At 48.2% G+C, this 142,962-nt stretch overlaps 2 protein-coding genes across 6 annotated transcripts; one reads left to right on the top strand and one right to left on the bottom strand.

The window, feature by feature from the left end:
• The first annotated feature begins 49,598 nt into the window (after nt 1-49,598).
• Nucleotides 49,599-67,901, top strand: LOC138814921 (G-protein coupled receptor family C group 5 member B). 4 transcript variants are annotated; one of them, XM_070004044.1, is made up of 5 exons: nt 58,432-58,455; nt 59,012-59,066; nt 59,341-60,371; nt 65,981-66,165; nt 67,570-67,901. In XM_070004044.1, exons 2-5 carry the CDS (start codon nt 59,044-59,046, stop codon nt 67,612-67,614), a joined length of 1,284 nt encoding a protein of 427 aa, XP_069860145.1. In that variant the 5' UTR covers nt 58,432-58,455; nt 59,012-59,043; the 3' UTR covers nt 67,615-67,901. The 4 variants fall into 4 exon arrangements, with proteins under 4 accessions (XP_069860146.1, XP_069860147.1, XP_069860148.1 ...); XM_070004045.1 differs by lacking the exons at nt 58,432-58,455; nt 59,012-59,066 and adding an exon at nt 49,599-49,776; XM_070004046.1 differs by lacking the exons at nt 58,432-58,455; nt 59,012-59,066 and adding an exon at nt 50,805-50,950.
• Nucleotides 67,902-70,834: 2,933 nt separating this feature from the next.
• LOC138814922 (IQ domain-containing protein K-like) lies at nt 70,835-139,443 on the bottom strand. Of its 2 annotated transcripts, XM_070004048.1 has the most exons (7): nt 139,390-139,443; nt 137,214-137,311; nt 121,592-121,644; nt 121,150-121,227; nt 108,153-108,237; nt 89,214-89,325; nt 70,835-71,491 (listed from the first exon to the last, which is right to left on the bottom strand). In XM_070004048.1, exons 2-7 carry the CDS (start codon nt 137,256-137,258, stop codon nt 71,436-71,438), a joined length of 429 nt encoding a protein of 142 aa, XP_069860149.1. In that variant the 5' UTR covers nt 137,259-137,311; nt 139,390-139,443; the 3' UTR covers nt 70,835-71,435. The 2 variants fall into 2 exon arrangements, with proteins under 2 accessions (XP_069860149.1, XP_069860150.1); XM_070004049.1 differs by lacking the exons at nt 137,214-137,311; nt 139,390-139,443 and having other exon boundaries at nt 121,150-121,300.
• Between the last annotated feature and the right edge of the window lie 3,519 nt (nt 139,444-142,962).

Below are 142,962 nucleotides of genomic sequence, written 5' to 3'. Positions count from 1 at the left end.
TCAAAGGCTGGATGGTCTCATGGGGAAGGGGAGGAGAGCATGACAGACAGACCATGGACCAGGAGAAGGCATGGGCATGGATTTCACAAACACTTTGCAATTGGGAGAGATACTTTGCCAAATTGGTTTTCATTCATCCAGCATGACGAGTCTACAAAGTAAACCAATGACCCATGTTAGCCATTGCAGCTCTAAGGACAGAATAGAAGGACACCACCGAAAATTAGTAAATGTTCATATTTTCTTAAGTGGACATATATTGTGTTTGTGGACTTGTTTGTATTATAATAAAATCTAATATGGTGCGCACTGGTGTTTGGTTTGTGCATATGCATATATATGTGTGTATATATGTGTATATATATTCAAACAATTGAAGAATGCTGACTTTTTTATGAATATTATTTTTAATTGACCAGTTATAATTGTGTACATTTACAGGGTGCAATGTAATGTTTTGATATATGTATTTAATGTGGAATGATTAAACCAAGAAAATTAACCTTCCTACCACCTTTCATTTCTCTGTGCTGAGACATTTGGAACTTACTTTCTTAGTTGTTTTGCCATTTACAGTACAATAGCATTGGCTTGGTCATCTCACCACACAACCAACTGCAAAGCATATCCCTCGTGTCTAACTGAATCTTTATCTCCTTGGACAGCAGCTCCTGATCCTTTCCCTGTCTGCCTTCCTGAGCCTCTGACACCAGGATTCTGTTTCCTACTTCCATGGGTTCAAAAGGTTTAGGTTCTAGCTGAGTGCTGGTGGCTCAAGCTTATAATTCTAGCTACGCAGGAGGCTAAGAATAACAGTTGAAAGCCAGCCTGGGCAAGAAAGTCTATGAGACTCTTATCTCCACTAAACTACCAACAAAAATAATGGCAGAAGTGGAGCCTGTGGCTCAAGTGATAGAGTGCTAGCCTTGAGCAAAAAGAAGCTCAAGAACAGTGCCCAAGCCCTGAATTCAAGCCCCAGGAGTGGCATGCATGTGCATGCATACACACACACACACACACAACACACACACAACACACACGCACACACACACTTTGGATTCTACATATTATTTCAATAAGGTAATGTCTGTCCATACCTGTCTTGTGTCACTTTGTAGAATTTCCTCCCAATTTCAGAATACCGTTTAAAACTTTTTTTGTCAGTCATGGGGCTTGAACTTTAGGCCTGAGTATTGTCCCTCAGGTCCTCAGCTGAAGACTAGCACTCTACCACTTGAGCCACAGCACCACTTCTGGTTTTCTGAGTGGCCTATTGGAGATAAGGGTCTCACAGTCTCTCCTGCCCGGGCTGGCTTTGAACTGTGATCCTCCAATCTCAGCCTCCTGTGTAGCTAGGATTACAGGCGTGAGCCACCAGCAACCAGCTTGTTTAAAATTCTTTTTTTTTTTTTTTGTCGGTCGTGGGGCTTGAACTCTGGGCCTGGGCGCTGTCCCTCAGCTCTTCAGCTCAAGGCAAGTGCTCTACCACTTGAGCTACAGCGCCACTTCCGGTTTTCTGGTGGTTTATTGGAGATAGGAGTCTCACGGTCTCTCCTGCCTGGGCTGGCTTTGAACCGCGATCCTCAGATCTCAGCCTCCTGAGTAGCTAGGATTACAGGCGTGAGCCACCAGCGCCCGGCTTGTTTAAAATTCTTAAATGGTTTTTCCAATAGACATTTTACTTAACACGTTAAGCTGGGAGTTAGAATATCAGAAAACCACCTGTCTCCTGTTTCACCAACTGCATTTCCAAATATAACACAGAGCTCTGCCTTTTGAAAAAATTTTTTTTTTAAGATATGGGTAGATAACCTTTATTTCAATATGGGTAGATAATCTTTTTATTTTATTTTATTTTATTTTATTTGAGAACATACTGTACAGAGGGGCTACAATTACATGGGCAGGATAATGCATACATTTCTTACCAAGCATTGCAGCCTCCTCCTTTGTTTACCCTTCACCTCCCTTCCCAGCCTCCCCCCTCCCCCCACCCAATTATACCCCCCTCCCCCCACACACCGGAAAATGAACCCTTAAATATGTATTTTAATGTTTTCGTTTCTTTCATGCATGTGTTTCTAACGCATTTATAAGATTATTTCTTTGTTGCTTTGTATGTCCCTCCCCCACAGTGTAACCCCCGCTTTCACTATATTTGATGTCAGTATAACATGTGGAGGAGATGGGGACAAACAAGTCGTTTAAGGATTCAGGTGGACCTGTTGCAACAATGAGAAGTACAAAATGTCATGTCAAAACCAGCTTTACAATGCCTTTTGAAATCTTAAACTGGGTCATTCGTAGGTACACATCTGGATTCTTCTCTGACATGATCCTCTGAGACCGCACACAGCTGTAACCACAAGTAGAAATCTAGTGTTGCAGCTACCTGCTTAGACTTTGGGGTCCTATTGTCAATGGTTAACATTCCAGCACAGATTTACCAGATATGAACAAATCCTTCAAGATCTCTGAAGGATTGTCCTCATTTAGAAAATTATGCAAAAACATTTCCCCAGTTCCCTGCAAGGCAAATAGGTGTCCTCATGCTCAAACACCAAAGCAACAAGTTTGCAAATGGTGTCACCTAGGGAAATACTCTTTTCTTTTTTAGTTGTACAAAGGGGGTTTCATTCAACATGATTTTGATTACAACACATCTTATTGTCCACCCCCCTCATTTTCCCCTAATCCCACCCAGCTCCTTGGATGATGACCTGGCTCCATTTTCACATTTTGACATTTTCACATATTGACATTGAATATAATGACTGTATTTGCCCACCCTTCAATGTCGTTAACCTCGCTGGGTTTCAACTTCCACAAAATGGAGTGGGTGATAATCTTCTGTAAGAAACTCTTTGGGGGCTGACCAGTGGCAGAACTTTTTAAAGCAGTCCCCTGTCCCTCGGTATATGGTGAGGATGTGGAGTCCAAAGAAGTAAATGATTTTATCCAAAATGAAGCTCAGATCACTCAACACTTCACCCTTTCCAAGACTTTATTCTACCTCCTTGCCAGTTCTGCAAGAGTCTGAGTCATTCTCCAAAAGATCACATTATTTTTATGTCCTTTTAAGAGTTGGGAATATTGCCTCGCTTTGCAACTTCTCAAACCTAGGTCACCCAAGCATGAGATAGATTATAGCAGCATCATAAGTAAAGCAGTCTGACCTTTCTCCATAAGGTAGAACATTTTTAGTGAATTCTATCAGCTCTCAAACTTGCTGTGCGTTTTCCCACACAAGCCACCATCAATCCTGACAGCCACCCACAAACTATCCATCACCATCCATCCTGGCATCGACTCGGAGACAGAAAATGACTTAGAAGTTGAGGGGAAGTACAGAAAAGCAGAGACACTGCCGACACAGGGCGACACAGAAGCTGCTGGCCATGGCCATGAGAATAGTTCTTAATTTTGCTCACTAATTCAGAGAGGTGGGATAACTGAGCTGGTGGTGGCTGATAGCTCAATGATCCTTTTATCTAAGCATCCAAATGTGATGGCTCCACCTCATGGGAGTGTGGAGTTAATCTGAGTAGTTACCAGACAGAGCAAGGGACAAGAGGTGGGGCTCTTGGGAGAAACAAATAATGTGAATCTCCCAGGTGTATTGAAGGAATGTGTCGCTGTTGTGCTGGGAGGAGGAGGAAGAGGAGGAGAATAAGATGGAAGGAAGGAAGGAAGGAAGGAAGGAAGGAAGGAAGGAAGGGAGGGAGGGAGGGAGGGAGAAAGAAAAATAAAGAGAAAGAAAGAAAGAAAGAAAGAAAGAAAGAAAGAAAGAAAGAAAGAAAGAAAGAAAGAAAGAAAGGAAGGAAGAAAGAAAGAAAGAAGAGGAAGGGAGGGAAGGAGAGAGGAAGGAAGGAAGGAGAAAGGAAGGAAGGAAAAGAAAGAAAGAAAGAAAGAAAGAAAGAAAGAAAGAAAGAAAGAAAGAAAGAAAGAAAGAAAGAAAGAGAAAGGAAAGAAAGAGAAAGAAAAGGATGGAAGGAAGGAAGGAGGAGGGAGTGAGGGAGGGAGGAAGGAAGGAGAGGAAGGAAGGACAAAAGAAAGAAAGGAAGAATCTGGATTAATTCCAAGGAAGAACTCTTTCCAAGGATGGCGAATGCCACGAATGATTTTCTATGGGAGTTCTTAGAACCTGCTGCTCTGGACCCATTTCCGAATGGATTCCTCTATCAATCAGAAGCTTGAAGGGTACCAAGTCACACTCAAATTATTTCAGTGACAGGATTTTAACCCAGTGACTGTTACTAAGGATGGTCTGAGACAGATGAAAGAAGCCAGGAAAGCTACTGGGGCATATAGGAGTAGAAATGGAGAGTTGTTCTTCCTTTCACTTAGAGTTTGGAGGAAAGGATGCTTCTGGAGTTTGAGATGTGTTGGAATTCTGTAAGAGGGGCTTCCAGCATGGGGACTCCACACCACTGTCAGATGCAGGATACCAGAGATAGAGTGCCAAAGCCTCCCACTGGCTAGGCTCAGACAGAAGTCAGCCAGGAAGAGACAGCAGGTGGCACAACCCATCATCCCCAGGCCCCCAGAGCACCAACCAGTGGGAGAACAGACCAGGGACACAAGGAAACAGGGAGCAATTCCAGAACAGCCAGCAAAGTTTGGATCCCTGCACCATGACTATCATTAAATCCTTAAAGAGCCAAGGAAAATCTTAGAAAACGTTTAACTCAAAAAAGAAAACCAAGACCCAAGGGATCCCCTTCTCCAAAGTCATACAACCTAAATGTTAGTAGGCAAGCACTTTTCCAGTGATCTCTCTGCACAGTTAAAAAGAAAGAAAAATAAAGAGAGAAAAAGAAAGGAAAGGAGGAAGGAAGGAAGGAAGGAAGGAAGGAAGGAAGGAAGGAAGGAAGGAAGGAAGGAAGGAAGGAGAAAGAAAGAAAGAAAGAAAGGAAGGAAGGAAGGAAGGAAGGAAGGAAAGAAAGAAAGAAAGAAAGAAAGAAAGAAAGAAAGAAAGAAAGAAAGAAAGAAAGAAAGAAAGAAAGAAAGAAAGAAAGAAAGAAGAGTGAAGGACGGAGGGAAATAAGGTATGTTCTGTGTCTTCATAAGCTTGCTTGAACTCTTCACAGTTAGAATTTTTCACAGTCTTTCTCAGCTCTTCTAATGATCCAGCTGTCAACTTGAATTGGTGGAGGGATGGAAATGAAGAGGACCCAGAGCATGAGTGCTTATTTAACAACCATGGCGTTCCCAGGGACTCCTCGGGTCATTTATTTGCTTGACTGGTGTTTATTAAAATATCCTGTGTGCCATGATCTCTTCTAGGCCTCAGGATTTGTTGGTAAACATGGGTGGCAGTGCCATTCCGGTGAGAGAGATGACAGGCAAGGAAGCAAATGAGGGAATTTCAGGAACTGATAAGTGCTGGAAAGAAATCACAGTAAGTAACCAGCATCAGACAGAAACAACATTAAATCCCTCGTGGAAGGTCCAAGGGAATCCAAACAAAAAGGAGAAGTGGTAGTGTGCAAGTGACAGTTTTGAGCAAAAAGCCCAGGGAGGATGTGAGACCTGCGCTCAGGCCTCAGTACAAAAAGAAAAATAGTATTCATTTGGTTTATGGTTCTAGATCCCAGGAAGTCCAAAGTGAGGACATTGTCGCTACATCATAACATGGCACAAGATGCGATGTGTTAACAGAGCAAGAGAGAACCAAACAGCCTTCAATCTGGGTGGTGCCTGTGGCTTACACCTATAATCCTAGTTACCCAGGAGGCTGAGCTCTGAAGATTGCAGTTTGAAGCCAGCCTACGCTGAGAAGCCCAGGTGAGACTTATCACAGTTAACCAGCAAAAAGCCAGAAGTGGTACTGTGGCTCAAGTGATAAGAGTGTTAGCCTTGAGCAGAAAAGCCATGTGAGAGTGTGACATCCTGAGTTCAAGAACTAGTAAAGCAGGCTGGGAAGGTGGCTCAGTGGTAGAGTGCTTGCCTTGCATGCATGAGGCCCTGGGTTCAATTCCTCAGCACCACGTAAGCAGAAAAAGCCAGAAGTGGCGCTGTGGCTCAAGTGGTAGAGCGCTAGCCTTGAGCTGAAGAGCTGAGGGATAGCGCCCAGGCCCAGAGTTCAGGCCCATGACTGACAAAAAAAAAAAAGAACTAGTAAAGCACAGAGAAAAGAAAGAGAAAGAAAGAAAGAAAGAAAGAAAGAAAGAAAGAAAGAAAGAAAGAAAGAAAGAAAGAAAGAAAGAAAGAAAGAAAGAAAGAAAGAAAGAAAGAAAGAAAGAAAGAAAGAAAGAAAGAAAGAGAAAGAAAGAAAGAAAGAAAGAAAGAAAGAAAGAAAGAAAGAAAGAAAGAAAGAAAGAAAGAAAGAAAGAAAGAAAGAAAGAAAGAAAGAAGGGAGGGAGGGAGGGAGGGAGGGAGGGAGGAGAGGGAGGGAGGGAGGAGAGGGAGGAGAGAGAGGAAGAAAGAAAAGAGGGGAGCCAGGTGCTAGTAGTTCACACCTGTAATCCTAGCTACTCAGAAGGCTGAGATCTGAGGATCATGATTCAAAACCAGCCCAGATAGGAAAGCAGGAAAATCCATGAGACTCTTATCTCCAGTTTTCAGAAACCCAGAAATGGTGCTGTACTAGAGTGCTAGCTTTGAGCAAAAGAGCTCAAGGACAGCACCCAGGGCCTGAGTTCAAGTCCCATGACCAGAAAAAAAGGAGAGGGAGGAGAAAGGCATGCACACATAACGCTGCGGGCAAAGGGACCAAAGACCCCGAAATGGGAATGAGCTTGCGTGTGGGTGGGGCGAATAGAAAAGACTAGAATGGCTGAGTCTTTGTGATTCAGCCAAACAAAAAAGGGGGGAGCAGGCAAGAGCCAAATGGCATAGAGCTTTGTCAACACTCCTTCACAGCTTGGAGAGAAAGCTTCAAAGGTGTCTTAGCGAAGGACGTGACAAGTTCTTCTCATCTGACTCCTGCCAGCGCATCTTGGAAGAGGGCTGGTGCCTCTGATTTTTAGCTGAAAGCACTGAATCTCATGGGGGTTCCACTAAATGTGCTCAAGATCACAGTGGAAATGGCTGGGTTTTTACGTAAGCCCAGAGTCATTGCAGTAGACACCCCTACCCAGGCATTCATTGACATGGACATGATTCAGTAGTTTGGTCCCGAAGCTTTTTCTGCCATCCAAGATTAACCTTTAGGTTAAAGTCATCCTCTACTACAATTAATGAGGAATACAAAATCATCCTGGGAAAATACTGAATGGTTCTACTTCAAGACCCAATTGATGTCCTGGAAGAAATCAGGCTGAGAATTGCTCGACAGTTTGTAGATCATCTAAGACAGATCCCCACAGTGAGGTAAATACTTCTCTAAAGCTCTCCTGCATGACTGTCAATAATATCTTCTGTGTCGATCATTTTGCAAATGCTTTCCCAACACCGATTTGAATTCTTGGTCTTTCTCCAGTTTAGGCACTGGCTCTTTAAACACTAGGACCTGTGCCTCTGTCCAAGGTGCTGAAACCATTAGGCTGTGACTTTGATTGAGATCGACCTGTGCTTTAAGGAAATGTATGTGAACAGGCCGACTTGCACTCCTCCTTCCCATAAAAGAAGGCTTCCGACACAGCATTATTTATTGTGTGGGAATTGTTCAGACAGGATTTATCACAGAATCCAGTTCTACTGGAATTCTGCACCTCAAATCATAGTCATTGATCAAGCAGCTGCTTTACCCATAAATCGCAGCTCCCAACCCACCTCATTTTTAAAAAATAATAATTTAATCTGTATTTTAACCAGATCCAGACGATGGTAAAGTTTGAGTAGCTTCCATCCGCTAGTAGTGCACTTTAAATTAGCAGTTTTGCACCCTTGGGGAGTGTTAGAAATTCTCTCGACACCAAAAAGCCAGCCAGCAATATTCTTTAAAGCTCCTCAGATGATTCCAACAGAAATGCAAGATGGAGAATTTTCTTCATGTATGGGAAGCCAATTATCTGACATAGATAGACAGAAATCACTAAAACAGATGACCAAATGTCCCCATACTTCCTACCACACATTTTTGTTGAAAATAGCGGTTGACAGGCCAGGTACAGTGGCTCATGCCTATAATCCCAGCTACTTGGGAGACAGAGGTTACCAGATAGAAAGTTAGTTAGATCTAATCTTAACCACCAAGCTGTGCATGTTGGTATTGCCTGTAATTTCAGCTATACAGGAGATGGAAGTAGGAGGATTTCAGCTCAAGACAAGCCCTAGGGCAAAAGTCCAAGCCAACTCAGGCTAAAAAGAAAAGGAAAGGAAAATAAACCCACAAGACCCTATATGGAAAATAACTAAAGCAAAGGACTAAGGATGTGGCTCAAATGCAAGTGATAGAGCATTTGTCTTGCAAGTATGAGGCTCTGAGTTCAAACCCCAGTATTGCAAAGAACAAAGATGATACTCAAATCAGATGATACTCAAATCAGCGTCATGTAGATTCAAGTTCAAATCCGGGTTCCACCCCTTTTCAGCTGAGTGACATTAGAGAAGTTACTTGCCCTCTGAGCTTCTGCCACATCATCCATAAAATGGGAACTACAGTGTTGATTTCCAAAGAGAGGTGAAAATTCAGCATGGGTTTGAACCTATCAAGGAAATCCATGATTACTTCCTTGTCCCTGGAATGGGTACTAGAAGAAGACTGCATCCTCCATCCTATTCTTTGGGTTGGAGTTGATGATAAAAAAAAAAATAGTTTATCCATGTCATGTTCCAGCTGTCTCTGCTTTGGAGGAGGCCCATCAGGCATTACTGTTGGCCCATGACAGTCTCTGGGAAAAAACACACAGCATGAAAACTTTGGGAGAAAGAGGCGGCCCGTTCCATTCTTATACTCCATTTCAATACTATGAAACGTGGCTCCCAGCTTCCTCCTCCTAATTTTCATCCATGGCTCTTAGGTTGCCCTGGGAAGGAAGCGGAGGGCAGCGGAAGACATCCTATTGAGGTTATTATCACCTGGCTCCAGTGGTTTTCTTTAAAGCAAATAGTCCTGTTGCTACAGCTCACCTGCCTTTCCTGGGTCAAGTGCCCCTCCACGGCTCTGGGAGAGGACAGAAATACTCCTCAGCTGGAGACAAGGGCTCCTTGTTACTATAAATTAGTCTTCTAAATATCTGATTTCCCAGATGCTGTAAGGGCATGACTCTCTGCTGCTCTGTGTGTGGTGTGGTGTGTGTGCCTCTTAGTGTATCTGGTTGTCTGGGGCATCATGATGGTGTGCTGTGACATGACTTAGAAAGGCCATAACTGTGAGGGGAAAGGGCAGGATCTCCCCCCCCCATAAAGGAGTGAGGTCACCATGGCAAATCATTCGAGGGAAAGGCAGGTCATCAGGCAGGGGGAGAAAGGCAGGAGAGAAGGCTCAGCTTCTCTCTCCCCCTTGACTTAGATAGTCTAGGTGTCTCCCTGTGTTTTCCTGAGTTGAGGATGCCAAAAAACAGGACTTTACACTGGAGGAAAGGAAACGATTGGGGCAAGCTATTCCTCCAGGGACCCCATTAACCAGATCCATCTACCTTGAAATTGGGTTTGTGGTTATCTAGCTACAGTCTCGACCTTTAGCTAAGTTCTGTTGAATATTCTACCTTGCCACGGTCGAACAGGAAGGTTAAGGGATATCCCTCAGCTGGGGGTGTAGCTCTATTTCCCCCATTGGGAGATAGCAGGGTGAGGGCCAAGTTGGACAGGTTCATCTAACAATCGATCCCATCACCACACAGCTCCACGTGCCGACACCCCCAACCCAGACCACTTGATTGGATATTTGTTTTGATGCCAGAGGTTATGCTAGCTCTTTGCTCGCATAATGATTTTATTAATGATTCCATGGACTTTTCAAAGGCAATTACTGTTGTATTTTCTGTGGCCTAACCTCCCTCAAGGAAGATCTTGATTAATTCCGAGAGAATTCTCACAGAGAGACTCCTTTCTCCTTCGAGGATGGTAAACAGGTTCTAAATGTTGATTTGTTCCCACCTCGTGACAGAGCAGACATTGTTGATTGTGCTACTAATAGTTCCCTTGATGATAAGAACAATGCTTCTCACACTAATAGATTTAACATTTTACTTTTATATTCTGGACATTGAACACATTATTTTTGTCCTATTATTTTTTTAAGCTTTTCAAGGGCTGCTCAGACAATTAACCAACTCAGGAAACAATGATTGCTGTGAGAAATCAATGATGTTTTCAAAGGCTTTGGCATTTGGGGGGGAAAGGAAAGAATGACTCAGCAGGGCGCTTGCTAAATTCCAAAAAGTTGTGTCGTTTCCAGAACACAGAAAAACTTGACTGATTTAGAGAGGTTTAGGATGAACCATGAATTTGATGAACTACTTGCTGGGGATGTTTTTCAGAAAGGGATTCCTGACAGCATCCAATGCGGGGTGACTTCAGTCCCCTTCTGTCACTGCCATGATGTCCCACAGCCCTGCTCACTGCTTCATTCCAGAAAACTGCATCCTCTGCGATTAAACGCTGTCCCCTACTTGCCACACAGCCATTTGACTTCCCAAGTTGTAGCTTCAATAGCGCTGGACCCCCATTAGGAGTCAGGCATGGTGGTACGTGACTGTAATCCCAACACTCAATCAAGGGGCTGAAAGACTGAGTTCTAGGAGAACCTGGGCTACAAGTGGGGACCACAAAACAAAGGAGAAAACAAAACAAAGGAAGAGAGAGGGAGAGGGAGAGGGAGAGGGAGGGAGGAGGGAAAGGGAAGAAGGCAAGAGGGAGGGATATTTTTAAATGTTGATCTTACAGCAAGAGAGAGCAGAATAGTCATTCATGAGGGAGTAGGAGAGAGAGTGGGGGTGGGGAGAAGTTATATTACAAAATGATAGCCAGCTAGAAGCATATTCTGGTGTTCCACTGCATGGTAGGTGGGTCTAGTCGATCAATATATACTTCAAACAGCCAGAAGCAAATATCTCTCATGTCCCACTATAAGGAATTGATACAGTGGAGGTGATGGACAGAAAAGGTAAGATAACAAATGTAAAACAAGCATGGTTCTTGTGTGTTGAGTGTTGTGTGTTGCTGGTGTGTCACATACCTGGTGTGAGGGTGTGAGGGAAGTGTGTGCTTTCAGTTACTTTTGGAATCATGGAAATTCAAAGAGCCCTTTCAGGAGGGAAGCTGATGAGAGCTATTCTTGTCTTAGATGTGCACATTCAACATTTGACTCAGCATTCATATTTCTGTGATTGTTGATGGACCTACAAAGATAGCTCAGCCTTATTCAGTAATGACAAAGTATCAGCACTCTCCAGAATGCCCATCAGTAACTCGTTAAATGAGTTATTGTAACCTCTATAAAATAGAACGTTGCATAGCCAATAGAAAAACAATGGGTTAGATCATGCAGCCATAATCATGGCTACATTATGTAGCTTATATAATATAATCCATCTTGCTTTTAAGGGGAAAAATACAATGTGTGTGTATGTGTGGGGGGTGTAGACAAATAGACAGATGTCTAAGAGTGACCTCCAAATGTAAACATGAGAAAGTAAAATTGTAAAATATTCTGGTGCCTTTCACTATATAAGTCATAAATACCCAATTTAGTTCATGCTTTTTTCAGCAGTAATGCATCTGTTTTATTTTCCAAACAACCACATTTATAGTTTGGGTGGGTTTTTGTAATATTGTTTTCTGTATGATTTATGAGCAAGCCTGAAAATGAGGGTATAAGATCTCTAGTAAATTTGCATCACTCAAAAGACTACAAAAATCTTTTATTCTGAAGAACTTTATGCTAACTCTCAATAGCTATACTGATGAAATGACTTTTGGGAGGTGAATAAACAAACAGATGCATGGATGGATGTCTGGATATATGGGGGGTACAAAAATGGATGCATGGATGGGGGTACACAGATGAATGCATGGCTACATGGATGAATACAAGAATGGATGCATGGATGGATGAGTGTGTGTATGGATGCACACAAGGATGGATGGTTGGACAGAGGCATGGATAGATGCATGGATGAATACATGGATGGATGATACACAGATGAGTGAATGAATGGGTGTATGGACAAAGGCATGGATACATGAATGAATACAAGAATGGATGTGCATATGGGTGAGTGTTTGGGTGATGTATGCAAGGATGTCTGCTTGGAGAGAAGCATGGATGGATGGATGCATGCATGCATGCATGCATGGACAAATGGATACTCAGTTCTCATAGGCCAGTTGTTTTCCTTTTCACTGATGATCTGAATAATTCAAGATGGAAAGCCAGTCTGGAGCAGGTGGGCCTCCAAAATGGTTAGGGTTACCAGCTACCTTGGACTTAGGAGCCTGATTCTTACAAGCAAATGACCTGATGAGGGTCCAGGTCAGGTGAGGACACAGCAGCCACTGTGCTTTATTGAAGATAAACCTCGCCTCCCTGGAGGTTTCTTAGTGTTCCTCCAGCACAGAGCTCCATGAGCCCAAGGCTAGCTCTGTGACCTAAGCCAGTAGATGTAAGGGAACACAGGAATGAATCCAGGGAACAGAGGCAACGTCTGACCTGATGAAGTCTGCTGGGGAGGCGGCAGGTTGTGTGGGAGATTAGCTTTTCCTTCCAATTTATACATCGACTGCTAGGGTTCAAAAAGGAACTAATGGTTGCCCTCATCTCACAGTTCAGAAAAAGCCCTTCCCTTCCTATGCCCTAGACTAGGAAGAGCTATAGTAAAAAATGTCCTGTTTGTCATGATGGCCACATTTTTTTGGTCCCATGCCTCACACAGGTCCCCTGCTGATATTTCTGGAAGCGATTGTGGGATTGCTTTTGACCAGTTCTCCATCTGCCAGTTCTAGTCTCCATACAAACAGTTCCTCATCCGTCTTCTCTTGTCTTCCTATAGATTATTCCTCTCATCTCCATGTGGACAGTTCCCCATGCCTCCTCTCTTTTCCAAGGTCTTCCTTGTTGATGTCTCCTACTCATGAAGAATTTATCAGGATCTTCCCACTGCCACGACTGACAAAGGCCACCAGGACCCCCCCCTCCCCCCGCCAGGGGATAAAAGTCATGTCACATTTCAAGCAGAGATGAGAAAACATCATCTCTCAGGTCTGGTCACCTTGGCATATATTTCATTAAAAAATATAAAGAGTTGAGTCATAACAGGCAAAGTCTGGATGGTTCATATATACTATTATGGAAATAATATAAGAACCCAAATGGAGATACTAAATGCTAAACTTTTGATAGCGATCACTTATTAAGCAAGAGAGAGAAAAATAACAAGAGAACGGACACAAGAGCAGCAACTCCATCTAACAGGTTTCATTACTTCAGAAAAAAAGTGTCAAGATACTGTATAGGTGAATGGTCTTTTGTTTCTCCTCAATCTCTGTGCAGTTACAATTTTTTTATAATCATGTGGCAGATACATCCTAAAGTAACCCCCAGGGGGTTTTATACAATAGCCTGCTGCCCCTTGAATGCACAAGTAACCTTGTGACTAGATTGTTTTCAATGTATAGTTTTAGTTTTATTAGCATAAGACTAGAGCGTGAGATTTCAGGACATGTACACAACGTGTAATGATCACATTGGAGTAATTGGAACATCCATCATCTCAGACATTTATCATTTCAAAACCATCTCTGTGAGCTATTTTGAAATAAGTCAATTAGTTATTGTCAGCCAGAGTTAATCCTACTGAGCTATAGAACATTAGTCGCTGTTTCTCCACATCCAGCTCCATCCCTGTCCCCATTAACCATCTCCTCTCCATCATCTTCCTCCATACCATGTCCAGGCTCTGGACAAGTATCCTTCTATTTTCTGCATTTAACTTCCATCTACCAACATTTTGCCTTCTCCATACGAGTGAGAACATCAGGGTGTTCATGTTCATTCGTGACAGTCAAGGCAATCATTCCCAGAGGTAAATTATTGCACAGAAGAAAAAAGATAGGATGCCCTTCCCATGTTTGCTTTGTGATTTGTGATTCTCTGCCTTAACAGACTGGACAAAAGACTCTTTCTGACTTTGAAAAATAAGATAGTGTCCTATAAGAGGTCCAGGCAGCAGGCTACTGTCCTCTAGGACCTAAGAGCTGTCCCCTAGTAGACAGCAACCAGAAGCCTGGGCCTGTAAACAAATAAACTCTAGCTGCATCCTGACCAAACTTGGGATGAAATTTGCTCTTGGTCGAGACAGCAGATGAGAACACAGCCCAGCTAATCCTTCGATTGTGACCTGCATTAGCCAGCTTCCCATGGATGTGAAAAAAACTAACAAAAAAATCACTGAAAGGAAGTAATAATTTATTTGGGTTCATACTTTTAGAGATTTCAGTCCATGGGTGATTGACCCATGTTTTGGGAAACTGAGACAATGCAGAACACCTTGGTGGACAATGTGTGGTGAAACAAAGCTGCTCAGCTCATAGAAGCCAGGAAGTAAAGAAGAGTTCAAGGTCCAGGGTCCCAGTGTCCCTGAGAGAACGCTCCTCCATGACCTCACTCCCTTTTAGTAGGTTCTTAAAGGTTCACAAACTTCTTAAAGGTTCCACCACCTCCCACAGGCTAGAAAGCAGGCCTGGAATATGTGAGCCTTTTTTTTTTTTTGGAGGGAGGTGAGGAGGACACTCACAGTCCAAAGTATAGCAGAACCTTCTCAGTCCCAGAACTCAAAGAAACTGAGTTCCTAAGTGTGTGTTGTTGAATGCCACTGAATATATGGTTATTTGTATCAGAGAGCAAATGCAAAGCAGATTTCTATGGAAGGAAAGAAGCAGGAATTCAGAAGATCTTCATAAATTATGACTGGTGTTTCCATGATTCAACAGGAAGTAATTTAACATACAAATGCTCCAATGGCTGAGGTCAAGGATGGGCAATCCATTCATCTCCATCAGAATCTGAGCACACATCAGTCTAGAGGAAGAGCTGGAGTAACCCTGACACCACCAGTCACCTGGAACTCCTGTGTCGCATTTATACGAGCTGATGCTAAGTGAAAAATCTCTTCACATTTAGTGATCTCTGGATTCCTTCATGCAACATAATACTTTTGAAGTATTGCATTCATTCCTTTTTCATTGTGGCTTATTTTTCCATCATCTGTCTATACATTGACTGTAGATACTTTTTGGAAAATACCTAGGTGATCAGAAGTGGCACTATGGCTCAAGTTGTAGAGTGCTAACCTTGAGCGAAAGAAGGTTAGGGACAATGCTCAGGCTCTGAGTTGAAGCCCCAGGACCAGCACACACACACACACACACACACACACACACACACACACACACACACACACACACACACACACACACACACCCCGAAAATGACCTAAGTGCTCTCAGGTACAACATAGATTAAAAGACATTGACCTAAGCCATGTCATTATGAATATAAATGAACATTTGATACCTATAAGTAAACTTAATTTTCCTCTCATTAATTGAGTAAGAAATAAATGAATGCTAAGCAATTACATTTTGGAGGTATTTGTTACTGCAGCATATCTTTGCCTGCCCTGGCTGATACAATAATGACTATGAAAAAGTGACTGAGCAACGTTTGTAAGAGCCACAACATTTGCATAGAAAAATCTACGTATGGATGTAAAATCAAAGAGAAAAGGTGTTCAGTCTGCTTAAATATAGACAAGCCAGCCGGGTACCAGTAGCTCAGTCCTGTAATCCTACCTACCCAGGACGCTGAGATCTGAGGATCAAGGTTCAAAGCCAGGCCAGGCAGAAAAGTCTATGAGACTCATCTTCAATTCATCACCAAAAGAACCAGAAGTGGAGCTGTGGCTCAAAGTGGTAGAGCACTGCTGGCCTCAAGCAAAAATCCACTCAGAGACAGCACCCAGGTGAACCAGGACCAGCACCAAAAGAAGTCAAAAAATAGCCAAGCAGTGTCAGGTCTAGTAGGAAGGTATCCATGTGGCTTCATTTCTCTGCTGGACATGGGGCGGCTGGGTGGACCTCCTCTCTCCATGCCCACTTCCTCATCTGGTACATGGATTAAGGGGAGCATCCATTGTGTCGAGTGGTAATGGATGTAAAATGAGATTATATTCACCAAGTGCTTGACATCATACCTGGTAGAATAAGTCCTCAAGGCATGTGACTTATGACTGAGCCATCGGCACAGTATGAGTTAGAAGTCAGTTTGCCCCTGTGAATCCATCCTGAAGGGGGGCTGTTTGCAGGCCTGCAAGGGTTAACCAAGATGCACAAATGTACACACACAGGCACACACACACACACACACACACACACACACACACAGAGCTCTGCATGCTTTCCTTTGATCCCACTGCCAAGGCAGGAATGGAGAAGAAGCCAGCCTACTGCACGGCCTTAATTGCATTTTCTTCCGACAGAGGGTCTGTAGCAGAACACCTGCAGTCCCGCGCTACGTGACTGCAAGGCTGTCGCTCCCTGGGACAGCGGAGGCATTGGCAGCGTACAAACTAGGGGACTCCAGGGCCTGGGACTCCACCCCAGAACCAGAGTCTCCTCCACCAGGCCGGGGGCAGCCCAAAGTTCTGAAGTAGGGAGAGAATGCCCAGACATTTTCCTGATGCTGTGGGAGGTGGGGGGGGGGGGGGGTAGGGGTTAAGAACAGGGGATGTGGTGGGGAGTATGGAAAGGCAGGAGTCAATGTCTGAAATCAAGCTCTGATGTCAGGAGCTGTGTGACCTGGGGAAGGAGCTTTGTGCTCCTTGAAAACCAGTTGCCTCATACCTGTCATCCTAGCTACTCAGGAGGCTGAGATCTGAGGATCGTTGTTTGAAGCCAGTCCAGGCAGGAAAGTCCATGAGACTTTTATCTCCAATTAACCACCAGAAAACTGGAAGTGGAGCTGTGGCTAAAAAAGCTCAGGGACAGGGGCTGGGAAGGTGGCTCAGTGGTAGAGTGCTTGCCTCGCATGCATGAAGCCCTGGGTTCGATTCCTCAGCACCACATAAACAGAAAAAAAGCTGGAAGTGGCGGACAGTGGGCAGGCCCAGAGTTCAAGCCCCATGACCAACAAAAAAAAAAAAAAAAAAAAAAAAAAAAAGCTCAGGGATAGCAGCCAGGCCCTGAGCTGAAGCCCCATGACCAATCAGAAAAAAAAAAGTAAGAATTGTATATTCCTTTAATAAAATATTTCAGACTAGCCTCAACTAAAACAGTTTTTGGTCTTTTATGGCATGTGCTTCTGTTCCAAATAACCATGCATTAAATTTTGTGTGTGTGTTGTGGGGCCTGAACTCTGGGCCTGGGCACTGTCCCTCAGCTCTTCAGCTCAAGGCTAGCGCTCTACCACTTGAGCCACAGCGCCACTTCTGGCTTTTTCTGCTTCTGTGGTGCTGAGGAATTGAGCCCAGGGCTCATGGGAGGCAAGTGCTCTACCACTGAGCCACCTTCCCAGCCCCGCGTTAATTCTTAACATTGCACATGACTCAAATTTTGATGACATAGAACAAAAACAAAAAAAATAATGATAATGGTTTGGACGCACTGGTTTTTCTCACTTCCTTTCATGATGCATGCCTGCTCTACAATCTTCCTATTTTCTCATAGTTGGGATGACCGGCAAGCGCCACCATTTCCAGCTTCTTCTGCTGAGATGGAGTCTGACAGAATCCTCTGCATGCCAGCTTCCCATGTAACCAGGGTGACAGATGTGCACCTCTAGCAGCCAGCTCCGGGTTGGGGGAGGGGAGTCACTTTGGAAAGAAGTCATGGCACCAACCATCCCCAGTGTCTTAAGCCAGAAAAGCAATCCACCATCTTTTCCTTGAGAGAGGGCTCTTCCCAGTGGAAATCAGTCACCTCCCACTTTCCTCTGTAGTCCCAAATTCTGATGTATAAAGTCAAATCATTTGCCATAACATTGATCTTCCTTCCCCTCTTCAATGAGTTGGATTATGTCCCCCATGAAGACATACTCAAGTCCTAAAACCTGGAACCCATGACCGTAGCCTTCCTTGGAATCAGAACCTTTGCAGAAATCAAGAAGATATAAGTCAAAGAAAGGCCTTCAACCCAGTTTCTGGTGTCACAGGCACGCACAGGGGGCCCTGCCCCCATGAATACGGTGGCAGAGATGCACTCACAGGCCAGGGAAAGCCCAGAACACCAGGCAGCCACTTCTAGAAGACCCAGAGACACCTTGATTTAAAGCTCCTAGGCTCCAGAGTTGTGGAAAGATAAATTTCTCCTGTTGTTTTGGCCGCCAGGTTTGTAGTAATTTATTGCAACAACCCAAGGACACTAACATCCTCTAAAACAGCCAAGCCTCTCGCTGCTTCTGGACACTGCTGCCTGTGCTTAGTTCAGGGTGAGCGATGGCGCGGTTCTCATTTCAAAAGTCGAGCCAGCTTAAGTACTCAGGTCTACCCTGGGAGTAGAAGTTCAGAAGAGGGAGGAAAGAACTCCATAAGAGGCAAAGGGGCCAGACAGCGGTGGCTCTGGCCTGTCATCCTAGCTACTCAGGAGGCTGAGATCTGAGGATCCCAGTTTGAAACCAGCCTGAGCCGGAAAGTCTGTGAGACTCTTATCTCCAATTAATTACCAGGAAACTGGAAATGGAGCTGAAGCTCAAAATGGTAGAGCACTAGTCTTCAACAAAAGAGCTCAGGTTCAGCGTCCAGTCCATGAGTTCAAGCCCCACGACCAACAAAAACAAAAGAATTATTATTAAGGGAAGGAAAGTAAAAAACTGAGCTGCATTTTGAAATGATGTAGTTGACTAAGCATGGAAGATACTTAGAGAAATGGGGAGTGGGTCAGAGGGGGACCAGGAGACAGATTGGGAGACACCAGAGCCACCCAAGCCCCTGGGGACACTCCCCCGCCCCAAGGGGACATCTTTGGCCATGTAATTGAAGACAGTCAATCTGTATCCTGCAAACGCTAAAGGCAAGCACAGAACCTGTTTCCCCAGGCCTTGAGCGCTGATGGCTGGTAGCCCATTTAGGGGATTGAGTGGGAGGGATCCTAATGCAATGCCCTGGATGGTTTTTGTCCATATCCAGAAAACTTCCAACAGGACAGTGATGGCCTCAAATCACACACACACACACACACACACACACACACACACACACACACACACACACACACACACCGTCCTGGCAAGAGATCACCTTGAGCAATGGTCTCCTGCAGAGAGCCAAAACAGCATGGCTCCTCTTCATGAGTCACCCCTGCGGGATGCGCTATTTTCCCCAGGAGATGCACAAGTCAGGCAGCTGTGTGTCGTGGCCAAGCAGGGGACCAGTAGAGAGACTGCCAAGAGCTACCAACCATGGCAAAGAGATGAGCTGAAAGCCCGCGTCCACCCCTGCCTGCCCTTGCTCACTTCCGAGAGGCTAAGTCGCCAGCAGGCCTGTGTCTGAGATGAATGCCCCAGAATGCTGACCAGGCCAGAAACAAGAAGATTTTGGGGAGAAGCCTCGGGAGAGAAGGCTATCAAGTAAGACAGCTTTTGGCTCAGCCCAGACTCCAGGCCAAACCTTGTGTGGACCACTTTGTATCTTCATCCTCTGCTAGAAGAGTTGAGAGCTGTTACTTAATGGACTCCAACAAGGCCCTGAGTTCAAGCCACAGGACCCATGCCAAAAAATAAAAAATAAAAGATCCTCAGATTCAAAAGCCAAGCCTGCTTTCCCCAAGAGTAAGAACATGCCATCTGTTGGTCTTTAAATATGGAAGAAGAAAGCCACCCTTCTGCACCCCCATACCTTGCCTCACCTCACCCCACCCCTGAGCTCGCCTTCCCTCGGACCCAGTGCTTGCGTTCCTCACCCTTGCTAAAGATCCCTTACCACAAGTGAATTGACTCGAAGCCCACAGCAGCTCCTGCTGAGCTGAGGGTTGGTTGGCCTGTCCCAGAATTCAATTTCAGGAGATGATCTGGGCAGCCTCCTGACCGCGGAGGATGGATGGTGAGCATTAAGGACCAGACAGCAGCTACCTCTGTCTTCTATTCCCAGCACAAAAAGCCTCCCTTCCCCCAACAAGAGCAGATCCACTCTGACCCCCTTAGAGGTCCCCAAAGGAAGCTTTCTGTTCCTTTCTGTGTGTGCATCCCCACCAACGGAGACCCCCTGTTTATGGGGAGAACCACAGGGAAAAGCAAGGCCAGTGAATTTCACAAGTGATAAAGCCTGGCAGATAAAATCCTCCTTCTCCCTTCAGTTACCTCCATACTCAATCACTTTCGGATCTGTCTGTTTTCTCTTGCTTCCTGGCCTTTGCCCATGCTGATCCCTCTACCAGAAATGTCTTGCTATGAAAAGATTTTTTTAAGTAAACAGTGGCATTGTTCTTGCAGCCACTATAAATGATGATAGAAAGCTGAGTGTGGTGGCGTACACCTGTGATCCCTGCTACTCAGGAGGCGGAAGGATCCTGAGTTCAAGGTCAGCCTGGGAAAAGTTAATGAAGCTCTCAGCCTCAGAAACCTTTCAGTGGCTGGGTCAAGGCAGTCACGGTGAAATTGAACATTGTACCAGTGATGAACGTCGCTTCAAATGACACTCCATCTATTATTTACTCTACCAAAGTAACTCTTTGGTCAAACATATTTCTTGAATTGTGGGGTAAATGCTTGCTGTAAAGATTGACACAGAATTGCATCATGTGAGGATAGAACCACACAACTAAAACAAATCCAAGTGTGTCATGAGCACATGCAAATTCATGCAAATTATGCAAATGTATGCAAGTAGCTGTGCCAATCTATCTAAAGGACAGTGCCCTGGAAAGCAGAGAGGGGTCAGCTTTTCAGAAGGCAATCACCAAGCTGGACTTGGCAGTCCTTGGAATTGGGGTCACCAAGGAGCAGAAAGGGAGAGAGTCTGGATAGAAGGCAGCAAGCAAAGACTTGCAGGTCAGATACTTGAGAGGAGAGAGGCCGCTCTATTCAATAAACTAGTACAAATCTGTAAAGAAAACTCCTGTTTGCAAACAAGGGCCCAATCTCCTGTCTCAAAAGTCAATTAGCAAAATCTGAATTGGAAACCCATCTTTCCAGCGCTGTCTTTCTCAATGTTTGTTGTGTGTTAGACTCACCCAGCATCTTTATTTAAAAGCCAAGCTGTGCTGATCTGACAGGAAAAAAGGAGTAGGAGTCAGCCAGGCTAGAAATCTGCTTTGTAAAAATATATATATATATTGCAGATGCTTCTGAATTAGGAAGTCCAGTGGATTTCTTTTTAGGAAAACTGTCACTTTAAAAATGCAGTGTTTGAGCCAGGTAAAGATGGCTCCTACCTATATAATCCTGAGATCTGAGAACCAAAGTTCAGAGCCAGCCCACGCAGACAAAGCCAAGAGACTCTTGTTAATTAATTAACCAGCAAAAAGCCAGAAGTGCAGATGTGGTTCAAGTGGCAGAGTGCCAGCCTTGAGTAAAAAAAAGCTCAGGAAGAGTGCCCAGGCCCTGAATTCAAGCCCCATTCAAGTCATCTTTGGTATTGTAATGATTATTCCTTCATGAAAGCCAGGAGCTAGAGTCTCCCTCATCCAGTATCCAGTATGGCCTGTAAAACACAGACCTGTGCATTTGTAAGTAAGTAAGCCTTTACCTCTCCCGCCTCCTATCACCGAGTCTACTCCTTGGGAGCTGAGCAGTGGATTTGATTGACAAGTTTGCAAGAGCCCACTGTTTCCTTTTGGGTGGAATTAAGTTGTTACGGCCTCCCTTCCTTTCTGTTCCTCCCCCCTCCCTTTTTTCTCTTCCCTTGTCACTTCTTCCTTACCTCTCTTCATAGGATTGCCTCAAATTTACAGCAGGGAGGAAATACTGAAGGTCATTAGGCCAAAAGGTCCAGCCCAGTTTAGCCAGCAATTGACTTGCTATTTTTATTACTGTCTGACTTCTGTGTTTATTCATTTCTCAGCCAGGCCAAACCCACAGAGCAAAAGATCTGATCAACTGCCTAATCCCTCCTCCCCTCCCTCCACACACACACACTTCGAGTGTGTCTGTCCTCACCCCAGAGGGTAAATTCCCTCATATCCGTTGCCTGACTTGGCCAGTTCCCACTGAGGCCAATTATTCAGTCCCGATTAACCATAACAACCATACTCACACCCTCATTTCACGGCTGTCAGAGCTTCCTCTCAGGCAGCATCCGGTATTTGCTTGAAATGTGACTTCTTTTTTCAAACAAATCTTAATCAAGTGGGTGAGTGTGTACAAAATCAACAGACACGGGATAACCATCACAAATGATACTTCAGAACAAGGAGCCCCGGTCAGCTCATTAACGATTAATATGAGGGTTTTGAAGGAGCTTTCAAAAGTATATAATACAGGTTTATAAACAGCAGCACTGCCCAACCAGTTTAATGTAAAGATCCAGGGTAGGCTGTGTATTCAGAGCCAGGTGCACTTTGTCTTCCATAATCATGGTATACTGTCCTTACAAGGGACCCATTTGTGGAGGAGAAGACTGAGGCTCAGGGAGAATAAACAAAAGGTGGGGCCCAAAGACACACAGTCAGAAGTCGCCCAACCAAGATTTCAATTAGGTCTGGCCCCCGCCATCCCTGGGATGGGGAATCTTGAGTGCCAACTCCATTGTACTGAAAGACACCTGAGAGATTCGTTAAAGCCCACTTCTTGGTGAGTTTGTGGAGGTATTTCCAGAGATGACTGAAGTCCATGAGGACTTTTACCTAATTGATGGATTCAAAATTCGAATAGAGAGGAAGATGACAGAACTGGAGAAGGTGGGCCGCCAGCACGAGGTGTGTCCTTGGTGGCTGTATTATGACAAGGATTCTGTTCCACTCTACTTCCTGTCCACCATGATGTGATCTGCTCCATATCCTGGTTCTGCTCCACTCCACTTCCTGTCCACCATAATGTGACTGCTCTTCCATACCCTTCCAGCCCACCAGGATGAACTAAAATCTCTCAAGACATGGGTGAAGTAAATCCTTCCCTTACGTTGTTTCTGTTAGGTTATCTGATCACCACAACAAAAAGTCTCAATAGTGCCTTCCCTTCTCTTTCCTCTATGCCATGTGCCCCTTGTATTTGAGAACCTGCCTAGTCAGACTCTAAGATCTGCACGATCTTTCATAATCAAACTCTTATTAACCTAAACCCTATGCCATATTCTTGGTTCTTCTGATGAGCTGAGCAACCCTGAACAACATATAGGGACTCTGGGTCTCAATTTCCTAACAGTCAAGAGAGAGCATATGTCTTGTCCTAATTATCTTTTTGTAGTAAACTGATTTTGGTAATTCCCTAATGAGGTAACTGTGCAATTAAAGCAATGCTGCTGTTGTTGTTATTGTTGTTGTTGTTGTGTTGCTATGGGTTTTTTCCAAATAGGTGTGTTCATGTGCCAATAAAATTTTATTTAAAAGCTGTCAATAGACAGGGTTTGACCCATGGTCATAGTCTGTCAACCTTACTGTGATGTAAGGAAGACAGAGCCCATCTCTCTCTATTATACACTGCATTTCTCAGAAAAAAGCTGAAGAAAGACAGGAGTGGCAGAAATGGTGGCTGTCCTGGAGGAGGGGTGGCTATGGGAAAGGCCAGAGTTATCTCCCCTCATCACAGAATGTCCTTACTCTTACCTCTGTGCGTGTGTGTGCGCGCACACACACACACACACACACACACACACATACCAATACCAGAATTGAATGGCCTCTTGTGCTCAATCAGCTTTCTCATTCATGGCTGGTTCTTTACCATTTGAGCCATGCTTCCTATCCGGCACTTTGTTGGTGAATTGAAGATAGAGTCTCATGGACTTTTCTGCCCAGTCCAGCTTTGAACTTTGATCCTCCAGGTCTCATCCTCCTGAGAAGCTAGGATTCCAGGTGTGAGGCAAGTTGTCTTACTCTTCAAGTAAATATCCATTAGGCAAAGTCTTTGCCACCTATTCAGTGGACAGGACCTAACTATGCATAAGACCAGCCCCTGCCCTCTCTTAGCACCAGAGTATAAATGCAGTGATACTTAGTGAGCAAGTACTAGGTGCTGGGTGTGACAGTACCACAGTGAACAGACCGAGATTTGCTTCTTGTTCCTAGGAAGGTTACAGTCCCAGCCGCAGAAAAGGACATGAAATAATAATCATGCCGATGAATATTTTATCACGACTTGGGATAAATGCCATGCAGCAAAGAACACGATGCTGTGAGAGAATAACATGGGTGTGGGGGGGGGAGTCATTTCAATTGGGCTAAATCATTTAAGGCGAGGACTGGTCAAGAAGGAACACTCTGAACAAAAGCTACATATCCAACCAGGAGCAGAGACTGTTCACAGCTGAGGAGAGACTTTCTGGAAGACTTTGACACATGAATTCTACTTGGAAGGATGAGTAGAAAGGCATGGAAAGTCTGGGACTGGATCACGCTGTGCAGCTAGCTGGGCTGTGCACGGTACCACACCAGCAGATATTTTCCAATAGGCCCAGGGGATGGTACACCCCCAGATTGCCGACTTGGACACCCATCTGTGACAACTCGGTGCTGGGGTGAGGAGGAAGGAGCAAGGGCTGGGGCGGGAGGGCTGGTGATGATCAGAGTCCTTGAACTTCCCTGATGTAAATGCTTTGTGTCCTTTGCTGGGCCTCTATTTCCTCCTTGAGCCTCCGCGGTTGCAGTAATGAGTGTCCTCTCTGTCTGCATCATCTCCCCCAGGTGAGGCCTCTTCTTGCCTCTACTGGGCTGAGAGGCTCCTCGAGCGCCCTCGCACTACCTAATTTAATGAGCTGAATGCAGAAAACACATTGATTGAATTATTGTCCCCAAGCCAGCCCTGTGTGTCCAACCTGCTTTTCCTGGGACAGCTCACATGACTGTGTTGGCATTTTACTGATGGGCAGACCCCATTGGCCCATTCCTCTGGACAGGAAGTCCCTCCCCACCCACCAGCTCCACTGACTGGGTACCAACGACTTCCTGCCTGAGGATACCCTAAACCAAGGTCCAAACACACCTGGCTGCTGGGACCTGGTGGGTGTGGCAGTTGGGCTGGGACTGGAGCAAAAATGACTCTTACATCTTTGTTGACATGTGCCAAAGTCCCTCCGACGTGATGGAACTTCAGGTTTCCAGAACTTTGGATCAGGGTGGAGAAGGGAATCTGCTTTGTTTTGTTTTTGTTTTTGTCAATTGTAGGGCTTGAACTCAGGAGCTGGGCACTGTCCCTGAGCCTCTTTGTGCTAAAGGCTAGTGCTCTACCCCTTGAGCCACAGCACCACTTCTGGTTTTTGAGGGGTTCATTGGAGATAAGAGTCTCATGGACTTTCCTGCCCAGTCTGGCTTTGAACTGTGATCCTCAGATTTCAGCCTCCTGAGTAGCTAGGATTACAGGCTCCCAGCTTAAGGCTATTACTTTTTTTTTTTTTTTGGTTGGAATCAGGGCTTGAACTCAGGGCCTGGCACTTTCCCTGAGCTTTTGCATTCAAGCCTAGCACTCTAGCACTTTAAGGCACAGCTCCACTTCTGGTTTTCTGGTGGTTAATTGGAGTCTCATGTGCTTTGCTGCCCAGGCTGATTCTGAGTTATGATCCCAGATTTCAGCCTCCCGAGTAGCTAGGATTATAGGCTTGTGCCACCAGCACCCAGCTTGTTGCTGTTAATTTTTATGGATTTTTTTAACACCAAACAATTCAAATTCCTTCTGAAGGATAAATCCAGCTTTCGGGTCAGATTGCCCTCTGCAAGTTAAAGGAAGTTGACAGTGTGATAATAAGACTCCTTTTCTTGGGAGGAACCGTGAGTCCACTGACCTACAAGAAATGAATGTTTTCAAGGCAGCAGGACTGAGCAAGCTAAGAGAACAGGCTCCAAAGTCTCACAGACCCGCCTTCAAAGGCAGAGAGCCCCAGCTGGGTGCTGTTGGCTCACAGCTGTAATCCTAGCTGCTCAGGAAGCTGAGATCTGAGGATCGCAGCACAAGTCAGCTCAGACCAAAACAAACAAACAAAAACATACACACACACACACACACACACACACACACACACACACACACACACACACACACACACACACACACACCAAGGTTAGGAGTTAGAACTCCCACTTCAACCAATATAAAGTCAAGGTAGTATGTACATATCATCCTAGCTACCTAGGAACTGTAGACCAGAAGCACATGGCCCAGGCTGACCTGGAGCAAAAATCAATAAGACTGGTGGCTCACATCTGTAATCTCAGCTACTCAGGAGACTGAGATCCTAGGATCTTGGATTTAACGTTCATCCTCACAGGAAAGTCCCTAAGATTCTTATCTCCAATTAACTACTCAGAAAAAGCCAGAAGTGGCACTGTGGCTTAAGTGGTAGAGTGCTAGCCTTGAGCACCAAGAGGCTCAGGATCAATGCCCAGGCCCTGAGTTCAAGCCCCAGGACTGGGACAAAATAATAATTATTGTTGTTGTTGTTAACCAAAGCAAAAAGGGCTGGAGCCCTATGTGGTAGGGTGCCTGGCCTTGAATTCCAACTCCAGTAGTAAGAAAGAGATGAAAAAAGAAGGGAGGGAGGGAGAAAGGAAGGACAGGCCCCCCCAAAATGGTCAGACCCTTCCATGGCACCAAGACTTGCAGGAAGACTGGGTGAGAAAGAACCGCCTTGGCACGCCAGGGGAGGGTACACAGGAGGGACAGGGGGGGAGCTGGGCAAAGCACAGGCCGGGTGGTGCTCATACAGAGAGGGAGGGGAGGTGGAGCCCTTCCCTGCCACACACACCTGGGTGTGCCAGAAGCAGGAGGGCGCTCTGGCTACGGGGTTCTCCCCAGGCGGACCTTCGGCTGAGAGCGCAACGGCCTGCTGCTCTCCATCACTCTGCCTCCAGTGAGCCTGGCTGCAGATGAAGTGAATCCCTGCAAAGCGCTGGGGCTGCGGGGTGGGCACCGGGTTGCTTGCTGGGGTCGATGGCCTTGTGGCAGCTGCTCCATTTCAGGGGATTAATGACAAAACCGGCAGAGAGGTGCCAAGGCCTGGCTGCCTGGAGAGCCGGCCCAGCCGTGGCCAACTTGGACGGCGATGCAAACCCTGTCTGTCATGTTGTGGCTGCTGTTCAATTTTGGGGCTCAGGTTTTGCGTTCCAGGAGGAGGAGGATTCCGTGGGGGCCCATCGCTGGGGTACCCCTCAAAGACTCCACAGAGACTCGGGAGAACATTTTGTAATGTTGGGCACAAGATCCCTTGTCAGGACCACCTCCTGAGTGGCTGCCCACCTCCCCAACTTACCTTAAACATGACGTTTCTGGGGAATCTCAGCAAGTAACAGGGACCTGGAATGTGGAGGTACAATTTTTGGTGGGGGGCTGGTCTTGGGGCTTGAACTCTGGGCCTGGGCACTGTCCCTGAGCCCCTTGTGCTCAAGGCTAGCAGGCTAGTGCTCTACCCCTTGAGCCACAGATCTACTTCTGGTTAATTGAAGATCAGACTCTCACGGGGACTATTCTGCCTGGGCTGGCTTTGAACCACAATCTGCCTCCTGAGGATTACAGACATGAGCCACTGACTCCTGGATTGAGATAGAATTTTAAATCTAGTGGTTAGTCAAGTCTTTGCTGAGGCTGTAGCAATTCTGTTATGAGTGAAGGGTTGAGGTATCAGCAGGTGCAAAGGCCCTGGGGTTGGGGGCAGAGCTGAAGGGCTCTTTGAGTGGAGGATGATAAGAGGACAGATCATGCAAAATAGGGGGTGTCTCAAGGATTCCATCTCTATCATGGGTAAGATAGGAATTAGCAGATGGCCAGGGATGTTCCCATCACAGGGGAACCCCTAAGTCTTCTGTGCTGCCTTCCCCCCTTCCTCTTTGGCCAGAAGGGATGACAGGACAGGCTGGCTGAGGTCTGGACAACTGGCTGGACCCAGACACACTGGACATGCTCAGGACAGCATCCCAGCGGATGCTGGGGTTGCCTTGGTAACCGGGGCTTCCAAAAAGAAAACACTTCCAGAGACTCCCCAGGGCAGGCAGCACAGGCCGGCTCATTTCTTGTAACCCAATAGCATGAGGACATTAAAAAAAAATCCATTTATTGGCACAGATGGTCCAGTCTCCGCTCTTGTGGTGTGCAGGAAGGATCCTGTGGGGAGGATCCAGTGATGTGGGTGGGTGTGGCTCCCCCTCCCCCCCCCCCCCGGGAGGTGGACCTGGGGGACCTGTCCTACTCTTCCTGCAGTAAAGAACCACAGCTACACTGTCACACATCGCCATGGTGTCTCAGCCTTGGCTCCTAGCAGGCTGTGTGATCTCGGCCAACTTGTTTACCCTCTCTGAGCTCTGCACTTCTCAGCCTACTGATGTGAGGATGGTGTACACGATGCCCTCTGGCCAGTTCCCATCTGCCCCCCACCCCCTGTCACTCACCCCTTTAGCCCTGGCATCTATCCACTCAAAAACAGCCCTCCAAGAGGAGCACACTCCCCTCCCATGGATGCTCCACTGGGCCTGGTAGAAGCGGGGGAGTAGCCTTTGGGATCCTGCAGCAGCTGAATGAGCCACGTATATGTCCACGAGCAGAAAAAGACGCGGGTCACATGTGCCCCATGCGACATGCACACACACACACACACACACACACACACACACACACACACACACACACACACACACACACACACACACACACACACCCTGCCCCAAGTACCCAGGCTCCGCAGAGAACGCAGAAGGAAAACTCTGCAGGACAATTGTGAAGCGAGCTATTTCCACCCATCGACACACGAGGCGGAAAACCACAGGAAGAAAACGCCTTGGACAGGACAGCCAAGGACCACCACTGCCCCCCACTCCTGAGAATCCATGAGACAAGGGTGCAAGGATCTACAGCATGGCCCACCCCAGGGCCGCCCCATGTGCAGGTGTGGATCCTCCATGATGGAAAACACAGCCACAAGATGGAGAATCCACGTGAAGCAGTGAGTGTTCCACGTCCAAGCTCTGTGTCTGTGCCTTCACTTGAGCCTTCTGCTTGTGGAGGCGGCGACCCAGAAATGTGATAGAAGATAGATAAATGGTAGACAGAGAGAAGTGATGAGAGAGAGAGAGAGAGAGAGAGAGAGAGAGAGAGAGAGAGAGAGAGAGAGAGAGAGAGAGGATAAATAGTCCAACATTAGGGTCTCACTCCTGTAATCCTAGCTACTCAGAAGGCTGAGATCTAAGGATCATAGTTCAAAGCCAGCCCATGCAGGAAAGTCTGGGAGACTCTTATCCCCCATTAACCACCAGAAAACCAGAAATGGTGCTGTGGCTCAAGTGGTAAAGCATTGGACCTTAAGAAAAAAAGTTCAGGGATAGGGATAGCACCCAGGCCCTGAGTTCAACCCCATGACTGAAAAGAGAAAGAGAGAAAAATGGATAGATAGTATAAAACAATAGGTGATTGTAGGGTAATAAATTAAAGAGAGAGAGAATGATAAACAGACATAAAGATGTATATAACAGAGCCAGTCTAGGCTGACAAAACTACAAGACTGTTATCTCCAATTAAATAGGAAAAAAAGGCAGGGAGCTGGTGGCTCACACCTGTAATGCTAGCTACTCAGGAGGCTGAGATCTGAGGATCATGGGCAAGAAAGTCCATGAAACTCTTATCTCCAATAAACTGCCAGAAAACCGGAAGTGGCACTGTGGCTCAAGTGGTAGATCACTTGCCATGAGCTAAAGAGCTGAGGAACTGCACCCAGGCCCAGAGTTCAAGCCCCATGACCAAACCAAAAATTAAAAAAAAACAGGAAAAAAGCTAAAAGTGGAGGCATGGTTCAAATGGTACAGCACCAGCCATGAGCAAAAAACCTAAATGAGAACACACATCCTGGAGTTTCAGCTTCAGTATTAGTACACACACACACACACACACACACACACACACACACACACACACACACACACCACACCACACCACATACTACACACATGTATACGCTATACATCCACACACCACATGCACGCACACATGCATGCACACGCGCACACACACACACATATATCCTAGATATATATGTCTAGATATATATGTTAGATGGATGGATAAATAGACAATAAAATACTCCAACATCTAAAAGGAATTCAACAGCAGGTGTCCAGAAACATACTTTAATGGAGAGAAAGTGGAAGAGAATTTTCCAGATCGTCAACATGCATCCTGAAGGTGAAGAAGGAAGTCAACCCTGAGCAGGATGAATGAATTTAAGTTCACACTCAATGTTCACAACCTTGGTGGCAAGGGGAATGCTCTTGAAAGAAATCATCAGACCATGCATCACAACAGGGTATGTACACCCACCTCGGAAAGGCAGGTGTGGCCTGGAGCAGCAGATGTCAGGAACTACACTTTCTGCGCTCTCTCCTCTTCCTATTCCCTTCCTTCTGCTCTACTTCCATCTCTTGCACATGCCCTGCAACCATCCATCCTGGAAAGAGACTACAGCCCCATGTCCACGCGCAGTTCAAAAAGAATCCCAGGGAAGAAATCTGATTGGCCTGGCTGGAAGTCAAGTGCTCACTCTTGGGCCAATCAGCTGTGACTGGGGGGGGGGGGATTCAAGCTGGAAGTGTGACTAAGGGCAGAGGAGGAAACAAGAGAAAGGTGGGGGCGGGGGGTGGGGGTGGGGGGTGGGGCAGCCATAGTGGAAGGGTGCTCGCCTAGCCTGCGTGTGCAAGGCCCTGGGTTCCAGCACCAAATAAGCCACATCCCATTGCTTTTGGTTGGTTATTCAGAGAGGGGTTCGTGCTTTTGCCCTAACTGGCTTTATAGAGTGAAAACCCCCTAACCTCCATCTCCTGAGTTGCTGGGATCACAGGGGTGAGTCACCACACCCAGCTTGCCTGGCAGATAAGATTCGTGCTAACTTTTGCCCCATCTGGCACCTTGAACCATGATCTTCCCATCTCCACCTCCTGATTAGCTGGAATTACATGCATGAAACCTCTTGCTCCACCCCTGCTGCTTTGGCTTTTAACTTGCTTTTTATACATTACCTCATTAAAGCTGGGCCAATCCAATGAGGTATTATTGTTTTATCATCATTGTCTTACCCATCTGGAAATGAAGGCATGACGTGGCGAATTCATCTAGGGTCTCTTTGAGCGTTGAGTAGCAGGGCCAGGATTTGAACCCAGGTAGCCTGCCTCCCAAAGTCTCAGCCTCCTCCCCTACCACCTCATGGGACCAAGTAAACCATAGTAAATTCTGAGCTCAATGAAGAAAATTGAAAACGCAATATATAAGGCATAGTTCAGCGAATCTAAGGGCCACCTTCTCTCCTCAGTAAACTTGGGGTGATCCTGCGTGTCCCTGCCGCTACCTCTGCCAAACGCTTGTCTCCCTCACATCCCACCCACACACACACACACACATCCGCCCAGCACAGAAACACCACCAATTCTTTAAATAACCCATTACATACCTGGTCGGGGAAGCTGTGTTTCATGGTTGCTGTTGTTTTTTAATTATTTGGGGGTGTGGGGGGGGGGGGAAATCTATGGGCCAGGCTATGTTAAAGGAGGGTACAACATGGCCCTACCACTCTGTGGATGTGGAATGTGAATGTGGCAAATTCACTGCACAGCACAGGTGCCCGGTGAACTTGAAGTTTAATCCAGGTGTGTGTGGTGTGTGTGTGTGTGTGTGTGTGTGTGTGTGTGTGTGTGTGTGTGTGTGTGAACTTAATCCCATCAGCCCTACCTGGCAGATAATGTTGTCATCTGCCACTCTTGTCTGACAGATGGGGAGAATGAGGCTCGGGGTTTCAAGTGTGCACCTGACCTCACCCAAGTGGATCTGACCCTAGACACGGTGAGTCAGGGTTCATGCTGTCTCTCCTGCACCCCGAGGGGCTGGACCATGGTACTCTCCCTTCCCCTTTTCCTCCCCTTTCCCCCCACACCTCCCTCCTTTCCTCCCCTCAACCAGCTTTCTCCAGGATCCAGCTGTGTCCCCAGCGAGTGAGGGTCCCTGGGCAGGACCGGCCGGAGCAAACCTTCTCTGCAAGCTAATCCGGCCATTTATTCCCAATTTGTAGCCCAGGCTGTCGTGTCTCGGATCTCAAAGAAGACAAATGCCTGGGTGAAATTGGATTAAAAAATTTAATTGAACAAGACAGAAGCAGACAGCTTGATGGAAGACTTTGATCGGATGAAGGGAGAGGAACGCGCGCGTGCCCCGAGCCGGGGTGCGAAGGGGGGGCCGTCTGGACCTTGTCTGGCCTCTTCCCCCAGGCAGGAAGAAGAACAGTTTTGCCAATTAGGGGAGAGGCACCCCGGGGCAGGCTGGGAGAAAGAGGCGGCACAGGCACAGGCCGAGGAGTTCTCCAGAACACCGGACCCACAAAATGTACCAACAGTGCCCCCATCTCTGTCCACCCCTGCCTCCAGCCAACTCTACTCCAACCCCCAGCTGCGAACATCAAGTGCTGCTCATCACAGGAGCCCTGAGAAAGAGATGACAGACAGACAGATAGACAGACAGACAGACAGACAGACAGACAGAGGAAGGACATGAAACTAGCAACCTACTGGGAGATCCAGACTAGAGACATGTTCATGTACAGTATTAATTTACTGAGGAGCAGGAATTCCCTTCTTTTGTTGTGATTGCTACTTTTTGGTTTTCATGTCTGGAGGTGCTGAGGTTTGAACTCAGGACTCCTGCTTACTAAGCCGGCACCATACGGCTAAGCCACAACCCCTGTTTCTCAATGATGATTTTCACAATCCAGGCCAGGTAGACCTCTGGGGATTCCATCTGCCCACTCTGGAGTTTTCCCTTGTGGCTGGGATGCCGGGTGTGAGTTGCCACACCCTGTTTCCTTTTGTTGAGCTGGAGTCTTGCAGACTTTTCAGCCTGGGCTGCTCTGGCCTGGCTCAGAATCCCATTTTCAGCCTCCCAGGAAGCTTGGGATGACCGGCCCACGCCAGAGCACCCAGCTACAGGTGAGAACTTGGCTCATGAACTTTTCTGTCCAAGCTGGCCTCAAACTACAATACTCCCACTCTGGGCCTCCCAAGTAGCTAGTATGATTTGCTTTCTCTGAAATTCTTTTGAAATGAAAAACCAAAGATATGGTGATAGAAATGAGACTAGCATTTGCCTGAGAGGTTGGGGGGGGGGGGCGGGAGGTAAGGGGTGGACGGGATGGAAAAAGTTCACAAGAGAACCTTCTAGAGTGCTGTGCCTGTTGTATATTAAAGTCTGAGTGATGGCCACATGGGAGTGCGCAGAGGAGGCTGGACGGAGGAGGACCGCGTGGCCAGCCTGGGCGGCACAGGAGACTGCCTCAAAAACCTAAAAGCACCTGTGAACAGACGGGCAGCAGGGAGAATGTGCGCGGGGAACTTCATCCAAATGCACAAGAGTGGGGTGCTGAGCCCTGCTGAGATTAATAAATCAACAGCTATTTGCTCACTGTTGCTCTTAAAGATGCCCAGAAAATAGAAGGAAGGGAAGCAGGGAAGGAGGGAAAAGAAAAAAAGCAAAAAGGGAGGGAAAGAGAGAAAGAAAGGAAGAAAGAAAAGGAAGGGAGGAAGGAAGGAAGGAAGGAAGGAAGGAAGGAAGGAAGGAAGGAAGGAAGGGAGGGAGGGAGGGAGGGAGGGAGGGAGGGAGGGAGGGGGGAAGGAAGGGAGGGAGGGAGGGAGGGAAGGAGGGAGGGAGGGAGGGGGGAAGGAAGGAAGGGAGGAAGGGAGGGAAGGAGGGAGGGAGGGAGGGAGGAAGGGAGGATGGGAGGGAGGGAGGGAGGGAGGAAGGAAGGGAGGGAGGGAGGGTGGGAGGATGGAAGGGAGGGAGGGAGGGAGGGAGGGGGGAAGGAAAGGGATAAAAGGCAAGAAGGAAGGAAAGAGAAACAGAAAGAGAGAAAGAAAGGATAAAGGCAGGGAGGGAGGGGGAAGAGAGGAAGACTTGTCTGTTACTCAGATGTGTGAGGCTGGTAGAGGGATGTTGGCAGAACACTCACAGTGAGCCCTGCCCCCCTTCACCCAGCCCCCTCCCCTCCCCTTTCCCCCTCCCCCACTCCCCCCTCCTCCTCCCCCTCCCTCTCTGGGCTGGATGAGCTCAGAGCCCTGCAACTTCCCGCCCGTCTTCCCGCTGGAGGGGGGGAGGTGGGCCTCCCCTCTAGGCGCGGGGTGAGGCCCGCGAGGGCGGGAAGCTCGAGTGGGAACGTGGCACCGCGAACCCGCGTGCGGCCAACGGCCAACGGCCAACGTCGGCTAGAAACAAAGTTGGTTTTTCAAGGAAGCCAGGGGCGCAGCGCTCACCCGAGCCCGCGTGCACACCCGAGCCCGCGTGCACACCCGAGCCCGCGTGCTCACACTAACCCACGTGCACATCCGAGGCCGCGTGCACACCTGAGGCCGCGTGCTCACCCGAGCCTGCGTGCACACGCGGGTGCACATGCACATGCGCACATCCACCCGAGCCCGCGTACACACAGACACACAAGCGCACACGCAGCCCACACGCACACAAGTGAACGTGCACACAAGTGCACACGGACAAACACACAGGGACACAGGAACTCGCACACGCACATGAGCCACAGGCACGCACACGAGGACACACGCACCGGGACACCGCGGCCGCTTCATCAGAAGAGGCCGGCGCCCAGGAACATTGCCCCGGGACGAGGGCCCGGCAGTGACCCCGCGAGGCCCCGGAAGAAAACCGTGAACGAGGGCGGCAGCCTGCGGGCCTGGGGAGGGGGGAGGGGGGAGGGGAGGCCCTGTCCTCTTGGCCCAGCTTTCGATTAGAAATCACTCGCTTCATAGTGAGCGCCACGGCCACGGCGCCCGCCGCGCACCCCGGAGCCGCCTGGAGGCCGCCGCGGCCCTGCGGCCCTGCGGCCCTGCGCCCCCTGCGGCCCTGCGCCCCCTGCGGCCCCTGCGCCCCCTGCCGCCCTGCGCCCCCTGCCGCCCTGCGCCCCCTGCCGCCCTGCGCCCCCTGCGGCCCCTGCGCCCCCTGCCGCCCTGCGCCCCCTGCGGCCCTGCGCCCCCTGCGGCCCTGTGGCTCCTGCGGCCCTGCGCCCCCCTGCGGCCCCTGCGCCCCCTGCCGCCCTGCGCCCCCTGCGGCCCTGCGCCCCCTGCGGCCCTGTGGCTCCTGCGGCCCTGCGCCCCCCTGCGGCCCCTGCGCCCCCTGCGGACCCTGCGCCCCCTGTGACCCTGCGGCCCCTGCGGCCCCTGCGCCCCCTGCCGCCCTGCGCCCCCTGCCGCCCTGCGCCCCCTGCCGCCCTGCGCCCCCTGCCGCCCTGCGCCCCCTGCGGCCCCTGCGCCCCCTGCCGCCCTGCGCCCCCTGCGGCCCCTGCGCCCCCTGCCGCCCTGCGCCCCCTGCGGCCCTGCGCCCCCTGCGGCCCTGTGGCTCCTGCGGCCCTGCGCCCCCCTGCGGCCCCTGCGCCCCCTGCGGACCCTGCGCCCCCTGTGACCCTGCGGCCCTGCGCCCCCTGCGGCCCTGCGCCCCCTGCCGCCCTGCGCCCCCTGCGGCCCCTGCGCCCCCTGTGACCCTGCGGCCCCTGCGGCCCCTGCCGCCCTGCGCCCCTGCGGCCCCTGCGGCCCCTGCCGCCCTGCGCCCCCTGCCACCCTGTGGCTCCTGCGGCCCTGCGCCCCCTGCGACCCTGTGGCTCCTGCGGCCCTGCGCCCCCCTGCGGCCCCTGCGCCCCCTGCGGACCCTGCGGCCCTGCGCCCCCTGCGGCCCCTGCGCCCCCTGTGACCCTGCGGCCCTGCGCCCCCTGCGGCCCTGCGCCCCCTGCCGCCCTGCGCCCCCTGCGGCCCCTGCGCCCCCTGTGACCCTGCGGCCCCTGCGGCCCCTGCCGCCCTGCGCCCCCTGCGACCCTGTGGCTCCTGCGGCCCTGCGCCCCCTGCGACCCTGTGGCTCCTGCGGCCCCTGAGGCTCCTGCGGCCCTGCGCCCCCTGCAGCCCTGTGCCCCCTGCGCCCCCTGAGGCCCTGCGCCCCATGCGGCCCCTGAGGCCCTGCGCCCCGGCCCCTGCGGCCCCTGCGGCCCCTGTGGCCCCTGTGGCCCTGCTGCCCCCTGCACTGCGCCCCCTGCACTGCTCTCTGCAAGCCCCGGTCCCCGAGCCCCCGAGCCCCGGCCTGGGCCTCCACCTCGGGAATCCCAGCCTCAGGGCCCCCCCTTGTCTACCTGGGCTCACCACAGTCGTGAGCACAGCCCGGGCACGCGGCCCGTGCTCAGAACATGGCCAAGGACAGCCAGGCATGGTGGGGCATGCCTTTAATCCCAGCACGCTGGGCAGGCTGGGGCGGGCATAGGAAGGGGGTGGGGAGAGGAGGAAGGGGGAGAGGAACCCCGGGAAGGGAGGGGGGTTCAGCCTAGCAGACGGCGCACCAATTCCTCCTTGACCCCCCGGGGCCCCTATCCAGGTGAAGTCCCTCAAGACGGCACGCGATGAAGTGACACTTACGGCAAGCTCGCATGGGGCGCCCCCCACCTCCCAGCTACTCAGGAGGCTGAGATCTGAGGATAGCCCTGCAGTGCCCGCCTGGGAAGGAAAAGGAGGGGAGACTCCGATCTCCCCTGAACCACCAAAAACCCGAAGGGGCGCAGCGGCTCAGGGCTGAGCTCAGGGGCATCGCCCAGGCCCCCCATCAACCAACTAGAAACAGGGGCGCCCCCTCTCCCACCCACCCCCGCCTCCCCCCCCCCAGGACCTAGTTCGCGCCTCAAGCACTCGCCTCTGCCCAGACGCTCGGCAGTCGGCCAGGCCAGCGCAGCCCGCGGCCTCTGCGGTGCCGCCGAGGGTTTGCACCGCGTCCATCGCCGGGGCCTCTTTTTAGCCGCCTTGGCGGTGAGCGCCGGGTGTTCGGAGCTGCGCCACCTGCGGGTGACCGTGCGCAGGCGCAGGCGCGGCCTCGCGGCCGGGAGCGTGCGCTCCTCCCCGACGGCTCCTCTTCTGGCTTTTTGGTGGTTTACGGGAGATCAGAGGCTCACGGCGTTTCCTGCCCGGGCTGGCTTTGAACCGCCGTCCTCAGACCTCAGCGGATGACAGGCGTGAGCCACCGGCGGGTCACACACCTGCTATAAATCTAACGCAAACCTCACAGCAGGCAAACGAACCTAAATCAATCAACAGATCGGAGCAAGGCGGGGCTGATCCGCGGGGCCCCCGACAAGGCCCCAAGTCCCACTGCCCCCACCCGCCGCCCTCCCCTCTGCGCCCCCTGACTTTCAGGGGGTGAAAGCCAGGCTGAACCAAGAAATGCCACCGAGTGGGGGCTGCCAAGCGCCGGGTCCTCGCCGGCCCGGCCTCCCCGAGCCGCGCGCCCTGCGCCTGCCCGGGCCGCGGGGCACCGGGCACCGCGGGACGCAGCGCGCGCGCATGAGCTGCGTCAGGCCCAGCTCGATGGCCCTGGGGTGCAGCTGGGTCTGAGAACCGGCTCGTGTGTGTCCCCCTCAAACCAAGGAGCCCCCGGCCACGCCTCCGCGGGTGTGGAATGATCTGTGTCCCCCAGGGCTCGCCCCTCTCAAGCTCAAGGCCGAAAACTCCATCTGCAGCCCAGGCCCGGGACAGTGCCCAGGAGACCTGCAGTGACATATGGGGGGGGGGGGGACACCTGGGGCTGCTTTGCTTCTCCTTTCTGAGCCCCAAACTCCCCATCCACAGGTCACCACCTTTGGGGGGAGGGGCAGTCCTCGATGTCCCCACCACACGACCCCCATATGCAAAAACAGGTCCTGACACCCCAAGGCCCTGCAGCAGGTGTTTAAACCTCCACCCTGGTGAGTGCGTGGACACTGCCACCGTGTGGCCACTGCTTCTCACTACAGGCATCTTAGACTCAGGTGAGTGCGCAGACAGCGCCACCGTGTGGCCATTGCCGCTCATTGCAGGCACTTTAGGCGGCCTTCCCCTCAATCCCAACGTGTGCTCGAACACCGCCACCGTGTGGCCATTGTGCCTCACTACTGGCACCTTAGACCTCTGTGACCACTGCACCTCATTGCAGCTACTTAGACACCAAGCGATTTTTGCAGACACCACTGTGTGGGCCATTGTGCCTCACTACAGGTACCTTAGAACTGCGTGGCCACTGCACTGCTTAGGCCCAGGGCAACCGCATGGATGCCACCACCGAGTGGCCATTGCCCTTAGAAACTCCTCACCCCCCCCAGTGGCCACTGCACCTCACTGCAGCCCAGGAGCGCATGTAGACACCGCCACCGTGTGGCCACTGCCCCTTACTGCAGGAACTTTAAAACCCGTGGAAACTGCTCCTCACTACAGCCACTTAGACCTCGGGTGAGCACATGGATACTGCCATCGTGTGGCCATTGTCCCTCACTACAGGCACCTTAGACACCCCTGTGGCCACTGAGCCTCACTGTGGACACCTTAGATCACGGGTGAGTGTGCAGACACTGCCACCGTGTGGCCATTGTGCCTCACTACAGGCGCCTTCGATCCCAGGCAAGTGCCCAGACACCGCCACCATGTGGCCATTGCGCCTCACTGCAGGTGCCTTAGACTGCCCCCACTCCCCGGGGGGGGGCACTGTGCCTCTTTGCAAGCCACTCAGACCCCAGACAAGGGCACAGACACTGCCACCGTGTGGCCACTGAGCCTCACTGCAGTCGCCTCCAGGGACCTCAGAGACCACTGTGGGGGGGTGAGGAGACAGCGTCTCGGGTGCAGTGGGTACTCAATTATCAACCAGAGGCAAAATTCAACAAGACCTTGAGGCCTTCTTCTGGCCCGAGAGGCCTCTCCACAAAGCCAGCTGGGGCCTCAGTCCCCCACCCCCATCCCGGGGCTTGAACTCCTAGCCTAGGTGCTATCCCTTAGCTTTTTCCTTCTGGCTTCTTGGTGGTTTTTTGGAGATAAAAGTCTAATTCCCTGCTCCGACTGGCTTCAAACCTCATTCCTCCAGGTCTCCGCCTCCTGGGTGGCTAGGATTACAGGCATGAGTCACCAGTGTCCTGGGACAATTTCTTCTTTGGGCTCTGAACTCAGAACCTTGCACTTGCTAAGCAGGTGATCTACCACTTGAGCCAAACCCCCAGCCTTGGTTTATGCTGATGTTGTTGTTGTTATTGTTGTTTTTGTCGGTCATGGGGCTTGAGCTCTGGGCCTGGGCACTGTCCCTGAGCTCTTCAGCTCAAGGCTAGTGCTCTACCCACTTGAGCCACAGTGCCATTTCCAGTTTTCTGAGTGGTTCATTGGAGATAAGAATCTCACGGCCTTTCTTGCCCAGGCTGGCTTTGAACTGTGATCCTCAGATCTCAGCCTCCTGAGTAGCTAGAATGACAGGTGTGAGCCACCGGCACCTAGCTATGCTGGTTATTTTTGTGATAGGATTGGGGAATTCATCTGGACCATGATCTGCCTATGCCACACTTCTTGCCATTCTGGGATAGCTTCCCCCTGTGGAGATGGAATCACACTGACTGACCTAGAACTACAATCCTCCCAATCTGAGCATCCTACTGAGCTTGAGATGAAAGCACACCACCACACCCAACTGTATGTTGACACAGGGTCCTGAGATCTCACAGATTTCTCTGCTATGGCTAGCCTTGAGCCACAATTCCTCCCACCCTCTGCTTCCCATTGGTGCACAATTTTGACCCACAATGAGGATGTTCTCACCCCCTTGCTTCTGCTCTGGCTCCTTCAGACCATTCCCCACCTGGCAGCCAGAACAATTTCCTTGCCACAAAGATCAGACCATGCTCAGTCCTACTGTGGTCCCTTGCAGGTGTCCCCTACAGAACCAACCACATCACAGCCCCTGACATGCTCCATCTTGGACTGCATTCTAGCCTTCCTGTTCTTTCTGCTTCTCCAACATGTGCAACTTATTCCTGCCCCAGGGCCTTTGAACTTGCCATTTCTGTTTTCCTAACAGCTCCTCTTCCACAAGAGGTGCCTTCTCATCCTGTCCTGACCACCATTTTACCTACTTGCTTACTCTCGATCTGCAAAGAGAGGAAGCTCATCTCTCTTCTTTGTTCCCCTGGCCTCAGGGCTAGTCATATGGGTGCTGAGGCTTCTTTTGTGTGGAGAAGAAAACTGAGGTCCAGAGAAGCTCCATATCATGTGTCTCTCTCTGTATCTTAACTTTGGCTCCTTTGCTTGTTTATTTGAGATAAAGTCTCCATGTGTTGCCCAGGCTGGCATAAATTCTTTTGCTCAGGCTGGCGCAAAATCTTCTCACCTCAGCCTCCCAAGTAGCAGGGACTACAGAAATGTGCCAATACCCAGGGCCTGATGACTTCTTTTTTTTTTTTCAATATAAAATAAGAGAGTCAGAATTCAAACTTAGGTCTAGCTGGACATTGGTGCAAAGGAGATTAAGGTGCCTGTCGGAGACATCAGGTCCTCCCACGGTCCCCATGCCCAGCCTGTCCATGAGCCCTGCATCAGCTGGCAGGATGCCATGGCACACACACAGCCATCAGAGGCCACCAGCAGTCATCAGGCTCACCCTGCCTGATGCTTCCTCACTCAGAGCCCCAGTCAGGATGCCATCAACAAGTCCAGCCTAAGAGAGACAGGAAGATCTCAAGTCAGAGGCCAGCCCATGCCAAAGGACAAGACCCTATCCCAAAATACAAAAGGGCTGGGGAGTACTTATGTGATCTCAACTGGCATTGTTCAGGACCCTGGGCTGGGTCTCCTGTGCCAGGGGGACAGGAAGTGCCTCTCATCTGAGGTGCTGGGTGACCCCCAGGCCCTGATTAGGAACTGCTCTGAGTTCTCCTGAGTTCTCCAATCTCATCCACTCATTTATTCCCAAGTCCAGGGGTAGAGCTTGGGGACCCTCTGGATGTCAGGAGGGAGGGAAATGGGGGGGGTGCAGAGGGAGGAAATGTGTGTGAGCAGAGACGGAGGGCAATGTCTCCCCCACATGGCAGCCACAGGAACTGCCATCAGAGACAGTGGAGGAAAGGGGGACTTTGTCAAGTTGCAAATCTAACCTCACTGTCCGTTGGTTCCTGGTGGGACACTAGGGAGACAAGCTGGGAGTGGCCACAGGGTGAAGGGTCACTTGCTGCTTTTTTAAACTAAACCTAAGATCAGCAAATTCTGTCTCGCAGAGCAACACGTGGTGGTAATCCAAACACCTGGTCGGTTGTGTGCCTTTATAAGCCCTGCAAATCTTTAGCTTGGGGCTCTCCTCCCAGGCTCCACTGTGTCAGAGTGTAGGACGAGGCCCAAGCCGCAGCCCGTCTAAATAAAACCTTAAAACAGCTTAAAGTCTGACTCTCGGTGGGCTTCTTGGTATGGGTCCTGTGACCTGGACACAACATTTTAGTGGGGGCTCATCCGGGATCCCCAAAAGCCCTTGAGACCTCAGACTCAAAGGTAAAACAGCGCTGTCTTTGTTAATTTGTCTTGCCCTGTCGTTGTCTGTACTTTCGTGTTCCTTTGTGAGGACAGCCGCTCCAATTCGTACTGTGTAAAGAGTCGTCGAAGTGGATGCGCTTGCACAACAACCTTGGAGGAACTGAGAGACGTCCCAGGTCCTCTTGTGAGGCGGGTGGGGGGGATCCTTGGAACCCCACCATGTGAATTGTGGGGCAGGGGAATCCTTGGAACCCCGCTGTGTGAATTGTGGGGCAGGGGTCCTTGGAACCCCCCCCCACTGTGAGAATTGTGGGGCATGGGTCAGTTCGGTATTGGGCCAGAACTGACCAAGAGGGCCTCCTAACTGAGGCCCAACTCGCCCACTGTGGGTCCGCTCCTTCTGCTGTGGGGCGTGGGTTGGTGTGGAACCCCACCATGACAGGAGTCAGTGGACCAATTCGGGAGCTCTCCACTTCCTAACTGACAGGCCTGCGTGTGTTTTGTTTGTACTGTTTATTGTTTGTTTGTTTGTTTGTTTTTTGGACTGTACAACTGATGGGACTGGAAACCATGGACAACACTCCATCTAGTCCCCTAGACTTACAAAAAGAAACTAAGAAAGAGGAAAAGAAATTGTACCCCCCGGTTTTTCAGGGAGATAACTTGGAAGAAGAAATGTTTCCTCCCCCATACTCCCCTTCCCAGGTTCCTTTTGCAGAACCTGAGAATGATCAAGAGGAGGAGGGAGCTATAGAACCAGCAGCTGAACCCTCGGCACCTGCCCTTAAAGTTTCTGAGGGGCCAGTCACTCGATGCCACCGTGGGATCAACCCCCCTTCTAATGCAGCTGTTTTTCCCTTAAGTGCCGTAGGTCCTGTGGATACAGATGGTCAACAGCAATTCCAATATTAGCCATTTTCTACAAGTGGCACACCCAAAATGCCCCCTTTTCTGAGAAACCCCAGGATTTAATTCGTTTGCTTGAAACCATTCTCTTTACTCATCAGCCCACTTGGGATGATTGTAGTCAGCTTTTACAGGTCCTTTTTACTACCAAAGAGAGAGACCGTATCCAGGAGGTGGCCCGGAAGCATATCCCTGGCTCCACAGGAGCGCCCATCATGGGTCCTGCCCTGATCGCTGCCTATTTTCCTGAGATCCGACCAACATGGGACTACAATATGGTTGAAGGTAGGGAGCGACTCCTTGTCTATCTCCAGGCTCTGTTAGTAGGTTTCAAGGCTGCGGCTCGCTGACCTACTAATATGGCCAAAGTTTATGATGTTAGACAGGGAGGAAGTGAAAGTCCAGCAGCATATCTTGAGCAGCTCATGGAAGCTTTTAGTCAATATCTTGAGACCCAGGAGTCAGCTCAGATGATTGTTTGCCTATATAAATCAAGCTGCATCAGACATAAAGCGAAAGTTGCAGGCTCTAGACAGACTTGGTGAAAAGTCTATTAGGGCTCTAGTAGCCGCAGTGGAAAAGGTTTACAATAAGAGAGAGACAGAGGAGCAAAGACAGGAAAGGAAGGACAGAGAACATGAAATTGAGTGTGAAAAGAGAGACTGGGCCAAGGAAAAGAAGCCAGACTTGCTGGACTCACCACTATCGCATGCTGAGCATACCTGGTTCACTAACTAAAGCCCTACAAATGGGAAAAGGGAAGAGACTAAACATTTACACGGACAGTCGCTATGCTTTTGCCACCGTGCATGTCCATGGAGCCATTTACCAAGAGAGGGGGCTGCTGACAGCTGAGGGAAAGACTATTAAAAACAAACAAGAAATTTTAAGCCTCATCCAGGCCTTATGGGAACCAGCAAATATTGCCATTATGCACTGCCCTGGCCATCAAAAGGGAACTGATTCTATAACCCAAGGAAATAACTTGGCCGATCAGGCAGCTAAGGAGGCAACCCTTCAGCCCAGAGCAGAAGTACTGACTCTAGTAGACCCAGGGCCATGAGCTTTGCCTCCTGAGCCTCAGTACTCCCAAGAAGACTTGGAGTGGATAAATTCCCATGGCCTATAAACCCCCAGACAGAGAAGGAAACAAAGACTGGTGGAAAACTGGTGAGGGGAAACATCTTGTTACAAAGATTGGGCAAGGGGATTCTTAAGAGAATCCATCGGGTCTCTCACATGGGAACCCGAAGAATGCAGGACTTGCTCCGACACTCAGCAGTAAAAATTAGGCAAGAAAATCAACTCATTGAGGACATTGTTAAAAATTGTAAAGCCTGTCAGCTCACCAATGCCCCCAATCTACCGGTTGCTAGTTTTTGTAAACACCTTTTCAGGATGGGTTGAAGCCTACCCAACAAATCATGAGACCGCAAATGTTATGGCTAAGAAGATCCTGGAAGAAATCCTACCCAGGTATGGCTTCCCATCCACCATCGGGTCGGACAATGGACCAGCCTTTGTTTCAAAAGTAAGTCAGGGAATAGCACTGGGGACGGATTGGAAATTGCACTGTGCTTATAGACCCCAGAGTTCAGAGCAGGTAGAAAGAATGAATGGGACTCTAAAAGAGACCTTAACTAAATTGGCTTTGGAGACTGGCCCAGACTGGGTATCGCTCCTTCCTTTTGCCCTGTTTAGAGTAAAAAATTCACCCTATCAGCTTGGCTTTACTCCTTTTGAAATAATGTATAGACACCCTCCACCCATTATCCCTAGCCTTCAGACTCAATTGCTTGCTGATTTGGATGATACTGAATTTCTGTGTAAGGTTAATTATTTACAGCTGGTACATAAGAGTATGTGGCCCCAGCTTAGAGCATTATATGATTCTGCTTCTATTCCTACCCCCCATTCATTTAAACCAGGGGACTAGGTGTTTGTTCGAAGGCACAACTTGAGATCTCTGGAACCACGGTGGAAGGGACTTTACATGGTGCTACTGGCTACACCCACTGCCCTTAAGGTGGACGGCATTGCTGCTTGGATCCACTGCTCCCACGCCAGACCAGCTGACCCCTTTGCCCTGGACGACCATGGGGAAACATGGGAAGTCTCCAAGCATCCTACCCAACCACTCTGCGTACGCCTCAAGAAAAGAAAAATGGACTGATTGTTATTGGTATTGTTGATCATTTGCAGAACTCCTGGGAGCCCCTCAGTACAAGGGGAACTTTGTGCTGCCCATGGAGAAGAGTGTTGTTTTTACATTGACCATTCAGGAATAGCAAAAGACAACATGGCTAAGGTCAGAGAGGGACTAGTCAAGATCCAGAGCTGTTGGAGTTTAGTTTTGGGCTGGAGCCACAAGATTGTGTCTCAGGACCATAAGTCAAGGGCGGGGGGGGGGGGGGGATGAAGGGTTAAAGTTTTGAGGCAGTGACCACTCATTGCTCGTTTAAACTAAACCTAAGATCAGCAAATTCTGTCTAGCAGAGCGACACGTGGTGGTAATCCAAACACCTGGTTGGTTGTATGTCTTTATAAGCCCTGCAAATCTTTAGCTTGGGGCTCTCCTCCTAGGCTCCGCTGTGTCGGAGTGTAGGACGAGGCCCGAGCTGCAGCCCATCTAAATAAAACCTTAAAACAGCTGTAAAGTCTGACTCTCGGTGGTCTCCTTGGTGGGGGTCCTGAGACTTGGGCACAACAAGGACATGGGAACATGGCCACAGCCCAGGACACCTGTCCCTGCCCAGCCGTCAGGTTGAATTTTCCATCCTGGCTAACTGAATTATGATACAAGACATGGAAGCCATTTCAAATACAAGTCAGCAGCATATTATGGTAGACAGGTAGGTAGAGTGGAAAATGTCCTAGTCAGAAGTTCCTGCAGAGTTCTTCCATGTACAGTACTGTAACATAAATAAGTGTGTCTGTATGACAGGAATATCCCATGGTCCTTTCCTATGAGCGAGATGATGGTGAGTTTTGTGCTATTTCGAATGCAAGCGCTGGTGGCTCACACCTGTCATCCCAGCTACTCAGGAGGCAAGAGATCTGAGGATTGAGCTTTGAAGCCAGCCCAGGCAGGGAAGTCTGTGAGATTCTTATTTCCAGTGAACCACCAGAAAGCCAGAAGTGGAGCTGTGGCTCACGTAGCAGAACACTAGCCTTGAGCAATAAAAGCTAAGAAGGGACAGTACTCAGGCCCTGAGTTCAAGACCCAGGACCAGAATGAAAAAATAAAAACACAAAAAAACCTTAAACTACTATTGATGCCAGCACTAAGGCAGCAAAAGTTCCTGTAGTATTCAGTTTGGGATTGTGCGCAACAGAAACCCTTGATTAAATAGCAAAGGAATTGATAAGCACATACATACATACATTAATATATATACATATATAATACTTTATTTTCTTTATTTTATTTGTCGATCGTGGGGCTTGAACTCTGGGCCTGGGCGCTGTCCCTCAGCTCTTCAGCTCAAGGCAAGCACTCTACCACTTGAGCCACAGCACCACTTCCGGTTTTCTACTGGTTTATTGGAGATAAGAGTCTCACAGACTTTCCTCCTGGGGCTGGCTTTGAACCTCGATCCTCAGATCTCAGCCTCCTGAGTAGCTAGGATGACACCAGCACCTGGCTTTAGATAAATGTTTTAAAATAAAATACCCCCAGGGACATCTAGAGTCCATGGGGAAGGAGTCCCAGGGAAATGGGGGATGGGGAAGCCCCTCCCCACATCCTCTTCTAGTTTCTTCCTGAATGAGAGCCACCCGGCTGTCATCAGCTCTGTGAACCTGCTCCCCGGTTCTGCTCCTGGTTCTCCCCTGTTCCGACTCTCTTCTCCATCCCAGCTCTCCTCACCCCATTACGTAACTGTCCCCTGTCCCCAGAGACCTTATGTAACCCAGTCACCTCTCACTCCCACCTCGGCCTTGCCTGTCTGGTCTAATCACTCATGGTTGGCTTGGTTAGGCCCTCAGCAAGAGGGAGAAGGGAAAGAGTTGGAGGAGGAAGAGGAGGAGGAGGAAGAGGAGGAGGGAAGGAAAAGGAAGAGGAGGAGGAGGAGCAGGAGCAGGAGCAGGGGCAGGAGGAGGAGGAGGAGGAGAAGGAGGAGGAGGAGGCGGTGACGGCGGTGGCGGCCGCCCTTGGCCTTCCTGTCAGGGAACACCAACAGCTTTCTGCTTGTTTCCTCTTTCCAGGCCTCAACTTTCCTATCTGTGAAACTGGGGACATACTATGCCTTGCAAGGCTATGGTGAGATCCAGAAATGCTCATATTATTTACAGCAGCACCTGGGAGGCCACTGAAGCTGTAGAGCTTGTGCTCTTGTCTGTGGAGAGACATTTCTAGATCCGTGCACCGCAAATGATGGTTCTCAAACTTGACAGTCTTGGACTTTCTTTGTTCACTTTAAAATGAAGACACTGGGCCGGGCGCCAGTGGCTCACGCCTGTCATCCTAGCTACTCAGGAGGCTGAGATCTGGCAGTTCAAAGCCAGCACAGGCGGGAAAGTCCATGAGACTCATTTCCAATGAACCACCAGAAAACCAGAAGTGGCGCTGTGGTTCAAGAGGCAGAACGCTAGCCTTGAGCCAAAGAGCTCAAGGGACAGCGCTCAGACCCCAGAGTTCAAGCCCCATGACCGACAGAAGAAAAAAAAATGAAAACACTGGTTTGGCAGCACAGACTCTGTGTGTAGTGCCCAGACCAGCAGCTGCCCGGGAGCCCCAAGGCCCACAGAAGCCTTCTCTCTGTGAACCAGGGCTGGCATTTTGATAAGAGCTGCAGGTGATTTGCAGTGCAAAACACCTGGGCTGGGCATGGTGGTGCATACTCGTAATCCCAGCTGTACTGGAGGTGTAGGTAGGAGGACCGCAGTCCAAGGTCAGCCCAGTCAAAAGCAGGAAACCCTATATGAAAACCAAAAAGAGCTGAGGATATGGGTATGGCTTAAGTGGGTCAAGTGCCTGACTAGCAAGCTCAAGGTCCTGAGTTCAAACCCCAGTAGGTACAAGAAGAAAAAGAAAGAAAAGAACACGCTGTATTAGGTATTTCCTGAAACCTCACCACTCATGCTAAAGCTCCAGGGAACTGCACTGATGGTTCCAGAAACATCCCTTACAGGGGAGTGGGGTGAAGTGGGGAAACATAGTCAAGTTTGGTCCTATTCCTGCTATTTACCTGTTCTGAAACCGGGGAGCCCTGGCCTTTCCATCCACTTTGTCACGGGTAAGATGACTCAGCTGCCAGCACCAGTGGCAGACACCACCTGTAATCTCAGCTATTTGAGAAGCTGAGATTGAGAAGATCTCGATTCCAGGTCAGCGTGGGCTGTGAGGCCTGTGAGACTCCATCTCAACAAAGAAGCTGGGCATGGTGGTGCACACCTACCATCTCAGTGACAGGAAATCTAAAATAGACCATGATCTAGGTGCCTGTGTGGCAAGAAGCAAGACCTTACATGAAGCTAAAATATATAATAATAATAATAATAATAATAATAATAATAATAATAATAATAATAGACTGGGAATGTGGCTTATTTCGTGGTTAGAGTGCTCACCTTGCATGCAAGAAGCCCTGGGTTCCATTCCTCAGTATCACATACACAGAGAAAGCCAGAAGTGGCACTGTGGTTCAAGTGGTAGAGTGCTAGCCTTGAGAAAAGAAGCTCAGGGACAGTGCCCAGGCCCTGAGTTCAAGCCCCAGGACTGGCAAAAAGAAATAACAATTAAATTAATAAATAAAACCACTGCCGTGGCCAGTGCCCAGTGGCCAGCTCAGGCTGGGGGGGGGGGGAGATGGATGCACAAACACCGAGCCCCGCAGACAGCCGATGGCAAACGGTGGCCCTGCCTCGGGAGAGCCAGGGCACGGAGGGAGCCACCAAATTCCATCCGCTCCAAATGAGCTGAGCGCCTGTGAGCCTGTACCCCACTGCCCACCCAGAGCCGTTCTCTCCCAGGCTGGAGACCCAGGCCCTGGCCACCCAAGCAGCCCCGGACTGCTGCCGGGCCTTGCAGACACGGACAGTAGCCGAGAGCACTGAGTCGTCGCTCCGGCAGGGGCCCGCTCTGGGCGTCCCAAGCCGCTGCGATGGGACGGATGGGACAGACACCCCACGGATGGGTCCCCGGGCAACCACGGAGGCGGCGGCCTGCACCGACCGACCGAGCCGACGCCGGTGCCGCCGGCGACCACCAGGGGGCGGCGCGCGCCCGCGTCCCAGAGCCGCGCGCGGGGCGGCGGGAAAGGCCAGGCGGCCCCGAAACCGCGCGGGGCCCGGGCCGGGGCGGCGGTGCGCGGGCTCCGAGACGACCCCGGGGCCGAGCGGGACAACCGCGGCCCGGGCACCGGGAGACCGCAGACCCGGGCCCAGGAACTCTGCCTCCCCGTTTTCCCTAAAGGATAAAAGGCCTCCAAGGACCCCCGGGAAAGCGGGCTCGGCGGGAGCGGGGTGGGGTCTCAGCGCGGCGGGCACGGACGGCCAGCACCCCCAAAAAGAAGGGGTTCATCCGCACCCCCGCCGCCGGGGGCCGGGGTCTCCCCCCCCCCGCCCGGTGCCTGCGCGTCCTAGCGGGCTGGGGTGCGCAGGGGGCTGGAGTCCCAGGACGCGGATCCGGGGGACAGGGGGACCCGCAAGTCCGGACGGGACCCACGCCGCCGCCCTGGGGTCCCCTACCCCGGAGGGAACCGGCGCGACCCCGCCCGCCCCGTCCCGGCGGGTGAGGGGAGGGCGTCCGGGCCCTGGGCGCGCAGGGTCCCGGCCCCCCGTGTCTGTGCGCCCCGGCGGACGTGCGTGGTGCGCGCGGCCGCGGTGCTGGCGACCCTGCGTGCGGACCACGGGAGGGGCGCGCGGCGGGGACACCGCGCGGGCCGGGGGCCGCGGGAGGGGAGCGCGCCTGGCACCCCACGCACGCGGGGGCATCGGTGACGGCGGAGCGCGCCGCAGGGTCCGCCGAGCTTCCCGGCCCGCGTGGCTGGGGCGCGCCGAAGTCCGCGTTTACGGGCCGCGCTTGGGGTGCAATGCGGACCCGGACGCGGAGGGGCCGCGGCCCGGGGACCCCCGTGGGGGCGGGGCTTCGCGGGGCGGGACTTTGGTGGTGGGCGGGTCAGCAGGGCGGGCCCTGAGTGGTGGAGCGGGGCTGTAGGCGGGGCGGGTCTTCGAGGGGGAGGAGCTGTCAGGAGGGGCCTCGCTTGAGGGGCGGGGCCTGGGCGTGGGAGCGGAGCCGTGGCCGGGTCGGGGGCGGAGCCATGGGGGGGAGGCCTGAGTTGAGGGGCGGGGCTTGGCGGAGAGGCGGGGCCTGAGTGTCGGAGCCGTGGACGGGGCGGGGGCGGAGCCGTGGACGGGGCCTGAGCGCTGGGGCGGGGCCTGTGGGCGGGGCGGGGCTGGCGGGGCGGAGCCGCGGGCGCTGCTGCAGCGCGGGCCGGGCCCGGGGGCGCCTTGCGCGGCAGCTGGGCGCAGGGCGATGCGGTGAGGCGCGAGCGGAGGGCGGCGGGCGCTGAGCGGGCGAGCGGAGGCCGCAGCGGCGCTGCGGGGATGTGACTCGGGCCGAGGGCCGGCAGGATCGCCAGCGCTACGGGGCCGCGAGGGTCGGTGAGTGCGAGCCGCGGCGAAACGGGGGGCGACGCGGCGGGGACCCCCGAAACTTTTCCTGCCGTGGGCTTGGGAAGGAGGGAGGAGGCTTCTGCTTCGTGTCTGTCCCCTCCACGCCGGAGCTGAGCTGAGGGGGAAAGGGGGATCGGGTGGAGAGGAGCCGCAGAGGGCGGGACGGGCCCCGACCTCCGAGTGGAGACCCAAGTCTTCGGGGAGGGCCTCGGGGTGACCCCAGGTAAAGGGAGTCACCGCAGCCGAGCCCGAGTGAGCGGAGCCCGGGCAGGGCGCGGGAGCCGTGCTGCGGGGCGCAGGGGGCGGGGGCTGGCGCTGGACCGGGCGGACCGACCCGGGCGCCGGGGCCGGGCGCGGGGGTCAGCCGCACCTGCCGCAGGGCCTAAGGGCCAGGCCCGCAGCTGGGCCTAGGGGAGGGGACCGGAGGCACGGGCCAGGGGAGGGGGCGGAGCCGAGATCCGAGCCTGGGGGACAATTGGGGGGGCAGCTGCGTCCCATATGAGGAGGGGTCGTTTCCGTTCCAGATGCCGGGCACCGGAGCCGGGCTACGACTCAGGACTCGCCCTGTGCTGTGTCCTCTGTTCCCGGGGACGGGGGGGGGCGCAGAGGAGCACTGGGGATGGAGCCCAGGCCCCCTTGGCGCGGGGGGGAGGGCATAAGGACGCCCCAGAGCCTCGGGGTTCGTTCCCTCCCCAGGTCTCGCTCTGTTACACCCAGGCCTCGCCTAGTCCCCTCTCCTTGTCCCCCCCTTCTTTTGCTAAGGGGGGCGCTGCTTGGAGCGCAGGACAAAGGCCCCTGGAGTGTGGCGGGCAGCGGCGTCCCCGCCTGGGGCCCCAACACACGCGCCAGTCTGGCTGCGGAGGGCCCCGGGATGGAGCGGGGCGGGGGGGCACCCCTGCAGACCCCGGGGGGTCCCCCGCGACGACAGAGGAGCTGGGGGGAGGGGCCTGGCACAAAACCCTCCGTACTCTGTGGGCCAAGGCATGTTATTTCGAAGTTTCTTCGGTGGGGACCAAGGGGCTTTGGGAATCGCCCAAGGCTCCGAGTGAAACTGCATGGAAATGCATGCAAATGGGCATGTGTGGGTCCAGGACCCTCCTCCCCGACGGCTTTCTCCCCGAACTGCGGCGTGACACGTCCTCCGCCAGCCCCGACAGTTGCTGTAAGTCTAAAAAAGGGGGGTCAGCTGAGTAGGATGGGGCGGGCCGGGAAGGAGTCGCTATTTGCGGCCCAGGCAGCGAGAAGCTTGGGAGTTCCTTAGAAAGATAAGCTCAGAATCTTTATTTGGACAAATATACCAGACACAGAACTGGAAGGAGGGGGGAGGGCTGTCAAGCCCAGCCTTGTATAAATTGGACACACACACACACACACACACCACTAGGACAAGAGATGAAGGGTGTAGATGGATGGATACTGAGGAAGAAGGTAAAATACCTGACCAACACAGCATCTGTTTCCCACAGGCTAGCCAGAAGGCTGAGACATGGTGATGGCCCCAGAAAGTGACATAGAGCAGCTTGGGGGGAGGAGGGGGTCTCCCAGAGGGAGATCTTGAGGCAAGAATGGCCTAGGAGGTGGGAATGAGCTTGTAGGACCGGAACAAAGGCCCTCGTGGCTGGAGCCTATGGGCAGAATTGTGGGGAGGGGGGCCGCTGGGAAGGGGAGGGGGGAGATAAGAGGCACCAGCCGGATCTTGCAGTTCTGAGCCATGACAATCTAGGGTTTATTCTGTTTGGGGCAATGATCCCTTGCAGGGTTTTGAGCGGGAAGCCACAGGAACTGATTTTTAAACCATCCCCTGACCTCTGCAAGGAGACAGACAGGCCAGCAGCTCCCTTTCTCTTCTGCCATCCCGTGAATGGTGAGGCGCCGAGAGGTCCGGCTCCATCCAGCCCCGTGGGGACCGCTCTGAGCCTGGCCTGCCCTGCCCTGCCCTGAGCCAATGGGAGTGATGGCTTCCATCCTAAAGCCCCGTTCCCCACTCTCAGGCAGTTCTAATCCATCCCAGGCCCTGGGCCCCTCCAGCATTTGCTGGCAGGGCTTGGAGGGGGTCTGGAGGTGAGGGGGGGGAGGGTGAGTCCGATTTAGTTTGCAGAATTACAACTCTAAAGGAACCTTCCACGCTGGAACTAACGGGCAGCCAAGGATACAATTTGCATTTAAATGATTGCTTTTATTTACAGGATTGCAGCTGCTTTGCATATTCATGGATATTCATGGGTCACAGAGCTGGTGTTCTTACAGCCCTGTTTACTAACCTAGGAGAGTTTTTACGTTTGAGATTGGGCCCACTCCCCATCCCCCACCCCCAAGAGACCAGTGTCTTAGCTTGGAGAAATGAAGATTATGGGATGGAATAACTTGGAAAAGATAACCAGCCTGCGGAGGAGCTTCTTCAAGCTGGGAAAGACTCTAGTGTCAGGAAACTTTGTAACAGTTTAATCCAGGCAGCATTGTGAGACTAAGCTAGGGTGGAGTGTAATGCTGGGGTGCGTGGGACATGTGGGGGGTGTGATACTCCCAGCCTCATCCCAGGCTTCTGTCAGATGGGGGAGGGAGGACCGAACAGGTGAACTGTGGTGGGATCTGGAACTGGGAGAAACAAAGTCTAGTCCCCAGGTGGCCAGTCCAGTCCAGTACACGTCTGGCCAAGTCACTGGACCTCTCCGTCTCCATTGTCCTGAGCTTGTCTGAACAAGAGGTAGCCCTGGCTCCCTGTATGCCAGGCTCTACGTGGAGGCCTTCCCCGGGGTTGGGGGTGGGGTGGGGGACTGCTTGCAGTGATTGTGGGAAGGCAGCAGAGTCACCCCCACTGTACAGATCAGGAAACTGAGGCTCTGAGTGGTTATATAAGTGTCACGTGGTTCTGGCCTCGCTCCCACTGCTGTCTTTCAAGCCCAGGAGTCTGATGGGAGTGGAAACTGTGTCATTTATTCAGCTGGGTACTGATCTACTGAGGATGCCTGGGGCTAGGAAAGGCTAGGGAAGCTACGCTCTCTTTCTCTTTCTCTTTCTCTCTCTCTCTCTCTCTCTCTCTCTCTCTCTCTCTCTCTCTCTCTCACACACACACACACACACACACACACACACATTAACACATACATACTCACATGACCCTGTTCAATTTTTCTTCCCCTTCCATCTTCCAGTGCCCTCAACCACCACCATCTTAAGAATGGATGGGGTTAAGATGCCTCTGACCCCCACCCCAGGTGGAGGACTGAATGAATAGCCCTGGGGCCACCAGAATGGCGTGTTCCAGAGCCCAGTGGGACACTTGTTTCTCATTGCCCATGGGTAGATGAGGGAGAAGGGGATCCTGGTTCCTAGGTGCCCAGGTGACGAGTTGGCATCTAGGCTCCAGAAGGAGGGGGGTCTGAGTTCCGGGGTCCCTGGGCTCCACCTCAGGTCCTCTTCCCAGGAAGGCTAAGGCTTCTCTTAAGAGTACCCGCCTAGAATAGTTAAACACAGAGAAAGGCCCAGTGTTGGTGGCTCACGCCTGAAATCTTAACAACTCAGGAGGCCGAGATCTGAGGATCGAGCTTCAAAGCCAGCCCAAGTAGGCAAGGCTGTGAGACTGTTTATCTGCAATAAACCACAAGAAAACCAGAAATGGTGCTGTGGCCCATAGTGGTAGAGGGCTAACCTGGAGCAAAAGAGTTCAAGAACAGTGTCCAGGCCCTGAGTTCAAGCCCCATGATGGGGAATGGGGTTCCCCAGGGGATAGTGTACCCCTCCAGGAATCTCCCCTTCACACCTCAGGGACTTGTTGCTTGTTGTGATGGGGAAGCTGGGAGCCACGGTGACAAACACCTGGAAGAGCCCAGTGGTCTCCATGGCAACCTCCCCTCCTAGAAAACCAGGGGTGGAAGAATTCAGTGTTTCAATTTCAAAGGAAGATCAGCCCATCTTTTATTCACTTAACAGACACTTCGGCTGAGTGTGTGCTCTGTATAAACTACTGTGCAACACCCAAGTAGTCTTCTTGAGTGATGGTTGATTTATTGTATTGTAATGTATTGTATTTTGGAGACAGGGTCTCAACAGGTAGGTACAGGCTAGACCTTAAACTGAAGAGCCCCCTTGCCTGTCTTCCAAAGATGTGGGACACCACGCCTGGCTCTTAATTGTTATCCTAATTCTCACCACTAACCCATGGGGGGGTGGGGGAAAGCATTGTTATCACCCCAATTTCACAGATGAGGAAAGTGAGGCCAAGAAGATGAAGTCTCAGAGGGCTAGCAAGTATTCTGGGACAGTTTTCTCCCAGAGGAACTGGCGGGGGTTGGGGGGGACCCAGGAACTGGTCCTAAGAAAGTAAGCTCTGAGCTCCACCTCTAACCCACAGGAAAGGATTTGAAACTGGGAAGGCTGACTCGAGCCATCTTGGCAAGACTTTGGGCTGGAAGCCAGCCTTGTGTGTGGCCTCAGGTAGTTTTGCTGTCCTTCACACACACAGGGTCCCTCTGCAATTTCCAGCCACTGCAGGCAGGTCCCATTGCTTGGAGAAATGGAAGAAGGAGACTCTCCACCTGCCAGCCGCTCCTGGCCCTCTGCAGAGCGACTGTATGTGTGCACACACACGTGCATGCACACACGCCTTGTATTTAAGAACCTCTCAGTGAGTCACATCTCTGGAAGCGTGGCTGGCAGCAGAGGTAATTAGTATGTGAGCTGAGTCTTGCACATTCATTCCCATTTATTCATTACCCCTTTGACGAGCCGCCTGCCTGCATCCCACAGGTTTGGGGTTGGGGTTTGTTGCTGGGGTTTATGCCATCGCAGTTAGGCCTGTCTTAAGGAGTATTCCAAACCCGTAATCTGGTATTGTTCCTCATGGGGCTCCTGAGGAGCAGGCTGTTGGAGGGGGGGGGGGCAAGTGGCTGATGGTACAGGACTGGGTTTCCTGCCCAAGGGTATGCCCAAGGGGCAGGCTTCTCCGCTGTGTGTGTCCTGGTTCTGATCCTGTAGCCTTTGTGTGGCTCAATCAAACTTCAATTTAAATCTCTCAGACCCTCGGTTTTCTCCTCTATGAAAACATTGCCTTTCTGGATGATGTCAGGATCAGAGAGTGAATTTATAAATTTACTCATTTAAGTTCTGGAACTCAACAGACAAGGGTAGCCCAGGCTTTATCCCTCATGCCTATAAGCCCAGCTACTTAAGAGTTGGAGATCAAAAGATGGGAGCTGTAGGTCAAGCCCAGACCAAAAAGTTCGTGAGACTCCACCTCTACAAACAAGTCAGATGTGCTGGTACACATCTATCAGCCTTGCTATACAGAGGGGGAAATAGGTAGGAGGCTTGTGGTCTGAGGCCAACTTGGCAAATATATATATATATATATATATATGGAAAAATTACAGAAAGTAAAAAGGCCTGAGTGGGTGGGTGTGTGCCTAGACTTGGGGTCTGGTGGAGAGAAGCAGATCAAAAGAGTAATAAAATAAAATGATGGAAAATCATGACGAAGGTCATAACTGGTGTTTGAGCAGTGGGAGAACGGGGAGGACCTGTTTTAGGCTGGGAGGCCTCTCGAAGTGATGCTCCCTTTGAGCCTGGGCCTGTGGAGGAGCCAGGGACAATAGGCACAGTTGTTTGCCTTGGGCTCCACCCCTTCCTGGCTTGACCTTGGACAAGCCCACTGGCTCTGGACCACAACATTTAACTCCCATCCCATAAATGAAGATAGTGCAAGGAGTTGCCTTGGGCTAATCTATAGATTCTTGCATGTTGCTGATGTGGCAGGCACCCAAGGGTGCTCAGAACATAGGAAGCAGTTACCACGGTGCCACTCAATGTGGAAGAATTTTGAAAGCATCTTTGTTGGCAAGTTCACGTGGGCTTAATTCCCAACAGGGCCTGCTTGGAATGGCAAAAGACCAGACTTGGTTTCAGGCATGGATGAACCCAGCTGCACAGAGTACTAGGCCTCTAGTCCGTCCCTTAGCTGTCTCCTCTGGGTCAGCGTTACTCAGAAAGGCAAGCTGGTCCTTCTCTACTTCTAGCTTACCAACTCCAGCAAAAACACCAAGCTCTCTTTCCAGTTATTGTGAGCAAAATTCCCGTGGCTGATTCTTATAGGTCTGTTTGGGGCTAGGTCTATCTGAGCCAATCAGTGTGGCCAAAGGGTAGGACTAATGATCTGATTGGCTAGACCTGAGGTGGTAGCTTTCCAAAGGAAAATCAGGGGCTCTCTTTAGAAATGGGAGAACCAAAGGGTTCTACCTTGCAGGGATGGAAGCAGAAAGCATTAGTGTATCCATTTCCTGTCAGAAAGGAGGCAGGACCTAAAGGCCTGGACCCAGCTTCTGGAGCTTTGGGCGCCATCTTGGTGTTCTCATGATGTCTATAGATTTCCTGTTGGAGTTGGAAAGTCCAGCAAGAGCAGCTGTGAAGTCAGGCCAAGGAAGAGAGCTCCCCCTGAGAAAGAGAGTGATCTTGCTAAAGAAGGCCAAGTTTTTGCAAGGACGTGCCATGGGGTTCAGGCCCAAGGCTGCCTGGTTTCCCGGCATCGACCACACCAGCTCTGACTTTAATGTCTAAGCCAGGCTTTTCCAGCTGGCACCCCATTGCCTTCCTGAGCTGGATAACGCTATGTGATGGAGACTGTTCTTTGAATGATAAAGAATAGGCACCACCCTTGTCTTCCATCCAACAGATGCCCTCTTTCCAACTGTGAGAACCAAAAATGTTCTTAGGGACCAGGTATGGTGGTTACTTGGGAGATCAGGAGGACTGAGGTTCAAGATCAAACTGGGCAAAAAGTTAAACAAGCTCCCATTTCAACCAATAAGCTGCATGGGGTGGTACACAGTGCCTGTAATCTCAATTTATATAGGAAGGTAGGAGGCTTAGGTAGAAGGATAGAGATCTGAGGTCAGCCCCAGGAAAAAAGCAAGAGACTCTATCTGAGAAATAACTAAAGCACAAAGGGTTCAAATGGTTGAATACTTACCTGTCAAACAAAAGTGCCCTTTGACATTGATAAATGTCCCCTGGAGTGTGGTGTGTGTGTGTGTGTGTGTGTGTGTGTGTGTGTGTGAGAGAGAGAGAGAGAGAGAGAGAGAGAGAGAGAGAGAGAGAGAGAGAGAGAGAGAGAGAGTAAAGTATAAAAGTGCCCTTGGTTAAAAACCACTAGCTCAGGGTTGTTGGATGGGGGGGGGGGGGAGAGTGGGCAAGACTCTAGAACCCCTGGGAGACACTTAGAGAGGCTGCCTGGGGTATGTTTACTGAGACTGGCTATGACACATCTCAGTTGCCGCCTGCTTCTAGAACTTTGTGACAAGCAGTTCTGTCTAGAGCGACCTTCTCTGGTGGTATCACATGGGATGTGCCCAGTGGCTGTGCTACGGAAGTGATCCCAGGGTGCAGTTGTGAGACATGGTGATGGACACGTTTGGAGGTGTTAGGTGTTAAGTGGGTCAACCGCAAGGCCCTGGCCAGTCTGCCAGTGACATACAGGTTACGTGTGAACCCAAGAGTAAGTGAGGAGACCACCAAGCCAGCTCGTCACTGACATCCAAGCTGCCCCTGCATCCCTGAGTTTGCCCGAGTGCTATGCTGGGCTCTTGTTGGAGGAGCCCTGTCTTGCTGAGTGTCTTGCCTGCCTCCTTCGGTTTGTAGGCCAAGGAGACAGCCCCATACCACACCAGCCATCTTCTGCATCAACAATGATTTATAGCCAGCCTCCTGGCCCAGGCGGGATCTGAGATGCTCACAGGAAGAACCGAGAAGCAGCCCAGTTGGGTCGATACTGAATTTACTTATGGAAGCCCCAGGGGTGCTACCTGCTGCTGCTGCTGCTGCTGCTGCTGCTGCTGCTGCTGCTGCTGCTGCTGCTGCTGCTTCAGAACAACAGGTGGCTACAAGCCATCAAGGGCTGAGTTAGGCCAGAAATGAGCAAGAGTCCAGCTTCCAGGGTTGTGGCCCCGCTCAGAAGCAAGGCATCGGTGGCATGGTGACAAAGGCCAGTCACGAAGGATTTATGACATATCTACTCCATGCTCTTCCGTGCCATATGGGACATTCGGTGGTGTCTAGAGACATCTTGGATGGGGAAGGTGACGCACACTCCTGGCAGGTCTTGTGAAGGGCAGGGAGGCTGCCTGCACAGGGCAGGCCCAACAACAAAGCGCCATTCTTCCAAGGCTGAGAAAGCCTGGTCTACGGATGAGTAGATAAGGTTCATCCTGCCACGTCCCCCGTTCAGCCACATCTTGCAGGAAGGGAGGAGAGGACAGGAAGGGGGGAGAAGAAGAAACAAGAGAGGCAGCAAAAAGCAGAACAAGCAACAATAATGACAACAACAACAACCAAAAAAAAAAAAAAATGACCGGCTTGATTAGAGTGAAGAAAGGAGACAAGAGACCGCTGTCTGGGGTGGAGACGAGGTGTTCTTGGCCCGAGTTGGCGCTGATGGCCTCAGAGCCGAGCTTGGGGGAGGAGAGGCAGAAGATTGCACAGCGATCTAGAGACACACGGGCCGTGTCCAGGCAGAGGGGTGCCGGATGCAAAGAGAACACTTGGGGGAAGTGCAGGGGGGAGGCTGCTGTGTGGAGGGGCTGCTTGTCTGGGGACAAGAAAGAGAGAGAGAGAGCTTCAGAGAGTGAGTGGCTTGAGCCTCCAGAGATTGCGGGAGGAAGACAACTGTGTGAGAGCGAGGTAGGGCAGGGAAGGGAGGGTGACAGTGTCTTTTGAACAGCATTCCTCCTCGGTATCTTGTGGGGGAAGGAAGGCTGTTCTGGGATAGCCTGGGCACCCCCAACGGGGTATCAATCAGTATCTGAGGATGCTTAAGTCATTCCTAGGGGCCTTATATGCTTGGTCCGTATTTGACAAGGGAAAAAGTGGATATAGAGCCCACCCTTCATCTTCCCCATCCACAGATGCCAAGGTTCTACTACCTGTGAGACTCTGCGAGGCTGGAGAAGGTCTCTTATAGGACTCATGGCGGGGGGAGGGGGTTCACTTGGAACAGGTGTCACTTCCTGAGATCCTGTGTGGTACCCTATACAATGGAGGTCACAATAGGACCTTGCCTCACAGGGCATTATGAGCACTGGCTGTGTCCAGTTACTAGGTCCACAGCGAGCCATCTGTCACATGTTAGCTGTTACGGTTTGGAGATTGATACAGGGGATGTGTGTGGTGGTTCCAGCTCACAGTGCCTAGCCTGTAGCTGTCCTTTTAAAACTTCCTTATTCCCTTATTTCTGAAGAGGTCGGACGTGGCCAGCAAGTATTGAATTGAATGAATAAAGACATGCAGAGAAGGTGAGTTGGGTCTTTGTCCCAGCTGGGCCACTGGCCACTTGTGATGGTGACTTCAGGGTGGTCGCTGGTCCAGGTCTGGGGTGCAGATGGGAGATGAAGGCTCTGTGAAGGCCACAGAGCCTGGGAGAAGGTAGGGTGCCTTTCCAAGGGGCCAGGTGGATGGATTTGTGGCAGATCTTCAAGAAATTGGGAGAGAGGGGATCCTCACAATGGCTTGATCTTTCTTTCTAATCATTCCTCCCCCCTCCCCCCCATCCCCCATCCTATTTTCTAGAACATTCCAAGTATCAGAGAGAAAGATGAGAACCCACCAGGTGCTCCCTTTCCTCGTGCTCTTGGTGATCGCCTCTGTGGCCTCTGAGAACGCCAGCACGTCCCGGGGTTGCGGGCTGGACCTTCTCCCTCAGTACGTGTCTCTGTGCGACCTGGACGCCATCTGGGGAATCGTGGTGGAGGCAGTGGCCGGGGCGGGCGCCCTGATCACGCTGCTTCTGATGCTGATTCTCCTGGTCCGGCTGCCCTTCATTAAGGACAAGGAGAAGAGAAGGCCGATATGCCTGCACTTCCTCTTCCTCCTGGGGACCCTGGGCCTCTTCGGGCTGACCTTCGCCTTTATCATCCGGATGGACGAGACCATCTGCTCCATCCGCCGCTTCCTCTGGGGCGTGCTCTTCGCGCTCTGCTTCTCCTGCCTGCTGAGCCAGGCGTGGCGCGTGCGGAGGCTGGTGCGCCACGGCACGAGCCCGGCCGGCTGGCAGCTGGTGGGCCTGGCGCTGTGCTTGATGCTGGTGCAGGTGATCATTGCCACCGAGTGGCTGGTGCTGACGGTGCTGCGTGACACGAAGCCGGCCTGTGCCTACGAGCCGATGGATTTCGTCTTGGCCCTCATCTACGACATGGTCCTGCTGGCCATCACGCTCGCCCAGGCGCTCTTCACGCTGTGCGGCAAGTTCAAGAGGTGGAAGCTGAACGGGGCCTTCATCCTCATCACCGCCTTCCTCTCCCTGCTCATCTGGGTGGCCTGGATGACCCTGTACCTCTTCGGCAACATCATCATGCGGCAGGGAGATGCCTGGAGCGACGCCACACTGGCCATCACGCTGACGGCCAGCGGCTGGGTCTTCGTGATCTTCCACGCCATCCCCGAGATCCACTGCACCCTCCTGCCACCCCTGCAAGAGAGCCCGCCCAACTACTTCGATACATCGCAGCCCAGGATGCGGGAGACGGCGTTCGAGGAGGACGCGCACCTGCCGAGGACCTACATGGAAAACAAGGCCTTCTCCATGGACGAGCACCATGCAGGTAGTTGGGGAGCACGTGGGGGCCGCTCTGGCGTGCCGACTTCGGGGGGCCCCCCTCCTACCTCGCCCCAGGGGCAGGTGTCTAAGTTCTGTGGCTTTGGGCAGGTTGCAGGATCTCTCTGAGCCGTAATTGATATAATAGGAATGAATGAGAGAATGTGTTTCATAGAGCTGTCGTGGGAGGCGGCATACAAGCACCATGCCCCTGGAGGAACTGGCATGGAGCTTGCCAGTCCTGGTTGGGTTCTTTCCCCCCCCAAAAAAAAAAATCAGACTAGGAGTGGAGAGCAAGATGTGATGACAGGTCATCTGGAGTGGGTCACAGACAGTAGGGGCTCCATGCTGCTTGGGAATCCTTTGAGGACATGTATGTGTAGAATGTGTCCCCCAGCTGGCCCACCACAAACACCTGCCTCCCAGTTACAAGTCCCCAGAACTCCTGAGTGGGCTGAGCAAGTTCCGCTGGGTTCTGAGACTGGAAGGAAGAGCCAGTGGGACTTGAGCGACATTGTCCAGGTACCCGGGACTGCACGTCCCTGCTGTAGCCCTGACTCAACACCAAGTCACAAGGCAGGACCTACCCAGGGGGTCCGGTGCATGACCCCGCATGCTCCTTGGAACTGTCATGTGAAAGGAACTGGCTAGGTTCCTACACCCAACATTAAGTAAAATAACCTGTCCAAGCATTGGTGGCTCACGCCTGTAATCCCATCAAGAGGCTGAAATCTAAGGATTGAGGTTCAAAGCCAGCCTGGGCAGGAAAATCTATGAGATTCTTATCTCCAATGAATCACCAAAAAGCTGGATGTGGAGGTGTGGCTCAAGTTGGTAGAGTGCCAGCCTTGAACAAAAAGCTGAGGGACAACACCCAGACCCCTGAGTTCAAGCCTAAGGACTGTAATAACAACAACAACAAAAAATGAGAGCTGGTAGGTATGGTAGTGCATGCCTGTAATTCCAGCTACTCAGAAGGCAGAGGTTAGTAGGATTGCAGTCTATGCCTAGTCCGGGCAAAAGTGTGAGACCCTATCTGGAAAAGAGAGAGAGAGAGACAGAGAAAGGAGGAGAGAGAGAAGGAGAGGGGGGAAGGGAGGAGCAAAAGGATGAGGGAATGACTCAAGTGGTAGAGTGCTTACCTAAGATTAGGCACAAGGCTGTGAGTTGAACCCAAGGGTACAGCTGGGGAATAGGACCCACAAGGAGAGTTGGCTGGGCATGATGATGCACATCAGTGGAAGGCAGAAGGCAGAAGCAGGAGGCTCGAGTGTGGGCAGTGCCGTCCCACGGGGTGCTGAGGTCAGTGTTATGGTGGCCATGCCAAGGTCAGGAGCTCCAGAGCTCCGGGAGCTTTTGGATACTGCGGTTTTCCATCAGGCACTGGGATTTATTTTCTGATCTTTCGCGCAGTAAAAAACTCTGCTGGCCTCCGCTTCCCACAGTAGCTGACGCTGCACCAAGCATGATTTGTTCTTCGTCCAGCTTTTGGTCAGTTAACTCTTTGCAGGAATAAAAAGAAAACTTCCTATATCCACACTGAAATGCCCACACTGCACCCCAGTAAGGTAGACTAAGAAGTGTTCCCCCTCACCCCACAATCTGTTCATTCCATTCGAGCCCTTCTCAAAACCCTACCTCTTCAGTAACCTTGGGTGTTGTCAGATTTGGGGGAGAGGGGGAATAAGGTTTACTGGGGTTTGAACTCAGGACCTCACACTGGCTAGGCAAGTACTCTACCACTCAAGATATGCCTCCACACCCTTTTGTGTTTTGTTTTGTGTTTTTGATCCCTCCTTGGGATCATCCCCAGTGCGTTGCCAACAAGGTTCACAGGAGCAAGCAGAGCAGGCTTGGGTAAGGAAGGCCCTTTACCTCCGGAGGCTCACACAGAGAGAAATCTAGATGGTAGAAGGCCTAGATGGACAGCCTTCATTTCAGAAACCCTTGCTCTGCTGGCAGGGGACCCATATGGGCATACACCTTTGCCAAGGTAGGCACAGCTGCTGGCATCTGTGGTACTGACTTCAGCCAGTTTAGGAACCTGGCCCCCATAAGGGGGCCTTACCCCTGAGCCCACTGGACTCAGCCCAGGAGCGGAACTTGATCGTGTTTCTCTGGCTTCTGAAACTTCTGGCCAGCCTTTTGGCCTCTCTTCCTTTAAGAGTGTGTCTGAGGTGGGAGGAGGGGCTGTACCATGGTGGCTGAGCCATGCCCAGGCTGCGTCATACCCAAACCTCCCTCAGCTGGGACCCCAACAAACTCTCGCTGCACCAGTCTGTTCCTTTTTGTTGTTATTGTCCTGGGGCTTGAACTCGGTTCTTGGCCGCTGTCCCTGAGCTCTTCAGCTCAAGGCTAGCACTCTACCACTTGAGCCACAGCGCCATTTCCGGTTTTCTGGTGGTTAATTAGAGATAAGAGTCTCATGGACTTTCCTGTCCAGGCTGGCTTGGAACTGTGATCCTCAAATCTCAACCTCCTGAGTAGCTATGATTACAAGTATGAGCCACCAGCGCCGCTCTGCTACTTATTAATAAGAGTCCCCAGGGTATGTGATAAAAGATTAAAATAAGTCTCAGATCACATGTTAGGAGACGTTTCTGAGCCATAGTAAATGTTTATACCTTTTAAGGGTGAAGTTGTAGTTTGAGTGGTAGAGTGTCTGTCTGGTAAACTTGAAGTCCTGCGTCCAAACCCCAGGACTACAAAAAAAGGAAAAAAATAGTTTACCTTTCAAGGAGCAAGACAGAGAATGTGTTATTTCTTCTTCTCTTTGAGGCTTTGTGCTTTAAAGATCTCATTAGAAGCCAGGTGCTCATGGCTCACATCTTAATTGTAGCCACTCAGAAGGCTGAGTTCTAAGAATCACTGTTCAAAGCTACCCCGGGCAGGAAAGTCCACCAGCCCAGGAAAGTCTGTGAGCCTCTAATGTCTAATTAACCAGCAAAAAGCTGGAAGTAAAGGTCAGGTTCAAGTGGTAGAGCACTAGCCCTGATCAAAAAAGCTAAGGGACAGTGCTCAGGCCCTGAGTTCAAGCACCAGCACACACACACACACACACACACACACACACACACGAATGCACAGTTCACACCCATGAGATCTCATTAGAGCAAATAAACTGGACCTTTGCTTCCTGCCTGGCAACACAAGAAATGTCTGGCATTCAGTCTATGTGCTTTTTGGTTCCACGGGGGATCCCCTATGGGTGAACCAGAACTCATTGCCTTTCAGATCTGGCCCAGGGTGGGAAGAGTGTTACTCAGGCCTCCTCTTGAAGCCTGTTGCAAGTTAGTAATTTAGAAATCCAATTTGAATAGACAAAGGCACTAAAAAGAAAAACAGCAACCTTCCCCTGCCCCAAAGTTACTGGGCAGCAGGCTTTAGGAAGGATTAGATTCAGGAGACTCAAGTTACATCAACATTTTCTCTCCATCTCTCGGTTGCTGGCATCAAGACAGCCCATGGCTCCAGAGTCTGGGAAGAGAGATAGGTGCCAGGAGGCTGGTGCAAAAATCCCAGCTTTAACTTTGATTGGACCTGAAGGCCATTACCTAAACCAATCAGTGTGTTTGGAACAGGAAGAGAGGAATGCTCTGATAGGTCAGACCGAAGTCACATAATCACCTCCTCAGATAGGGAGAAGGCAACAGTCAGGAGTCTAGAGTGTATGGGAGGGATATTCACCAGAGAATCACAAATAGCTTCTACAGAGAGGGGCACCCTACCTCTGGCCAAGGCACCCCACCGGTGAACAAGAGACTGGAACCTTTCTGTCTGTGACGAGAATGTGTTTGTAGGCCAAGTCTCTCGCAAGAGTCTATAGATGGGCTTTCCCATTCTGTGCTTTTCCCAGCAGCCCCCCAGAAATCCAAGCTGTCTTGTTACATTTTTAGCCAGCAAAGTGTCTATTCTCAGAATAAAGTGAATCCTTTTTCAGTGAATCGTGTGTGTGTGTGTGTGTGTGTGTGTGTGTGTGTGTGTGTGTGTGTGTGTGTGCGAGCGCGCGTGCACGCACACACTAGAACTGGGGCTTGACCCCAGTGTCTCAAGCTCTCTTGGCTTTTTTACTCAGTCAGCACTCTACCACTTGAGTCATAGCCCACCTCTAGCTTTTTTCAGGTTCATAGGAGATAAAGAGTCTCACAAACTTGTGCCGCTTTGAACAGCAAATTCTTAGATCTCAGCCTCCTGAGTAGCTAGGATTACAAGCGTGAACCACTGGTGCCCAGCTAACATGAGTATTTTTCAATGAAGATGATAAAGATACCATCCTATAGCTGATAGGATTTTTGCTGTTGCTGTTGCTGTTCTTATTGTTATTGTATGTTTTACAGTGCTGGGGATGGAACCCAGGGCTTCATGCATGCTAGACACGTTCCCTATGGCTGAGCCACTTCCCCAATCCTAAGAACCCAGCATAGTTTTGCACAGTCCCGTGGGCTTCTGACAAATGCATATCCTTCTATAGTGCCCTATTGAGTGTTCACTGCCCTCAGATGCCACCAGGTCCATTCAGCCACCCCTCTCCCACCCACTGCAGCCCTGATCTAGACCCTGACAATCAGTAATCTCCGCCTGTCTCCATAGCACCGTCCTTTCTAAAAAATGACATTGTTGGAACCACACATTACAAGGGTAACACACTGGATTGTTTCACTTGGAAGCATGTGTTTCAAGCTCCTCCGTGTCTTTTTCATTGTACTTTTTTTTTTCTTTGTACAAAAAGAAAAACTCTCAAACATTGAGTTCTATTGGCTCTTGCCTGTAATCAGGAGGCTAAGATCTGAGGATCAGGGTTCAAAGCCAGCCTGGGAAGGAAAATCCGTGAGATTTGTCTGCAGTTAACCAACACAAAGCAAGTGGAGCTGTGGTAGAGCACCAACCTTGAACAGACAAAAAAAAAAATTAATAGTGACCAGGCCCTGAGTTCAAACCCCAGTATCAGCACAAAAGAAAAATCAAAAAAGGAAGTCTCACTCCCAAAGTAAAGCAACAAAGCAGAGTAGGATCTGTCCACCTGTCAAGGGGAGAATGCTGACTTATTTTGTCCAAGGCTGCCTTTTTGCTTTCTCATTTCAAAATAAGCCTACATACATGGGAGGGTGCTTTCACACAAGGACAGACACCGTGGTGCACTTGATGTCTCTGTTCTCAGCCATCCCTATCTCTGCCTGTCTCCATGACAGCGACTGCCAAGCCTTCACTGACCTGAGCCCCCGAAGGTCTCCATTGTGCAGAGAGGCGAAGGACTCTTTTGTGAAAAGAACCTGATGCACCTGTCCCTTAAGGGGCCTGCATGGGGTGGGGAGGGTCAAGGTTTAGCCCTGGCCTTCTCTCACTCTGACCCTCATCCTGGACTCTACAAACTTCCCAGTCCCACTGAGCCAGGTCAGGTGGTAGAGAGGCCAAAGAGAACAAAGCTTGTTTGTGACTTCTGAATCAAAGCTTGTGACTAGGGGGAGGAGCTACAGTGGTGGGCAGGCGGTGGGGGTGCCAGATTGGACTGTGTCCCTGATGCAGGGAAAGAAAACCGAATTGTCTCTCTTTTTTTTATGTTGTCCTCCTGCCAATCCCTCCCCCTTCTCTCCCCTCCCTCCCTCCCTCCTTCCTCAGCTCTTCGCACAGCAGGATTTTCCAATGGCAGCTTGGGAAAAAGGTCTGGTGGTGGCAGCATGGGCAAGAAACCCAGCGTCACCACTGGGAAGAAACCAGGTGTCTTGGGAAACCAACCAAGCGCTCCGTTTAGAAGCAACGTGTATCAGCCAACCGAGATGGCCGTCATGCTCAATGGAGGGACTGTAAGTATCTAGGTGTGAGCCTCAGTGTCCCATTCTGTGTCCACAGCTGCTTTTGGCAGCTGCTTTTTGGGGACAGGCAGCCCTGCCAGCTACCTGCATGCAAAGCTTCTGTTTCATCTTCCCCTCTGACCCCTTTCTCCACACACAGAACATTCACCTCTGCCCACTCCTTCTTTCTTGGTATTCTTTTTCCCAGTGAATTTCGTACCTTCTCTTGGGGAGAGGCGACATGAATGAAAAGCCCCCAATGATAAGAATCTCCCTCTCAGATTTGGCTGATGTCCACCTAGATAAAGCCCCCCCTCTCATCACCACTCTGGGTAATGTGTCCTAGCTGGGCACTACCCTCCCCCAACTCCCTGTAAGAGACATCTTGAAGAACTGAAGCAATGACCATTTGTCTTCCTCAAAGACAAAAGCTGTTTACTATCTGATGCCAAACAGATCATCAGCAGAACTGTCGCCCTCTCCGTTTTTGCCTCTGTGGAGTGACATCATTTTGCTTCTCCAGCAAACCAAAGATGCTCTCTCATCCTTACATTTATTTTCCAAACATAGCTACATGCTTCTTTCAGCAATGACCCATGAGCCAGTTTACATATGTAAATTGGATTTCCATTCTTTATTTCACATGACCATTTCATAACAACCTGAGTTGTTTTGGGGTTTTGTTTTTGTGTCTTTCAATGGAAGTCAAGGATGGTTTGATCTTGGGTGGGGAGCTTTGTCTTTTCTAGCCTTCAAAATGGAACCTGCTTGGCCCTTGTTCACATTGGTCTAAAACAAGCACAAAAAATCACAGTTACAGATTTGTGTTCTTAAAACCCCTCTGCAACCCACTGAGCTTATTGTCCCATTAAGGAAAGTCAGGAGTCAGGAAGCTTTGGCTTGTGTCATAATAAATATGGCCAGAAAAGGCCAGATCTATCACAATTAATTCCTCCTTGTCCTTCAAGGCCAATGTGGAGAAATAGGTACCAGGTCTTAGAATGGGATTAAGTTAGAAACTAAGAACACACCCAGTGGTAGAGTGCTCAGAATGCTCCAAGGTGTCGTATTCCATCTCCAGCACACCAAAAAGGGAGGGAGGGAGAGAGGGAGGGAGAGAGGGAGGGAGGCAGGGAGGGAGGGAGGGAGGGAGGGAGGGAGGAAGCAAGCAAGGAAGGAAGGAAGGAAGGAAGGAAGGAGGAAAGGAAGGAAGGAAATGGAAGAAGGGAGGGAGGAGAGGGAGGGCCTGGGTAAGGAAGCATATTACTAGGTCAAAGTAAGATAAACACCTCCACTCCACTCCCACCCCCAACCACCCCCCCCCCCCGGGCACATTGTGGTAAGGAGGTCAGCTTCTGACGTCATCTTTGCCAACCACCAGAGTTCTCAGTGTGTTACCCTTGTGTGTCATTCCAGATCCCAACCGCTCCGCCAAGTCACACTGCAAGACACCATTGGTGACAGACTTTTCAGTTCCAGAGAATAAGAATCTCTCTTACCGATTTTATTCCCTGGCCGTGTCTTTCTTGAGGGAGAAATCAGTAACCGTAGCCGACCCAGGCCACCTCGCAGCCAGCCAGGAGATGTGGAAATCCCAGCCAAGGGATTTCGTGTAAATGTGAACCCGGATGAACTGAAAAGCTAACACTGACTGCCCTGCCTCCCCCCCAACACACACACACACACACACACACACACACACACACACACACACACACACACACACACACACACACACACACACACAATGCTAAACCAACCTATCTGTGCACACTGAAGCAGAGCTCATTGCAAATAGTGTTAGGGCTCACTCAGAGATCTGGCTAGGAAGAGAGGTAGAATAAAACCAAATTGGGCCCGGCGGAAGTTGATTTATTATGGCAGAGGAAGGTGGGGAGACACCTTTCCACCCTCCTCCAACGAGGGCTGGACCCTAGGGGGCCTCTTGGAAATGACCTAGTTGCTGAGCACAACTCCTGGCTTGCCTGTGGTTGTCACATTTCAGAGCTTAGAAGGCTATGGGAGTGATAAGCTGAGCCCAAGCAAAGCATGGGGGAGCTTCATAATCAGTAGTGGTGGAGGGATGCTGGCGCGGGCCAAAGAAAAAATACTCTCTGGGCCTTGAAGTGACCAACTCACGGAGAAAGTGGTGACTCTTGCAGGAGCCTTATTGCTGAGGCAAGAAAAGCAAGTCCCTCCCCCTGCCTATTTGAACAAGCAATGGCACCTTCTCCCTTAACCATCTCTTATTCCTGCACTTACAGATGCCCCTCTAAGACCTTTCCCAATCATATTCTCATGTCCATGTCAAATGCTCAAATCAGATCAATCACCCAGCTTGAACCTACCATCCTCTCCCCGCAACCTTTTTGGAGACAGGTTGGAAGGCCAGGTGCCACAGCAGCCTTTCTGTGATGATGTCCCATTGTTCCCCTACTCCCCTAGGATGGAGAGGTGTGGTATTCTTCTGTCCAGCAAATAGAGATTGTTCTCCATGGCTGTGGGGAAGGTTCCAGGGTAGAGTGAACCATATGAGGGTTTCTTACTTCTGGAGGGGGGTGGGAGGGTGTACGCACCTTGGGGTTTTTTTTGTTGTTGTTGTTGTTTTCTTTTTTGCTGGTTTCATGCAAATGGCTGTCCTCCAAGCCCATTTTGCTTCTGTCATGATGCCCATCTGTCCTGAGCAAGTCATTCTTTTGTTATTTGGCATTTGCAGCATCCCAGCCATTAAAAGCCCTGTGTTCTGTGCACTGTTTGGCCAGCATAATCGCCAGCACCCATTCAAGGCAAAAGAGTTTTTAACCTGACGGCGTGGAATGTAGACACAAGGGAGGGGCCTTCTGCATCTAATCACTATGTTGCTTTTTCTATACAACTACCCATAAGCCTTTAACCTTTAAACAAAATGGAAAAAGAAAAAATAAAAGGGTTAGTGTTCGGAGGAAGGAGGGAGGACGTGAGTCCTTCAGAAGCCAGTACATCTGAGCCAAGTATGTTTTAATAAACCTGATTTCCCCCCCCCATTGGGACCCTAGTCTTCTGCTGCATCCCCCTTCCCTACACAGCCCTGCCCGTCCTTGCAGACCGCTGGGGAGATAAAGGCCAGTGTGGTCAGCCATGTGTGGCCAGCCTGTGGCTTTTCCTGAACTGCTCGTGTATTTCCATGCATGGGGACAAGAAAGCATGGCACTGACCTATTACTGACCTATTACTCCTGCCTGACACCTCAAGCATGTGTTTCCTCTTAGAGAGCTCCCACCATGCCTCAGGCTGAACTGAGGGTCTTGGGGAAGGAGGGAGAGCAGCTAGGGTGGGACTAAGGGAGGTGCATGTAGACTGGGCATTGTGAACATGTAAACACTCACTGAGCGCTTGGGGGCCCATCCTGGTGGAGGCGGAGGACACCAGCAGTACACCTTCTCCTGCCAGGAGATGGTCCCCCAGCCCCGCTGTCTGGAGTCCTTTGGAGCTTTCTGATGCCATCCGTGACTCACCCAGACCCCCTCCTTACAGAAGGGGGGAGTTCACCCCATCACAGTGGAAGTGAACGTGGGACAAATGGCGATCCGCAGATCATCTCTGAGCCGTGGGAAATTCCTTGAGACCTTTAGGGTATTTGTTTTTCCTTTTCAAATCTCTTTGGTAGGTTAGTGCGCCTCTGGGTTTTTGTTTATTTTGGCTTTTTTCTTCTTCTTCTTTAGGACCAGGGTGAGCTGAATGTTCTCAGGATGGGTGGAGGTGGGAGTGAGGGCAGAGGGAGAGATTTGCTATTCTTGCCATGGGTTCAAAGTTCAATCTGAGGAGTGCCAGGAACAGCTCTTCACCACCCAGAGCCTGTGAAGGCAGCACCCCCCACCCCAACAAAGCTAAAGTACAGACTGGCCTGTCTCTTTAAGATCTGATGGTGTAAACAAAATGGGGGCGGGGGTCCTGCCATCACAGCAGCATCTGTGAATAATCCCCAATTGTAAGCACAAATCTTCACACATCCGGTTAGTGACAGACATCTCTTTGGGACTATCCTAGCCACTCCTGTCCCTTTTATGAAGCTTGTTCTATCTTGGGGTGAGGGGCCCAGAGAAAGAGCTCTGAGATTTTACCATTTAACAGACAGGGAAGGCCCTGTGTGCCTGCTGGGTTGCAGGGTTTTGATTCCCTTGTTGAAAGCTGGGCATCCAGAGCTCCCCGCCCCCCACCCCCAACCCCAGCACAGATGCAGTCAGGGCTACAGAACAATTGTAGAGTAGGGACAGCTTCTGGGTTAGCCAAGACTCAGGCCGAACCCCAAATGAAAGGAAGGCTCTGTAGCTTTGATAGGCGAAGATGTTAGTAAAGATGCCAGCTGATGGCGGTTCTCGGCAGGTGCTTTTTCTTAATTGATCCAAGAGCTCAGGCTCATTTTAATAGATAATATATATTTATTAAGAGCATTCACGTGTGTTTTATAATGTTCCTTGATTTCCCCTTTGCTGACTCGCATATTCAGAAAAATAAAAATCGTTCAAGAAGCTTCAAGACAATCAATATGTACCATACATGATTGTAATATAAATACTGCAGAGTTAAAAGTTGTGAAGCATGGGCAGATAGGTTTTATTTTCAAAATGCTGTTCTTAACCCAAAAATAAAGGCTTTACTATTTACACAAGACGTGTGCTAGCTTGTCAAAATCACCCACACTGGGCCTTCTGCTGATTCTGGGATTTTTTTTTTTTTTTTTTTTTTTTTCTGAATGGGAGAATCTTGGTTCTCAGAGCAAACTGCAGAAGGAATGAATGCAGTAAGTTAATTTATCCGTAATAAAAGCAAGACTTTAATACTTTGGGGCCTAGACAAGGGAAATTCTTCGTGATCCTTGTCTGGCTTTAAGTAAAGCCTCATGTTGGGCTGGGAATGTATCTTGGTGGTCGGGTTGGGCAGCTGCCCAACACCACAAGAAATGAACAAACACTTCAAGTACAGATTGTTTTGAAAGCGGGAAAAACAGTGACACAGCACCTCATCTCCAGTGTGGATGAGATTCCATGGTGTTTTGAACAGCGGCTGGCAGGGGATGCTCCGGAAGCAGTAAGGAAGTATCAGGACGTAGAGAAACACTTCCGGATGATGCAGCAGGCGAAGCCTCCACCCCACTCTTTACACTAGAGCTTGTCTGCCACAGATCCTTTCTGGACTGCACTGAGCAAGTAGTTCTGTTAATTCGAAATGGAGAGCACACTGGACATCTTCCTGGCCTGGGGTAACCAGTGTGCTAGTCACGAAGGGGAAGAAGGGGCGCAGAGTTAAGGAGATGAAATTGTGGCTGCATGTACCTCCTCGTCCTCCATTTTGCATTTCACTGCAAAGAGATGAAAGAGAAAAGTCAGGATTGGCTTCCACCCGTGGGCATATCAGCTTTTGGAAGCTGGGAGGGGGTGGACCAAGCCCGTGGCCGAGCTGCTGGGTCTCCACTGTGGAGGCACAAGTCAGTTTCTGCATGGTTCAGGCCATTTTTTTTTTTTTGCAAGTCCTGGGGCTTGAACTCAAGGCCTGGGTGCTGTCCCTGAGCTTCTTTGTGCTCAAGGCTAGCACTCTACCACTTAAGCCATAGCTCTACTTCTGGATTTTTCTGAGTAGTTTATTGGAGATAAGAGTCTCACGGACTTTCCTGCCCAGACTGGCTTCAAACCATGATCCTCCCATCTCAGCCTCCTGTGTAGCTAGGATTACGGGTGTCAGCCACCAGCACCCAGCTAAGGCCATTCTTAATCCACTGGGAAATGGTTAGACACACAAACTCAGGACCCCATTCCAGAGGCATAGAATCAAATGGGAGAAGAGGCCCAGCCTCCTGCATTTTAACAAGGCCATCGGGGGGCTCTAATTGGTGCCACATGAAGTTTTGAGGCCTACTGAGTACAGGCTGTCTACCCTGGCTGCTGATAAGATTGTGGGGTGGGGTGCCTGAATCTCACTCCAGAAATTCCACTGCCATGGGCCTTGGGTCCTGCCAACAGCATCAAAGCTGTGGGTGGCCAACATGCAGGCAGGATTGAGAGGGACTGCTGCTTTTGGTCTTTCCTTTAAAGAAACGTGACTAGGAGACCCTCAAAGGAGTCGAGAATCCTCCAGGCGTCATCTCCTTTCCTGCTGGCTGCCTGTGAGTATCAAAACTTAGACTGTTTGAAAGACATTGTCTCTGGTCTACCACTGCAGAGGGCACAGGTGGCTGGGAGAAGGGGGAGGGGGACCGGCTTCCAGGAGGAATTCCCAGCCCTTGGGCTTCATCCTTTAGCCTGAAGGAACAACTTATCTGCTTGCATTGGTCTAGGGCTGCATCCAGTCCCTGCCACCCACTACACTGGCGCACTGGCAGGACAAGGAGGGCATTGCAGATGTCTTTATCAGGGGAGGCGGGGAGGGCTGAGCTAGGGACTTCTGCTCTGTCCAGGCAGAAGCTGAGACCCACCATCTAGCACAGAAAGGTTGGAAAGAAAAGTGGCAGCCAGGCTTCATGGGCTCACGCCTGTGATCCTAGCTACTCAGGAGGCTGAGATCTGAAGATCGAGGTTCAAAGCTAGTCTAGGCAGGTAAGTCTATGAGGCTCTTCTCTCCAACTAACCAGTAAAAAGACAGAAGGGGAGATGTGGCTCACATGGTAGAGTGCTAGTCTTGAGCAAAAAAAATTCAAGGGTCAGCATCCAGATCCTGAGTTCAAATCCCAGTAGCAGCATGCACACACACACACAGTGACAATATGGTCTGGCAGTGGAACTATGCCCGTGCCCAGGCCCTGCCCTACACGAAGGCATCAGCCTCTGCAGGGGCAAGCACATGAAATGGAGCATGACAGCAGACTCCATCCAGACCTGTGGTCCCTACGGAGCCCCACACACAGGAACTCAGAGCCTGTGTTGCCTGCAGATGCCACACATAGGTACCTGTGGCAGGAATTAGGACGCTCACAACCACAGGAGCCCAGGAACATCCAAAATGTCTATCAACAGCCCGTTGGATAAGCACACTGCGGCTTGCCTGAACAGGGGCCGTGAGGCAGTGGGTGTGAACAAGCCTGGACCCAGATTAGCTCAGGAAGACACTGGGTGGGTGGGGAATAATATATAGAGTGCAGTGGGCTCTAGTTCCAGAAGATCTAATTGTTAGGTTTGTGTATAAAGGTGAAGAGAAAGGAAAGATTGCCATCCGAAGAATCTGGGGAGGTGGCTCCATTGCTGGGGCTGGTGGCACATGCCTGTAATCCCATCACTCAACAGGCAGAAGTGCGAGGATCACGGGCTTGAGGCCAGCCTGGCTGCAGGGAGGTCAAGGCCAGGCTGAGCTACACAGCCACATGGTGTCTCAGAAACACAGAGGCATGGATGGTGTGCTCTCTTCCTCGGGTGGTAGCTACAAGCACAATTGTTTTATGGTATGTGTTTTATTGTTGCTAACACGTATCTATTTCACCCTCCCCAGAAGATGAAAAGAAGGAAAAATGCCAACCTGTTCCTTGAAATCAAAAAGCCAACCAAGGGGCTGGGAAGGTGGCTCAGTGGTAGAGCGCTTGCCTTGCATGCATGAGGCTCTGGGTTCGATCCCTCAGCACCACATAAGCAGAAAAAGCCGGAAGTGGCGCTGTGGCTCAAGTAGTAGAGCACTAGCCTTGAGCTGAAGAGCTGAGGGACAGTGCCCAGACCCATTGTTGAAGCCTCACAACCAACAACAACAACAAAAAAGCCAACCTATAAGCTGGGTGCCAGTGGCTCACGGCTGTTATTCTAGCTACGCAGGGGGCTGAGATTTGAGAATCACAGTTCAAAGCCTACCCTGATAGAAAAATCTATGAGATTCTTATCTTCAGTTAACCAAGAGAAGGCCAGAAGTGGAGCTTGGCTCAAGTAGCACAGTGCCAGCCTTGAATGAAAAAGCTAAGAGACAGTGCCCAGACCCTGAGTTCAGTCCCCAGTACAGGCGAAGAACAAAAACGAAAAACAAACACAGAATGGCTGGGCACAGTAGTACACACTTGTAGTCCCAGTTGTAGAGGATGCTGAGGCAGGAGGATCGGGAGGAATGGGAGGAGTAAGAACCCACCCACATGGTGGCTGAAGTACTGCTTCTACCTTGGCTCAAAAGATGTCATTGTGGTTGGCTCTGTACCCCAACAGACAGATGCCTCGGTGCCCCTGAGCCGTCCTTGTCCCCTGTGGCAGGCTGGTGCCCAGCCGGTTCCAGAAGAGCTGGGAGAGTGGAAAATCCCGGAGAGATGCGCCAGCCCTTCAGCTTGCATGAAAGGAGAAGTGACCGCAGGGCCCTGCATGCTGATGAGGCTGGCTGCCTGTCCTGGGTGTCTGTCCTCTCCTGCCACAGCCCAGGAAACAGCCTCCCAGCCAGGGAGGAGAAGATGCTATGGGTCAGGCAGCGCCTCACCACACAGGCCACAGGGGGCCCCCACAAAGCACCACCTGGGGCAGAAATCCAGGCTCCCAGACCCTGTACCCGATGCAAAGGCTGCCTCCAAGGGCAGGGTCTGGAGTCACCATGGCCCCGTGTCCTTCTGGCCTGGGGAAGAGCTCAGTACTGGGTCCAATGGGGGGAGGCGGGGGGGGGGGGGGGGAAGGGAGGGGCAAGTTAAGGAACGGCCTCTGACTGCAAGGGCCACTGGGACAAGCTAAGGCAATAGACTGGAAGTGGTTCCTGATGGGTCTGATCAGAGTTAAGCACTCAGTGAGTCTCGGCTGTCTTTATTCTTAGGACATGGTGTTTCCCTCAAGGAGCTCCAGGTCTAGACAGGGAAGCAGTGCCACAAATGGAAACTCTTACTCAGGATGCTCCCAGACTGCAGAGAGAACATACTTCTAGAACATTCACAACAGTGCTAGGACCTGAGGCCATGCAGGGGACTCAGCCATAAGCTCAAGTCTGCAGTCTGTATATGAATCCAGAAAGGCCAGGCATGGTGACTTGTGCCTGTAATCCTGCCGGCTCAGGAAGCAGAGATCAGGAAGATCAAGGTTGGAAGCCAGACCTCAGCTCAATCAATAAGCCATGCTGTGGTGCTTCAAGACTTTAATCCCAGCTGGTGGGAAGGGGAAATAGGATTGAGATCTGAGGGTAGCCCCAAAGACAATAACAAAAACAAAAACAAAACACTATCCTATCTAAAAAATAACCTAAAGGGAAGCGATCTCTGGGTATGGTTCAACTGGCAGAGCACCTACTTGAAGCCTTTAGTTCAAGCCCTAGTAGTGTCAATTTTTTTTTATTTTTACCCAATGATTACTCATTTTGCAGGATTCTAGGTAAACTATAAATGTTTCCGCAGGGTTTTTTTTTTGGGGGGGTGTTTTGTTTGCTTGCTTTTGGTTCTGAGCACTGAACCCAGAACCTTGTGCATGTTAGGCAAGTACTCTCCCACTTCAACAATGCCCTTTTTCAGGTAGGGTCTTATCTTTGCCCAGGCTGGCCTCAAACTGTGATCCTCCAGTCTCTGCCTTCCAAGATTTCTATGGTGTTTATTGAGCCCCAGACACATGTATCGATTGAATGACAGGGAGGTGAAGGCTGGCCTCCCCAGCACAGAGGTGAACAGCACCAGGTCACACCTGGGTGGATAGGCTCTCAGGCTGAGGGAGCAGGGTCGAAGTCTCACACCTAGGGCCACCAGAGCAGCAAGAACATAAAGACGGAGCTAGCACTACATCATCATCTAACACAGAAACAACCTAAACACCTTTCCTTCTCTAATGTCTGCTAGGCTAGCCCCATGTTGCCATTACTGCATAGTGTCTCCCGACACTGGACACCCTTCGAAAGCAGGCTGAACATGGTATGAATGAACACGGGCAAAGCCCGCCAGAGCTGGTCCTGTTGACTTTGTTTCTCTCCACATTCTCAGCTGCTGCTGCCCAGGCCAAGCCTTCATAAACATCCGCGGCATCCTGGTTGCTCAGGGTATATAAAAAGTTCTCACCTCCTTTGCCCTGGCAGAAGGTTTGGATATTAAATGCTGCCTTCCAAACGCGTGAAACAGATACCCCACTTTATTTTTAAGCATCTCCTCTGCAAGTATGGACAGTTAATAAATAATGGAGCAGTGATTGTGATTGGTCCTCTGGGATTCTGGGAGTGGTATTTGATTGGGCTGACTCCAATGCCAGTGAGGAGACCCCAGGGACTAAGAAAAGGTTTCCTATGAAGAGAAGGGGGCGGAGCTACGATTCCAAGCTTGTCAATCAGAGTTCTTTCTGATGGAAGCCCCCAGCGGTGGGGAAAGAGAATGGAACTTTGCAGCCACCTACTTCATCAAGGTCATTTTTGCCCCCATAAACATGGTAAAGGTGTCCACCGCTCCATACTCACTGCCACCAGCACTGGGGGACTCATTCCCAGCCCTACCTCCAGCACAGCTTCGAACAAGCCACTGAGCTTCTGGAAGCCAAAAGCATCCCTTATCTATGGAATTGGTTTTACCATGGGCCTTACTACATTGGGCAATCTTGATATTTAAATACAAAAGTCACAAGCTCCAACCATCAGAGAGTGAGGCCTAGCATACCACAGTTAGGATAGTGTGTGTGTGTGTGTGTGTGTGTGTGTGTGTGTGTGTGTGTGTGTGTGAGTGTGTGTGTGTGTGCTGGTACTGGGATTTGAACTCAGGGCCTAAGTGATTTGGTGTGTGTGTGTGTGTGTGTGTGTGTGTGTGTGTGTGTGTGTGTGTGTGTGTGTGTGTGTGTGTATGTGTGTGTGTGCTGGTACTGGGATTTGAACTCAGGGCCTAAGTGTTGTCCCTCAGCTTTTTATGCTCAAGGGTAGTGCTCTACTACTTGAGCCACAGTTCCACTTCTGGCTTTTTGGTGCTTAATTGGAGAATAGGTCTCACAGACTTTCCTGTGGTTTGAACCCTGATCCTCAGCTCTCAGCCTCCTGAGTAGCTAAGATTACTGGTGTGAGCTACCGGTGCCCAGCTACCATCTGAGTCTTTATCCTGCTTCCCCAGCACAGAGCCCCCCAAACTGTGGGCATCTGTATACTGATGTGTCATTTTGTATGCTAATTGGATGGCTCCTGGGTACCCACACACACACACACAAATTTGGGCCAGTTGCCAGGGAAACCAACCATGTAATTAAAAGTTGCCACTTTCAGCCCCATTGGCAATCTCTGGGGAGGGGAGAGTTGATCACCAAGGGCCAATGATTTAATCAAGCATGTTGACTTAGAGCCTCCAGAGAGACGGTACAGGATAGGATTCTGAGAGGTTTTTTTTTTTTTTTTAGCTCTTTTTTTTTTTTTTTTAATTGTGAAAATACCATACAGAGGGGTCACTATTACATGGGCAAAATAATGAGTACATTTCTTATCAGGCATTGTTGCCTCCTCCTTTGTTTCCCCTTCCCATCTTCCCCACCTCCCCTTGCCCCTCACTCCCCCCCACCAAAGTTGTAAAGTTTACTTTTCGACATAACAATTCGTACATCTCATTGTTGCAATGGGTCCACCTGTATCCCTATTTAAATGATTTGTTTTTTCCCTTCCCCTCCACAAATTATACCAACATCAAATACAGTGAAAACAGGGGTTATACCATGGGGGAGGGACATACAAAGCAACAAAGAAATCATCTTATAAATATGTTAGAAACAATTGCATGAAAGCAAAAACATCTGAATACTTATCTTGGGGTTCATTTCACTTAACATCAACTTATCTGACCTTTCTACATGGTTACACACATAAAAGACCTGGAGGGTGGCAGCCCCAAGCCTTCTCTCCCTCGACCCTCTCCTGAGTTGCGTCCTGAGTAGGAAACCGGCAGGAGCAGTGTGTGGGTCTCCACTGAAAACAGTGCAGGTGGCTTTGTGAGGCTGAGCCTTTAAGCTGGGGTCTGTGCTAACTCCAGTTAGTGCTGGACTTGTTTTACTCAACTGGTACCTGCAGAGAGCAGGAGAATCGCTGGAGTGTGTGTGTGCATGAGTGTGTCTGAGCATGCACATGTGTGAAAGCCTGTATTATGAAGGGATGTGGAAGGTCCCCCAGAGGCTTGGTGTCTGGTACAGCTGGGGGTGCTGCGGTCTAGTTGCACAAGGCTGGGCTTCTGGGGACATTCCTTGAGGGGACCCTGGCCCCTTTCTCCCTCTAGGGACTCCTGCCATGATGTGGTGCCTCACTACAGGCTCAAGGCCCTGGGACAAATGACCGTGCACTGAAATCAGTGAAAACCTTTCCTCCTCTTACGTTGTCTGCCTCGTGTGTTTTGTCATAGTGCTGGAAAGCAGATGAACACACAAGACTGGCACCAGGAAGGAGGCCCCCGTTGTGACAACATGCTTGTTGGGGTCCAGAGGCCATTGGAACGGGTTGAGGGGAGGAACTCAGGAAAGTCTGGAGAAGCAGATTGAAAAATGAGACTCCTCCCAGCCGCTAATTTCTAGGAAATTCAGCCTCAGCCACAGCAGCGGTATTACTTGTAATGGGGAAAATTAGAAAGAAGTACCTGGCAGGAAAACCACCCACTATGTAACCATCCAGCGTAGAAGAAGCTGACCCACATGTGGCTCCGTGTCCTGCCACCTGGACCTTGGTCCCGAGTCTCTCACCCACCCGACATGATGGGAAGGTTTTTGTGGATGTGAGGGGGCTCAACTGAGAAGCACATTAATCATGACCGAATGAGGCATGTGCATGGCTGACTTCCATCTCAGAGGAAGCTACTTAAGAACACTGCAGATCCTGAGGTCTAGTTGAGAACAACTAGCTAAACGCTCAGTGTACCTGGGGTACTAAATACATGGCTTGTGGTTCTGCTTCTTATAGAAGAGGAGGAGGAAGTGGAGGAAGAGGGGAAAGATAAGGAGACACGTGTGTGACACTGCCAGAAGACAGACTTTGTGACAGTTCACCTTGATTTTAATGAAACTCAAATAAGCTTGTGGTTTAGTTGACCTTTGAGGCAGGGGAGTTCTCACTGTCTAGTTAAAAGCATGTGTCTAGAATACACAGCCAGCAGGCTTCCAGCCTGAGCAGCGATGCAGGCCATGAGACACCTGCACTTCCCAAACAGCTTCACAGGCTATGCTGAATCACACACACACACATACACACACACACATATACACACACACATACACACACACACAAATATCCTGGGATGCCAATGGAAAGAAACAAAGGCCAATCCTAGGATACTGCTGACACAGGAGATAGGCACAGACATGTGGAGACTAGGACTTGAACACAGGGCCTTTCTCTCTTTAAGGCTGGTACTCTACCCCTTGAGCCACACCCTTACTTCTGTCTTTTTGCTGGTTCACTGGAGACAAGAGTTTTTGAAAGTTTGTTTCTGAATCACAATCATGATTCTCAGATAAGATTACAGGTGTGAGCTACCAGTGCTGGGCCAAGGGGACAGGCTTTTAATTATTAAAAGGAAATGGTCTGTTCCCCCCTTTTTAATTATTATTATTTTTAACATTTAGCCTCCACAGCCTATGCCTTTAAATTTTTCCATGTCTGGGCTGAGGAGAGTTGAATCTGACACTGTGGCTGTTTGGATTCTAAATATAGAAGAGAAGGAAGAATATTAAGTGCCCAGGCAATGGTCGGGGGAGGGGGGAGGTGGGGATGTGTGGGATCTTCACCCTTTAAGTTAGGCTAACAGACAGCAATGTACTTGACGCCCTTAGCAACGGAAACAGAGGTTGGACCCTAATGGACTTTGAGGGAAACCAAGCATCAACGCATTTGTCCCCAAACAACATCAGAGCAGAGGAGGTAGAGGAGGGCAGAGGTCAAGCTGCTTGACCCTGTAACTTTCTTGCTGTGTGACCCCCAGATATAATTTCCAACATCTCTGTGCTTTCATTTTCTTCATGCATAAAAAGGCCCACAAGGGCCTTATGGTTCAGGGCTAATTGGCCTGAGTTAGAGTTAGAGTTAGAGTTACCCCTGGCGATGCGCCTGGGAAAACCCTTGCCTCACAAAAGACACAGTGAGTGTGAACACTGTTACTGGTGCAGAGGACATGGACAATCCAAAAAGAAAACCAAGCCATGGATGGTAGTGAACACCTGTAATCCCAGTACTCAGGAGGCTGAGGCAGGAAAGTTGAGATTTCAAACCAGCCTATGCTAAACAGAGAGACCCTCTATTAAAAAATGATTTTTTTTTAAAAAGGAAAGTCATCTGCATTTCTTTTATTTCTTCTTTTGTAGTACTAAGGTTTAAACTTAGGGCCTTGTTCTCTTGCTTACCTTTTTCTGCCCATGGTGGTGCTCTCCTTGAGTGACACCTTCAGTAGCTCCTTTCTGTTGGAGATGGAGTCATGGACTTTTCTGACCAGACTGGCTTTGAACCATGACCTTCCAGATCTTGGCCTCCTGAGTAGCTAGGATTACAAGCGTGAGCCACAGTACCTGCTATGGCTTTTTAATCACTGCTGGTCCTACACATACATTTGATGAGGACAGGCAGGACCACAGCCAACATGAAGAACAATACATACTAACCATGCTTAACACTCCACAACTCAAGTGGTAGAGTACCTCACTAGCAAGCTTGAGGCCCTGAATTCAAATCACAGTACAATCATGGAAGAAGAAGGAGAATGAGGAGGAAGAGGAGAGAGAGGAGCAAGAGAAGAGGGAGGAGGAAGAGAAAAAGGAGGAGAAGGAAGAGGGGAAGGAGCAGGAGGAAGAAGAAGAGGAGGAGGAAGAGGAAGAAGAGGAGGAAGAAAAGTAGTTTTTCCTTTATTAGCCACTTAATGTGAGCCAGACAGGAGTCTAGGCAGATGTTACTAACTGTTAGCTTCATATCTTCTTGCTATGGTAATGGTGTGCAGGAAGGCTGGGCTATCCCCTCCCCTGGACAGCTTTCCAGGGGTTCCCAGTTTTCTCTAGCTGTTGGCAAGCCCCCTGCATTTTCAGAATCACCAGGAGGAGTGGCCAGCAATGAGTAAGGAAACTAAGCTGAGGAAGTTAGAAATGCTCATTTGCATAAGTGTGAAGTTGGGGGTCTTGAACTTCGGGGCTCTACTTTTGTTTCTCAGCAGAGCAGTACGATCTGAAGTCTGAGCATTTTGGGAGAAGGCATGTCCTGGCTGTGTGGACTTCGGCAAAGTTCAAATGACAAGATCTGTGTGAAAGCTGACATCATCTAAGCACCCCCAGCTGCTGCTGAGTCAGAGAAACAGAAGAGACGGAAGCAAAGTATGAAGTCACTAGATGTCTCTTAAGAATGCTTTCTTTTGTGGGTTGAAATGGAGAGGGAGAGAAGGAAGAGAGAGAAAAAGGCAAATGAAAATGGCACCCTCTGGATTTATAGGTCTCTTTCTTTTTAAAGGGCCAGGGTACTATGTAAACAATGACCTCAGAACCCTGTTTGAGGCATAGTAATTCTTACTTTACAAGGTGCAAAAATGAAGCACAAAGATGATATCACCCATCAAAGTCCCACAGTGGCTGGTGGCATTAAGTACAAATCGATGCATCTTCCAGTGATAAATTGGTGACATCTAAATCGAATATATGCATGCCCTTGGACCCAGCCAATCTACATCTAAGAATCTGTCCTATAGAAATATTGTGTACGAGAAAATATGCCTACAAAAGTGGTATGGGAGGGATGGGCACAGTGGCATGTGTCTATAATCCCAGGCACACATCTATAATCAGGAGGCAGAGACAAGAGGATCAAAGTTGAATTGACCTACCGCCTGGGCAAAGTTAGCTTGAGATCTTACGTGAAATACATACATACACACATACACACATACACACATACACACATACATACATACATAAAAGCAAAAGCAAAAGTTCTGGGAGTGTAGCTAAAGTAGCAGAATGCCCAAGTGCAAGGCATGAGTTCAAGCCACCATACTGGAAGGGGAAAAGGGGCAGGGAAGAGGGATGAATTAGGTACTCAGCCTCCCCTACCCCCATCCTCCCCTACATATCAGTGGCCTGTGGCCATCATTGCAGTGTTGGCAGGCAGGGTAGGATGGTGCCACTGCCCATCCTGTGGTCCCTGATGGGAAGGTCCGCTGGGCCAGTGTGTTATAGTAGACACTTGGGCTGGTGGATGGTCCTAGGCAGCCTCTTTGGCACTAGGCAGACCTGGGTCTAAATCTCTGGTCTCTGTGTTACCTAGGCAGGTCAGGTGCCCTCCCAGCTCTGTTCTGCTTTTGTGGTCAGTGGAGATGGTGGCATCTTTCCCTGACAGAGGGGTAAGACCTGCAGGGAAAACTGGTGCTCAGACTTGAGACTGGCACCAGATATGTGCCAGAAGCAATCTAGGCAGCATCTAAGTCACTGCAGATACCCTGGCCAGGGTGAGGTGCTTAGTTTTTGTGTGTGTGTGGAGGGGGGTTGTTTGTTTGTCAGTTGTGGGGCTTGAACTCTTGGCCTGGGCACTGTCCCTCAGCTCTTCAGCTCAAGGCGAGCACTCTACCATTTGAGCCACAGCACCACTTCCAGTTTTCTGATAGTTTATAAGAGTCTCACGGACTTTCCTGTCGGAGCTGGCTTTAAACCATGATCCTATCTCAGTCTCCTGAGTAGTTAGGATTATAGGCATGAGCTACCAGCTTCCAGCGTGAGGTGCTTAAACACATTTGTGTGTGTGTGTGTGTGTGTGTGTGTGTGTGTGTGTTGTTTGCTGGGGGTCAAACCCAGGGCCTTGTGCATTCTAGGCGTTCACTCTTTCCCTAAGCTACATCCCTAGCCTGAGAAAATCCTTTCAACAGTAGTGAAATCTTAAAAGCCAGGACTTGTTATACAATCTAAACTTATAGCAGGGAAAGGAATGTTTCTTTAGCTCCTCTTGTTGCTGGATTTCATCTTCTCCTAGTAGAAGCACTGCTCTAAACAGATGGAGAAAGGGAAGAAAATCGGCCACTATGTGTGTACTCCAGACCTATTTGTGAGTGAAAACCACGAATCTTAGCTCTAGGAAGGCGTATGCTTCCAGGAAACTTGTTTCATTTGAGGACACAATACACTCTGAACAATCCTCTTTTCTTTATTGCTCTGGCTTCTAGGAAGCTCAGAGCCCTATTTCTATTTATTATAGGAACATTTTTGCCACTATTGTGTAAGGTATCAGAAAAGGGCCCAATGTTTCCTGAATAACTGGTTTGTCTTTTTGCTTAGAGACGTCATAGTGACTTAGTTAACACTGCATTTCCTCTTTGTCCTGTCTCTAAGAATATTTCTGTGTTTGTTGAATGGGGCTGAACTTTCAGTTACAAGACAAATCATTTCTGGGGATCTAATGGAGAGAGTGGCAGGGTGACTGTAGTTAGCAAAACTTTACTGTTTACATGAAGTTTGATAAGAGGGAAGACCATAAATGTCCTCACCCCCACACACACACCTACTCAAGTGGTAATTATGGGAGATGACTGATGTGGTCAACAATTTAGTTGTGCTAATCATTAAGCAACACAGATTTATATTAACTAGAGCAATGCCTTGTACTTCTTTTAAAATGTGTATGTATGTATATATATATATATATATATCTTCATACTAAGGGCCTTGTGCTTGCTAGATAGGTGTTCTACCACTTTAGCCATGTGTACCCAGATTTTCAAGGTAGGGTCTTGCTTTATGCCCAGTCCTTCCTGGGCTTTGATTCTCCTATTTGTTCCTCCCCAAGTTACTGGGGAAGGCAAGGAAGGCACCACTTCACTCAGTCATTGGTTGAAACAGAGTCTCATATATTTTTTGAGAGGGAGGGTGGGGGGCAGCTGGACTGGCTTCAAACTATGGTCCCTTAATCTCCACTTCCCAAATAGCCAGGATTACAGGCTTGAGCCATCACACCCAGATATATTAGTTTTATTTGCGTTTAGTATTTTAAAATAAAAAATAAATCTCTAGCAACTGTAGAGTCTTACGGCATTTTACTAACAGCATTCAGTGCCTTCATTTCTTTCCCCTAATCTTAATTTTAAACTCAGTAATGTTTATCTAAAATACTACGTCATGCATGTTTCTATAACTATTACAAACCGCTTAAGCAGGAAATAGACAGTTAAATCTCTTTTGACAGATCACATACTCCTTCCTCTCCCTACCTTGCCTTCAAAGTGTCAAGTGATAAAGTCATTTCGATTCTTTGGGAAGTAACACTGTGGCTCAAATGGTATAGCTCTAGCCTTGACTGCAAAGAGGCTCAGGGACAGTGCCTAGGCCCAGAGTTCAAGCCCCAAGGCTGGCAATAAATAAATAAATAAGAACAACAGAGATTCTTTATACAAGGCCCAGCTGGATGTGGTAGCTCACACCTGTAATCCCACATCTGTAGGAGGCATAGGTCTGAGGCAGGTCCTTAAACAAAAATAAGACCCTCTCTGAAACTAATAATATAAATAAAAAAGGAATAGAGTGTGGCTGAAGCTCAAAGAGTTCAATCTATAAAAATGCACCCATGAGGAAAATTTGCCTGTTGGTGAGGGTGGCAATGCGATCTGATCTGCGGCTGGGTTACTGAAATCATCTCCACAGCTCCTTTCTCCATGGGCCTACAAGATGCCTGCTATTGGAGGCAGGCACCATTGAGGGCAAAGTCCCATGTTAACACACTTTCACAGCATCCTTTGTGTTATTATTTTGGCTTAAACTTTCTGAAGAGGGCCAGCATGCTCAGAAGCGCTCCTGTCCACTGCCACCTCTATGACTCAGCTGCATACACCCCAAAGTATCTTTGTGGACCATTTTAACCTTTCTAAGGGGTCCTCATGACCTTGAGTTCGGCATACTGAGTAGCCGCACACCATCTTTCCTTTTTGTCTGTGACCTTACACTGAGCCCACCCAAGGGCTGGCCTAGGGACCATGTGTAGGCTCCCGAATAAGCCCTCCATGTCCTTGGTTTCAGGAGGGCTGCTTTGAAATAGTTCCCTACTCTCCATACCTGCGGCAGGTGACAAATCCTTCCCCCCCCTCCTTCTTGGCAATGCTTATTTTGGCTCTGTACCCATCAAGATAGGTACCATTGTGTTCCGTTACTGATATTCAATTACAAAGTACATTTGAAAACAATTACCATCTGAAGCTAAAAAATATGCTGTTAATCTAGACAGGGTGTGTGTGTGTGTGTGTGTATGTGTGTGTGTGTGTGTGTGTGTGTGTGTGTGTGTGTGTGTGTGTGTGTGTACACATGCACGCATGCACATGCACATGCACATGCACGCACTGATCCTGGGGCTTGAACTCAGGGTCTGGGCAATGTCCCTAAGCTTTTTCACTCAAGTCTGGTGTCCTAACACTTGAGCAACAGCTCCACTTCTGGCTTTTTGGTCGTTAATTGGACATAAGAGTCTCATGGACTTTCCTACCCACACTGGCTTCGAATCTCAGTCCTAAAATCTCAGCCTCTTGAATATCAAGGATTACAGGCATAAGCCAGCAGTGCCTGGCTGAGACAGAATTTTTTACAAGATCGCCAACATGACTTAGACATCTTTTTAATTGCACTGGTTGAACGTTTTAACACACACATTTAAAAATAATTTAAGCATCTGTCCCAATGGCTAGAGACTGGAGGATAACTTCATACCATTCTGTCCTACAAGAAAATACTGTTTGGGATGGCAGCCTGACTCAGTGTAACATGAGACTGGTTATATATGACCGGAATTCTGTCCCAACAGCTGACATTCCTCTCCTTAGACCACCTGTCTGCACCAAGTTGCTCAAAAAAAAAAAAAAAAAAGAAGAACTTTTTCTAATATAAATACCAGAGTACAACAGCAGCAGCCTAAAATGATGTTTGTATATTGGATTAGTATGCAGACAAGTTTGAGTTTTTGTGATTTTTTTTTAAATGAAGTTGAAAACAAAACCAAAAATATATTCAGCCAGGTGTGGAGTGAGCCACCAGTGCCCTGCTCAGCTCTGTGGAACTTCAAGAAGCCCACACTTCCATGTCACCCAGTTAGTATAAGGTCACCCTTACCAACTGGTCTCAGTCATTGAAGATATAAGCAGAAAAAAAAACCTCAATGCCCAGACAATAAGCAGTTCACTGTTGATGGAATTTCCTGCAAAGGGTAGATCTGTGGGAGAATCTAGGAGTGGTTCACAAACCACTTTGGGCTGGGGACATAGCTCTATGGTACAGCCCTTGCTAAGCATGCATGAGGCTCTGGGTCCCACCCCCAGCACCACAAAGAACAACAAACCAGAGAGTGGCTTGTCCCTGCGGAGGTTATGTTACAACATGGCACAGAGAAAGGGCAGAGGGGAGCCCTAGCCTGCCACTGCTGTGTGACCCTGGGTAAGTCCCTTGACCTTCCTGGTCCTGTCTTCATTCTTATGCAGAATGAAGCCCAGATCTTCATCCCCTTACTCTGTATGTACAGACCCCCTGCTGTGGGCTGGGCTGTGGGAGGAAGGAAAAGGGGCACTGGGGCAACATGATGAACCCCTCCAACGACTCTGCTTGCCCAGAGTCTCTCAGAGGAAACCAACACAAGACTGCTGTGACACACAGACAGCTCCTAACACGGTTGTGACAGTGAAGGCACAGAGTGTCCTCTGAGCCGGGACCCATGCAAAGACCAGCTTCTGGAATCCTTCAACCTCTGGGGACACTGAGGCTTCATGAGGTTGTCTAGGTAAAGCTCATGTGCACAGACGTATAGTTCAAACATTTGGTCATTGTCCACTCATGTGTGCTGATATGTGTGTGCATGCATGCACACATGTACATACATGCATGTATGTATATGAGATAGGCAAGGGCACAATCACTGAGCTGCACCCAGACACAGCTTCCTCCTCACCTGACCTCAGCCTTTCTCTCTCTCTCTTTCTCTCCCCCCACCTCCTTCTTTCTTGTCTGTCTGTCTGTCTGCCTGTCCCAGGACTGTGTCCCAGGCTTTCACCAACTTGCATTTCCTCACGACTACACATTGTGGTGGAGCCCCTGGTGGCAAGATTGGCCCCTGGCTGGAATGGGACTGCTTGCTCTCTGCTCCCTGTAAGCTGATAACCACATCCAGTCCCATCTCCTCTTCCTGCTCCAAAGCCATCTCCAACTCCATCCATCAGCCTGCAGCACATCAGCCCCAGAGAACACAGAGAAATAGCCATCATAAGCCCACTGCACTTCCTTTGACCTTCTGACTGATTCCAGCACTGTCTTCCAACATCCAAGTGAAATGAAGGAGCAGTTGTGCATGGAGTGGACCAGGGCTGAGCCAGGCAAACAGCAGTGACTGCTCACCCTGCTTCTTTACAGGGCACACAGACTGCCAATGACTGCCCTCCTGCCCTGTAGCAGCCACCTCCTGCACAGTGGCTCATTTAAACCTCCTAACTCATCCACTCATCTATCCATTATCCATCTAGCGTTCACCCATCCATCCATCCATCCATCCATCCATCCATCCATCCATCCATCCATCATCTATTCCTCATGTGTCCATCCATCATACACCCATCCATCCATCATCTGCCCATCATTCATCATCTGTCCATTCATCATACACCCATCATCATTCACCCATCCAATCATCCATCTATCTACCCACCCACCATCTATCCATCCATCCATCTATCCACTCACCCATTCACACATTCATCCCTTTTTGTTCTGTGTTGACCAGGACTAGGCACAAGTCAAGGAAGTGAGACAGGCAAAGCTGGATCTCCCCATGCAGGTTCCACTTGAGTAGGATGCTCTAGATCAACTATGAACAGATAAATCTACAACCAAGAATTCGCAAAACTGGGCTTGTGAGCCAGAACTGCAGATTCAGATGTCTGGTGGAGTCCATGAGACTCTTATGTACAGTTAACCAGCAGAAAGCTGGAAGTGGAGCTGTGGCTCAAGTGGTAGAGTGACAACCTTGAGAAGAAAAAAACAAGCAAGAGCAAGAAGTCCTGAGTTCAAGCCCCAGTACCTGCACACAAAAAATAAAAAGAATGATAGCAAGTAGGACACAATAGGGACATATAAGCCTAGCAGGTGTTGAGTGCTTGTTTTGAGAACTTGTTTGGAGGTTCTAGCAGGGAACTCAGCTACTTGTATACCCTTGACCGAAGACCGGGCCTCCTCTATCGGGGATGGTCGTCCTCTTTGACCAAGCACGCAGCTTCGGGAGGGACTCACATGGAGTGGTGAGGGAGGAAGGGGACACCCGTCTAGCCAGCCAGATCAGCCGAATCAACACTGGCGATCAATGGGGGGACAGATGTCGCAGCCAGATCGCCCTCACATCCCTTGTTTTGTTATTCTTTGTATTTTGTGTGTCATAAGTTTCTCTGTTTCTTCTTCTTCTCAAAGGACAGGGAGGGTAATTAGGGATTTCCAGTGAAATAATTAATGAGAGATTACCTGTTTATATTAAAAAGGAAGAAGAATATTAGGTAAAAGGAAGACATTTGTTATAATATGGTACTGGCTCACAATGGAGGCAGAAAGTCCCCCCAGCTGCTCCCCACATATCCAGCCCAGGTCTGGAAGCTGAGACATAGGAGCCCCTGGCCTGGTAAAGTCTAGCATTCCGCTCAGATAGGCAGTGGGAATCCAACCACTGTTCTCTGCCTCAACAGAATGGATGATAGACCTGTGGAGGGGCCCCCACTTTATCCAGTACCCCAGTTAAAAGTCAAGTTTTGGAAACACCTTCCCAGCTGTACCCAGAAATAACATTTACCAGCTCTTTGGGCATCCTGAGACCCAGTCAAATTGACACATAAAATTAACCATCACAAAGGAAAAGACAAGCACTAAATACTATTTAAATTCAGACACAATCGACAACTTAGAATGACTACCTACCTATCATGTTGCTAGACACTGTGTTTTCAAAATGATGGGTTAGTTGTGTAGCTTTAAAAAAAGTAAAAACCTACAGACACAAGGTGACATTGAAGTTGTCCCTGAGGAAGGGACACGGGCAAGCGAAGTATGTTATGCCAACCATCGTTCTAGAACAGAGTCCTGATGCACACAGCTTCTTCTACATCCACAGTGACTTCCATGCAGACCAATGGCCTTAAGAAACCTCCCACCTTCGAGAGCCTCACATGAGGGAATGAACTAAGGATTGGGAACTGTGCAACTGACCTTTCTGCTCTTGTTTGGCCCAGAACATTTGCACCCGCTGGCGAATGTGCTTGTCTTCACGGAGTTTCTTCTGCCATTGACGAAGCTCTTGAATCTCAGGATCGCAACGTACCTGCAAAGATCACCAGAAAGCTTTAACAGCCCTCTCTTTGTATTTTTATTTTTAACAAAGTTCTACACTGTTGCACACTAATGACACGTGGAAAAACTTTTACACACCAAGCAGATGTATTATTTATTATTTATTTGACAGTACTAGGACTTGAACTCAGGGCCTCAAATTTGCTAGGTAGGAACTCTACCATTATTTATTTATTTTGTATTTTGCAGTGCTGGGGATCCAGCCCAGGGCTTTGCCCATGTTTAGCAAGCACTCTACCACTGAGCTATGTCTCCACCCCTACTGGATGCACTTTTGAGTCTCAATGAAGCACTCTTGTCAATGAATTATCTACACTGCCAAATCTCATGCTATATTTGAGTTCAAATGGGGTTGTATGAACATTGACATAAGAATGGTAACCTGGGAACATTCTAGATTTGTGCCATCAATGGAAATATAACTGAGTCATGTATACTTTTTCATTTCCTCAATGTTCTTTTAAAAACTAAAAATAAGCAGGTGAGACTGCTTCTCAACAACCAAAGATTTATATAGTCTGAAGAGAAACCACAAGATGAGATGGCTTTTGAAAGTGTATCTTAGCTGGGTGCTGGTGGCTCACTTCTGTCATCTTAATTACTCAGGAAGCTGAAATCTGAAGATCAAAGTTCAAAGCCAGACCAGACAGATAAATCCAAGAGACTCTGATTTCCAATTAACCAGTAAAAAGCCAAAAATGGTGGGAGGGGGACCTGGGTCAAGTGGAGTGCCATGAGTTGAAAAAGCCAAGCTAGAACACACACACACACACACACACACACACACACACACACACACACACACAATAATGTACCTTATTTTAACTGCAATATCACAGAGCTTTTGTCATTTCAATGCTAAGGCACATGGCACTTTTTTGAACTTAACAACACCATTTTGGATAGCTGTATTTCAAGTGTTCTTACTGGTGCCTTATTCTATTGGACAACAAGGTCTATAAGAATCTATGAGTGTCTGGAAAGCAGTATGGAGGTTCCTCAAAAGACTCCACATAGAGCTCCCTTATGACCCAACAATCCCACTTTTGGGCATTTACCCAAACGATCATAAACAAGGTCATAACAAAGCTTCCAGCACAACCATGTTTATCGCAGCATTATTTACCAGAGCTAATTTATGGAACCAACCCCGATGCCCCTCAGTAGATGAATGGATCGAGAAAATGTGATACACACACACACACACACACACACACACACACACACACACACACACACATATACACAAATGGAATTCTATGCCTCCATCAGAAAGAAAGACATTGCCTCTTTCATTAGGAAATAAAAAGACTTGGAAAAAATCATATTAAGTGAAGTAAGTCAGGCCCAAAGAAACATAGGTCCCATGGTTTCCCCTATTTGCAGTGATTAGTACATATCTAGGACAAGCAGAGTAGGTCAAAGGCTATGTACATATGACCATGAGATAATGTTAAACAAAATGCACCCCAAGACAGGGACACAAGAGGTTTTTGGGGTTTTTTCTTGCTTGCTAGTGTTTTTAATGTACTTACAATGCACTATGTGATTCTTTTGTTTCTATTGTATGTTCTCCTGCCATGGAATAACCTGTTTCCCCTGGATTTGATGCCGGTGTTCTGCACCTTGTATATATATTTTTTTTAATTTGGGGAGGGGAAGGGATATTGCAGAACGCTTAAACGGGGATACAGGCTGACCCATTGTGACAAAGATATGTACAGGACACTACACTGAAAACAAACTTTACAATATGGGGGGGGTGGGAGGAGTTGGGGGGGAGGGAAGTGATGGTAGGGGGAAAATAAAGGAGAAGGTAACAATGCTCGCTACGAAATGTACTCATTACCCTACTCATGAAACTGTAACCCCTCTGTACAACATTTTTATAATAATAAAAAAATAAAATAAAAAAGACACAAAAATGTCTTGTGTGGATGCTAATTTTTATTTGGCTTGTTTTTGTGTTGAGGATGGAACCTTGCTAGGCAAGCACTCTATCACTGAGCCCAGGTGGCAACTTTTCTAAAAATGCCCATGAAACCATCAAATTCTTATTAATGACTAATGTAACCCAGGGCGCCATGTTGGTTCCAAAAGCCAACTATCTATAAGACACCCCGCCCCCTGCCCTGAGGATAGAACCTCAGCTCTGCTGAGGAACCTAACAAGTTGTTTAAGGTCTCCAAGCCTTAATTTCTTCATCCATAAAAATATTTACTCCCTAATGAGAAAAAGCTGTGACAATGCATCTAAAACGCTAAAAATATAAGCTCTCAATATCTTAACATCTTTCTTTTTCCTTCCTTCTTCCTTCCTTTTTCTCTTTCTCTCTTACGACATTTCTGCTATGCCCTGATATACTAAAGATTATACTGAAGACCTTTAACCTCAAGACAATCCAGTTTCAACATACAGGTAAAAATCTCTTTTAATCACCCAATAAAATATTTGCACTTGCTGGGTGCCAGTGGCTCACACTTGTAATCCTGGCTACTCAGGAGGCTGAGATCTGAGGAGCATGGTTCAAAGCCAAACCGGGCAGGAAAGTGTTATGAGACTAATCTTTAATTATGGATCAGAAAACCAGAAGTGGAGCTGTGGTTCTAAAGTGTTAGAGCATTAGCCTTGAGCAAAAAAGCTCACAGCACCCAGTCCTTGAGTTCAAGCCCCATGGAAAAAAAAATGTACTCACAACTCATTGATTCCATTTTCTCTCTGTAAGGAAGCTTTGTTGAAGATCTTTTTCTTTAGCAAAATCAAAACAAGACCAAAGCTGGCTTCTCATTCTGGTTGTTATGTTTTTTATGGTCTCAAGGAACTCATTTTGCAAACTGGTAGATAGCATCTAGCCACTGGCACTGAGCCCAAAATTCTTCTGCAAAAGGACACCGTGCCTCTTAAGAGTGGTTTGGGGCTTTCAGGGAGGGTTGTTCCCAAGCAGAAGCGGTGTCAGTCCAGGCTGAGTGGTGAATTCAGTCAGGTGGATGTGAAGGGTAGTCATTTAACTAAATAGAAAATATCAGTAGTCCTTTATCATAAAAACCATCTGTAGCCCTGACAATGATTTTTTTTATTTGTTTGTCTTAAAGTCTATTTTCTCTGCTACTAAATGTTAGGTCACCCTGCTTAAGTTAGTACTTGTGTTGTAGATCTTGTGCCAGTCCTTTACATTCCCATGTGTGTTTGTGTGTGTGTTTGTGTGTGTGTGTGTGTGTGTGTGTGTATGTGTGTGTGTGTGTGTGTGTGTGTGTGTGTGTATGTGTCTGTCTGTCTGTCTGTACTAGTACTCAGGCTTGAACTCAGAGCTTGGACACTGTCCCTTAGTTTTGTTTTGTTTTGTTTTTCACCCAAGGCCAACACTCCATTACTTGAGCTACAGCTCAGAGATCAGAGTCGCAGTTTCCTGCCCAGGCTGACTTTGAACTGTAATCCTCAGACCTCAGCCTTCTGAGTAGCTACTGGCACCCAGCCATTTCCCTTCTATTAGTAGTATTACATTGGGCTTCATTGTGACATTTTCATACATGTAAACAACATATCCCAATTGATCTCACCTCCTTTCCTGCTCTCCCCATCTCTCTTCCTCCTTCTTGAAACAATTTCAACAGGTTTCATTTTTCTATTTTCATACATGCAAATAACTATGAGGACCGTGTTCATCCTCAGTCTCCCTCGTCATCAGCCCTCCCTCCTTCTGCTAATACCCGCTATCCTCATCTGAGCCTGTTTTATTTTCCTGTCACTCATTTTTTAAAGTGTGTATTAACTGTATACCAATGGGTTTCACTATAGTATTTCAGACGTGCATATATTTTCATTAGAATAGCCCTCCCTATTAATTTCTCTTTTTCTGATCCTCACCCCTTAAAGACCAACAGCCTTTATCAAAGTGCCTTGCTTGCAACCATTTGGGGTCATTTGTGTCACCAATACCTCTAGCAGAGAGGCAGTTTCATCTTGAAATCCCATCTGAAAATCAGAGGAGTTTATTCTATTTGCTTTTACTATGGTTAGTGATATATTTGTTTGTAGCTCCCTTGCCTTTTTTTTTTTTTTGTAAATCAAATTTCTATTTTCCTTTCTTGCTCTTGATTTCCTATATTCCAGGTGCTTCCTTCTTATGTGTTAGTATACATTCTACTTTTTTCTTTAATGTTCGTACAATGTAATAACCAAGTTTAAAGAAGAAGGAATCTATCTAGCCTTTCAAACAAGGCAGAGACATTAGAATGCTTCAACTCTAATCTTGCTCTCAACTTTCATTAATTTTGCTCTCAACTTTCATATTATTGTTGTCTGGTGTTTGGTTTTCCTCGTCTTTATCTCCATCTGGTTCTTACTATTGGGGTCTATTGACTTCTTTCAACACAGGGTCCTGCACCCCCTCCCTCTCCTTCCTGATGGATCTGGTTTCCTTCTGATTCCAGTATATCATTTAGGAGATCTTTCAGCAAGAGACATGTCTGAAAATGCCTCTTATTTATAGCTCCTTCTCCCAATGATGGTTTCGTGGGTGTATAATTCTAGGTTCCGTGTGATTTGCCCTCAGGACTAGGAGATATTACTCTTTGGCTGTCTTCTGGCATATTCTGTTGATCACAAGTCTGTAATCAGCCTCTTGTTTCTCCTGTGTGGGTGAGCTTTCCTGTAAGACAGCTCTAAGGCATCTTTTCTGCTTTTGGCATATCCCATAGTTTCATCATGAAGCATTTTTTTTTTTAATTTGGTGTGGCTTTGTCTATATTTAGCTGGTTCAGGATCTGCATGTCTTCAACTTCAGAATATTCTCAGTGTCCTTGGAAACATGGTTTGTCCTTCTAGGGTTCCTATTACATTTGTGTTAGGTCGTCTCCTTCTGACCTTGTCTCTTCAAATGCTTTTTCACATTCCCTCGTCTCTGTGGGTCAGCATCATTCTCTCCCCAGGAGCTGTCTCTCAGTCTACTAAGTATTGCTCTAGCTGTGTCTACCTACTAGTTAATCCACCCCTGAAATCCACCTGCTTTCTGAAATCACTGAAAGACTACTTTAGTCCATTCACTCAGGTGTTCGCACTTCTAGAATTTGTACTTAGTCCTTTTCTGTTGCCATACTGCCTTAGTCTTTTCAGCAAGGTTTAATTACTTTTTCTACTAAATCTCTATAATTGTTCCTTATTTGATAAACTCAACTTGCTGTTCTTGGGAACCTGAATTTTTGTATCAACTTGCTATCTTCGGAACCTGAATTTTTGTAGTTGGTTCTATTTGCTGACTCCCTTCTTCCTTGTCAGATTGATTGATTTATAATGAGCATATAACTATCGAAGGTCATAGTTCCGACTCTGTTTGCCCAGGTCTCAGCTCATGTTTCTTATCCAAGGCCAGTAAATGTTGTTTTGTTTCGTTTTGAAAAGAATCAGATAGTAAATATTTTTGTCTTTGGTACCATGCAGTCTCTGTCAGAGCAACTTTGCCATTATATCACAAAAGTCAATGTAGACAATGTTCAATATGGGCATGGTAGTGTTCCAATAAAACTTCACAAAAGATCAGAGAAGAAGCCAGGTACTGGTAGTTCATGCCTGTAATCCTAGCTACTTAGTAGACTGAGATCTAAGTATGTGGTTTGAAGACAGCCTGGGTAAGAAAGTCTGTGAGACTCTTAGCCAACAGAAAACCAGAAGTGGTACTGTGGCTCAAAGTGATAGAGCACTAGCCTTAAGCTCAGAGCGCTAGCTCAGAGAGTGTCCAGTCCCTGAGTTCATGATCATATAAATAAATAAACAGGAAGGGGGCTGGATGTTGCCTTGCCCATCAATTATAATTTGCCAACCCCTGCACTTACTATTGAGTGAACAGTAAAGCTACAGCCCTACCCTCTTCTTTTTTCTCCCTTCCTTCTACATGTATTGTGTTAATTTTACTGCAAGACATTGTCCTAAACTCATCCAATGGCACTGATACCACTTAGGGCACATGTTAAAAACACAGCCCTAGAGCCCTATCCCTGAATGTTCTCATCCACTCGTGTGAAATGGACGGAAGATTTCTTTGGTATGTTCAGTCTGATCCCCAGGAGATTCTAGCAAGGTTTGGGGTGTCCTGCTCTCCTGCAAGAAACACTGCCAGACCCACCCCTAACATCTGTAGGGCCTCTGTTTCTGTTTCGTCAGGAATGCCTCCTAGCTGACTGCAAATCCTGACCTCCTGAGGCAAGCGGGAGTGCTGGGTTATTAGTGGCAGGTCAGGAAGGCGCGGCCCGGTGACTCACAGAGCAGCTGCTCTTGGTGGGGAAGTCTTGCAGTCCTGGGCTGAAAAGGCTTCTCCCAGGAAGCCACGCCTATTCGGCATGAACATCCTTTTAATAATAAAGCCAGGTCACAGTATGTACTTGTACTTCGGAAGAACGGAGTGGAACTTCCCCCAACAGCTCAGTGATGGCAGTTCACATAAAGTTCACCATCTCCTCTGGGGCCCCTTGTTTGCCCACAGAATCAGGGAAGGAGGACATTGCAAAAGCATGTAAGGTATTCGATGAGCTTTCCAGTGATTTATGGGCAGTAAATTATAACAAACTATGCTATTAGTACATAAGGCTTTGTGGGGTTTATTTGGTTGGTAGGTTTGTTGTGCCAGTACTAGGGATTGAACTCAGGGCCTGGGCACTGTTCCTTAGATTTTTCACTCAATGCTAATGCTCTACCACTTGAACTACAACACCTCCACTTTTGGCTTTTTGCTGGTTAATTGGAGACAGGAGTCTCTCAGATTTGTCTGCTTGAGCAGGCAGGCTTCAAACCAAGATCCTCAGGCCTCAGCTTCTTGATTAGCTAGGATTATAGGCATGAGACATCAGTGCCCAGCAATACACAATGCTTTGACCCCTGCCTTCCCACTGGTATTTAGAGGTGATGTTTATGTCAATTTCCACTCGTGCCAGGGCTACTCCAGGAGTTTTATACATATTAATTGCCTATCAATAAAGTAGGCACTATTGCTGTCCATTTTTAACCAATAAACTAATCCCTAGACAGGAGAAACACTTTCCTGGTTGAGAACTTCCTGCAGCCCTGACCTTGAACCCCAACAGTCAGAATGTGAAGTAGTAGTTCTCAGGGCTGTTCATTGGAGTTGCTTAGGCAAATAAATAAAAAAAATCCTGTGATTTCACAGATGGCTTCAGAGCTGTGCAGGAAGTTCAGAGGTACAGGTAAGATTGGCAGCCTTGGCTCTAAGTGTGCGCACATCACTCATCCACAGCTCTTTCTTCCCATCAGAGAACCTTGGGATCCAGGTAAGCCTCATGACCTGCCTTGACCCACAAAAGGTAACACAAGTGCTGCTCTGCAGGTTCCAGAGTCTGGGCCTCTGAGGCTGGAAGGTTCTGGCTTTGCCTCATTCCCTTGATCCCTTCTGCCATCAGTTATAAGCACTGGCCAGGCCCGTCAGAGCTGAACTTGGCCACAAGTGAACCCAGGGGAGACCAACAAAGGAACACCTAGCCCAGACACAGCATCGTGGGGAAAAAAATCAACTGTTTGGATTTAAGTCACCCAGTATTAGGACCGCTTGTTATTACGCAGAAGGGAGTAAATCTCTGCTATGGACCATCCCTGTTAACTCTGCCTTGAAAGGAAGTCATTCAGCACCTCAAAGAAAAGGACTCTGGGAGAGTTGGGAACAGAGATGCCAGAGAAGTGCCACAGGCCAGGTCTTAGCAGGTACTCATATTATGTTCTGCTGATTTTAAAAATAAGGCCTTGCTATGCCACCTAGACTGGTCTTGAATTCATGATCCTCTTGCCTCGGCCTTCTGAATGCTGGGATTACAGGCCTGCACTACCACATCTGGCCAGAAATTCTTGCTTACTTTAAGCAAAGGGCTCTTTGAATGATCTGGCCAGTCCTGCTTATGTGTGGTTTCCTCATTTACTCCTTTTACAACCCTAGGAACAAGGGTTATTCTCAGCCATATTTTAGGGTGAAAAAAGGGAGGCTCTGAGAAGTTCATTGCTAACCCAAGGTCTCATGCAAGGGAGGAAGGATTGATATCCTGGCTGCTCAAGCCCTGAGCTCCAAGGCCAGCCCACTGGGGTGAACCCTAAGTATACCATGGGCAAATCTTGGGTTTGATTTAGCAGCTTCCTCCCTCCCACGTTCTTGGGGGTATACTATGACTAGGTAGTTATAAGGGGGAGGGGGTTCCTTACAGCCTAGCAAACTGGCAAATCCTTTCCCAGGTGTATGGAGGGAGATGCATTTCTAACTATTACTCTGAGTATATTTCAACACAAGAGCAGGTGGGGGAAGGGCAAGGGGAAGGGCCTGGCCTGGAAAGCTAAGCTCAGGGCAACCCGAAGCCTCTGTGTGCAGTGCTGGCCTAGTTCAGGCTTCAGGGCGGGGATTGGGGGACAGGGGAGGGGGAAGGCGCGGGGGGGGGGGGGGTGGCGGGGGGTAGGGCTGCCATTGCCCTGAGAACTGAGGCTAGAGGCTGACCATGGAAATGAGGCGCCCACCCTCTGAGGGTACAGCCAGAATCCTACCAGGCACACACAAAAGGTCTTCTTTATCACCAGAGCTCAAGGACATTTTAAAGACCCAGGATTTTCTTGGATGGGAAGTAAAGCCAGCATTTAGGGGTCACTGTCAGGAAATGGTCAGGAATGTGTTCTCAGAGAAACTCAGGCAGATCAGAGGACGTCAGTAAAGAAAAGAGCTGGTAGTTCCAAATCCTGATCCAGGGCCAGGTACTATGTGGAGTGCTGGTGTGCCCCATTATCATCAGCACCCTTGTACAGAACCCAGGGAGGGGAAGAGAAGCGCTATTAACAAGAAAGAAAACTGAGGCTTAGGAAAACCATTTTACTGAAGGCCACAGCATTTGTAAGCCAGGATTTGCAATTGTCACCTACAGCACTGCTTCCAAAGTTTAGAAGCCAAGAATCATCCTGAGGACCTTATTCAAAGCCAAGTGGGAGCCAAGAATGGTAGCTCATGCCTGTGATTCCAGCTATTCCAGAGACAGATTGAGATGATCATGGTACAAGGTCAGAATGGGGGAAATGTTAGGGAGACACTATCTCAGCCCCCAAGGTGCATGCCTGACAGTGGTCCCAGCTGTACTAGAGGTCTTAGGTAGGGGGGATCAAAGTCCACACTGGCCCTAGGCAAACACTCAAAACTTTATCTGAAAAATAACTAAAAAAGCAAAAGAAAGAAAAGGAAAGTAAAAGGCAGAGTTTTTCTTAATTAATCTATTCTACTGCATTCAAATTTTCTATCAAAGTAACTGCAAAAACAAACAACAACAACAAAAAAAAACTCACAGCCTGCAGTAGTAGAGTATTTGCCTAGAATGTGAAAGACTCCAGTTCACTCTCCAGCAACACCACACACAGAAGTACACACGCGTGTACTCCAAAGTAGTCAAATATTTAATTACCTTCAACAGCCCTAGGCCTTGTATGATTGAGCAGGAAAATATGACTCACACCTTAGCAGAAACTCCACCAGCCCCTTCCTGAGGCCGGAAGTGCTACTTTAGGTGACATTGGTTCACCTGATGATGCTGGTGGTCCCCAGAGGGGGGGACAGCAGCAATGACTCTAGAGCAGTACAAAGGGAGGAAACCTGCTTTGCCTACCCCCACCTGCTCCCACTGTCCAGGAAGCAGCTGCCTACCAGGGACGGGAGAGGGAGGAAGAGGAAGCTCAGGAAAGCCATGAGGCAGCCCAGTGACAGGAGGAAGCCAAGCAGCTGAGAGGAAGCAGAAAGGAAAAGGAACAGGGACCCTAAAACAACTGACTTTATGGGGAAATAAATATGGAGGCTGACCTCTGTCCTGCTTCCTCGGGGCTCCAGTTGGGTCACAGGATTTTGAATGGAAAAAAGACTGGCTGATTTATTACCCATCCGCTACCTGTTGAAAGTATGTCTGCCTTTAGATGTAAGCATTCAGAAGAGATCTAGGTGTGCCAATGTGGTGCCAAATGATTGTGGAAAGTTACAATCTTCCCGGGCTCCATAGATGCCAGCATAAGTACAAGAGCACTGCTATGCACCCCAGGGGTACGAACAGGCCAGTCATGAAACTTCCACATATGTACTCATCAGCAGGCTATGAATACCCGCCTTGTATTTCTTCTCTTCTGGTGCTCCACAGTGGAATAGTATTTGGCAATAAAGAAGAAAGGGACTTCCCAGACACCTAGATACAAAGAGAGAACTTCAAGTGCATCAAGCTAAGGCCCCGTCCTTTATGATGCCATTTATATCATATTCCAGAAAAGGCAAAAACTACCAGAGCAGAAAACAAATCAATTTCTGAGGACCACAAAAGAAAATGAAGGAATGTTGGGGATGATGTACAATGTGTTCTATATCTTAGCTGTGGTAATGGTTAGGTTATCAAAACTCAAGAATCTGGACATCAGACAGGGTAAACTTTACTGTCTGTAACATGTAACTCATGAAACCTAGCTGAACACACGTATCTACTGCTAGAATGGTTAAAATTCAAAAAGACTCTCTAGTTGTGGTGGCACAAGTCTCTAGTCCCAGCTTCTTGGGAAGATAAGGCAGGAGAATCCTTGGAGTCTAGGAGTTCAAAGCCAGCCTGGGAAATATAACAAGACCTATCTCAAAAAAAAAAAGTAGGACTGACCATACCAAGTGTTGATAGGGACATGGAGCAGCCAGGTGCCAGTGGCTCACCTGTAATCCTAGCTACTCTGGAGGCTAAGATTTGATGATCATGATTCAAAGCCAGCCCAGGCAGGAAAGTCTGTGAGACTCTTTTTTTGGGGGTCTGATCGTGCCTGAACTCTTGGCCTGGGCGCTGTCCCTCAGCTCTTCAGCTCAAGGCTAGCACTCTACCACTTGAGCCACAGCGCCACTTCCGGCCTTTTTATTTTTGCTTATGTGGTGCTGAGGAATCGAACCCAGGGCCTCATGCATGCAAGGTAAGCACTCTACCACTGAGCCACCTTCCCAGCCCTGTGAGACTCTTATCTACAATAAACCACCAGAAAACCGGAAGTGGCATTGTGGTTCAAGTGGTAGAGCTGAAGAGCTGAGTGACAGTCCCTAGGCCCAGAGTCCAAGCCCTATGACCAAAAAAAAAAAAAGACATGGAGCAACTAGAACTCTCCCATGTTGCTGGTAGAAATGCAAAAATTAAGAGGGAGAAGAGGAAGTGTGTATATGTGTATTTGTATAAGAGAAGGGGAGAGACAGAGACAAAGAGAAAGAAGGAAGGAAGGAAGGAAGGAAGGAAGGAAGGAAGGAAGGAAGGAAGGAAGGAAGGAAGGAAGGAAGGAAGGAAAGAAAAGAGACGTGTGAGAAGGGAAAGAGATGGAGTTCTGCAAACAGGCAGACCTAGGCTTGAATTCTGTTTCTACCACTCACCTCTGTACAGTGTTGGGCAGGTGGCACAGGGCCTATGAGCCATGGCAGTCCATCTACACATGAGAAAAAGGTACACACATGTCCACTTTATAGGAACAGGGCAAGGTGGGGAACAGCTTATGCTTATGCAATGCTAGTGCAGAGCCTGGAACATAGCAAGTGACTCAAAATCCCAGATTTGCCTACTCCCTAATACTTTCATTTTTTTCTTAGCTCCTTGGGGATTGAAGGGATTTACTATAATGTGCACCTTTGTTCTTGGTGAGGCCTTCAATGAACATCTGTCACATGGCAGAAGGAACAAATAAAGCCACATGCCAATGGAAGGCCAGAGGCCTCTGCGCAAGTAGAGAGGCAAAACAGGTAGCCAGGGCCATTTGGGGAGCACTCCACTGAATGTGAGCCAGTCCTGTCTGCATCCTCAGTCTAAAACCAAGGCTTCAATATTTCTGAGAACTTTGAAAAATTCATTCCATATGTTCAGTGGGACTTATACAGATATCCCTGGCATCCAAGGCTGGCCTCTGGCCAAAGCTTGAGACCCCCATCTGGAAAATAAACTAAAACAAAAAGGACTGGGGGTAGGGATCAAATGGTAGAGTGCCTGTATGGTAAACTATAGGCTCTGAGTTTAAATCCAGGACCACCACAAATCAATCTATGTAAACCTACCTACCTACCCACCCGTCCACCCATCCATCCATCCATCCATCCATCCATTCATCCATCCATCCATCCATCCATGTCTGAGATGGCTAAGGATCTGAACTGGGTTTGAATTCTGTGTCAGTAAGGGAAGGGAGTGGGTGAAAACATATGGAAATAGTTCATGAATCAGTGTCAGACATGGGGGTTTCACAAGAGGGAAATCCCCAATTCATAATTCTGCTGGGGGGGGGGGCCTGGACAGATATTGCTTCTCAGGTCATGGGGCCATGCTCTCTACCTCCCTGAGGCTGCTGAGATAAGAGGTGGCTGTGCACTAACACAGGGACTTGGAGGGGACCTGATATACTGTACCCCATTTTTAGCATTCCTTTTGTGCAATACTATGTCTGATTTTTGCCAGCAGCGACTGCCCACCTGGCAACAGACATCAGCCAGGAAGGAAATTCCATCTTCCCTGTCTGATGCTCAGATGACTCCAAAGCTGAAGCTCTGGTGTCGGGCCCACGTGGGAGCCGTGCTTTCCAGTAGTTTGGTTCACAGGACGAGGCCCTGGGGAGGAGCTGGCTGGCAATGGTAGCCATGAAGGAATAGGCCTTTCTCAAGTGTAGTCTCTGGAGAATTAACATGCACAGCCAACAAGGTCAAGGGTCCTGGTGAACAGGCGTGTCCCTGCCCACATTCAAGTGGCTGTGTGTGTGTGATCAGAGGAGGTTTGTAAAGGGCAGAGATCCAGGTTTTACTCTTCTTTGAGGGGTCGGGGAAAGGTGTATGAGGCAGGGCCTCATGAGGAAAATCATTCCAGGAATCCAGCCACTTATTTCAAAAATTCTAACCACCCCCTTCTATGGGCTACGAGCTCAGGACACAAAGTAAGGAAGTCAAACCTCTGCTCTCTAGACAAGTAAGTGAATATTCAACATGGTATCAGATAGGTAATATGACAGGAAGAAAACAAAGATCAGAAGTGATTAAGGAGCTGGGAGCTGGTGGCTCATGCCTGTAATCCTAACTACTCAGGAGGCTGAGATCTAAGGACAGCGGTTCAAAGCCAGCCCAGGCAGGAGAGTCCATGAGACTCTTATCTCCAATTAACCACCAGAAAACAGGAAGTGGCACTGTAGCTTAAGTGGTAGAGCACTAGCCTTGAGCTAAAGAGCTCAGGGACAGCACCCAGGCCCAGAGTTCAAGCCCCACAACCAAAAAGGGTACTGTTTGTAGAAAAGGTGGCCAGCAGAGAAGAACCCCTAGGAAGTGAGGGAGGACACTATGACTGACAAGTGGCAGGTGCAATGACCAAACAGCAAGTGCAAAGACCCTGAGATAGGAGCCTGCTTGGGGTCACTGAGGAATTAAAGAGGCCACGAACTGGAGTTGTTGTTTGTGGGTTTATTTTTTGCCAGTTGTGAATACTGAGTCTAAGTAATGTCAACTTGTCCTCAATGCAATCTTGATGTTTTTGTTTTCTGAGAACTCTAGAGGTGATATAGGTCATTCCCAGAACTGCAGATATGACATGGGTTGTTAGACTCCCAAGAAATCTCTACCCTTAGTTATTAAAATCCCTTCCCCTGATTGCTCCTCCTGGATAAACTCTATAATATCTAATTGCTCTCCTTAGTTAACCCTTAACTGGCTTGTTTTGCACTCTTTGTTAGTCCCCATACCATGTGACATCTGCCTTGACATCATTTTTGCCTTTATAAACTTTGTGCTCACTGCATTCAGGACAGCGAGGTTTTCTTGGGACTCGAGTCCACTTGCAGTCACCAGATTTCTAATAAAGACTCTGATTCAACCTCTCAAAGTACAGCTTCTCTGTATCTCGCTGATGGAATTCACATATAACAGAGCTCAGGGTATGGGTGTTGTCCCTCAACATTTTTGCTCAAGGCTAGTGTTCTACTACTCAGCCACAGTACCTTATGTTAGAGATAAGAGTCTCACAGACTTCTCTGCGAGGGCTGGCTTAAAACCAGTCCTCAGATCTCAGTCTCCTAGGATAATGAGAGCCACCAGTACATGGTTCGTTTGTGGTTTTCTTAAGAGAGGTCCTTGCAATGTAGGCCAGTCTGGCCTGGAACTCACAATCCCCTTATCTCAGCATCTGGAGTTCTGGGATTACAGGTAAGCAACACTATGTTCCACCTTTGCTTGGCTGTGTGTGTGTGTGTGTGTGTGTGTGTGTGTGATATTTGAGAGCTTGAATTAGGGCCTGGTGCTCTTGCTTAGCTTTTATCTTTTATGCTCAAGACTAGTGCTCTACCACTTTAGCCATAACTCTACTTCTGGCTTTTTGCTGGTTATTAGATTAGAGTCTCATAGACTCTTCTGCCTGGGCTGACTTTGTACATGATCAGATTTCAGTCTCCTACTAGCTAGGATTTATAGGCATGAACTATCCATGCCTTGCAGGAGCTCACGGTATTAAAAACATGGGGCATATTTCTGTTCAGCTAGAGTATCATAAGCAAGAATGTTAGGCTGCTGAGCAAGACTTCAGTTGCATATTCCCACCTCAAAATGATATGCCTCATGGCCCAGCTTTGCAGCTGCCTTTCTTTTCCTCTCTGTGGAAAACCACCGCTTTCCAGCTGGAATTCCTGCTTGCAGCAGGAAAATATGGGGGGAAGGGAAAAACCTTCCTTGGATACTGTTTTCAGGCCCTTTCCTGGGCTGTGGGACCCTGCTCTTGGGCTGTGTTTGCCATTGATCAGATCTCTGAACAGAAGTAAGTGGTTTTCAGGAAACAGTAAGATAAATCAAAGCTGTGTGAACACCACCAATCTCATGTAGGGTCCTCAGGATGCTCTTCCGGTAGACTCTTTGATCCACAGTGCAGACTGTCCTCCAAATGACTTGAGGTCTGTGATTTCCTGCCAGCAATGACCCCTAAGACACCCTACAGGAGGTCTACAGGCAAAATAATCACACTTCTTAGAGGTCTACAGGCAAAATAATCACACTTCTCAAGAGATGGATTGTTGTTTTGAGGTGGTGTCTTGCTATGTTGCCCAGGCTGGCCTTGAACACTTGCCTCTGCTTCCCAAGTAGCTGGCACTCAGCCATGCACAGACCCAACATACACAGAGCCCTGAGTCTTGGCTCTGGTTGCCTCTTTAGTCATGTCTGGCAGGCTCCTCTCAGTGGTGAGATGGTCACCAATAGCCTGGTGACTGGTAACCCCAGTGATGATAGTGGCTTTGTCCCAGCTATTCTAGTGATAGTTTTTCCAATAGAGTCTCCCAAGTCTTACTGGCCTGAATGAGGTCCCCTGGCCATCATGTCCAAGCTGGCCCAATCCAGGAGTGGCCTTTCCACCAACTCTGCCCTCTGGTTGATAGCAAGCTCTTTCTCCAGGGGGTGCTGCATCCACACTCAGCCTGCTGTCGACATTTACTATAAAGTATAAGTGCACAGATTTTCCACCATTTACTGTGAGAAGAGAGACCCCAGTCTCGGCTCATTCGTTGCGCTCTTATTTTAAGTTTGCAAGGTTGTGATAGTGACTTACCAGGGTGTTAATCCATAAATAGGGGTGATGGCTGGTGGCCTCTGTGATCCTCAAGGTATCCCAAGGCCTAGAAGAATGGAACTGGGAGGAGGGAACTGCCAACACTCACTACCAAGGTGTCCAGACTGAGTTAGGATCAAACAGAACAAAGGAGGAGAAGGCCTCATTAGACACACACGTAGTGGGTCCATCTGGTCCTTGTCTCCCAAGTCACTAAGGAAATTAACCACTGTGATCCATGGAGAGCAGCAGTCCCCACTGCCCTCTCTCCATACTTGCTCACCAATGCCCTCTGGAATGGTACAGCCGGAAGAGCACTCGGATACTGTGAAACGTGGCTGCTACAGAAAGGACAGTTGTCAGAGGATCAGATTTCTTTTTTTTCTTTTTTCTTTTTTTTTTTTTTTTTTTTTTTTGTCGGTCGTGGGGCTTGAACTCTGGGCCTGGGCGCTGTCCCTCAGCTCTTCAGCTCAAGGCTGGCACTCTACCACTTGAGCTACAGCGCCACTTCCGGTTTTCTGGGAGATAGGAGTCTCACGGTCTCTCCTGCCTGGGCTGGCTTTGAACCACGATCCTCAGATCTCAGCCTCCTGAGTAGCTAGGATTACAGGCATGAGCCACCAGCGCCCGGCCAGAGGATCAGATTTCATTAAATGCATTAAATGCAAATAATGATTAAAATGCATTGAAACACACACACACACACACACACACACACACACATACACAGCCAATTTGGCATGGTGAAACAATCTGAAAGAAACCAGGGAATGGAATGTCTGCTTCTGCAGAAGTGATTCACGTTTAGTTTTAAAAAAATCAAAAACTATCAGAGGGCACAGTCCAAAAAAAAAACAGGTGGAAAGTGCAGCAGTGGAGCACACTGGCTGCATTGGATATTGATAAAAGTGAACTATACAACTTGTGGGTAGAGACGGGAGGGAGGGAATGGGAGAGACTGAAGGAACAGATGACACTGTACGAAGGGAAATATACTCATTACCAGACACATGGAAAATGTAATCCCTCTGTATATCACCTCTATAACAACAATCAAGTAAATTAAAATAAACTATCAGGGACCTATTTACTAGTCTAATTATAAATTGACAGCCCCCCAAGAAGAGTTCACAATGCTACAAATAGCATTTTCTGGCATGTGGTACTTCTGTGAATGCTGTCAGCTAAGACATTTTTAATGAGCTCTCTGGCTAGCATTGTGGTAGACGAGTGAGGATCTTGGCAGCTTTGGTGGGTTTTAAGACTTCCAGGCAAGATGATTACTTGGCCTTGTAAAGGAAGGAAGCTGTGACACACATGACAACACAGTGGCAGGAACCAACACAGAACAAGTACTGGGTGACTATACTTGTAAGAGGTCCTCAGACCACTTGTCAGAGAAGGATGAGGCTGGAAGTTCTGTTTATCTCTTTGAGGAACTGCCAGATTGTTTTCCAAAGTGGCTGTACCACCAGGCACTGGTGGCTCACACTTGTAATCCTAGCTACTCAGGAAGCTGAGATCTGAGGATCACAGTTCGAAGCCAGCTTGGACAGGAAAGTCAGTGAGACTCTTATCTCCAATCAACCACTAAAAAAATACAAGAGTAGAGATGTGGCTCAACATACTAGAGCACTAGCCTTGAGCAAATAGCTCAGGAATGGCATAAACCCTGAGTTCAAGCCCCAAGATTGACAAAAATAAAACAAAACAAAGTGACTATACTATTATACATACTCTTAGCAATACACGAAGGCTCCAAGTTCTCTCTGCCCTTGTGGTTTTTCTCATTATAGTTACACAGGTGGGTCAAAGGTAAGAGCTCACTGTGACTTTGATTCACACTTCCTAGAGACTAAGGACCATATTCTTTTCTTGTCTTTTTTCTTTTTTCTTTTTTTTGGGGTCGGTCATGGGGCTTGAGCTCTTCAGTTCAAGGTGAATGCTCTACCATTTGAGCCACAGCACCACTTCTGATTTTCTGGTGGTTAATTGTAGATAAGAGTCTCACAGACTTTCCTGCCCAGTCTGGCTTTGAATCTCGATCCTCAGATCTCAGCCTCCTGAGTAGCTAGAATTATAGGTGTGAACCACCTGGTTCCCGGCTTCTGACCATCTTCTTCACATGGGATTATTTGCATATATATTGATATATTGTCTTTGAAGAAATGTCCATTCAAAGCCTTGACAGTTTCATAGTTGTTTGTATTTTTTTCTTGTCAAGTTGTGAGTGTTCTTTATATATGATGGTTAGTAGACTTCTAGATACCTGGTTTGGAAATATTTTCTCCCATTCTGTGGCTTCTCTTTTACTCACCTACATTTTTCATTTGCATGAAGCCCAACTTATCTATTTCTCTCTTTTGTCACTCATTCTTTGGGCTGCAGATTGCCATCATGAAAAGGTTCACACTGGACCCACAGCACTGGGAATGTGCTCCAAAGCCCCCTGGCCCGTGGCAGGATGACACAAGCCACTCATAACATTACATACCTGTTGCCCACCAGATTTCTGGGTATGATTTGCTTTGAAGAAAAGGCCAGACTGCTTTAAAATATATCCGAGTTTCCTTCTTTTCTAACACAATGTATTCCTCTCTCTGTCTAGCTATAGGATTATTTTTAGACAATTCAGGCCAATCAGGCCAACTTTCAGAAGCTAGCCAGTTCTTTTCATGAGAATTGCAAAGTAAGTTGTTGCAGTTTTAGTAAGCAGTCCTGGTGTTTGAACTCAGGGCCTCACACCCAAGAGGCAGACATACGACGACCTGACTCATACCTTCAGCCTGCAAAGTAAGTTTTGGCAGAAATTCTTTTTTTTTGGGGGGGGGGGTCCGGTCATGGGGCCTGAACTCTGGGCCTGGGCACTGTCTGGGCACTGTCCCTCAGCTCTTCAGCTCAAGGCTGGTGCTCTACCACTTGAGCCACAGCACCACTTCTGGCTTTTTTCATTTTTGCTTATGTGGTGCTGAGGAATCGAACCCAGGGCCTCAGGCCTACAAGGCAAGCGCTCTACCACTGAGCCACCTTCCCAGCCCAGTTTTGGCAGAAATTCTAAACCACCCTTCAGGGATAGTTTGTAAGGAACCCAGTTTCTGAGTTATGTGTGTGAGAGAGAGTGATCATATCTTTTCTCAAATTCATCTGAGGGTTTTCCTAGGGTCTCTCTGTGAGGCAGAGATCTCCCGTACCCCAAGACAAAGACCACACAGCTACATACAAGCCTTACCAGGTAAGCCCTCCAGAATGCCTGGATGGAGATCGCTGCTTCCTCTTCTGTCAGCAGCAAGGACAGCGGGATTGGTGGCCGAGGGCTGGAAAGGAAGAAAACGGTCACACACAGTCATGAGCACCCGTCCTTTACTTGGCTACACTGACAACACAATGATGTCTCTGAATAAGAGCCTCATCTAGCTCCTTTTTTACACAATGGTCTTTTTTTTTTTTAGCTAGTTCTGAGCCTTGAACTCAGGGCCTGGGCACTGTCCTTGAGCTTTTATGTTCAAGGCTAGTGTTCTATCCCTTGAGCCACAGCTCCACTTCTGGACTTTCCTGACTGGGCTGGCTTTGAACCACAATCCTCACATCTCAGCCTCCTAAGTAGTTAGGATGACAGGTGTAAGCCACTGGCAACTGGCCAACAATGTCATTTCTGGTAGAAAAGCTTTAAGTGTAGCTCATGCCTGTCATCCTAGCTACAGCTGAGATCTAAGGATCATGGTTCCAAGCCAACCCAGGTAGAAAAGTTCATGAGATTCTCATCTCCAATTAACCACCAAAAAGCCAGAAGTGGAGTTATGGCTCAAGTGGTAGAATGCCAGCTGAGCAAGCCAGCCAGCTGAGCAAGCAGGAGGCTCTGAGTTCAAATCCTAGTTCTCACCAAAAGAAAAGAAAATTCTGATTCAGTCTATTTGTTGGAATGAATGAATGCTCTTTTGAATTGCTCCAGAATGAAAGAAACCAAAGCCAGAAGCACTCAGGGTTCAGTGGCCGTTCCTGGACGTGCAGCTGTTCCTGGCTCTGGTGTGCTGGCAGGCCTCATCCCTGCTACAGCACTAAGGCGGGAAAGCCTCCCCCTTCTCTGCAGAGGTAATTACACCCTGGGAATGGCAGCTCTGCTAGCATCGTTTCCCTAATGTTCACTTTCCATTTTTATTCACTTAACGCCCCAAGGGTGGCTAGCTCTCTAGTTTTCCACATAAATGCTTTTCTTCACCCACAGTTCCATTGTTCTTTTTCTTTCATACAAGGGTTTGAACTCAGAGCCTCATATTTGCCAGGCAGATGCTCTGCCATTTGAGCCCCAGCCCAAGCTCTTTGCATTAATTATCTTTGGGGAAGTATCTTGTGTTTTTTCCTGAGCTGGCCTAGACCACAGTCTTCTTATTTATACTTCCCAGGTAGGTGAGATGACAGGTGCATATCACTATACTCAGCTTATTGGTAGAGATGGGGGTCTCAGTAACTTCTTAGCAAGGCTGGCCTTGAACCAAGATCCTTTCAGTCAGTTGCTCTTCTGAGTAGCTGGGAATATATATCTATATCTATATACACACACAAATATACAGATAGATAGATAGATAGATAGATAGATAGATAGATAGATAGATAGATAGATAGATAGATAGATAGATAGATAGATAGATAGATAGATAGATAGATAGATAGATAGATATCCGTGAAAACTGGGTTTTTTGATCTGAGGTCCAAAGTCTAGGAGTCCTACATTACACCTGGACAATGATCTAGTGGTCAAATGAAGAGTGAAGGGCAGAGAAAACAGATTTACTGCATGGTAGCCTTGGGAAAGACAGCACTTCAGTACATTCTCAGCCACCTTGGGGGTCCTGATGTCCGGGCATTGGTCTCAGATTAAATAGGGAGAACTGGGATCTGGGATGAGAAAGGTATGCATAGTTAGAACATCTCAAGCCACAGGTATGGCTAGGTTGACTCAGTCCTGGACCAGGGAGGCCCAGGCTGCGCTTTTCAAGCTGATAACGAGGCACCTGTCTAAGAGACAGTTTGCCTCTGTTCACAAGATGCTTCTAGGTGAATCTGTTCTTTCCAGAAGCTGAGGTGATTTTGTACAGAGACTGCAGTAGGCAATGGATCAGATCAAAGGGCAGAGATACAAAGTGGAAGGCGGGCAGGGGAGCACTGGTACCCAGCCTTTAGTTAATGCACAGCCTCAGCAAAAGCAGCCACACCCTGCCCCATCGCTCTTATTTTTTAAAACTCAGTAGTGTCACAGCAACACACCATATCCTTGAAGTAACAGCTACCAGAACAATCTGGGTGTTTCTAAGGAGACTGTGGCACACGGACACTGGCTGAATCTTACCCAGTGCTTCTGAATGCCCCTCAGAGGCCCATTGTGCTGGCATGCCAGCCAGTGGCACCCATTACAGTTGTACAGGTTGCTCTCTGCTCAAGGGCACCCAGCAGAATGCCAGCTCGGCCTCAACTTGCTAGTGAAATATGGATACTGGGCCTAGGTAATGCCATCTTGTCCATACCACCATCTTGGCATCTTAGTGGAGGATGGGGACTTTTCACCTTGTTCCAAAAGGTACGGGTATGTCAAAGGTTGTTAAGCTCCAGGAAAGTCTTGCTCTGGGGAATTCTTGCCCTTGATTGCCCCTGATTGTTCCCCCTAGCTTGCTTTCCTTCTGTAAATATGCTTTCACTAGGTTTAGTTCCTCATTCGAGGCTGCAAGTTCCTTTGGGACTGAAGTCCCCTTACAGTCACCAGCTTTGTAATAAAGACTCCTGATTCGACTTCTCAGAGTGGAGCTCCTCTGTATTTTGCCAATCGAATTCACGCATAATACTAGGTCCTGCCCTTTGGTGTGGGATGACATTTGCCCTGAGGTAGGGACACTTTGCCTTTATTTGCTTAAATATACCTTTCAAATGGGAGGCCTGACACCTCTCTCTCCTGGATCACTCCTCTTCCCTTTCCAATCTACCCTCAAACATTACCTGAACTATCCTTTGAGTTTGGGCATGGTAGCATGCACCTATAATCCCAGTTACTCAAGGATGCAGAGGTAGGAGGATTATGGCTCAAGACCAGCCCAAGCAAAAGCCCAAGATCCTACCTGAAAAAAAACAAAAACAAAAACAAAAAACAACAGAGGGGTGATGGGCTCATTCCAGGTCAGTATTTGCTGTTGCAAACACAAGCTATGCAGGAAACCCAAGTAGTGGCCTGGGAGGGGAAGGACGGGGTTAGCAGCTGTCTGTGTGAAATAGAAAAAACAAAAAAACAGCCATTTTCCAGTGGAGGAAACAGCAGCTAAACCACATGGAGTTTGTCACTTATACTTGGAGGTTTGGAGCATCTCTGTTGAGCAGTCTTCCTGCCTTGGGCACAATATTCATCACTGGTGTCATGGTCCCAAAGCCAGTATTTTCACTGGGGGACAGCAAGTGGACAGAACTGTGAATCTGAGGATGCAGGGGCTGTGCACCCCAAAAGAGTGCTCTGGCCAGTAATGAAACCCCACACTGCTTTGTGTCAAAATGGCATCACTGAAAAGCAAAAAAGAGAGGTTTCTAGAGGACCTTGAAGGCAGTAATACAAGGCCACCTTTGGTGACATCTGCTTTCAGAGCTAAATAATGCCATGCTGTCTCGTTTCCAAACAAGTATGAGAAAACCGAGTGTATCAGGCCAAATGAAAAGGAATTAGCCATCATTTCAGCAGGCCAGCTTGAAGGGACAGAAGCCATGCCAGATCCTCTTCTGTCTTTTGGAATCAATGCCACTGGCTTCAAGTCAAATAAAAATAAAGAGACAAGGGCTGATCCCCAGGGAGCCAAGGAGGGGACAGGAGATGGGAATATCAATCATGGGAGGGGGTGGCTGGGCTGAGGCTCCTCTGGAGCTGAAGTTGTCGTCCCCAGAGCAGACATTTTACCAGGCAAGACAGCGTGGCTGGGTGAATTTCTAAGAAGATTCATTTTATTAGTAAATGCTCATTTGTCCTCCTTTCTCTTCACATTTGTGAATTCAATATATTTGAATCATAAGAATCACAAGAAGCAATGTAATAATTCTGAAAAGGAACAGATCTTTCAGACTCTTATGTGTGCATGTATATATAAAAATGCATGAACAAGGCCAAGCGCTGGTGGTTCAGGCCTGTAATCCTAGCTAGTCAAGAGGCTGAGATTTAATTATCTCAATTTAAAGCCAGCCTCAGTTATCTCCAATTAACCAGCAAAAAGCTAGAAGTGGATCTATGGCTCAAGTGGTAAGAGCACCTGTCCTAAGTGAAAAATCTCAGGGTCAATGGTCAGGACCTGAGTTCAAGACCCAGGACCAGCACAAAAAAAAGGAGAGAAAAAAAAAGAAAAAGCACAGACATGGTTACTCCACCCCCCCCCTTTTTTTTAGCTAACCCAAAGATTTGTGAGGCATAAAGAAAATATAGCTTGCTTATGAAATACACAATAAGAAATTCTGAAAGGTTTATCTTCATGAGTTTCATGAAACTTTCATGAGTTTCTCCAGCCATTAAGGAAGTACCATCCAAAATCACACCGGGCCAAGTAGATAATGAAAAATGGATTTCAGAACCAAAAATTCCCTCCACCTTTCATTAGGAAAGAGAGGGAGCTGTGTTCACATGGAAGCTATCTACAGCAATGGCACAGGGCCTGTATCCATCACCATCTGCAGCAGGCCAGTATGGGCTCATGTCCACCTTCCTGTATCCTGCAAAAGACCTGGCCCTCCACTTTCACTGGCTGCCCAACTTTTCCCTCTTCAAGGCCTGGCATTCTTGACTGATGAACTTCAACTGCTGGAAAAAGTTCAACAGAGATATCTGGAAAGATCACTGGACTCTCTCATCTCCTTTCTTCAGTGACATGAGGAGCTGCTCTCATTACCAGGGGCAGACTTGCTCTCTCGAAGCCACAAAGCGCATTTAGAAACCGGGGCTCGTTGGTTGTGATCTGTGATCTGGCTTTCGCCCCCACACTAATCTCCGCCCTAAGAGATCAGCAAGCTGTGATTACTCCAGCAGCAGGCTGGGCTGAGTCACTCCAGTTCAACACAGCCCTGAGGCCCACTCATCGAACCCCATTGGTGAAGCCTCTGTGTGTCCAGACTGCCTGGGACCATGTGTTAGTCCTCTGAGACCCAGGTGCAGTACAACCACTTGTCAAATGTCCTCACAGAGGGAGGCACTTGGAAGATTTCTGGGTTTCTGCTTGCCCTTCCTGGAAGCAGTCCTTCTTTCTGTCTTGTGTGAACAGAAAGACAGTTTACTGTCCCCCTGACACTCTTGCCTCTGAAATAAATGACTGAGACAGAAATCTATTCTTCCTAGTATAAAATAAATTAAGAGGCTTTTTCCCCCTTACCAAGGGAGCATGAGAGCAAAATTTCTGCCCTACTGCCATTAATTATTATCTTTAGTAGGCAGTGTGAACAGGTCTTGGTGCCATTTTGAAGGCAGGAATATCTGCAGTTCCTTCAGCAAACATCAGTACAAATAGATTGTCACAGGCTGAGATTTGTCCTCAAATGACACAGCAAAACTTGTTTCCACCTCAGTTTGTGGTCACAAGATACCTTTCATCATGAAACTATTGTAGTTTCTTTTCTTTCCTCCTTTTTTTTTTTTTTTTTGTCCAAGGATAGATCTGAGCTGAAAAGCCATTTTACCCTAAGCAACCTTTTCCTTTACTAAAACACAATCACCATTTCATTGAAGATCTCAGTTTTAATGATGGTTTTCAGGAGTCTTCTCCCCTGGGATGTGAGACCAGAACAGTAGCACTTCATTTTTCTACCTTGCATTGATTTACTGATTTTCTTTTTGCTCTTTCTCCAGGTTACTGTCTTTGGTTAAAAGTCTAACCTCCTGTTCTTAATATGCTAGTACATAATGTAATTGCCTCTGATTGGCTGGTTGAGTTAGGACTACGAACTTCAAAAGAATGGGGTTAGACTCATAAACAGGAGTTGGGCCAACAGGAGATAGGGGATAATGTGCCACTGTGGAAAGGTGAGGAGAAAACACTTTCATCCATCTCTAATTAGAGCTCATGGTAGACTGTATTATTCTTCTCTGTAGGAGCTGTTCACTTCTCTGCACCACTGATGCTGACTGCAGTCACATGACTTATACTGGCCAATGAGATGTGAGGAGGAGTGTTTGCCATTGTATAGTTTGGACATTATTCTTCTACCTCTACTGGGAGAGTGCTGTTCCTTCATCTTAAGTTTTAAGGTAAAAGATGTGGAGCAGAGCACAAGCTGATAGGCAGCCAACATGTAACAGACAGGGTGTTGAAGGCACTGAGGTTTGAGGATTGCTTGCTATTGAAGCAGAACCTGGAGGAAGCTGACTTAACACAGTTCTGGAGGGTAGTTGGGGCAGAATCATGTACAAGAGCTTATTAGGACCCTTGATTACAAGTATTAGACATTTAACTCAAATTGGCTTAAGAAAAGGGAAAAGAAGGTATTACTGGCTCACTCAACTACAAAAGGATTGAGTCGGCTTTAGGCCTAGTCAGATAGTGAAGTTCATAGATACACCAACTTGGACTCTCACCACCTCTTTGTCCTGCTGTTAGCAGGTACAGGATTGTTAGGAGGTAGCCCTCTCCCCTCAAAGCTTTATAACCACAAAGATCCAAGTCCAGTGGAAAATGAGAGAAACTCCTGGTTGCTTCTTGAAAAGTCTTGGGATTATCTTTGAACCAGCATAGGTAGCATCCATTGTGGTCAGGGGGAGTTCACTGCTCTGATTGGTCAGGCCTGAGGCCCATCCCCCAGACAGAGACAGAGGTAGAGTCTGACCTTTGATAGATATGGTGTAAGAATGGGAGAGACAAGGTCCTTCGAGGAACTTGAGGTGTTCCAGAAAAAGGGGAAATGGATGCAGAGCTGGAATAAACATAAGTTTAGTCCAGAAACAAACAAACAAACAAACAAAAAAGGAATAAGAAGAAACAGAGAAGCCAAGCACCAGTGACTCACCTCACACCTGTAATCCTAGCTACTTAGGAGGCTAAGATCTGAGGATCAAAGTTGGAAGACAGTCCAGGCAAGAAAGTCTGTAAGACTCTTGTTTCCAATGAATTACCAAAGAGCTAGAAGTAGAGCTGTGGCTCAAGTGATAAGAGTGCTAGCCTGGAATGAAAAAGCTAAAGGAAAACACCCAGGCCCTGAGTTCAAGCCCTAGAACTGGCACACACATACATGTGACATACACACACCAAAAACAAACAAAAAAACAAAACAGGGGAAATGGAGGCTGGGGCACAGCTTAGCAAGCATAGGCCCTCAGTTCAAACCCCACTACTGCCAAAAGTAAATACCCTTCCATTTTACAACTGACTTTCATTCATTCTTTATTCATTTTGTTGGGACCTGGGAATGAGGCTTAGTGGTAGAGTGTTTCCCTTGCAAGCATGAAGCCCTGGATTTGACTCCTCAGTACCACAGAAAAAGCCAGAAGTACTGCTGTGGCTCCAGTGGTAAAGTGCTAGCCTTGAGCAAAAGAAGCTCAGGGGCAGTGCCCAGGCCCTGATTTCAAGCCCCAGGACTGGCAGAAAAGAAAGAAAAAAAGAAAAGGAAAAATCATTTTTAAAAAGAGTAATTTTGTTGAAAATAGAAAAGCTACCAGAAATAGAGACAAATCAAAGCTACCCCTCTTTCTATCATTTGGAGTGATATTTTCTTTTGAAAGATGGTTTTTAAGTCCAGAGTTATTTATTCAGGTGGATCTTAATGTTCAGCCAAGGATCATTTCCTTTCACTGTATAATTTATTTAATAAATATGTATATTGTACATATGACAGATTGTAGTTATTTTTATAAGCTGAAGAAGAGTTTAATTTAAAAGGGTTCTCAAGGTCCCTAGCTATACAAAATGTACATATAGATAGATATGTATGCACACACACACACATATATATATATACACATATCTACATATATATTAAAACAGCACAGAAAAGAAACAAAAAGCTGAGACATAGATAGAACACAGAGCATGCTGAGTGAGGAGAGGGGTCATCATTTATGTGATAAACAACTGGCAAACCATCCCAACCTACCAGCTGTGCACTGACAATAGAATGACATCCAGCGGCAAAGCAGCTGGGCTCTGGAGAGCGTGTCTTACAAAGAACATTAAAATAAGACCTTAGCTCACCCTTTAAATGGCTCCTAGGCTGGTAGGCAGGATTATTGGAGCCCATAGATGCTAGCAAACCTATAATATTTAGGGGATTTTCACAGGGCTATAGTCTAAAATCAGGACTAGGGTTGGGATGTAGCTCAATGGCAAAGAGCTTGCCTAGCAACTGCAACATCCTGGATTTGATCCCCAGTTCCAAAAACAGAAAAGACTATACACACACACACACACACACACACACACACACACACACACACACACACACACACACACACACACACACACACACACACCATAGAGAGAGTTAAAATCAGGACTAAAAGGATTTAAATTTTTTTCTTGTCAATTGTATAAACAAGTGGGTTTTTCTTTCTGAAGACTGTCACATCACATTTTCCCAAATTCTGGATCTGACCCGAAACTGCTGCTCCAAGGTTCCTATGCTGATGGCACTGGGAGGTGGTGGGACTTTTAAGAGGCGGAGCCTCATGGGAGGTCCTTAGGTCAATCAGGGGCTTACCTTCAAGGGAACTGAAGGATCCTAGTTTCCCTTTAGCTTCGGTTAGGCTGCAGGATATATTTATCTTTAGAAAAGACAACAAAGCTTTCACCTGTGGCTAAAGATCCTCTGGGCCCTGTGTGGACTTGCTATGATATTGGCCTTTGCCAATATGGAACTGAGTCCACCTACCATCTGTCTCTCGACCCCCTCTCCAGGGCTGCGGAGGCCTGCTAGTGACAATCACAGAAACAGCCTGTTTACGTGCACCCCAAATCGAGCCATCGGGGGGCCGCCCCTGTCAAGCCCTATTCCTCTCTATGGTCTTTCCATAGCAGCTGGTGCAACCCCCGCCTGCCCCTCCCTCCTTCGCAGCAGATGCCTTTGCACCTACACATCTAGGAGAAAGAACTGAACACTCTCAAGCCCCCAGCAGGACGGTGGCACTGTGGTCCCTCTGCTCAAATTTCCTGACAGTGTCAGCTCTGGTCTCAGAGCAGTGAAAACACATCTTCTTATATCTATCTGCACATTCATTCAATGTATAACACGTCAAAAATGGCAACATGGCTGACATGGAATCAGGCTCTGAGGTAATTTGGGGCCTTCTGCTTCTTTGTTTTGCTTGATTTTTTTTTTTTCACTGAGCACGGATAATTTTTACAAATGCCATAGTTTTGTAATGGAAGTTATCTCCGGGAAAGATAAAAAGATCCTGAGGAGACAGTGACCATCAGTTTCCCCATATTATCCTCCAAGGAAGTCAGAATAAAGATCCCAAATACACTCAGATCACAATTTCAGGACCTGCAAATGTGTCACCTGACAGCAGCAAAAGGGACTTATTTGCAGATGTGATTAATGTAAGGCTCCCCAGATGAAGAAATTACCCTTGAGTTTTCTCTAATGATGGAGCAAAAAAGATGGAGGCAAGCCATATGCTGGTGGCTCAGGCCTGTAATCCTAGCTACTCAGGAGGCTGAGACCTGATGATCAGGGTTTGAACCAGCCAGGCAGGAAAGTTGGAGAAACTCTTATCTCCAATTAACCAGCAAAAAGTCAGCAGTGGAGATGTGGCTCAAGTGGTAGAATGCAGGCCTTGAGCAAAAAAAGCTCAGGGACAGTATAACCAGGTCCTGAGTTCAAGCTCTAGGACTGGCAAAAAAAAATGTTAAATGGAGGCAAGAGACTCAGAGTTGTGCATCAGGAACAAAGTCAGAGAGCTGCACTGTTGTTGGCTTGGAAGACCAGGCAGTGACTGGGAATGTTCTTGTCTACCACTAAGCTAGGGAGCAGCAGTGCTTCTAGCAATGAGAGGAGGACACCTGGATTAGTTTGGCTCCCCTAGAGACAGAAACTTTCTCCACTTGTTTCTCTGGCTTGTCCTGATCCCATGTGTTCTAAAGAAGAATTCAGCACCTGAGTTCTTGCTTGGCAAGGCTAAATCTGGACAGTACCCAGCATGGCCACTGCTCTAGCTGGGCTGGCTCCAGGCCCATTCCAGAGGGGGGGCGGGGGAAGAAAGGGAGGAGAGAGAGGCCCTGGAAGGCCTCCTGCTTCCCCACTTCTCTTTAGTGCTTTGTTAACATCTGAATTACAACACTCACGGACAGAAACTACAGCTTGTTATAAACATGTGTCTCTCACTCCCAGGGCTGGAACCATAAGTCACTTGGTTCTGTTGTTTTTGTTTATTTTTTCCTCCAGCACCAACCTCACTAAGTTGTGGAGAGGTGTTCCAATATGAATTAGATGAGTGGTTTTAATTTTTGTATCATGCTTTTGGGCATCTCACGGAACGGTAGTGGAAATAGAGAATACAAGTTCAAGTTCAAGCAAGGAGTTCAGGGTAACAGTTTCTAGGAAATCTATCATTTTTAGGAGTTTCTGTGGCCCTTGGCAGCCATTTTAAGCTGCACAATTGGCTTTTCTGTTTTATGGCACTTGGGATTTAAACCTAGAGCCCTGTGCACCAGCCCTGGGCATGGCTTTAGAAGCTAAAAAATGAGACAAGGTTTTCCAATATTGTTCTCCTTTCAAAATATAATCTCAGATTAGAAAAACAAACAAATGAACCAAGAAAAGGGCTGGGATGTAGCTCAGTGGCAAAGCACTTGCCTAGTAAGTGCAACTTCTTGCATTTAATCTACAGTAACAACAACAACAACAAAAATCAGTAAAAGGAGGGAAAACTGGTGCCGGGGCAGGTGGCTCATGCCTGTAATCCTAGATGCTCAGGAGGCTGAGATCTGAGAATGGAAATCTGAACCCAGCTAGGTAGTAAAGCCCATGAGACCCTTATCTTCAAGTTAGTAACCAAAAAAAAAGCCAGAAGTGGAGCTTTGGCTCAAGTGGTATCTTGGTTTTATTATTATGGTTATTCTTCTCAATATGGGGAGGTCATCCAAGAGTCTATTCAACCTGCCATTCTCAAGAAACAGATTTAAGCAAAAGATGTTGACACTGAGGGCTAAGAGTCTTTCACTGTACTTAAAAATGCTTTGACAAGGGCTGGGAAGGTGGCTCAGTGATAGAGCACTAGCCTTGAGCTGAAGAGCTGAGGGACAGTGCCCAGGCCCAGAGTTCAAGCCCAATGACCAGACCCAAAAAAAAAAAAAAAAAAAAAGCCTTGACAAGCCAGGTGCTGGTGGCTCATGCCTGTAATCCTAGCTACTCAAGAGGCTGAGATCTGAGGATCATGGTTCAAAGCCAGCCCGGGCAGGAAAGTCCATGAGACTCTTATCTCCAATAAACCACTAGAAAACCAGAAGTGGCCCTGTGGCTCAAGTGGTAGAGCGCTCGCCTTGAGCTAAAGAGCTGAGGGACAGTGCCCAGGCCCAGAGTTCAAGCCCCACAACCGACAAAAAAAAAAAAAAAAAATGCCTTGACAGGCTGGGCATAGTACTGCATACCTCTATTCCTAGCACTCCAAAGCCTGAGGCAGGAACATTGTGAGTTCAAGGCTAACTTAGGTTATACAGACAGAGAGAATAGAGAAAGAGGGAGAGATAGAGTCAGAGACAGAGACAGAGAGGATGCCTCTACAGAAAAAAATTAAAAAGGGACTTAGTAAACCTCATTTGATTTCCTTGTGTCTCAACTTCCTGACATTGTTCTTACAAAGGACTGACATGGAAACACTCTCAAAGCAACAGATGAAATATGTATTATCTTCTAAGTTACTGAACTTTGTTTTCTTCTACTGAAGGCTTAAAATAATAGAATATTGCTTGAACGCATCATAATCAGGAGATAACTTTCCCACACCACATAAAATTAAATTCCCTCAATATTCCAGACGCTTCTCTCTGCTTTATTTTTCCTAACACTTAACATATTTACTCTCACTGGGATGTAAATTCCACAAAGGCTTGGATTTGTGCTATTATGTTCCTGCTATGCCCAATAGCCCAGCTAAAGTGATACTGGTGCACAGTAGTACTCTATAAACATTTCTTGTATGAATACATAGCTAATACAAATCTAGAAATGAAATATGCCCTATGAAGCCATAAAAAAGCAGAGATTAGATGTAATCAAATCAACATGGCTAGATCTCAGAAGTGCCTCTGAATCAAGTAAGGCTAGTGGTAGAATAATAAATAAGCCTCCTGATCTACAAAACAGAGCCCAAATTGGCTCACGCCTATAATCCTAGCTACTCAGGAAGCTGAGATAGCAGGTATTCCATGCTAGCCCAGGCAGCAAAGTCAGTGAGACCATTATCTCCAATCAACCAGTAAAAAGCCAGAAGTGGAGCTGTAGCTCACGTGGTAGAGCACTAGCTATGAGGGAAAAAGTTAAGGGACAGCACCCAGGTTCTGAGTTCAAGCCCCTGTTCCAAATTCCAATAATAATAATAACAACAATAATGGCAAACTTGTTTTCCACTTCATTTTTTTTTTTTTAATCAGTCATGGGGCTTGAACTCTGGGCCTGGGCGCTGTCCCTGAGTTCTTCAGCTCAATGCAAGCGCTCTACCACTTGAGACATAGCGCCACTTCTATTTTTCTGGTGGTTTATGGAGATAAGAGTCTCATGGACTTTCATGCCCAAGCTGGCTTGAACCACAATCCTCAAACCTGAGCCTCCTGGGTAGCTAGGATTATAGGCATGAGCCATCAGCACCAGGCTTCTACTTCATTTTTGAAATGGAATCTCTGCATTGTTAAGATGAGCTTAACCCAGGCTAAAAATATTGAGACACAAGAGGCCGAGGTATAACTGACCAGAGTCCTAGGCTTTTAGACTTAGTTCATTAATACCATTTTAAGATTAGGAGGGCACTGGGACACCAATGGTTCACACCTATAATAGTAGCAACTCAGGAGGCTGAGATCTGAGGACTGAGGTTGGAAGCTGTCTGGGGCAGAAAAGTCCTCATGAGACTTTTTACCTCCAATTAACCACTCCAAAACCAGAAACAGAGCTATGGCTCAAAGTAGTAGAGTGCTAGCCTTAAGCCTTAAGGACAGGACCCAGGCTATGAGTTCAATCCTCATGACTGACAGGAAGAAAAAGAAAAAGAAAAGATTAAGAGGAAATTCTTTACTTACTGATTCTTTAGCCACTCCTCCACAAATGGGATGGAGAAGAATTCTGTGAAGGTTTCTCCTGTCCTCTTTGGATTGTGGCTGGCCAGGATACCACATGTTTGATGGACAAGAAGACCACAAGTGAGAGTTGAAGTCAACTGCTGCTCTTCCACTTGCAAATTAACATGGTGGAATTCTTAGAGACATTGAATATTTAAAGACATACACAGGGCCGGGAATGTGGCCTAGTGGTAGAGTGCTTGCCTAGCATGCATGAAGCACTGGGTTCAATTCCTCTGTACCACATAAACAAAAAAGGCTGGAAGTGGTGCTGTGGCTCAAGTAGTAGAGCGCTAGCCCTGAGCCCAGAGAGGCTCAGAGACAGAGCCCAGATCCTGAGTCAAACCCCAGAACCAGCAAAAAATAAAAATAAAAATAAATAAATAAAGAATGCTTAACTTACTTGTACAGCCACTCAGTCAGGTAATCACAAGCAATGAATTTGGTCCTTTTCCTCTGAAGAGAGAAAAGATAATTCAATTATATTTTACTTTGCCCATTGTGTCTTGAGTAGAAGAAGGAAGAGAGGTTAAATTGATTAAATGCAGACAAAATATGCAGGAATCTATTATGGCATTCATAAGTATTACAACAAACAGTATCTGGGCAAGGATATGCTTAGCATTCAATCAAGTGCCTAGTGGGAATTGAATGAATGAACTCTCACCTCTCCAACACCCAAGCATAAAAGCAAGAAAGAGGTCAGGTACAAGGATTAAGATATCTCAAAGTAGGAATTGCTAGCATAATTTTGGACCTTAATCTTTTGGTCAGATGTGGGGCTTGAACTCAGAGCCTGGGTGCTATCCCCAAGCTCTTTTTCTTTTATGCACGGCACGTGTGCGTACCAGTACTGGAGCTTGAATTCAAGGCCCTGAGTTCTCACTTAGCTTTTTCATTCAAGACTAGTGCTTGACCACTTAAACCACAGCTCCACTTTCAGCCTTTTGTTGGTTAACAAGAGATAAATCTCTTGGGTTTTTTTCTTCCCAGACTGGCTTTGAACCATGATCCTCAGATCTCAGCCTTCCAAGTAACTAGGATTATAGGCATGCATGAGCCACCGGTGCCCAGTTGAAAATTTTCTTTTCACTTTCTTCCCCTAGTATGTGATTATTAAAAAAAATTAATTCTCCTTTTTACTTAGAAATTGCCAACTCAACTTTGTAATTAATCCTAGATATGGTTGCTATAAAATTGATACCAAGAGGAAAGGGCTCCTTCAGGTTGCTTTTCATTTTACAGAAAATACAGTGATGTCTGAGTTGCTAGACATTATTTGTAGTCTTTTACCTTACAGCAGATAGTCTTTCATGAAAAATTGAACTACGCCTGGCATGGGTAACAGAAAGAAACCATTAGATTGAGTAACAGAGTCTTTTAATTCTGCATTGCCAGAGCAGGATTCCCTTCAAAAAGACATTAAGAAAATACTTGCACAACAATGCAAATATGTAACTAGCATGGACTGACATATAATAACTTACACAATCCAGTGATTGTAGGATGGCGGAGTCTCTCTCCAGCCCTACAAAGAGTCATTGTTCCCTTAGCATATCTGCCTCGCCACTGAGCAGCAAGGATTTCTTCTACGAAGGAATGTAGCCTGACTTACTCGATTACACAGATATTAAAAATAGTCCAATGGATTGAAGGTCATGCAGGCAGATTTAATGACTTTTGATGTAAAGAAATAAAATAGAAGAAACTGTGTTTTGCTTCTGTTCTGGGCAAGCATGGACGTGCGGTGCATACCCAGACATGCATGACACTGGGGACATTGTTCAGCTGTTGTTTAGTTTCAAAATTATCTGCTGGGGAGCTGAAAGAGAGAAGGGACAGCAAATGAAAAGTCATGCTGAGTGACGAGATAAGAGAGGAAGTAATAGGGAGAGAAATTGAAGAACAGAGATTAATAAAGTGTGGGTACCAGATTTGTGTAATGTGGACGATTACGGAATCCTAGATTGCTTGTAAATGGAGCAGATGTGTGGGTCGGGGCAAGTAGAGGAAACAGGGCAACTTCAGATAAGGTATAAAAATCATTTTAGGGGAACTGGGGACAGAGCTCAAGGGGTAGAGCACCTGCCCAGCAAATGCAAAGCCCTGATTTTAAATTCCAGTAGTACAGAAAAAAAAAAGCAATGTGGCTGGGCACCAATGGCTCACGCCTGTAATCTTAGCTACTCAGGAGGCTCGGATCTGAGGATCATGGTTCAAAGCCAGAATGGGCAGGAAAGTCCATGAGACTCTTATCTTCAATAAGCTACCAGAAAACCAGAAGTGGCACAGTGGCTCAAGCACTAGAGCACTTGCTTTGAGCTGAAGAGCTCAGGGACAGCACCCAGGCCCATAGTTCAAGCCCCACAACTGGGGGATGGGGGGAAATAGTGTGTGTACACACACGTGCGCAGGCCCATGGTTCAACTCAGAACCTCAAGCTCTCACGTGGCTCTTCTACTCAAGGCTGGCTTGAATACCACTTGAACCATGCCTCCACTTCTAGCTCTTTACTGGTTACTTGAAGATAAGAGTTTCAAGGACATTTCTGTCCATGTTAGCTTTGAACTAGGATCCTCAGGTCTCAGCCTCCTGAGTTGCTAGGATTACAAGCATGAGCCACAGTGCCCAATGTGTTGGTTTTTGTTTTTTTTTAAATCTAGAGTTGAAAGGAAAAAAACAAACACTATACATCAAGGGCTAAGATATTAACCTGCACCCTCCTTTGAAATGTACCCCAAGTTCTGAGGTGAATGGTTAGAGGAATGGACGGAGTGGACAGGTACAGAACAAAGCAAATAAATGGGTAACTATAAAAATCTAGAGTATTCACTCTCAAAGGCTTTCCTATGTGTTTGGAAAAAACATATTGTAATAAAACAGATGAGTCAGGCTGGGAATGTGGCTTAGTGGTAGAGTGCTTGCCTAGCATGCATGAAGTCCTGGGTTCAATTCCTCAATACCTCATATACAGAAAAAGCTGGAAGTGGTGCTGTGCCTCAAGTGGTAGAGTGCTATCTTGTGCAAAAGACGCTCAAGGACAGTACCCAGGCGCAGAGTTCAAGGCCCAGGACTGGCAAAAACAAAAAACAACAACAAAACAAAACAAAAAAAAAAACAACAGATGATTCAGCAGATCATTCAAGACTGAGACCCCAGCTGACCCAGGGAAAGAGATTCCTGACTTCAGACTTCAGCCGGAATCAGAATCAGCAGGCAGTAACCAAAGACAGGCAGTTCCCTCACAGATTTTAGGATCTCAAGCGGGGGGGGGGGGGGGGGGGGGGGGGGGGGGGGGGGGGGGAAGGATGGGAAACCCAGGGGACCTAACTAGGAGAAGAGATCACCAGGTCTCTAAGAAAACATTATCCTTCAGCTTTTAAAACAGCCTAAGGGCCGGGCGCTGGTGGCTCACGCCTGTAATCCTAGCTACTCAGGAGGCTGAGATCTGAGGATCGCGGTTCAAAGCCAGCCCGGGCAGGAGAGACCGTGAGACTCCAATAAACCACCAGAAAACCCGAAGTGGCGCTGTAGCTCAAGTGGTAGAGCGCTCGCCTTGAGCTGAAGAGCTGAGGGACAGCGCCCAGGCCCAGAGTTCAAGCCCCACGGCCGACAAAAAAAAAAAAAAAAAAAAAAAAAACAGCCTAAGGGGCCCCCTGGTCCAGAAAACTTTTGTTTTCGTTTTGTTTTTTAAGTACCTCACTCAGGAAGGATTAAAGATAGCCTAAGGTGAGTCAACAAATAGTTCTTAAAACAATGGATTTGTAACTTAGTTAAATACAGCCTAGAAGTCACTGGTAAACCTCCCTCCCCCAGGGACAATGACTCTGCCCCAGTGGTTTGTCCTGGAGAGGGGTTTAATGCTTCAAGTCCCTAATCATTAATGATACTTGTGCTGGGGTAAAAATCATGGTTGTTCTCTACCTAGAGATGACTTTCAGTCTATTAACAGTGTATTCCTTTCCTAATAAACTTCACTAACACATTTACCAAAAGTAAATAAATAAAACAGGTAAGGGGTACATATGATAAAAGACCCAAACTTCAAAGAGAGAAAGGGCAGAAATTAACATGGGCTCAATCTAGACAGTATTTAAGACCATTTCTTATGTTGGACATACATATAGGAGAAGACAGGCAGAGGACTGGAGTCTGGGAAGATAAACAACTAACGTTTGAAAACAATAGAATCTGTATCTAATAGTCAATCCAATTCTCCACCCCAAGCAAGTGCTCCTTGCTGTTAGCATGGACTTAAGGGAAGCCACATTTGATCAGGCATCATGTCACTCCCAGGTGGATTAGAGGAAAGCCCCTCCCATCCTTCCATAGGCCTTGTACCAGAACGCATTCCCCCCCCAACCCCCCCTCCCACCTACCTGTTACCACTGTCACCAAGGGCGAAAGAGGAGACTGGGTAACTAAGGGGCCTAACCACCATTTAGTTCTCTTAGCTACCAGTAACTCAAAACAACTTCCCCATTCCCTGTAGTGAATGGGGTAGCTAGAGACCTCTGAGATTAAAACGTGTGCTGACCATGAGCTATCTCTCTACTGCTCACAGGTAGACTCTACTGCTCAGAGTCTACCTGTAGCGAAGGAAGGTAGCACATATCTGTAATCCCAGCACTAAGAGATTAAGGTAAAAGGATTGCAAATTCCAATACCGCCTGGCTCAAGGGAAAAATATTTCTAAAGGCCTATGCTGGGAGTTTGTGAAGTTAAGTGTCGCTGGGTGTGCCACTGTGTTGATTGTGTAGGTTGAGACCTTTTGCTCTTGTAAGTAATAGAAAAATGTTTGGTCATCTTGTGTATTATAGACAGCAGACATCTATTCTTCACAGTTTTGGAAGCTGGGAACACCAGAGATCATGATGTTAATTGATACATTTGGTGTCTAGTGAGGACCAGCTCCTTATACGTGGCACCTGTTCACTGCTGTTCTGTGGTACCAGGGCTGAATGAGCTAAGTTCTCCTTTGTATATTTGAAAAGATATTCAGTAAGTTGGTTTAAAAAAAAAAAAAAAAGGAAAACAACTACAACAAATGATCATGAGCAATTCAGTAGCAAATTTTAGTGCTATGCCACCACAATCAAAGGATTCGAATTGTTACCTGGTACTAACCAGTGCTCTTTGCAGGAATGAAACTTGATGAGCTGCCAAGAGGCAAAGGAGAAGTGGGTGTGGGGAGAACAGGTGGAAAACATGGCATTCATACCACCTCTGCCCAGACTTTACATCTAATCTGCATTTAAAGCTGGGCCTTGATTGCTTTCCCACCATTGCTTTACTTATGCATAAAAGTGATTTCTTTCCAAATGAAGCAGGGTGCACCGGCGACCCTGCTGGGTGACATCTGCTATGGTCAGGCCCTGACACAACTAGGAGTAAAGAATTGAATCACAGAAGCTCATGCTTGTAATCCTGGCTACTGAGGAGGCTGAGATCTGAGGATCACGGAAGCCAGCCTGGGCAGACAAATTCAGGAGATTTATCTCAAGTGAACTAGTACAAGGCTGAAAGTGAAGGAATGGTAGTGCACTAGCCATAAGAGGAAAAGCCAGGCAAGAGCACATGGCCCTGAGTTCAAGCCCCAGCACCAGGATAAAAACAAACAAAACTGAGCCACACACAGTCCCACTATGGTTAATTCAGAGTCCCCCAACTCTGAGCTGGAGGCCTCCAGACCTTTCACCCATCTGTACCTCCAGCAGAGTGCCTCAATAAGGCAGTCAGATAATCCCACCACCCTCCCACCTAAAACCAACCTGGTCCCCCTTTACCCCACCCATGGGATTCCCTGAATCCAGAATGGACACATGATCCCTTCAGAGAGACAGGATGTGGCAGGAGAGATGGCACTGAGACTTCTGGGAAATCATGTCCTTTGTTCTTCTGAGAGAATTTGTTCTTTCTTGCCTGGATGGTATGGAAGGTGGAGGCCAAAAGGAGGCCTGTGGTATGGCTCTGGCACTTCTCTGGCAGAAGCTGGCCTGAGGACAAAGCAGACCTTGTGAGAAGCCCACTGAAGAGGCAGAAGAAAACCAGGTCCTCAGCTCCATATCACTACACCTGAGTCCAGCCCATCCTGAAGCCTCTGTACCTCAGGACCCTGTAATTTTCTGAGCTACTAATCCCCTTTGTTACTGCAGCTACTTTTCTGCTAGTTTATAGCACAGAAGCCTGGAATAGCATTCTTTCTGCCTCCTTTTAGTAACTGCACCTTCAACTCTTCCTCAATTTTAAAGCTGGGTGCTTGGGGGTGGGGTGGGGCCAAGGTGCTCTTTCCCTAGCCTTCCAATTTCCCCTGGCTCCCAGGGCTTGTCCCAAAGCAGGTAAGTGGTCTGAGCTGGTTCAGTAAGTGCCAGAAAGCTTGAACTCAGGGCCCTGGCACTCTCCCTGAGCTTCTTTTACTCAAGACTACCACTTGAGCCACAGCTCCATTTCCAACTTTTTTGGTAGTTTAGTAGAGTAAGAATGAAGAAGCAAGACACTCTGTCTTAAAACAAATTAGAAGCAAAAGAGATTGGGGGCACACATAGCTCAAGCAGCAGAACTCTTGCCTACCAAGTCTTTAGGCCCTGAGATCAAACCCTAGTATCAATAGAAAACAAAAATTTATGGCTGAGACTTCAAGGGTAATCTCAAAGTGGACACCGTTTAGTCATGTCTTTCTATTTGCCTCCTTAAATGACACATCATTTATTCTTCCTGACAGCCACAATGAGGTACAGTCTATGATGAGAAACCTCCCTGATCAGCAGAACAACAACAAAAAACCCCGAGGCTCTCACTGTTGAAGGAGTCTCTTGGGAACCCAGACCTAGCAAGCTTCCTTGCCCTCCATCAGGCACCTGCTTCTGAGACCTCCCAGCCCACCTTTTCCTTATGTACATACTCATTTCATGCCAGACCTTTTCTTGTGATTTAATGCTGTCACTTGATGACTGCAATTGGCTTAGCTGTGGCCAGGCACTGAGCAATATTGGCTTTCGGCACATTTTCTCATTAAATCCTCATCAACTCCCTTGTGTGAAGAAATTGGTATTATAATTTACATTTTATACAGAAAGAATCAGAGATTGAGAAGATGAAGGTCACCATGCTAGTGAGTTTCAAGGTCATACATTTATCAAATCAGGCAGACATAGCCCCCAACTCTATGCATCCTGCCTCTTAGGCAGCTAGGACCACAAAAACCTGGAGAATTCCAAGACTTCAAAGGAAGGGTTAAGCTGAGGGTGGGTGACTTATACCTGTAATCCTAGCTGCTCAGGAGGCTGAGATGTGAGGATGGAGGTTGGAAGCCAACTGGGACATTCTGCAGCTCAGTTGATGAGAGGTTCAGTGCCACATTATTCAGCCGTGTTTAAATCATCCTGTGATCAGCTGTTTTCCTGCCCTTAGTTTTGTGCAAAAATGTGTCTTCCAAGAGCAAATAGTAATACCCTCCTCCCCCCAAAAATAAACAAAAAGTTATGACAACTCTCCCAAGCCAAAAGGGCAGATAATGTGCTCGAGTGAGTACATTATGGCATTATGGAGAAAATGAATTCAGCATCCTCAGAACAAGGCTGAGCTCTGCATCCTGAGCATGTGTGGTCTTTCCTCAATGGCGGTCTCCTTGGAACCGTGTGCCATGGATACTGACATCTCCACTGTTTTTGATGTGCCAGGATGTGATGTCATTATGGTGTCATTTCCACTTTGCAGAGTAGGGCACAGAAGCTAAATTCCATGTCCAAAGTCACTTATCTGTCAACATAAGAATAGGAGTTTGACCCCTGGTGGTGGGACTCCAGAGCTGACCCTGCACCATGAGCTTGTCACACCTCTCCACAGTCCTACCTGTGCTTTACCAGTCCAGAGAGGAGAGAGTTGCTCACAGGTAACCAATTTAGAAGTCAAACCTGCCATCTGCTGTGGAACCTTTATTACTATTAATACCTTCTTAGATTCTTAGAAGAATGGAACTGAGACAATGTCTCCAATGTAATCCAGGCTGACCTTGAACTTTTTATCCTCCTGCTACAGCCTCTTGAAAGCTAGGATTACGGGCATATAGCACAACACTTGCTCCCCATATTATTATTATTATTATTATTATTATTATTATTATTATTATTATTATTATTATTATTTTGTCAGTTGTGGGGCTCTAACTCTGGGTGTGGGCACTATCCCTCAGCTCTTCAGCTCAAGGCAAGTGCTCTATCACTTGAGCTACAGCACCACTTCTGGTTTTCTGAGTGATTTATTGGAGAGTGATTTATAGTCTCACAGAGTTTCCTGCCCAGGCTGGCTTTGAACTGTGATCCTCAGATCTCAGCCTCCTGAGTAGCTAGGATTACAGGCATGACTCACCAATGCCCAGCTTTCCTTTTTTTTTTTTTAATGTAGTAGATAATTGGGCAAAGGGCCACCATTCTCAACCCTTCCTTGTCCGTAAGGCTCTTCTCATCAAGAGATTTCCTTGACTTGCTTTAATACTGCCTTCAAAGGGACAGCTGACCTCCATACAAGTCCTAGCAACCGGCCCAGCTTCCAGAGCAACCATCTGGCATTCACCTGCTGGGGGCTGAGAGAGCAAGAACAGAGAAGATTCAATCCCACTGAGGCCAACACAGACCAGGCTCTGACCTCCAACCTCTAACCTCCAGGGTAGCTGACCACAGACACATAAAGGAAAGTTGCCAAAGAAAGAAGAATTGTTCAGCAAGTCCAGCCCAATTGTTACCTTGCACAAGTGAGAGAGAAAAAAAAGTGTAATTTTAAACCAAAACTCTTGAGGAAGTTTATTACATAGCAGAATGTACACTGGTGCTGTGTATAATAACTAAAACTCAACTTATGGCCAAATGTCAATGTTTCTCAACTTGGCAGTTAGAGAAGGCTGCTGCTACAGCTACCTGGCACAATGCCAGGCCCCCAAGGACAAAGATTTAGGCCACAGAAGTAAAGTCCTGCCACATAGCCAGGGCCTTTTATTTTGAAAGCAAACCTCGGGGTCCCCATCAGGACAGGGCCTTTCAACTTTCTCTTCAAAGCCTGGTCCTTTGAAAAAGAATTTTTGAGTTTGAAAAACCAAAGCCATGGGGGCTGGGAAGGTGGCTTAGTGATACAATGCTTGCCTTGCATGCATGAGGCCCTGGGTTCGATTCCTCAGCACTACATAAGCAGAAAAAAAAGCCGGAAGTGGCGCTGTGGCTCAAGTGGTAGAGTGCTAGCCTTGAGCTGAAGAGCTGAGGGACAGCATCCAGGCCCAGAGTTCAAGCCCCATGACTGGACCCAAAAAAAAAAAGAAAGAAAAAAAGAAAAACCAAAGCCACTCCCAGCCAAGTTTAGGGAATGAAGTGACCAATGCTCTTTGTTAAAAAGAAAAGAGGAGCTTGCTTATGAAGGCATGGGTTTTTAAAAAAAAACACAATATTCAGTCCAGTTCTGATGGCAAATGTGAGCCATATGGGAAATGTTTTTAAACGCAGAAACCAAAATCCCATTAAGTATTTTTTAAATTGACACACAAAAATTACACATTTTTCAGAGATAACATGTGATGCTTCATGCCCTTTGCTAGTAGGGGAGGGTACTGGGAATTGAATTTAAGGTCTTGTGCTTACTAGACAGGCATTCTCTCACCTGAGCCATGCCCTCCATCCCCATGTGATTTTTTTTTTTTTGGGTGGTCTGGTCGTGGGGCCTGAACTCTGGGCCTGGGTGCTGTCCCTCAGCTCTTCAGCTCAAGGCTAGCGCTCTACCACTTGAGCCACAGCGCCACTTCCGGCTTTTTTCTTTTTGCTTATGTGGTACTGAGGAATCGAACCCAGGGGCCTCATGCATGCAAGACAAGCGCTCTACCACTGAGCCACCTTCCCAGCCCCCATGTGATGTTTTAACACTTTATGGACACGCTGTGTAATGCTCACACATTCACCTTTCTTTGATAGTCCCCACCATACAATGGGAACTATTTTCAGCACCCTCAGTCTTCTTACTATGAGACAGGGTATGAATGAATGTCAGCTCTGGAGGCAGATTCCTGGGTTTGAACCTTAGCTCTTCCCCTTAGCAGTCATGTACGTGGGGACCTCGCTAGACCTCAGTCACAAAAGTTGTGACAGAGTTCTTGTGATGTCTGAGTGAGATCACAGTGTAAAGCACTGCCTGGCATATAGGAAGTACTCCAGGAAGGATGGCCATTTCAAAATCAGAGTCCTACTGAGGGTTGGGTGGTGCGTCTCCTGACACACACAGAGTGCAACTATTCAAGTATCTTACTTGCCTCAGTCATCTCTTGGAAGCACTCATGGGCATCTCAGCTCAGTGACCTTATCTATGCAATTAAGTCATTCCTTCTTTCAGAACTCAGTTCCTACACTGTAAAATTCCTAACAGCTGGGTGCCAGGCTCACACCTGTAATCCTAGATACTCAGGAGGCTGAGGTTCTGAGGGTCAAAGTTCAAAACCAGCCTGAGCAGGACAGTCTAAGAGATTCTTATCTCCAATTAACCACCAAAAGGCCAGAAGTGGAGGTGTGGCGCAAGTGGCAGAACATCAGCCTTGAGTGAAAAGGCTCAGGGGTAGCTCCCACTCCCTGAGGTCAAACCCTAGTACCTGCACCAAAACCCAAACCAAACGAACAAAAAATAACCCTTTAAGACTTCACGAAAGATAGATGGGATGGAAGAAATTAGATTTGATTAAGAAATCCTAAGGTTAGGGTATAGGAGTGTGGCTAAAGTGGTAGAGTGCTTGCCTAGCAAGTGCAAAGCCTGGAGTTCAATCCCCAATGCTGCAAAAACAAAACAAAAACACAAAATACCTAAGGAAATGAAAGGAGCATTCCCCTGTGGTACACCCATGTGGCATTCAAAGACTGAGCTTCCTACTGACTCCTGACCGGAAGGAAGTGGGTGGGAAGCTGGTGGTTTTTGTGGTGCCTGTGACATTATGAAATACTTCCAGTTCCCTCCCAGAACCTGGGCCAACTGAGGAAACAAGCTGGGCATACTTGCAAGGGTTTATTTTTTATTTTTGCTAGTCCTGGGGCTTGAATTCAGGGTCTGGGCACTGTCCCTGAGCTTCTTTTGCTCAAGGCTAGCACTCTACTACTCGAACCACAGTGCCACTTCTGCCCTTTTCTATTTATGTGGTACTGAGGAATTGAATCCAGGGCTTCACACATGCTAGGCAAGCAACTCTACCACTAAGCCACCTTCCCAGCTCCCACCAGGATTTTGAACCCCAGAGTGCCTGCCTGCCTGCAGAGTTTATCAGCACTCCTAAGAGCCTGCACAGCTTTCGTGGTCTTTCCTGATCAGACGTAAACTGCACACAAGCATGTGGCATCTGGTGTTGACAGGGCGCCAGCTGCTGGGCTACGGATGTCAAAGATGAGAAATGGCTTGGCCCACGGCCTGACTCATTAATCTCTAATACAAATAGAAATTTCTCGGATGCTTTAAAGGAGTTTTTGTCGCTGCCTGGAGACTGAGAGTGTTACTAACCTCCTCCTTACAACATTATTTATGGACAAACATTAGCTGTGCAACCTGCAAGGTAAAATCTTCATGACTGGACCTGTTAGCTGATTGTGTTTAAATGATCAACGGAACAGCTGGGTAAGGTACAACACTACTAAACAAAGGGTTCCAGCTGCCCCACGGTGGAGAAATCAAATTTGCAGCCTCAAGTTCCCTCTTGCTATTTTGTTCATTCATGTTTCAGAGGAAGAAAAATGGCAAGCCCATGAGTTGGGAGTGTGGCTTAGTGGTGGAGTGCTTGCCTAGCATGCATGAAACCCTGGGTTCAATTGCTTAGTACCATATAAACAGAAAAAGCCAGAAATGGCACTGTAGCTCAAGTGGCAGAGTGCTAGCCTTGAGCAAAAGAAGCTCAGGGACAGTGCCCAGGCCCTGAGTCCAAGTCCCAGAACTGGCACAAAAAAAAAGGGGGGGGGTGGCAAGTCCAGGAGGAAAGCAAGAACTTTAGCCTGTCATCACCTTCCCACCCACCTGGAAGCCTTGACCAGCCCCCACACCTGTGGCTTTCTGGAGGACCAGGACAGCTACTGACCTCTCTGTACCCATAGGGACTGGGTGCCATGATCGGCACACAGAAGGGTTCCATGTATATTTGTTGAACAGAACTTTGCTTTCTCTCTCACTCTCTGGTTGTGGGGTTTGGACTCTGGGCCTCTGAATGCTAGGTATCTTCTCCACCGCTTGACCAGACCCCAGCCCTTTTAGCTTTTAGGGTTTTTGCTTTTATTGAGAAGGCTTTGCTCTTCTATCCAGGGTCAGCCTCAGACCATGTTCCTTCTACAGCCTCCCACATAATGAGGAGGACAGGTGCACAGTACCACACCTGGCTTGTTTGTTCAGATGGGGTCTGGCTAACATTTTTGTCTGGGCTGGCCTCAAACCACAACTCTCTTGATCTCTGCCTCCAAAGTAGTTGGAATTAAAGGCTTGAGCCATGTAGCCTGGATGAAAACAATTATTTCTGAGCCACTTTGCCTGCTTACAGATATTCTTCACATGACAACAGAGACATGCCATTGTGGCCAACTGATTGTTTTAGATTCCATCCTGTGCTCCGTCTGATTAAAGACATAGCTCACTAACAAACTTTGGTCAACAGTAGGATAGCAAAGGGGACACACCTAGAGCTGGGACTGTGAGACAGTCTGCTTTTCTCACTTTACTTAAAGGAACTAAAGCCAGAGAGACAAAGCGGTGGGACAATGGCAGGGGTCAGGCTGAGAGCTCCTTCCTTGACTTCTCCAGCCTCACCCCCACCCAGCCTGCCACGCCTGCCACCTGTTTAACACCACAGAGAGAAGACCACGCTGCTCTTTATGAAAGTGGTCAGGATTAAGTGGGCCAGGGAAGTCAAAGCAGAGAATGAACAATAGTAAAGAATTGTAGACAGTTTAGATTGTGTAGTGAAAGGTAATCTGTTTTCCCAAAAATAGCTATGAATAGAAGCCATCATCGGCATTTCTGGGAGCTACTTTGAAGACAACCTCCAACTCCAGTACATTGGGAAAGAAACACGGCCAGGCTCTGAGGTCACCTGCCAGCAAGAGCAAGGCCACGGAGGTAATAGGTACAACCCCTCCCCCTCCATCCCCTTCCCTGGAGCACTCATGATAAACTAAGAGGACCTTTGTTGAGAACTTTTCATGCTCTAGGCCTGCCCTGGGCACTCTGTGTGGTGCCAATAGCATGCTAGGACATGACCACGAACATGACCACCTCTGTCCTCTGCTGTGTTACCACAGGGATGGAGGTGCTCATGCATGCTAGGCAAGGGCTCTACCCTCAGCTACAGCTCCATCCTTGTCTAAAGTTTATCTGAGACAGAGTCTCCCTAAGTTGCCTTTCCTGTCTTCAAATTTATGATTCTTGCCTCAACCTCCCTAGTAGCTGAGATTACAGGCATAAGCCACCATACCCGGAGAGGCAAACTTGAAAATTAGGCAACTTTGATTCCAGAGTCTTACTTCTAACAATTACACCCTGAACCAAGGCCCAATTTACTGACTGCGTAATAGCAAATGTATGTTGTGTGTGAGGCAGTGCCATGAACCACATGCTGCTCTTTCTCCCAGGTTAGCCAAACTCATGAGTTACATGGGTGACCTCTTTCTCCTTCCTCCATCAGAGCCTCTCCAGAGATGGGTCCCATATAGAGAAGAGATGTAGGTTATAGTCAGGGCTCAGACACAGCAGTGCTTTCCTGGGGACAACTGTATGGTCACCATGAACAATATACATGGAAATATACATTTCAATATACATTGAAAGGGGGACCAAGGAAATCAAAGAATCTGTCCTCAAGGCTCTTAAAGTATCAATGGAGACGGGCATGTGTAAAATTAAGTATATGTGCATGTGGGTTAAGAATGTCTTAATCAAAGCTATCTTAAATTTGCCATAAAATGAGGAACAGATGAATTCTCTGAAATCTGAGCACTGGGCCTAGCAGGGAACTGCCAGTCTGAGATAGGCATCATGGAGCTGAGTGCACAAAAACAAAACAGAACTGAAACAGGTGAGGAAGAGGAGCGGAATGAGTGTCTTCTGAAGAAAGAAGGCATGTTTGAACAGTGGCAAGGAAGTGAGTGTGAGTGGGGGACAAGGACTGGCTCAGTGTGGCTGGAGGCAGTGCCTGGGAAGGAGGCAGATCAAGGGCAGGAGACAGACAGGAGAAGGCTAGGCTGGTGCTCTTGCTTCATTGTGTGAATGCCTCTTTGTCAAACAGTGTACTGTGGGACAGTGCGGCACCCCAAATTATTCCTTAAAGGATGTGGTTTAGATGTTGGATGCCTCCCCCACCAAAGGGTCATGTGGTAAAGGCTGGATCTCCGGAGTGATGCTCACTCTCAAAGGTGTTAGAGGGCGCGTGCTATGGAACTCCAGCCCCTTCCTGGCTTTGCTCTACCACAGACTCCTACCATAAGGTACTGCCTTGCCACAGGCCCAAAGCAATAGGGCCAACTGATCCTGGGCTAGAACCTGCAAAACTGTGAGTGGAAGTAAATCTCTTTGTGTTATCACTTGTCTCAGGTGTCTCATTATAGTGACAGAAGGCTGACATGATTTGCTATCCAAATTCTGACAGGTCTGCCTGAGGTGAAGAGACAAAGTATCAGAGAGAGGGGCCTGTGAGGAGTATTGGGCTGAGTGGATCAAGTGGCAGGCAGATGGGGACAGCTCTAACATGTGGTAACTAGGAGGTGACAAGGACCATGTAATGACAAGTGTATAAAGTAGCTCCTCAGCATGTAAAAGCAGCATTGGGTCCAGGCACAGGTTCTTCTCAGGCAGGGGCTCCAACTGAGGGACACCATTAACTTGGGATTGCTTCTCCAGGCTCCAGAAGTGTCATATCAATTAGGCTTCCAGTCTGCTAACATTTGAGTGTCATTTTTTTGCCAGTCCTGGGGCTTGAACTAGGGCCTGGGTACTGTCCCTGAGCTGCTTTTGCTCCAGGCTGGTGCTCTACCACTTGAGCCAAAGCACCACTTCCGGCTTTTTTTTTTACTGTTTGTGTGGTACTGAAGAATTGAACCCAGGGCTTCATGCATGCTAGGCAAGCACTCCACCACTAAGCCACCTTCCCAGCCTTTGTGTGTCATTTTGAAACACTTAATCTGGATTTGAATCCCAGCTCTGCCACTTGCCCCTGATCATGGTGTGAGGCTCTGCCACCCTCCATTTTCTCATGTGCAGAAAGCTACTGACAGGAACAGGGAGAATTGGGTGACAGCACTCTGCAAAGGGCCTGACACAGACCAGAGGCTTGGCCAACATTAAATGTCTTTCATTATCTTACTCACTTGGTGTAGGGCATCCAAAAGTCCAGAACTCAGAGCTCACAGGGACATGTGCCCCAACACATCCCACAAATGGAGGGGATGAACATGTGGGGCACAGAGATTGGTGTAGACACATAGCGGGTACAGTGTGATGAGTCCTGGTAGACTGAACACTGGGCATGAGTTACTTGCTTGACAGTGGACACAGGGTAAACTGGGAGAAGCTAGAGCAGGAGGAACAATCAGAGCCAAATGAGAAGTGAGGAGTGCTTTCGTTAGTTCACACAACACAGGAATGGAAAACCTGAGGAAGCCAGGAGATGCCAGATGCACAGAAGAAGGGCAGGAAGGATGCCACGCAAGGGGATATTCACTTCAGGGCTCTGGTGACTGGACAGATGGAAGTTATTAATTTTGTTGTTGTTGTTGCTGCTGCTGTTGTTGTTGTTGCCAGTCCTAGCATTCTACCACTTGAGCCACAGTGCCACTTCGGAATTTTCTGTGTACATAGTACTGATGAATCAAACCCAGGGTTTCATGCATGCTAGGCAAGGACTCTACCACTAAGCCACATTCCCAGCCATAGTTGTTACATTTTGAATGCAACAACTTGATGGCACTAAGGTCATGGCTGCCCTCTGATTTAAGTGAGTAACTGAGAATTTGAAATAAAGAGACCCTGGCCATACAACTCACCTCAAAGCACTTTTCTATCTTTGCTTGGTGAAGCAGGCTGACCATTCCAGAAAGCAGAACTGGAAAGATGAAATTTTCCAAATATTCTTTGGGGGAGCCTAAAACAAACAGATGAACAAACTCATTCCTACTGCAGATTCCAAATGATCTATGTTTATCTGGAGAGATGTTTGCTGCTTTGGTACCACCCAGGGGTATAAGGAAAGAGTGCTGAGACGGGAGCAGGGGGAAAGATATAATGACCATGGCAGTGAGTGGCCTGCGGGTGCAGGCACAGAACAAACCACCAGCAGCAGGCCAGGTACAAGGAGTGGGCCTGAGGAGCTGGGAGAGGAAGATCCCCAGCCTACATCTCAGGGAGGAGCAAAAAGGCGTTTTCTCCCCATTTTGCATTTGTTCCTCTTCCTTTCCTTCTCCTTTATAGTTCACCTAGTCAAGAGTATGCTTATTGCTATTATCATCTCAAATTTTTATGGTGATACTGGAGGTTGAAATTAGGGCCTTACACCTATACAGGCAGGTGCTCTGCCCCTTAAGACATGCCCCAGGCGTTTACAGACAGGAACTAGCAATTTTTGCCCAGGCCAGCCTCAGATCACAGTCTTCCATATTATGCTTCCTGAGTAGCCAGGATTATAGATGTGTAGTACCACCTCTGGCTTGTTTTGCTGACACAGGGGTCTTGCTAACTTTTTATCTTATTCTCTTGATCTGTCATTTCCTGAATAGCTGGGATTACAGGTGTGAGCCATGACACCTAGCTCTCTCTATTATATTTTAAACTTCAAGATAAATCAGTGGCATGAGGGGATTTCTTTTAGAAATAAGGATTCTCATTTAGGAAAATTCTCTGAGGTCTATCTAATCACCCCTTTCCCTATCTCATGGTTCTGGAATGTTACAACCCCAATGATAAAAGATGACACTGGAGTTTCTTTCTTACATGTTTTTGGATCAAGTGTCACCAATTTCTTCTGAGGACAGGGTACATGTGAGTCCACAGGGGTTTGGGCTGTCGGCACTAAATGCTCTGCCCTGATGCTGGGGAACACCAATTCCTCCAGTGGGGAAACCTGGTGTGGGCAGGGAGCAGAGTTAATTCACAGAAACAGTTTAATCATTGCAGTCTTTAAAGACAAACTTACAAGAGAATACAACTCTGGGTCAGACTTTATGGCTATAGGTCTTTGTCTTCTTACCCTCCTGAGACATGACTTTTTTTCTAGAAAAGATTAAGAGGGCTATCTGTGGGGAAGATACTGGCCAGCCAGTCCAAAATAGGCAGGATGAAGGGTGGTTCCACAAGTGAAGAGGTAGGCACAGCACTCAACAAGCCCTAAGGACTCAAGTTCCTCTTCCCACCACAAAGGGGCCTCAGCTGTCAGAATTGCCAGGCACAGAAGGGGAAAAAGGGGAGAGAATGGGTAAAGTGAGGATCTGGCAGGGCTCCATAGGCCTGCCCTCTGCCCATACCTCTCAACATGAGGACATGTCCCTCATACCAGCATCCATGTGCATGTGTCAGTCCTGGGGCTTGAACTCAGGACCTGAGCACTGTCCCAGAGATTTAAGTGCTCAAGGCTAGCATACTACCATTCGAGCCACAGCTCCACTTCCTGCTTTTTGGTGGCTAATTAAAGGTGAGAGTCTCATGGACTTTCCTGCCTTAGGGTGGCTTCAACTATGACCCTCTGATCTTAGCCTAGGATTACAGGCATGAGTTGCCAGTACCTGGTTCAGAGCCTTACTTAAATTTTTTTTAACTCCATTAAGTGTTTACTTAATTTCAAGGTTTATTTCCAAGGTTCTCCCCTCCTGGCCTGGCCTGGCCTCTCTCTCCCACAGTCTTCATCTATCCCACCCAGGTGTGCAGACAAATTTGCTCTGTCTGCATCTGTCCCCAACACAGACAGAGTGCTGGACTGATTATGGAGGCCTTTGCCACCCAAGATTCCACTGCAGCCTTGAGTCCCATGATCCAGGCAACGAGTACCCAACCCATTGAAGAGATGCAGTCACTCCATCAGTGCAGCTAGCAGGGACCTGTGTTCAAGTCATGGCTCCAGTGCCTTCCCTTTCCCACCTCCCCAACTCTGGACACTGGACCCTCACAGGCTACCTGTGTCCTTCTCACTTCAGAACCTCTGATGAAGGTTGAGACCTAATCAATACTCACAGGAACTGCAGCTTCCGGTTTGACTTTACATTCTAGAAAGGAAGGCAGCTCCGCTTCATACTCTAAAGGAGGGGGAAAAAAACACCCTCAGTTCACATTTCAGTGTGTGTTGTGATGTCAATTTTCTCTGAGTAGCTCAGAGGAAGAGAATGGAGAGGGAGGTTAAGTAAAGGCACCAAAAGTACCACTGAACAGAGAGGAACATGAAGAATGCCAGTGCTACAGGCTCCAACAACTACTGCTGAAAGTATCTTTTTTTTTTTTTTTTTGTCAGTCATGGGGCTCGAACTCTGGGTCTGGGCACTGTCCCCCAGCTCTTCAGCTCAAGGCTACCACTTGAGCCACAGTGCCACTTCTGGTTTTCTGGTGGTTTATTGGAGATAAGAGTCTCTCAGACTTTCCTGCCTGGGCTGGCTTTGAACTGTGATCTTCAGATCTCAGCCTCCTGAGTAGCTAGACTACAGGCATGAGCCACCGGTGCCTGGCTGAAAGTATAATTCTTTTTGTTTTTTGTCGGTTGTGGGGCTTGAACTCTGGGCTTGGGTGCTGTCCGTGCGCACTTCAGCTCAAAGCAAGCGCTCTACCGCTTGAGCCACAGTGCCACTTCTGGTTTTCTGGTGGTTACTTGGAGATAAGAGTCTCACAGACTTTCCTTTCCCTGGCTGGCTTTGAACTGCTATCCTCAGATCTCAGCCTCCTGAGTAGCTAGGATTACAGGTGTGAGCCACCAGTGCCCAGCTTGAAAGTATAATTCTTTTTGGACAATGTCACCCCTTCCCTCACTCTTTTCCAGTTTTCCCCTCCCATCCCTACCCACAAGTTGTATAGTTCATTTTCAACAGTGAACACTACTGTTGCAGTTGTTCACCCTTTGTCCCTCCATTTGTATCCCCCCTTGTCCTCCCAAAGACAGATAAACCAAGATAAAAAGAAAAGGGGGCTGGGAAGGTGGCTCAGTGGTAGAGCGCTTGCCTTGTATGCCTGAGGCCCTGGGTTCGATTCCTCAGCACCACATAAACAAAAAAGAAAAAATCTGGAAGTGGCACTGTGGCTCAAGTGGTAGAGCGCTAGCCTTGAGCTGAAGAGCTGAGGAACAGTGCCCAGGCCCAGAGTTCAGGCCCCACGACCGGACCAAAAAAAAAAAAAAATTAAAAAAGAAAAGAAAAGAAGAACAGCAACAAAGAAACCCCTGTTTTCTGGAGTTCATGTTGGTAAATATTATTTTATATGATCAGATGCTAGGCATTGTGCATGGCTGTGACCTTGGCTGAGAGTTAAGGTCCTTTTCCTTGCAGTTGTCGATCTGACGTCCTGGTGATCTTGGTGGCTGTCAGCTGGTGACTGCTCAGGTCCTTTGAGGCCACATCTGGTTCCTGGCCATGGGCAATGTACATAGGATTGGTGCTACTTCAAAGACAGTGGGGAGTCACTTCTGCTTGAACCTGACTTCTTCCAAGGGCTCACCTACAGTAACCTCCCTAAAATAAACTGATTAAGAACTTTAGATACATCTGGAGACTCTTTTCACAGAAAGGTCTTGATTGGTGTGCAGATGACTGAGAGGTGTGACATTGTGAGAGGCGGTTGAGAACTTTGGGGGCTGTGTTAGACTTCTTATCAACCTGATCTTCCCTTTCAGGCAAGTATTTTATTTTTTATTTTTTAAAATTTTTTGTCAGTCATGGGCTTGAACTCTGGGCCTGAGCGCTGTCCCTCAGCTCTTCAGCTCAAGGCTAGTGCTCTACCACTTGAGCTACAGCACCACCTCCTCAGGCAAGTATTGAACTTGCCCCTCCCCCATAGTGCCATAACAACCACTGAGATGGTGTGAAAACCACCTATTTGGGTTTCTGATAAACTACATATATTTATATTTATGTCCAGAAGCAGGAACAATACCAACCTATTGGAAAAAAATTCAGATAATACTAACTTGCCTAATATAGAGTGAAGATCATATCTAATCCCATTGCAACCCTATCAGCATTGTTAGATTTGCCATAGATCTAACCAAATATTTTCCATGTATGTTGGGAGCCAACTATCTCACTGGAACATCTTGAGGCTGTTTCACCATCTCACCCTGCCCTAAGTAACGACCACCTTTTCACCTTGCCCCAAGCAAACACCCTGCAGCTACTAATGACCATCTTTTCACCTTGCCCTAAGCAAGCACCCTGCAGCTGCTTCGGCCAATGAAAAAGCTTCCTTATTCCAAGCATATAAATACCCGTGTGAAAAATAAAAATTGGCAGCTTGATCAGAATCCTTGTCTTGCTGTCATTCTTCGTGTCTCTTGTCCCTTCATTCCTTCTCGCTTAGGTTCACTGCCCTCGTTGAAGTCCTGAGGGTCGGGACACATGTATTTACTAATATACAATGTATTTGCTCTAAATCTACCAGACTAGGTCAATCTGCTCAAGCATACAACCTTTTAATTCTCAGGGTGCACCAGTCACCCAGCTATGGGTTAAAAAGACAGCCTGGCAAACTCTTCTGCCTAAGCTGACCTTGAACCTCAATCCTCCAGTTTTTAGTCTCCCAAGTAGCTAGGATAACAAGCATGAGCCATCAACATCCAGCTTCATTTTATTTTTATTTTATTTATTTATTTTTTGGGTCCAGTCGTGGGGCCTGAACTCTGGGTCTGGGCTCTGTCTCTCAGCTCTTCAGCTCAAGGCTAGTGCTCTACCACTTGAGCCACAGTGCCACTTCCGGCTTTTTTTTCTTCTGCTATGTGGTGCTGAGGAATCGAACCCAGGGCCTCAGGCATGCAAGGTAAGGGCTCTACCACTGAGCCACCTTCCCAGCCCTCATTTTATTTTTATTTATTTATTTATTTTTGGGTCCGGTCGTGGGGCCTGACCTCTGGGCCTGGGCGCTGTCCCTCAGCTCTTCAGCTCAAGGCTAGCACTCTACCACTTGAGCCACAGCGCCACTTCCAGCTTTTTTTTCTTTTTGCTTATGTGGTGCTGGGGAATCAAACCCAGGGCCTCATGCAAGTGCTCTACCACTGAGCCACCTTCCCAGCCCTCATTTTATTTTTAAGAGTTGCTTTGGTGCTTAGAAAAATGTGTCTTCTCTGTTCCACCCTTAGCATTCTTAAGGAAATCAAATATATTTTGTGTTTATAGTCACCACGTTACTGAAGCTTATAAATAGAATTACAAGAAATTAGTTATGTGCATTTTAAATAAACTTTAAGGGGAATGGTTGTCCATCTCGATAATCTGTTAAGTGGAAACTCCAGGGCCCAGTGAATGAACACGGGATCATGGGAAGGGCAAGGAATGTGTGTAAGTGAACCTAGTGTGGACCTGGCATCTGAATAGATGACAGCACCCTTCACTGAGTCAGAAAAAAAGCTGTTAGGTCTAGAAATGCCTAGGGTCAGGGAAGAATGTGCTAGAAGCCAGTGTGGCCTGAGCAGACAAGGATGGGAATGGAAGTGGTAGAAAAAAAAAAAATAGTGTGGCTCTTTCTAGAAGCTTGCATGAGAGAAAGGCAAATTGACAGGTGCTAAAGGTGGCACAAGATGGGCTTTTATGCTGAAATGACAGGTCAGAGGGTATT

This window comes from Dipodomys merriami, unplaced genomic scaffold (assembly GCF_024711535.1).
Source record: "Dipodomys merriami isolate MVZ:Mamm:240054 unplaced genomic scaffold, mDipMer1.0.p SCAF_62, whole genome shotgun sequence".
In the NCBI taxonomy this organism is placed as follows: domain Eukaryota; kingdom Metazoa; phylum Chordata; class Mammalia; order Rodentia; family Heteromyidae; genus Dipodomys; species Dipodomys merriami.
This window is presented reverse-complemented; position numbering and strand designations above follow the sequence as displayed.

What these genes read in the sequence shown, in the direction of transcription:
- LOC138814921 (XM_070004044.1), top strand. Translation starts at nt 59,044, where the DNA reads ATGAATAAAGACATGCAGAGAAG. An exon ending in AATAAAGACATGCAGAGAAG is followed by an intron (nt 59,067 to 59,340) that starts GTGAGTTGGGTC and finishes CCTATTTTCTAG; the next exon opens with AACATTCCAAGTATCAGAGA. An exon ending in CATGGACGAGCACCATGCAG is followed by an intron (nt 60,372 to 65,980) that starts GTAGTTGGGGAG and finishes CTCCTTCCTCAG; the next exon opens with CTCTTCGCACAGCAGGATTT.
- LOC138814922 (XM_070004048.1), bottom strand. Translation starts at nt 137,258, where the DNA reads ATGGTCAGCCTGCTTCACCAAGCAAAGATAGAAAAGTGCTTTGAG. An exon ending in CTGACTGAGTGGCTGTACAA is followed by an intron (nt 121,228 to 121,591) that starts GTAAGTTAAGCA and finishes TATCCTGGCCAG; the next exon opens with CCACAATCCAAAGAGGACAG. An exon ending in CATTCTGGAGGGCTTACCTG is followed by an intron (nt 89,326 to 108,152) that starts GTAAGGCTTGTA and finishes TGATCTTTGCAG; the next exon opens with GTACGTTGCGATCCTGAGAT.